Source organism: Strix aluco, chromosome 3 (assembly GCF_031877795.1).
Source record: "Strix aluco isolate bStrAlu1 chromosome 3, bStrAlu1.hap1, whole genome shotgun sequence".
Taxonomy (NCBI): Eukaryota; Metazoa; Chordata; class Aves; order Strigiformes; family Strigidae; genus Strix; species Strix aluco.
In genome coordinates, this window is record NC_133933.1 from 93,631,753 (window position 1) to 93,769,624 (window position 137,872).

The 137,872-nt window shown below is 40.6% G+C and overlaps 2 protein-coding genes across 5 annotated transcripts in view; one reads left to right on the forward strand and one right to left on the reverse strand.

Annotated features, from left to right (window-relative positions):
* Nucleotides 1–45,963: 45,963 nt before the first annotated feature.
* SNAP91 (synaptosome associated protein 91) lies at nucleotides 45,964–119,691 on the forward strand. Of its 3 annotated transcripts, XM_074819660.1 has the most exons (30): nucleotides 45,964–46,092; nucleotides 46,801–46,966; nucleotides 65,615–65,757; nucleotides 66,820–66,895; nucleotides 68,685–68,787; nucleotides 71,847–71,940; nucleotides 73,121–73,232; nucleotides 74,657–74,763; nucleotides 76,013–76,054; nucleotides 80,217–80,287; nucleotides 80,709–80,714; nucleotides 81,667–81,694; nucleotides 83,699–83,808; nucleotides 84,985–85,085; nucleotides 90,031–90,045; nucleotides 90,190–90,360; nucleotides 96,467–96,574; nucleotides 97,098–97,355; nucleotides 97,563–97,640; nucleotides 97,745–97,816; nucleotides 98,270–98,353; nucleotides 99,222–99,305; nucleotides 105,428–105,565; nucleotides 106,881–107,030; nucleotides 108,391–108,421; nucleotides 109,632–109,743; nucleotides 113,876–113,959; nucleotides 114,030–114,134; nucleotides 116,875–116,975; nucleotides 118,250–119,691. In XM_074819660.1, the coding sequence occupies exons 2-29, from the start codon at nucleotides 46,837–46,839 to the stop codon at nucleotides 116,965–116,967; spliced, it is 2,706 nt and encodes a 901-aa protein (XP_074675761.1). In that variant the 5' UTR covers nucleotides 45,964–46,092; nucleotides 46,801–46,836; the 3' UTR covers nucleotides 116,968–116,975; nucleotides 118,250–119,691. The 3 variants fall into 3 exon arrangements, with proteins under 3 accessions (XP_074675761.1, XP_074675759.1, XP_074675760.1); XM_074819658.1 differs by lacking the exons at nucleotides 80,709–80,714; nucleotides 81,667–81,694; nucleotides 83,699–83,808; ... (15 more) ...; nucleotides 116,875–116,975; nucleotides 118,250–119,691 and adding an exon at nucleotides 80,630–80,683; XM_074819659.1 differs by lacking the exons at nucleotides 80,709–80,714; nucleotides 81,667–81,694; nucleotides 83,699–83,808; ... (15 more) ...; nucleotides 116,875–116,975; nucleotides 118,250–119,691 and adding an exon at nucleotides 80,630–80,683 and having other exon boundaries at nucleotides 45,971–46,092; nucleotides 46,806–46,966.
* Nucleotides 119,692–135,210: 15,519 nt separating this feature from the next.
* PRSS35 (serine protease 35) overlaps nucleotides 135,211–137,872 on the reverse strand; it is a 12,285-nt gene continuing 9,623 nt past the window's right edge. For both annotated transcript variants that reach the window (XM_074819662.1, XM_074819661.1), the window contains one exon: nucleotides 135,211–137,872. This exon is cut by the window's right edge and continues 3,327 nt beyond it. The gene's annotated coding sequence lies outside the window, so the exon portion shown is untranslated.

Genomic DNA, 137,872 nt, shown 5'->3' on the forward strand with positions numbered 1-137,872 from the left:
ATTGAGGCTGGGGTTTGTGGGATATTGAGAGCCAGGACCTCAGGGAAGGCAGTGGGGAGGTTTATTTAGCCCAGTGGAAGACTAAGCCTGGAGAAGGAGATGAAGGGGAATTGGGACTGGGCCACAGGACCCCAACTGCAGTAACAGGGTCTGCAGCCTCTCTTTTCTCCATTCCTCTGCTTACTAGAAAAAGACATCTTTTCATACTTGGAGCAAGCAGCCATACACTGCTTGGGGACCATGGCAGATACCAGTCCCCAACCAATGCACCTGCAGCCAGGCATGGGGCCTGCTGGAGGACACACCACCTGATCACTTGAGCAGATGGGTGGCCCAGAGTATGGGCCAATGTAGTTGATTACATCCTGGCCATGAGACCTGTACACCAACGGCCTCTGCAAAGGTCCCGGGGTGCTTGGAGACCTTCTCCACACCTACCCATCTGTGGCAGCTCATGTCTGTGGGTTTCACAGTAGACCTGTCCCCTCACAAGGGAACGCAACCATTCTGGTAATGGACCTGTTCACCAAGAGAGCTCAGTTTTTCACCTTTAGAGTGTTACCTGTGGCCCTGCTAACTGCCTGACTCTTCCTACCATGTTTTCCCATGCCATGATATCTCACATTGTATCATTACCAAATAGGGGAGCCCATTCACAGATTTTGGAAGGAGCTCCCGAGCCTCCTCTAAGGCCAACTCATCTATCCTCCTCATGCCACCCCCATATCCCACAGACAGAGACAATCAGATCCTGGAGCAAAATCTCCAGGGTCACAGCAACTTCCACCTTGCTGAGTGGGTTACCCTTCCCCCTCCAGCAGAGACTGCCCACAAAGATAATGCTCCCATATCTGCATGGCAGAGCCTGCTGGTGCACCCAGAACCCTGACACTGGAACCAGGATGGGTGTGGAGAGACGTGAGGAGAGAAGGAGACCCATGTGTACTGAGTCCAGGGGACAACTGGACCAGGGCTTGAGCTCATGAGGGACATCGCAGCAGGCTGACCAAACAGTTTGAGTCCTGGGGAGGCATCCTGGAGGAGTTAGCTCCAGTAGGTGTGGGGAAGGGTAGCTCAAGGATGTGAGGAGAACAGACCATGTTTGAGCAAGGAGAGTGTATCCAAGTGCCCAATAGGCAGTGGAGAACAAGAGGAGGGAAGGGGCAGGACAAGTCACTGAAGAGCAAGGTTGCAGAAGCGAAGCAAGAATGGCTGAACAGGAGCTGGCAGATGAAAACACTGAGCATGGGAAGTACAATTTGGACTGGAAAAGAGTAACGTGGTGATGTCAGACAGGAATAGGTTCTGTGTGAAGGCTGCAAGACGGATGGGAGGAGAAACTGGGAGAGAGGAATAGGTTCTGTGTGAAGGCTGCAAGATGGATGGGAGGAGAAACTGGGAGAGAGGAATAGGTTCTGTGTGAAGGCTGCAAGATGGATGGGAGGAGAAACTGGGAGAGAGAAATAGCACTAATAGGGTAAGAAGACTGAGGTGACAAGGACTGAGGAGAGAAAGAGCTCCAGGTGTGTACACATAGGCAAAAGACTTGGAAAACAAAAGGCATGAGACAGGTTCTTTGTAACATTGGACCTGGATGTCTTGGTCCCAGAGGTGATCTGGAGAGAGGTCTGGAGGGTAGAATTGGGGACTGGTTAATAAGTGACATGAAGACCCATAATTGGGAAGAGACATGACTAAAATATTAGTACATCTGAGGGAAAGAGAGACAAATCATGTTTGGAAAAACATAGGTATAGGAATTGCAGGCCCTTTCTAAAGCCTGCGATGGACATCAGGAGACCTTACCCCAGCAAAGCCTGAGAAACCTGCTGGCAAGGTCCCATCACCTAGAGGCTCCAAGTTGGTACCACTAGCAGTTACTCTATTAGCTCAAGTAACAAGAGCCTACATCACAGACCTGAAGTTTTCCTATCCGGGTGCTACTCTTGCATTTGTACAAACATGGGAATTCACCTGCAGACTGCGATGGGGATCACTTTTAACACTCTGAAGTCAATCAGTCAATTCAAAAATCCTGAAACTTTTGAAAAAAAAATTCTGTGAGGTTCACATGAGTGTTATCTCATCTAATTTAATAGTTAGTCATCTAAGTCTAAGATGGTGAATTCAGGCTGTGAGGAAGGAACCTTCAGAGGACAACTAATTTCATCCTGAGATAAGATGTCTAAGATGTCTAAAATGTACAGGGCATGCAAGATGACAAGCTCTCTGGCACAGTCTATGTCTCTATACTGTCTCTAAAATGTTACTAGTTTAGCTTAGAAACATCTAGTTTAGCTTGAAAATAGCTTTTAGATGTCTCAAGCTAGGTCATGTGAATCCCAATGACATGTTTCTATATTTGTGTGTCTGATATGAGAGTCTGTAGTATGATTTGTAGAAATCTTTAAGTCCAGCCCTCCCGGGGTTTGTAAGTGCAGATTTCCTCTTGGCATTTGTGTGTCCTAAATAGCTTGAACACTATGGATCTGAGGTTCATGACTGCAGCTGAAATTGATGAGAATCATACCTTAATGCAGTGCTATATAATTCAAGGCTATGGGAAAATGAGGTCATCATTATCTCAGACTGGCCAGCCAGATTTAACGAGCCTTTTTAACATTAGTGTTTGTCCTTAGTTACCTATGTATAAAATGGCAGCAGTAGTAAGGCACCCCCAATCCCTAAAGTCTCTGTGAAGTCTGTTCGTTAATTCCTGCAGCCACCACGGTTACTGGCACTGCAGAAGACTCATCAGAGGAGCATTTTGAAATCTGTCTGTAAGTTTTTGCTTTGCAAGAAAACCATCAGAGTATGCAGGCTGTACAGAGAACAAATGATATATTGACTAGCAACTCAATACATTGTCCTCACCTATTCTGGACACCGAGAGAGGGAAGGGACTTGTGAAAAACAGAAGATGGTGATGCCATTGGCTGCCATAACGCATATATGCACACAAACTGAATTTAAATTGTGTAGACAACCATGATTCTGGCATTTTTCTAACTTTCTGGTGCTCACTATCACAGTCTTAATAATGTTGCTTTGACACATGATTGGCTGGTAGTGTGAGACAGGTTTATTCCCTCTGGAGATTTTGCCCAAGATTATTCCCTTTCTAATTTTCCTCAAAAGCTTCTGTGCATGTCTTTGTATGCCCCAACTTAGTATTCAAGATATTAGAGTATTCACTATAAAATATATCAAAATATTCAATATATTTTATATCAAGTGATAAACTATGGGGTGCAGTATTTGGTTTTGATATGAATATATATACTCAGATTACTACAGGGAAAAATTTCAAAGTAGATGATTTCTATGAGGCATAAATTTGTCATTTTTAAAGAACTTGAAGATCACTATCATGATGTTTTTACAGCTGCATTCTCAATATTTTTATCAGCTTCCTCTGCTCAACATTTTATTGATTTCTTTCCTCTTTGACCTGCAGCCACAGTCTCATTATCACACATCGCATTCTTGTACATCCCAGCATTCACAATATGAAATACAGAATGGCAAATCAGTGTGATATCACATTATTGAAAATTTTCTTGTCTCATCTTTTAAATTTTCTCGTGATGGATTTTTTTCATTAATATGCTTTAGGAATTCCACAGATCCCACTTTTCAAGTTACTGATGTGGCTTTACTCTGTGGAACAGAAGTCTCAGAATAATTAGCATTTTGTTAGTCAGCCAAGTATCTCTCTGGCCTTCAGGCATTACTGCAGCATAAGTATAAAAAAAAAGTCTGAATTTTTCCATTACATTTACCTCCTGTCTTCTTAAACTAGTTCTTTCTTCAAAATAGCAGTTAGTATCATAACAATTTTTTTTTGTTATCAGAATACTTTGTAGCTATAATAGTCATTGTAAATTCTTGCCATTTGTTTTTTCTTACCTTCACAGAATTTATATTTATATTTATATTTATATTTATATTTATATTTATATTTATATTTATATTTATATTTACATTTACATTTACATTTAGTTATAGTTATATAGTTATGCTGTGCAAATATATTCTATATAAAATATTTATTATATAAAGGAATTCTTACCATCCCAGAATATTTATATTATATATATGCTGTGAATATATATATGATATGTTTATAATATGAAATACAATTACATTACCTGAATATATATGACCTAGTTGGAAACTGACACATAACAAATCTAAACCTTGTCAGATAATTCTTCCTAAGTATGTAACTTTTGACAAATACATATTTTTAAAAATGGTGCTGCTATTAATAAGAAATAATTTAAAATACAAAGAATGTTCAGAGTGTTTTCCAGCTGAAATGCAGAGCTCATCATGGAAATTATTATCTTGGGTATTCATTATCTCAGCAGTGCAAGAGATCATTCATATTGTTTGTGACATTAGCATTTGGCAAATACTCCCAAATAAAATATTGACATGTGCACCAAGTAGCTTTTTGTCTGAAGTAAATATTTTAAATACATTAAAACACGTATATTTGACAGAGGTTTTATTTATTTACTGATTTACTTAGAGAGGATTCAGAGAACATGAATAAGGAGTGCTAGACGTAATCTGTACAAATGTTAAGTGAATGTTCTGTTAAAGCAACTTTTATACACGTATGTCCTTAAGCACCTTGTTGAAGCAAAGACTTTGTCTTTGAATTTGGACCTATATTAGTAATGGATGAAAACAAGGGCTATGTAGTAACTGCAGAATAGGTGGGGGCTTCATTTCCTGGTGCATTTTTTGCTTTTATCAGAAAAAACCCTATGTTGACTAGCAGCATGCTGGCAATCTAGAGGGGATTCAACGGCCTCAAAAGAAATGCAGTTTTAAAGCCTGCCCTGGCTCCCTCTGAAATCTGCAGCAACTTTACTTTGAACTGCAAGGGAGTTATATCAATTCTCAGCTGATGCCTCAGTGCCAATAAACACATTCCCATTGGAGGGAGGGGAAGAAAGTGTGTCTTGACACTGCAAGACCTGAGCCTGCTCAACCAAAGAGAAAATACCAGCTTCTGAGGATCCATCCTTTCATTTCAATTCTTCAAAGAACTGTAGACCGGAGATGCCCTTCACAAGATTGCTTATATCCATGAGCAAGGTAACAGTGGAGGAGCCATACTTGTTTTTCCCCACACTGAGGACAAGAAAAAGTTTGTTTGAAGAAAAACTAATGGAGCTTTTCTAAAGAGGTTACTATTTTGCTTCCCTTTCCTGCTGCAGCCTCTGTTCTCTCTCATTGCTCTCTTCCCATGGCAGGAGAGCAGGTGCAAGGCAGATGCTTTGGCAGATAAAATGTTCTAGTACTATAATTATAATCAACATTTCTGTGTAAAATACCCAAGGGTTTTTGCATGAACAACACATATAGGAAATTCCACACAGAGTTTTCATTTCCTTGTTCTCAGTCATCATATCGTAAATGCTAACAGCTTTAATCTTCTGAATTCCAAATTTTTTTGGGAGGTGGGATGTAATATCCCTGGGAAGTACCAGCTTGACCAGGCTTAATCCTCCCTTGCATCCAAGATGGCCTTGGCATAGTGGAATGAGAGAGGAGGCATTGGGAATACTCTGCAAAGGTTTGGATTTATGAACAGCATCAGCCTAAGCCTCCCCAGCACACCTTTTAGTTTTTTATGTAAGGCTGATGGTGGAGAAAGAGCAGAGGCATGTGTGGCATAAGACTTCATTATTTTCATGGGCTTTACATGGACATAGGATTCCCTATCACAGGCCAAGTAGCAGGACAGACTTGGATGGGTCTCAAGGACAGAAAGCAGTGCTGGCATAAGCTCTCTAGGAGCACTCCCTGGAGGAGGAGGACATGGGTTTTGTGTCCTTCTCTGTGCTGTGTGTGCAAACCGTAGTGACAGTTGGAGTAATGGCTTTCCGAGGCAGACACAAGAAATTAGCTCAGCTTAATAGCACGCCTCAGTGAACATTGGAACTGAGGATATAATTTTCAACAAATCATTTACTTCAAAAGGTTCATCTCTGTGTGTGCGAGTGTGCATGTTTCTTTATTTTTGTAATATAACTGTGAATAGGCTGAGAAATACTTGGATTTTGTTTATTTAAAAACATGCATCTCTATTTTTAATAAATTATGCACAAACCGGTTTTGCAGTTCCTCCTAACCAAACTGAGCTGTGTCAAGGAAGTCTGTCAGTGAGATGGACAGACTCACCATGTCTCTCTGTTCTTTTGTTGAATTGGATTGCTATGATTAAGTATCCCATGAGGACATTACACACATTCATGTTTATCTGTTAAGATTTCTGTTCCCTGAACATCTCCAGTATTGTGTTTAAGAGTCTTTGTTTCCATAAAGCAGCATTCCAGTAAAGAGAATAAAAGCAAATACAGAATGTGTGAAAACCTCAGCTTTCAGTGTGGAGTGGAAGAATTATGCTAGCACTCAGGATTAAAAAAAAGATTGTAGGAGCATTTTTAAATGGAGGATTGAGGACAAGATGACAGGTGCAGGAGAGCACGCCAGTTGGAGTGACTCATTATCAAAAGGCTAAAACCAAAACCACTCTGTGTGCCTGAGAGAAGATGACAAAATCCAGATAGGAAATAACAAAGATTAGTGCAAACAATCCAAAGAAAATCAGGCATACAAAAAAGGATTAAATCAATATTCCACACGAAAGTGCTCTGTGCGACTGCTGGGAGTTTAAGGATGGAGGTTAGTGAACTGGAACATTTAATTTTATACATTTGTAATAGTAGGCATCTTCTAGAAGATACAGTGGGATACTGTAATACAGTAGAGTACAAATATATCTGCATAACAGAGAAGATTACACCACTAGAGGAGCAGTAGTCTTCGTTAAAAGGAAACTAAGTTTCAAATTGGTAACAGAATGAAAATGTGCTGTAAAATCAATTCAGGTTGAAATTCCATAGCCAAGAAGGAGCAATAGTCAAAATCCAGTTGTCCTGTACTTGGAGGTCAGACCAGCCTATCTGGAGGCCAGCCCACCTCATCCCAAGGCAGGGTGCCAAATAGGTGGAACCGCCCACGATGCAAGTGCCTGTCCCTCTCTGCTGATGACAAGCTCAGGAGCCTACCTGACAAGCTCCGACAAAATGCATACCTGTTCAATGGGTAAAGTTAAGCATGGTAAATCCACCTGATGGTCAAGGCTGTGCTGGTAGTGACTTAACCGAGTGATGACAACAGCTGCAAAGCACTCTGAGATTAAAGGCTGCAAGGGTCAGGTAGGTGCAACGGGAGACTTCAGCTGTCTGCAGGGGATTCAAACAAGTTCAGAGCATGGTATTATTCAGAGATGACAGTTTTAGACAGTTTTACTTCTTGGCCCATCTAGTCAGATGATCCACAAAAGGAAAAACCACTCTAGACTTAATCCTGAGCAGTCTGCAAGAGCTATTTCTGCATATGACTATAGAGGAATAACTCTGTAGCAGTGAGTCCGAGGTATTCAAATCCACTATCCCTGCAAAAATGGAAAAGGCACCAACATTCCATGTTCAAGAAGGGTGCTGTTTACAAATGATGAAGCTAGTCAGAAGTAAATGACAGGAGTCATAAAAGAATAAAGGTAAATGTTTTATATATGAAGGAGTAAGCATGGCTTGTAAAGGTTGAAGTCACGCTTCAGTAATGTACTAGATATTGTTTAAGGTATCAACCACTCATTAAATACAAATATCAAAATGAAACGAAATCCATGATTATAACACCTTGTGAGCCACTGGTGAAACTGTATCTTGAGTATTGCATGGACTTTTGCTCCTTTGATACAGTATAACTGGAAAAGGTACAGAAAGGCAGCAGTTAGGATCAGGGACTGGAAACAGCATTTAGTCAAGGGGAGGAAACATTACAGGACTCCTCAGCTTAGAAAAAAGGTGACTTAAAGAATTTTATTGAATATCTGTAAATCATTAATGATATAGAGAAAGTAAACAGCTATTTCTCATAACCTAAGATCTAGAAGCATCATATAAAATTGCCATGTAGCAGGCTTAAAATTAACAGACGATGCTTTTTCATATAATGCATAATTAAATTGAGAAGCTTATTGCCATGGGGTGCTGTCAGGACCAAAAGCATAGAGAAATTTTAAAAAGTTATCAGGCATAGATAAGGCAGATACATCCCAGCCTTCTCAGCATCCAGTATTGGAAGCTGAACTGGACAGGCACCCTGCCTAGCCAGGAGTAGCTGTTTTTACATTCTAACCAAAGTAATTTAAAAGTTGGAGGAAAACCCAAGTTGTTGTTTTCTCCACTTCTACCCATCAGATGATAACCTTTGGTTATTGTAAACTGGGATGGATTCTAAGTGATAATTTCAAGATGAACAGCTCCAGCTAAGTTGTCATATCCCAGGGGCTCTCATTTGTAACTGGAAACTAAACAGGAATAACAAGTCTTTCTTAGTTGAATGGATCACAGCAGCCCCCATCTCGTTATTCGAATGAAGATAAACACCTTTAAGTCATATAATAAATTAAAGTCATATAATAAATGAATTCAAACAATACATTAAATATATCCCTTTCAATATGCAATTCAATTACTTTCATACTTCCACTTTCACCTTCTTCTGTTATAGTGAGAATTTGGTTAAAAAAAAGTTAACAGTAATAAGGTTATTTTCAGACCGATGCTTTCCCTTGTTGCAGTTGGTTGCTCAGAAAACATGGAAAATTGGATTGTGCGCTCATCTGCCTTTTTCTGGTGGCTCAGTGCATTTTGTGACTTGTCTTGAGACACCATGAGCCAGGAATGATAAATTTAATTAAGCTCCTTAAGCAACAACATTCTGACTCAGTAAACACTAACACTTCCCCTTATGCCTGAGCAAACACGAAGATCTGGTCTCAGCTTGGGAATAGTTCAGAGTGCTAATACAAACAACACAACTTGTGCTATTTTTACAAATGGTCTTGAAAGGTTTTCTAGCAAGTGTTGATCACACTTATCACTTAGGAAGGTAATTTTACTCTGTTGTTCTGTATCTTATGAGTGGAATCTCTTGTGTGAATACAGGAAATTTTTTCTTTGGGTTAAGGAGAGGGGGGATCAGTGCTGAGAAGCCTCTAAATGGTCCTCCCATAGTTTAAAAAAACCTCCAATAAAACCCAACCCTCCAAGTAACTAGAACTTAAACCTGCAGATACTCCCCAGTGACGTGGATTGGGTCAGATTTTTTACAGCTTGAGTTACTTTTGTCCATGTTTGTATATGGCTGATCTACATTTTACACAGATATGTAAAAAGCATATGTACAGAGGCACATGCAGGGTTATACATGAGTTCACACATTGATCAATAAGGGTCAACACTGGCATAGCAATGTTTCCTAGAAATTTCTAGTGGCCGTATCAGCACAGGGATTGCATCTCTGTGCCAGACCAAACACTTGCTCACACTGCCCCAGCAGACCTTTCTCCCCATCCGAGGGTCTGTGTAATGCTCCACTCTTCAGAGTTCACTTCATTTGTGTTGTTTTTTTAACCACTGACAGGTGTCTGAGGTGGGCAGGTGGGGATACAGAGAAACCATACAGGAATTGTCTGTCCTGACACTGTGGAAGTGCCGTATGATTGCACATGTTTGGAGCTCCTGGGTCCCTTGGGGAAGGAGAGCTCTGCTCAGGAACAGCGTTGCAGCCATTAACTGTCTCATTCACAAGAAAAGGATTTGGGAGCAACAATGTGGTAGGATGATGGCTTACCAGTGGCAGCACGGCTGAGGGCCTGTGGGCCTGCTGTAGGGTCTCTGATGCTTCCCTGGGGGCTTTGGAGCACTGTGGAACACAAGGCAACTTTGGAACACAGTGTGCATTGCACACTGGCCTGCAGATGCATCAGAAATGCAGTAATTTTAACTTAGAGTTAATGAGACAGCAATGAAGTTGGATCTTGCTCGCTTTGAATTAAGCCGTGTTTAAACTCAGCAGTGAAGATATGGTAAAATGATATTTTTGTTGCTATTCCTTAAGCCTTTGATTACAATGTAGAAAAAGAAAGCTGAAGGGGTTTCTAAACTGTCAGTATTTCTCTAAAAGGAAACCAAAGCATCTGCATCCGTGTGCACTGGAAGACATCAGGCCTCATCCTGCTTACTTGCATTGATACTCTTTATTATTTCTATTTCATCCAAAGTAGATGTAAAAAAAACAGATTCACTTGTTGAGTTTTTGTGCTTGTTATTTTGTATTCTACTGCTAAGTGGCAATTTTTCTGTGGCAAATTTTTTGTTGAAAAATCTGAAAATAGGGAAATGCTTGCATCCAAGATTATTTTTCACTTGAAATACAGGATGGGAATATTATTTAAATAAGTCTTTGAACTTTTATGAGCACTGAAGGTTCAATTGACCCAATTAATGTTCCATTCAGTCAACACATCATCTAGTCCTTACTCTTTTCCTGACCTCAAACTATATCTTGTTTACAAATGCATACATGTTTAGCAATCAGCCTTTTTGGCCTATGTGAATTTTGTGTCTTGTCGGTTCTGCGGGGAAAGTGCCGACTGGTTTAAAGGATCCCTATTATTTCACTATCTTTGCTTGCAACTGTGTTTTGTTTCCTCTTAGGAGTCCCACTCTCATTCATCATGTTTCTTTTGTTCCCTTTTATTATCAGGCCGTTGTCTCAGAACATGAGCTAAACACCAAACACCCCTTTGTTAGTTACTTGTCCTTATCGTTATCATCAGGATCAGTTCCCTTCACATTTTCACATCTGACCAGCCTTCCTGAAAGTCAAATTATATTACAATTAGAAATGCCATGATGTAATGTGCACAGGAACTTCCTATTCATATCCACAGAGTTGTGTATCTTTAACTGAGCAGAAAAACAAATCACTGCATTTGGAGGGCTAAATTCAGGGATAAGGTGGGGTAGACCATGAAGAGCAGTGGGATATGTCCATTTTAGCTGCCTTATTTATCAGCTGAAGAGGGGTTGTTGATTCTTATAAACCAGCTGGGAGATCTCAGCCGAGTTCTGCCCCAGGATATGTCTGTTTAACTGTTATCTCAGGCTGAAAGAACCGAAACTTAGGTCTTCAACTTCCCCAGAAAATGGCCTAATCATGAGACAACAGGCCACCCTGAGGGGGGAGGGAGAAGGTTTCTAACTCTCCTGAGGATACTCTTTCTGTTGTCCAGAAAAGTATTTCAGGATTCACTGGCCATAAGATAAAGGAAAGCATGTCCTGAATCTGCAGAGGCAAACAGGTCACGAAAGGACAGTAGGAACCCAAGCCTCTCAGCACACCAGCTACTTCATCTGGGAAATGGGTGTAAGGAGGGGAATGCATGGAAAATCACCCTGGGGGGTTCAGGGGTAAAAGTGGCCAGACAGCGAGCAGAGGCACTGGGCTGGCAGGAGGAGGACACAGCCATTGGGTGTGAGTGCCTTACTACTGAAACCTCTTCCTGCAGTCCATGTGAGGAGGTTGCTGTCAGATGCGTAAACAGAATTTATACCTATTGTCATGATTGTGCTGGGAGTAGGAGAGCCATACTATTCTCAAGATCCTCATTCACAGCATAGGTAGTTAAAATGTACTTTGTAGCTCAAATATATATGTGTATTTTTCCTTTGCTTTCAAGACTTCCTTACTTCCACCATTGTCTTTTCTTTCTTCCTTGCGAATCTCGCTTGCCAACTGTATCACTGATACAGTGGCTCTCAGAGCTGGTTTTATCTTATTCTCCTGCTCACTCACCTTCCTTACATTCAGTGTAGGCTTTCTGAGTTCCAATTTTAACTCCACCTGTCGGCATTTCTTCAATATGAGAATGACCTGCCTTTTCTCCAGAGATCAGCGGAGAAAAGAAGCTGAATGTTTGCTGTCTGAATCTCTTCCCTCATTATCTCTGCTGTTAGCATGAAATCTTTCATTTTTTTTCTTCCTTGCTGTAAACCTTGAGAGTGTATTTTGATAACCTCGGCAATTCTCCAAGCAGATCTGGCTGTACCTTCAATCTACACAATGCACAAAACGAGGCGAGGGAAGTATAGAGTTTGCAGGTATGATTACTTGTAAGTATAGACACTGCTTGTCTTTTTGTTTGGCAGCACCTATGGAGAGACTCAAGGTGAGCAGTCTTTTAGAGGATGATCTTTGTGTTCTCTCCTAACCCATGGAGATTTTGTGTAACATTCTTCTTAGGCTGCATATTTCCATAATGTAAAATAAAAATAGATCGGAAGTACATTCCTTGCTCCAGGAGCACAAAAGGCATAGTGGGAAATCTGCAGATCATTGTGTTGCACCTGATACCCTGTATATTGTTTATCATACAACCTTTCCTTTCTGATAAAGATCCTCTGTGTCTGTAAGAAAAATTCTGTACAGTTATTGATGTTTTGATTTCTTTCTTTCCAATTTTTTAATAGATCAAGATCAGATGCCAACATTGGTAAGCCAAATTTCACTGCCTGTGCTAATATTGATTTAACGAGAAGGCAGTGGAGGAAAACAGCAGTTGGGACTGAATAAGGTTAAGACTTCTTCATGATGAAATGAAAGGAAAACTGGAGTCACACCCTGACAAGACAGCAAATAGCATAAAGCTGGTCCTGGGGATTCATTCTGTTCCCAGGGCATCCCTTTTCATTGCCATGAACCATGCTATGCTGAGCAGTGCTGGTGCCTCTCTGACTGGATGATCCTGCTTCGCTGCAGCTCAGATGCTTCTGCAGGAGAGTTTGCGCAATCTTATGCAGAAAGCATAGAATTCAGGATGAAATTTTTGTTCATAATCTCTGATGTTTTGTATCTCAAGCCTGAAAAGCCTTACATAAGATAGTTGAACACCTTGAGCCTGGTGAAAAAAAGCTTTCGGTAAGCAAGGGATGCTGATACTTTTTAAAAATGCCTGACACAAAACCGGATCAATTTGAGATTATTTTTCTTATACCTAGAACATTCTGGTTTCTAATTCTTTTCCTTATTTGAGAACTGAGTATTTTACTCTTTATTCCATTTGATACCTTAGGCTGACTCTATATCATATAAACTGAGGAAAACGATTATACAATGTGGTTGCCTGTGTTCCTAAGTCAAAAGGAGTTTTGCTGTCAGTGAGAATTCCATCATATCATAATTCCCACGACAGACTGTGATGACAAACAGGATTACAATCTGTGGTTTAGTATAGGAAAGAAATAGTGGAAGGAAACAAAGTCTTAAGAAACAAAGATCCTGTTTTCTTTCAGCTAGAATTAACATCACAAAATAAAGCAATGTCCTGAGAATTTCAATTTAGGGGTCCCTGACAGGCATTTTATCCTGAAGTTTTTCATCATCTCACATTTGTCACAATTGCTAAAGCATCGAAGTTGGGGTTTGCTGGCTGTGCAAGTGTAACTATATGTGTTACATTTTGTGATATGAAGGAGGAGAAACAAGAAATATGAAAAATGGAAACCTAATAACAGAATCTAAGGTAGAAGAAAAAAAATTAGGTCTCTAGACCTGTGATTATATCTCCCCTAGTTAACTTCAGTGGAGACCAGGACTCACAGGGATATTGGAGCATCTAAGACAACAAAACCTGAAGCTCTGTAATGTCACAAATCAGGAGACATCTTTTTAACTTGTCAGCTGTGCAGAAAGCCTCATAAATGCCCATTCAAGCCTGTTGTAGTGGAGACTTATTTAGACTGGACATTTGATTTAAAAAGCTTTTTAATGATAACTTTTCATTTGAGCATGTTCTGTACTCTAATGCTTATTCTTTTTTCCTGCTCTGCTAGCTTCGACATGTTAGAGATGAACATCTTTTTTTAGAAAGTTTCTGGCAGTTGGTTCTGAACTAATGATTTGGTCGTAGTGAGGAGTAACTTCTAAGTTACGGTCTCATACCTTTTAAGAAAAGCACTGCCCTTTAAATAAACTGCACCATATTATAGCTATAATTCCCATATGGGTACCATCAAAAAGATATTATTCTTCCCATGTTCAGATCAGCTCACTGAAAGCAACTGCCTTTGATTTCAGACTTTGCTCACCTGTCACTCAGAGCATTCTTGGGGATCACTGTGATTTCAGGCCAAGGTGCCACGCAGACTGCAGAAGTCTGCGCCCTGTTAAAAGGATTTGGGGACGAAACCTCCCTATCACTTGCCATCTTTTGCAGCTCTTCTTGAGCACTATAAGTTTTTGCATCCTCCCTGCTACTCACAGAAGGAGGTAGGTAATGGTTTGGAAAGCTAATTGCATTTCTAACAAAAAAACAGGGAAATACTCTTTCTCTTCTCAAACTGCAAGATGTTTTGTTTGATATTGTCATCATCCCCTCTGTGTCTCATGGAAAGAGGAGTGGAGGTGCTCCCACACAAAGCAAATGCATTTACAGATTTACTTTATAATAAAAGCAGTGTTTTCCCAGATGTACATTAATAGTTTATTGCAGTGTGAATGCATGTGTGATTTGGGTTAATGTATCTGTTGAATCACTGCTTGTCTAGGGAACCTGTAATTGTCATGTATGAAAAGCACAGTGATCTATACAGGCTCAGTTGTGATATTTAGTTGATTTGATGCTGTGCATCTTTGATACTTTAACAAAACCACAGCTCATCTGAAAGAAGCAGCAGGCACGGAGGACCAGTAACTGCTCTCAGCCTGTGCATAGATCCAATGTGGTGTGACTCCCCAGGTTTTGCAGTTCCGTGAAGGGCTGGCTTGGTTCCTTTAGGATGAAGAGTTCACCTTTAACTATAAGTTTATGATTGTGTTGCTCTTCAGCTGCTTCACATGCTTGCCAAACATAGGCCAGCATTTAATCAACATATTTTAGCATTTCTCATCTGTGTTGGCAACACATCTATTAATTATAAAAAATAGGTTCATGTTTAATATTTCCCCTTAGTATTATATAACTTCCTTGAGAACGTGTCTCATTTAGCAGGAGTGAGAGATACATATGAATGCTCTAACATAGTAAGAATGAGTTAAGCTCACACATGTATACCTTTGAAGGTATGTTAACTTAGAAAGGTGCTGTCAGGTAATTTAAGTCCAAAACAGTATAATGCAATATTTAAGTATATCTGAGCATATCCCTTTCTCTTAGCTAGACATGATTTTTTCTACCTGCTTAGCTCCTGTGGACAATTTGGTTAAAGCATCACAAGTGTTTTACAAAATCAACTGACAGAAGAAAGCCTTTAGAATTTATTTTAATATTTCAGTTAAAGCAGCTGGTGCTTAGGTTCACATCCATAGTGCATGAGAACCGAACCAATTCCCTGCCCTTTCACATCATGCCATGAATTTTGTTCTTCAGGTTAAGTAAAGCTTTCTGAAGCTTCTGGAACAGGTTGCCCAGACAAATGGTAGATGCCCCATCCCTGGACCCATTCAAGGTCAGGTTGTACTGGGCTCTGAGCAACCTGATCTAGTTGAAGATGTTCTTGCTCATTGCAAGGGGGTGGACTAGATGACCTTTAAAGGTCCCTTCCAATCCAAACTGTTCTATGATTCTATGAAGCAACAAACTTTTTTTTTATGATTTTTCGTTTGCAACAAAAGTCCAGAGAAAAAAAGCTACTGGCTGTCATTGTGCAATGTGACAAGAAAGAAACAACCAAAGATGGTTGTAGCTCATGTGGAAACCACTGGAGTGTGTGGAGCCATCCAGAACCACCCCAGCAGTCACCTGCTCAGGGTTGCTGTGGCCACACAGTGATGTCTCCCCCAAACCTACTCCAGTGATGAATGTAAGCTAGCCCACAGGTGTCAGCCCACACGTGATGTCTGCCCAAAATCCACTCCAGTGATGGACATAAGCTAGCCATAGGAAGCCTATTTCCACACTGAAGGCAAAGTGATTTAAATAATCCACTCCCATCTATGTAATTTAAAATTCAATACACTAAAAATGATAGTATTTGGTACAACCTGAGAACAAAATGCCCTACTGCAAGAGAGAGACAGAGTTCCCAAACAACAGTCATCGATAACATCAATATCAATTAGGCTCTCGAGGGGAAGGCCTGATATAGGTATCATAAGTAATAACTGTGGAGAGAAAGCAGGACTGGTAATGCAATTAATGCCAAGATACACAGTAACTGCTTTGCAATCTGGTAAAGTTTGTAGGGCTTAAATACACCCTGAAGATCAGAATTAAGTGTTGGGGAGAGAAAAGCTGTAGAGCAGAGGGGGAGTAAAGGCACAGTATCATTAAACAGTGATTACAGTACTAAAACCAGAAATGCTGCTTTCTTTGCAGCTCTCTGAATGCTTAGAAAAATCATGTGGTGAATAACATTGTACCTGATCATGATGCAAATCCAAAAACTCCACATCACATAGCTGAAAGGGAATTTGATTTACCAGCTACTTCTCAAGAGGAAGCTGAAGATGAAATAGCCATTAAGTGTGCTGTGGGTGTTGGTGAAGGTGGCAGGCACCAAGAGATGCGTGGTACAGTGGGGAGCCCCGAACACCCACTGCCACAGTGGCAGAGAGGTCTCCCTGAAGCCACTGTCTACTGGCTTCCCGAAGCTTTTGAGTGAAGTTCTCACACGAGGCTCAGATTTTCTCCATAGACTTCAGGGGTATGAAAGAACCAACTCTCTGCTCAGCCTGTGTAGGGAAAAAGAAATATACAAAACCACAGCAACAGTTTTTCATCTGGCACGGAAGTTTTCTTTTTCATTTTTATAAAATTAACACAGGAGAATGCGAAGTGGTGCCTACTAAATTTAAACATTTTCAAATGTACAGGTCTAGAGATTTCACACCAAGGACTTTAAAGGAAATATATGAAGAGATCTTGTAACCACTAACAATAGTATTTCAATGTATCGAAATATTTCAATATCTTCCTTTGCAATATTAAAAAGAAGGGAGAATATATGAAAGGTAACCTAATAGGCAAAACACTGGAAAGGTTTTTAGAAGACTGTAGCAACAAAGAGATAGAGGCTAAAAATACAAGTAATCAATGTCATGGTTTCATGGAAGGTAGATCTTCTCAAATGAAATCTCACTGTCTTTGACTCAGCTACAGTTTGGGCAGTAGTGACAATGTGTCAATACCATCTACTTGAGTTTCTGCAGAGCATTTATATATATTTTTATATATATAGAGAGATATTTTCTACATTTATATTTATCTATTTAGGTCTAAAAGCTTTTATCTGGTGAAATTAAGAAGGCAAGTGGTAAATCCAGACATTCACAGACAGGTCTCAAGCTAGATGAGAATGGAGACTTCCAATGAACCAGGCTGGTTTTGCTGGGTGTCCCAGCATTCAGTTTCTAGTCTAAGGCTAGTCAGCATTTATATTGATGGTTCACAGGGTGAGTCACAAAGTCTTTGTTGACAAGATTTTGTCTCTCAGAAGATTCCACCAGTAACACATAACTATGAATTGGCTGCTTAGTGCTCTGGATCCACTGTGTACATGGTCCTGACGCAGCAGGGTTTGTTCTAACATCTACAAAAGAAAGATCTGGTTATTGAGAGGAAAAGCTTATTTCTACACATTTTCAGTCTGAGAGAACATGTTGGAAATGAGCAGCTCCAAGGAGAACAAAATGGGAAAGGGAAACATGGGGGACAAGACAAATCATGGTGCACTGCTGCTTCTGCAGCTGTAAGGAAAGAGAGGTCACCTCAGGAGGGAGGTGGCCTGTGAGCGAGGAAGCAAAGCTGCCCCCTGTGCAGCCCAGCTGGGAGAGCACCTGCACTGCACTGGCCTTGAGGAGAGACCCAGAAAAAATTCAGAGATTAGGAAAAACCTTTCACAAAAGGAAGCCGTGAGGTGACTCGATAACCACGTCTCATATGGTCTCGTGTCTCACCCCATATGCCTACGGGTGGTCTTCTATAGAGAAAAGGAACCTCACTGCTGTGCTCTTAATGCTCATAAATTTTGCAGCTCTGCAATGGGACAATGATTATAATCAGATCTCATGCTTCAAGGCTTCAGGGTCAGGAAAAATAGCACCTTTCATGTCACAATCAGTATATGCTCCAAATCCCTCTGGGACCTGATGGGAGAGACTTTTCATTTCCATGAGCTCAGACATGCTGGGCATCTTGGGAACTTTCTGCCTGCTTGTGCATTGGAGATGGTTTTACTGCCTGAGATCATACAAACCCACCCTCAGTGCTGCTACGTTTTGGAAAACGGGTAAAGCTCAGCCTATCTAAAAAGCATCAGTTTGATATTAGGTGTCCTGGGATCTGCAGGAAGGCAGGTGAATTTATCTGGTACTCTGCTTTGGACTTAAATTCTGTGAAGGACATGATAGAAAATAAATTCCAAACCAAAGCTGAAAATATTCTCCTTTTTTTTATACAAATATTAATTCAGAGGGGGGCACTGGTAATACAGAAAAGCAAATCAGAAGGAAAAAAAAGGACTGAATGGCTAAAAGGAATGGAAGGACAGATGAAGTTCAGGAAAAGCTATAAAATAAAATTGCTATTACATGATTAAAGAAACAGAAAGAAGGATAGAAAATGGTTGTTTAATTCCAGCAGGCTCAGATAAGGCTAGTGGCCAGTCTAGTTATCGCACCTCTCCTCTCTGTTTTCCTGTAGTGAGCTGACAATCCACATTTCATTCTGTTGGATAGTAATGGAGAAATGCACTTTAAAGAAGAAAATATACTAATACAAATTATAGAAAACTTGTGAATGTGGAATACAGATATATTTTGACAGTAATCATATATGACCAGTAGCAAATATATTAGAAGAGGGATGCTTAGGATATTTTACTTTGTGCTGAGAGAAGAAGCTGTGATATCTGAGATTGGATATCAGTTTATTTATTTTACATATAATGTATGCATCTGCTCAAATAAATGTTGGTGTTAGTCAGAAGCCTTAAGACCGCGCTAGCTTTGCTACCACCGCATGGTCAAAAGGAAAGAAACAGATGTCAAGAACATGAAAAGTCTAAGCAACAAGAGCTGTTAACCCTCACTTATTTAACAGGATGCAACTCCTCAAAGTGCATTTTGCTACAGTGTTGAGATGAGTTCAGCATAAGCAGAACATGAACCAGAACAAGAGCCAGACTCCTGAAAGCTGCAGATGTAAAGCAGTATCCCTTTATGTTCCCCCTGTCCTTTTACCTTTTCCTAGGATAAAGACCCTGGATGAATTTTTGGGCTGAGCCAATTGAACCTTTTTTATATTCTAGTTCTGCACTTTGTGTTCAATCTTTACTGAGGCAAAACTCCCAATAGAATTGTTATTGATTTCATAGCTAAAGTGTCCTACAGAATACACAAGACAATCCTTGATTTCTGGAGTTTATTATCTATGTTTAATGAGACCTGTGCTGAACAAAGCATTAAAAATCTGAATTTGTGTTTGGAAAATAAATATGCCCATCCTGTTTCCATATCCATATGGTACTTTCCCCTTTTTTAGTCCCTGAAGCAATCACTCAGTATCAGTCAATATTAATTGACTAAAATGAAATGGAAATGTAATGAAAAGAAAGGTGTCCTCTCAGATGTAATACTGCATGTCTGAGTTGAGGATTATGAAAGCAGACATTCAGGCTCAGCAACATGGAAACTTCCCAGCCCCTGTTCTTAATTGAGGGTACACAAAACTTCAGTACATGCATTTAAGTTTGCAAAAAGAGTAGTGGAGCTGGACCAAAGTATGGTGGCTATGCTTAGGGACAAATTGCCCACCTCTGGGTGAGTACTGCAAATGAACCTTCAGTGTTGTCAGTAAACCTGGTTGTTGTTTAATCTTAGTCTCAGTTTCCTCTTTTCAAAATAAATTACCTATTTCAGAGAGGAGAGAAACCTGACTGGACCTCTGCAAAGTATTTAAAAAGCCCTCCAAATGGAAAAAATATTAGCTCAACTGCACAAAGAAGGTATGGTGAGGGAAGTTTCAAGGTGGCCATAGCTGAGGAGAAGGTAAGGAGAATAACAGCACATTGTGCTTGAAGGTAAGCAAATGATTTGTAGGAGGGTAGTCTGAGAAATGCTCGAGGATCACCACTGGGATCCAGTTCAATGGCCAAGTTTGGGGAATGGGTGTGCACTGAAGTGCACACAGCTGCAGGGCACCAGTAGGTCATGGAAGCATCCCACTAGCAAGCTGGAGGAGACTGATGACCTTAATGGCAACACTCCAGGACAACAGGTAATAGTGTGAACTGAGAGAGGTCTCAACATCACATGTGGTCCACAATGCCTGTTTTCCAGTCCCCTAGTATGTTCATAACCGGCAATGGCAGAAGCCTCCAAATCCAATTGAGAGACACAGTCTGCCCCAAGCCATCTGCACCACTGCTAAACCCCATTGCCCCTTCTTCAAAGATCCCTTCTTTCCTTGCCTGTTTACTCCTTACTCACCTTTCCCTTCATGTCACCTCACTCATGCCCTCCAGATGGCCCTCAGCAAGCTGATGTCTTTATAAGCCCTTTACCCAGGCTGCAATGCTCTAGCCCCAACAGCAGCTGGGTATTTTGTTACAAGCCAAGGAGGGAAAAGCTCTGGGCATATCTTCGGGGTAGGGAGGTGAAAGCCAAAGGTGCCCATGTCTTCCTCCCAAGCTTGTGACCACGTGGCTGGGAGTCACACAGTCTAATGGGCCTGATGAGAAGCTCCCTGGAGCAGGAAACACCAGGTAGGGAAAAGAGCTATTCAAGCTAAAACACAATGTTGGTACAGGAATGAAAAAGAATATGTCAAAAAATTAATCTAGGCTGGAAATTAAAACCTTTCTAAGCTTTGGAGAAGCCCAGGAGCAAAACACCATCCTGATAACTGTTGTGGGAATAAAAAACAGTAATTAGATTTTAATATAGATCTTCATCAGTTTATGAATAGGATTACTTTACCTAATCATCTGCAAAAGCAAAAATTAGGCTTCATAACATACAATCCTATGCAGCAGCCTATTCAGACTGCTAGGTCTTCAGACCATCAGTGGTTCCTTCCCATACTCTTTCAAAGTGCCAACATACTACATCCATGACCATGGCAGGGCTTTTTTTGTGCTACTGTATTTAAAAACCAAACCAAACCAAAGCAAAGCAAAGCAAAGCAAAGCAAAGCAAAGCAAACCAAACCAAACAAAAAAAAAGACCGGAAGGGAATGAAACAGGAAAAAAATAGATGTGAAGCTCAGAAAGGCTATTTGGTTCGGGGGGGAATATATAGAATCGTCTCTTGGAAGAGAAGTTGTGAAATTTCTAGCATGTCATGGCTGACAGTGTCTGCTGGGGCTGCCCCAGGGTGCAGCCACAAGCCAGCAGTCCCAGCCGGGCGGCTCCAGCAGCAGGAAGATTCTGCTCCGCTCGTGGTTGTTTGGTGCCATCTATGGCCAGATACTCGTTCACACATCCCAGGATCATTTTAGAAAGGCAAGCATGCAGATGTGTTTTAATGCGATGAGCGACTACACCGATATACAATGCATCTATAAATATATCTATGGCTATTCATGTATCACTTCTCTGCCAGCTGTTGGAAGCTACCAGTGAGCTCCTAAGTGCTATTAGTAGCTTCTGGACTTACTAAATACTTTTGGCCTTCGTAATCAAAGCACAGTATATTAATTTGGGGTACGGAGTGAGGAAACTTTACTGCAGTAAAGGAAACACAGTGCCAGAGAAGATACAACACCCTTTTTTCTACATGAATGATGTATTCATTACAGACATCAGTTGCTGTGTCATTTCCTCTTCTTCCTCCCATGCATCCTCAAGGACAGGCAGCATTCAGTGCCACAGCCAGCGGTCATTGTGTTGTTTTGGGGAATGCTGTCTGGTCATGCCCATAGCTTTGCAAAGACATCTCTCAGATGTAAAAATTACTGAGTGGCCTTGGCAGCATCGTTCTTCTCCAGCCATTCTGCAGCGTGTCCATGTGTCCATCTCTTGACACGTTATGTCAGCAGTGCTGCCTATCAACCCCAGCAGCAGCTCCTCCATGGGGGGCAGCCAGCAGTGCCGGCACGGGGATGTGCACAAACCCAGCACTGCCTGGAGAGCTTCCCTGTCCTGAGGCAGAGGTCTGTGTCTCCTCTCTCCTCCCTCTCAGTTCAGTCCCACTCTCTGACTGTTTGTGGACAGCTGTGAGGCCTTCCAAAGTATCTCTGGAGAAATTTAGGGCACACTAAGGCTAGGACCAACTCTGAGTATGCCTAAACAGCCTTTTGGAATTAGTCTGTCTCCTAGATGACGTACAGGGAAGGATAAAAACTCCTGCACGTAGATGTCTGCATATCTAGATCTACATGTGGGTCAAGCATCCAAACTCCCGCCAGCACTGAGACAGGGCATGAATGGGATGCAGGGCCCACACACAGGCAACCTTGTACCATGCAACATGCCCTTGTGTATCTCATTCATCCTCACAGAACTGCCACACTTGACAGTGGGACCTTCAGGAGACCCAAACCTTTCTGCAGCAGGAGCTGGTGGCCCAGCAAGACACCCAAAGTTTGTTCAAAAGGCTCTGTGTGTGGGCAACAGTAGACACTTAAATTCAGGTGGGTTGACCTGGGGCTGAATCCCACTGACTGTACTGCTATCTTCTCAGAGCTACTGACAACATGCGACCAGCTGGTGCAGTCTCTGTATAAAACAGACTTCAGAATTTCCTTCAATTACTCATAATATTGCACCAATAATTTCTACTGACAATTAATGGCTGAAATGCCATTAATGGCTGCAATGCCAGTTGGTCAGTTCAGATTGTGGGAACTTCTACAGAATTTAAAAGAATAATATTTTAACTGGTTATTTAAATAATGAAACGACTAAAATTGTCTACAAATCCATGTCTATATTCCAAATCATCTGACATATGTTCACGGAGAGCATCTCCTGACAATGTCAGTGAGATTTCTGATGTAATACTTGAGTGAAAAACGTGTTGTACATTCACATGTTGTCTGTGTGAGCCACAGAAAGGGGATGGAAGATGCATTCCTATATTTTGACTTGGATCAGCTGTTTCACATTGATAATAGTGTTGCCATAGACTACACAAGCCAGAATTTTACTGCTCGGGGGTTTGAAAGCTCAGAATTTGAAATCCACTTGCTATTTGTGATGTTTACTTTGCCAATAGGCCATAAATTGCTTTGTTGGATTATAGAAAATACTAATACTTAGAAAGAGGTATTACTTGACGTATTCCAGCATCTGTAGGAACCAAACATAATGGATCAATCCTAGCTATCTAAACTGTTTAAGAGCTTTATACAATAGAAAGCAACAAATGTAGCTGGGGAGTAAAAAAAACCCAGGTGTGTATCCTCAATATAAAAAAATATACAAGAATATTAAAGAGAAACTGTGAATATACCAAAACTGGGTACAGTATCACTGAGAGAGAGGGTTTAATATGGTGAAGCTGTCAAATGACAAAAACAGTGTAGTACTGGGACCTTTTCTTCTCAAGGTGAATAGGTGTAACATTATAGCAGTACTTATAAAGAATTTTGATGGCTTTTGTGATATCGAAAGTACAGGAAATAGGATTGGATACGGTGCTATCAAGAGTGTCTGAATTTCGTCAATAATAGTAAAACTATTCCCTAATAGTCTAATAATCATAACAATTTCTTAAGAGGTCTTTTACTCAGTTATCCTCTTATTTTCCAATTTAGGCCGTAGGCAGAAGTAAGACTGGACCAGGAAGACCTCTCTGACATGCTGTCATTCTCCTCCCACCTAACAGAAAAAGCAGAAGAGGGGAAAACAAGGTACAATGAAATTTAGAAATATGGATATTTTCACTGAAGTGACCATGTTGGTATGGTGCAACTAGCACTGTTTGTGGTTTGAGTATGGTGTATAGAAGCCTTGAAGAAGTGTCTGGCTTTGGAAAATTAAAATGATCAATACACAGTCAGAGAAATAACATTTTAAGCTTTACAAGTGTAATTACTTTAAGGGTAGTACACATTGCAGCCAGCCTCAGCATTGTACACCTGAAATGATGTGTTTGATCTCTAGACAACAGGATTGTAATACTTGGCACTTACAAATGCATTTATTTCAATGGGAAAGAAAATCTTTTTTGGTTTTGGGTAAGGAGATGAGGAAGCACTGAGACTAAGTGAATCCTTTATATCACAAGTCAAGTCAGAAAGAGCAATTCAGAATTCATACATCCTGGGTTTAATTATCATGAAAAAACAGCAACTTTATGCAAATCAAACATGTGAAAGCAAATACAAGTGTATGAATTCTGTGTTGTCTTCTTCCCATTTGGATCTCAGCATATTCATACCATTTTTTTATTAGGCTGGTCACTATAGTATAAACAGGTCCTAAATCCTTACAGTATATGTCCTAGAATTTATTTTCTGGATTTATGGCCTGACATCTAAATTCCTATGATTAGATGATGAACTTTTTAGCCTAGCCATTTATAAGGAGTTTATAATTTGTCTCTTCTACATGACGGTGTCCCAATCTGAGATCTGTAGCCCCAGCAGAGATTCACAATAGATCATACGATGGTATAACATCCATCAGTTCTTTCACAATATTGTTTTTAAGGCAGCCTACCCTTCTTTTGACCTTTTTCACACAACAGACCCATAAGAGGATGGAGGAGTGTTTTTCACATTGCCTCAGTGCAGTGATTTAAGTTGGTTGTCTTGTCTTCCTAAGCTCTGTCTCTGCTCAGCTGCATCAGACAAGCCCCAGCATCGGTCACCCCCAAGCAGAGGAAAGCTAAGACACTGTGGAACAGGTCCTAAAGACTTCTGCCTTCCAAGAAAGACCAAGAGGACCAAGCTCCATATTTGGATGGCTAGAGCAGAGGGGTATTCACATAACCTTTGTACCAGAATGAGGTTGTTACAAACTCAGTTCAGAATGTAAGGGTTTTCTGAATGAGAAAGGCATATACCGGGGAGGGCTGATAACCTGGAACCCACTCATTTATGTACTTTTTCTCTATGCTCACAGGAGGAACTGGTATTTTCAAAGAGCTAAACATAAAATTAATCATTATTGTCTGACTATTCTGATGGCTTCACTGTACATACTATCAAAAATATGTGAAATATTTGACGTTGAAATCCTTTTGGGGGATACTTCACGGACTTTCTGATCAATTGTACGTTTGCAGTTTTGCCTGAGGTGTGCATTCATCTTGGATATATGTCCATATTTTACTGGATCATGTTTGTACCTTAGAGGAACTGTTTGCATTTCATGATCTGGTGTGTCTAATCGCAAATCTAAATGAAAACAGGAAAATCAAAAGTATGCTTTCAGTATCTGCAGTATTATCGGTGTATTTGCTGTACTTGACCTCTAAACCCAGAATATTTTTTAGTATAGAAAATGTTCTAGTTCTTAACATGGAAGGGGTTAATAACTGATCAGCCTGTTATGTGCAGAGTATGCTGCAGAGGTAGAAAGGAAAGAAACATTTGCAGATTTGTAACATTTGAACATGTCTTTATTAAAAGAAACTAGTACATAGCCAGCAGCCTCACTTCTGGCAAGGCATCTAAATGAAGCTATACAAATAAGCCAGTTTCTGAAGTTGAAGCAATAGTCAACCCCACTGAAGCAGAAGAATCTATCTTTTCTCTTGGCTTGCTGACAGAGATGCAGTCATCTCCAAAGCCCAGTATTATCCACTGCCGTTAATCCTGCTTCTCTTCATTGAGAATGCAGATGACCTTCAATTTGCCCCATCTTTGACAACTTCGCTTGCCTTCAATTACCAAAATTGCATCCATTCTTTCAGTGAAATCTGGATCGCCAGGATCTCCCCTCTCATCTGCTGCTTTCCCAAGCCTGTGATGCAGCCCTGGTTCCTGCTGTATGCGGGGTTATGTCCCAGAAGTGTTCTATAATTAGAACTGACCACACAGATGTGCTTCGAGAGACTATGCAGCTGAAATGCAGAAAATACTCATAAAAAAAAAAAAAAAGTTGGTTTCAACTTGCATTATTGCTGCTTTCTGTTGGCAGCTTTCCTCCACGGTATTGCACATCACTGCCTCCATTCATTTGAGCAGAGGTAATTAATACCTTTTCCATTATTAAAGCCTTGGGAACAGAAGATGAAATCCTGCCTTCATTAAAGTCAATGGCAGAACTCCCATGAACTTCAGTTCCTTGAGTATCAGGCCAAAAGGGATCATTAGGTCGTCCTGTATATCATTGATATTGATGTTGTGTTGGACTACTGCCTATCCTCCAGATGGCATCTAAGCTGTGAATCCAAAGGGACAGAAAATCCACGGCTATCCTTGGCGGTGACATGTTCCCATGATTAGTTACCATCCCACTAAAAAAAATCCTATCTGTTATCCTATTAAGCTTGCCCAGTTTAAAATTCCAGACACTGATTTTTAATACTTTCCTTCCCAAATTGAAAAGGCTTATCCTACCTTTCATATTTTCTCCAGAAACATGCTGATTCACTGTAATTTAATTTCCTTTTAAAATTCTAACATCTTTAACCACCCAAGTAACCCCAAACACTTTGCCAGAAATTCTCTCATTTCTGTGTCTTTCGCCTGCACTTTTTTCATGCTCCCTTATCTTCTAAAGATGTGTGCAAAGGACTCTGGTGTTTCAATATTCATCTCACCAGCTCCACCTACAGCATTATCTTCCCACACTTCTGCTGGTTGCAACCCCATGCAAGCACATCGTGTGTGGTGCTGAGTTCTCACGGTGAGCTGCTGTCTGGTGTGGTCCTTACATTCTCTCCTGGGCACATCTCCCTTATATAGACACAGTTTGACTACATTGTTCCCAGCTGCTTTGGGTTATATTAAAATATATTTTGGTGTGGTAAACCAAATTGTTCAGATCGGTGTGCATGACAGCCCAGTCCTTATCATTACCATATTGCCAGTCCTTGTCCTCTGTAGACCAGGAGTGTTATAGGTTGTTATAGATCACAGAAAGCATTGCATAGGCTGCAGCCATACATCCTGTGTGGAGCCCCATTAGAAATATTCACATTTGATAGCCATCCCCAAGGATAAATCTAAAATGCTTCATTTAGCTTGTTCTCAATCCTGTTTAAATATTCTGTATCTGTATTTTGCACTGCTTAACAATACTTGGAAAGCCAGGTGAATGTCCTTACAAAAGTCTCTCAGATGCAATCACATAGCTACATTTTTCAACTGAAGTTAGACTCTCATAGAAAAATGGAATATGTGGGGCCAGGCTCCTGTAGCCAAGACTCCCATGAGGCTGACAAAGCTAAGGCTGCAGCAGTAAATGGAAAAGGTAAAGAATTTTCCAGAAGCAGGGTATTAAATACATAAAACTACAGTGAAATTCTGTTTGGACTCTGTGTCATCCCAATTAAAGGCAAGCTGTCCTTGGTGTTCTGGGTAAACACAGCTCTGAAGACAGGCAGTGATGCTGGACATTTTATATTAACCATCAGAGGATTGGTACCTAATCATCATGGTCAGGATAAGGGGAAATAGTGATATTAATAAAGATATCTTGTATAGCAGGTAAACAACTTCTAAAGGCTTATCTCCTAACACAATTATACTACTAGTAGTATTTCATAACACCACTTTGTGTTTGACACTTCTATTGCAGCATGCTATTGCATAATACTTCACACTTTCCTAGCACATTCTACCTGAGGATCCGACCCTCTACCACGAATAACGAGTCAAGCTCCACAAAACTGCCCTGAAGCAGACCTTGTGCTAGTCCCAACCTCAAGATGATGAAAGAGAATGACAGCAAGGATAAGGAATGCCCAAGGTCACTAAGAAAGTCTATGGCAGAACTGATTCTAGAACTAAATTTCCCCTTTCCTTGCCCTAAGCTTTCACCACAAGACTGTTCCTCTCCAGAGCATAACACTGAAAAAAAGAAAAAGGCCTTTTATTAAGAAATAATTTTAATATTTTGCATGAAGATGCCCCCAGGGTGTTAGTGCGTTGATGTACTAGAGAAGGCTTAGGTATCACGCAGTAAAAGAAAACAGAATTTGCAGTCAGGCTCTCAATTAGTTGGGAAATGCTAGAGTGAAGGCTCATGTGCAACTTGGTCTGTTTGCGTTATGGTATTTTTTCTGAAGATTGTTCTTCCTCTGCACTGAACAAGCAGAAATAACTGGAAAGAAAATTATATGCAATCATACAATTAAAGAGGTTTTCAGGGTCATGTAGCTAGTCTAGCTGTTGTCAGTGTGACTCCTGCTTCACTAGCTCCAGAAGTTACAAAATGTGCAGCAAATGAGGCAGGGGACTGCAGGCAATTGAATGCTGCCCTGGAGAGATTGATGCTATCCCTGCCTCTGTCATTTTTCATTTTCTTGTAGCCCAACGGGAGACATCTGGGTCTAAATTAGAAAAAGGCTGAACATTCACAGCTGCACTTAAAATTGCTAGCTGCAATCTGAACACATGGAAAAAATCAGGCTCTGAGCTTCTAAAATTGGGCACCCATATTTAGATAATACTTGATAATTCTGGGTTTAACATCTGTTCTTCAGGTCTCTGTCTCAGGTCTCTGGGAATAAAATTGAGGGAAGAGTAACCTCAAAACAGAGCTGTAGGGATACATTAATTAATGTTGGTAAGCAGTGATAATATTGCAAAGAGATCATCGTAGTAAATCTCATGAGGAGATTAATAATTCAATAGAGGATTTGAATAATTGTGTTAACAATGTGTGAGTAAGGCTTGAGTTTACTGAAAGTGGAATATTTGATTAGCTTCCCCCTCAGTGAGGTCTGTCCATCCTCTAGAAAAAATGAGGCAGGAGTGCTGTGGGAAAAGGATGTGACTGTGTCATTAGGTATGATATTATTAGCTGTACTTACAAGTGAACTAAATTCAAGTTACTCTCCTAATTTTGGCACTTCCTAACTTTTAAGAGGCCAAATAGCTCTTTAAAAATGTTAACATTCTTTTATTTCATGCCTCTGCATACTAAATTCTATGTCTACTAATTTTTTAGTATAATTTGGGTGTAATTGCCATACACCCAATGGCAAATAACAGCTCCCATGAGCTTGCAATTTATGTGACAAGTACAGGGAATTATGTACAGAGAAGATAAGCCAGACAGCTGTTGTGAGCAGACTGAAATATCATGTACAGATAATAATCAATAACGCCTCTTTGTTTTAAATATGTACTTTTTGTGCTGCCTTCCTCTGCTCAGGCTTATTTACTATGAAAATCACATGTTTCTGCTGCTCCGGAGATGCTGTTATACATTCCATATGGAAAAATCTTTGGTCTGACGGTGGGATCACAGGCTGTTACACACGACATACAAACTGCTGCCTTCAATTACACAAGTGCCGCCTTCGCAGTGTTACAGAGCAATCTCCATAAGGACCCTGACATCCCACCGATGGGTTTTGGCAGACCGCACCCCAGAAGTGCCATACCAGGCAAAACTAGAATGTGTTGATTTTAAAGGGATTTTTGCTAACCAACGTAAAGATATCGTGTTTCAAAATACACGTGGTGGAGGGATGCTAACAACTGCTAACAACCACTGTGCTCCTGTTCCTCCACCCCAGGAAAAGTCCTCGTAAGGCTTTGCCACCACTAGCTTCATTTTGCCTCTCCCACGGGCCCTTCCCATCACCAGAGGGAGTTTTAGGATGCAGAAATGCCATCCCATTGTCAGAAAGCACCAGTATAATAAGCCTGGGATCTTTTTCACTGATAGTCAGCAACCTACCTACCACATCGCCCTTCAGCTGCTGCTAGAAAACCAGGCTATGCAGACCTGCGACCACAACAGACCACAGTATAACATATCGAAGGGACAATGTGGCTCAATGAAACACTGCGTTTCAGGTTTATCTTCTCTCTAGATGGTAAAATAATCCAAGCTCCAGTCTACTGTTTTGATGCCACCAGTCAGCTCTCTTCAACTGCTTCCAGGTATCAGGAGTCCCCGTTTCAGTTTGGGGCCAGGCCTTGCAGACCAACTTCCACATCACTAGGAAATTTGCCGGTCCTTTTACTGATTTACATCTACCAAGATAAGAACAGGACTTTTTGCTTTTAAAAACCAGTTTTTTATCCATATGCAAAATTAAACCCTGTTATCTATTCCAACACCTCCAACACCAAAACAGATACATAATATAGCTTAATTCTGATGCCAATTTGTAATGAAATAATCTGTTTTATATTACTTCTGCTCTAACTTCATAGAACAGATTTTAATAGTTTGGTGGTTTTTTACAGTATGTGTTTTGATTTGGAGAGGAAGGACTTCTTAACTTCAGAGAACTTTTAAGGCAGTCAGCCAATACAGAAGGTGTATTTGGAAACTTTCCCTTTGTTCAATTAAGACAGCTGGGAGCAATCCAGATTCAATGCAATGCTTTCTTTAACCAGCTTTTATCAAATTTATTATTCATTTTTTTTAGCCTATCTTTCAAGTAAAACTGATGAGGATATTAAACTATGAAAAAAACATTCAGATGAAGGGCTGACTTCATCTCTCAAAAAGCAAGAGAGCCAAGGTTAAAACTGTCACTACTAAGGGACCTCTATAATATTAAAGAGACACAATGAGAGCAAGCTAAAAATGGTATTTCAAGATTAACTCAATTTTTTTTGTGTGTGTTTGCAGATTTGTTACAGAACCAACTCCTACTTATGTTAGGTGACTAATCTCACTGCAATATAGTAACTCGCATAAGTAAGGCAAATAGGATTTAGCCTTTATGATTGTTAGCCCTCTAAATTAAATTATAGTTTATTTTAATAACACTTCAAATATATATACCCTTATCTTAACAACTGTACTGATTTATATTTTTGATATTTTGTCCTACCAATGACAGAATGAGTTGGATTTTAGGGGAAAAACTCGGGAAGAATAGCTATGTAAATCATGTCAAACAAGCACTGCCTGGCATGCTCTGAGCACTGCTATCACAAGTGAGCCAGAAAGCAAGCATATAAAATCAATGTCATATTTAACTCTGTTCCTTGGTCTTACAGATTTTTAATTAAAAAAAAAAAAAATTAGCATCTCCCATCTGTGTACAGATAGGGCTGAATTCAATGTTTAGAGTGGTGAATTGTTCCATGATTGTTTTTTGATAGTAGAATTAGTATTATGTCTAGCTGTGACTTCAAAGCCTGCAGCAAGAATGCTGGCTAGCTGGTGATCAAATGCAAGTTTGTTTTATTATAGAAACTTGACGTGGTAATCTGAAAGGAAATATGTACCTTATTAGTCATGTTAGTATAAAAAAAAAAAAAAAAAAGATTTGTCAGAAGGTAGAATCATATTTACTAAAGTTTATGCCCTGGAAGTGAAAGCATTGCTTTTTCAAACTAAAGAACTAAATACAAGAAATATATGTATATTTGTCAGCAATCAAATGCATCCTGAAGCCACAGAAGGTACTGAATCATAGAGAGAAACATTAAATGAAATGAAGACTATTTTCAGTTCTGAAAGATTATGCATTAGCTATTTGTTGCAAGAATTTTGGAGCAGTATATGTTGTGATGATCTATGTCTGCCACTTCTATGCAAGTTCAAAAACTGGGGAAGGGAAATCTAAGTATATTCAGGATGCTTTCTCAGATTCAAACTCTAAAACTTTTATACACATCAAAGAATAACTTATTTTCTTCATGATCCCATAGGGCTCACCTTCCACAATGAGGAACTTTTCAGTAGATACACACAGTGGCTGTATCTTTCTTACCAGTTGCTTCCCTGGTGCTTACATATAAGCAAACTAAATTCTATTCTTCAAGGAAAGTTTTTTTCCCAAGTTTATATGAGCTTAGAACAAGCACCAAGGGCTACTGTGTGGGCACATCTTTATATACTTCCCATGTGTTGTGGTGCCTTCTTGTTTTGCATGATCGTGATCTCTAAAATCTCCATCGTGTTATGTGTGCTTGTTTGCACACTTGTGCACATGCACACACACAGACCCTCTCACTATTTCTTCTGACAACCCTGCTAGCTAAAAGGCACTAGAGCTGCCACTGAGTCTAAGTGTCACTGAACTGGGTACAACAGTATAGAGCGTCTTTTCTAAATTTTGCGGACAGTTTCTTCTCCTGAGATAAAATACCTCTGATTTACACTGGATGAAGATATTAATATTGTGTTTCTAGTAAAATATGTCATATTGAAGTCAACATGCTGAGGGAATGGGATGGTAATATTAAAGTAAACCCCTTTTACCCCTGCTATACAGCAGCATGGACAGGGTGGGGATTAGCTTGTGGGGTGCCTGAGCAGTGCGAGAGGGCAGTCCCTGAAACAGGTATGTAGACAGCTGAATAGATCACAGTAACTTTCTCTGTTTAAGTATTACTGGGTCATGTAAGTAGCAGGAGATAAAAGGACATGCCACAAATAGGTCAGAAACCCTCCTGACAGTCTCTTCCAGGGAAGCAGCCACTACTGCAGCCCGCTGGAGGAGCAGATGTCCTGTTCCTCCTCCATCTGTGTCTGAGAAACAGTGGGAATTTCCTTTCCCTTCTCATTCCCCACCTCTCCCACTCAGTTTCAAGGAAGAATATTAAAGCCCATTTACTCAGGATTTCTGAAGAGCTCTGATCTCACCCCCTCTAAAATCTCTTTTCCTTTTAAAAGAGGACTGCAAAGACGGATGATCTGAAGTATTTTCAGCATCTCAGCAGGTCTCAGGTTTTGTGACCTTTGATAGAGCCTGGAGCTTTTATTACTGCTGAAGACCAGGTGTTCATCCTGCACTTCAGCAACCTCTGAAATTGTCAGCTATAAGGAACTGGTGACACTCTTGAAATCCCTGGCAGAAGCACACAAAGACACTGGAGAGTTTCCAGTATGTTATGTGCTTTCCAGAGTTAATATTTGTCAAGTGTCCTATTCCATTGTCTCTGCTTCACATAATTCATTCAGGGATAACAGTGTTAACAGGGAAGTAAAGGCCACAGAGCTTAAATTAAATTGGTGAACTGGGACTAAGATTCATCTTAGGTCACTTTAGATGTCCACGGCATAGATATTTGTGTGTGAGCTCATTACCTGCCTTTCCTTTATTGTCAAGGGAGAGAAATATGTGTGATTCGTGTAATCTTTATGAAGATATCTATTTTATGATAAGATGGATTGTACCTCAGAATTGTCACTTCTTGGCTAGAAAGCAGATAAATAGCTCAGATAGATGTCCACATTTCAACAAATGAATCCCATTCCTAGAACTAGATCTCCATCTCTTTGAATTTGTGGTATTGCCAGCACAATGTACTCTGCTGTGAGGACAGGAGTGCAAATGAGAACTAAAACCACACATAACTTTGAAGAAGGTTATAGACTATAGAAACAACCAAAAACAAGGACATCACCCTTCTGAGTGAAAATTGGAGAGCAATGTTTCTGCTACGATCTTGTGTTTTCCCATTTACAGGTGTCTAGATTATTTTCATTTTTTACTCTTTTTTTTTTTTCCCTAGTGAATATTTTTCTAAGAAAATTTCACATTGTTTACTCTTTTCAGGATAATGCTTACGTACTAGGTACTGTAAAAAGCAACATGAAAGCATTCCTTGTTTAGGTAACCTCCTCTCAGGAAATTATCCCCAAAGTATCCTCAACTGATTTCTAGCTGAGTATGACTCAACTCATCTTTTTTAGATCATTAAATGCTAAGTAGCTGGTTTCTTACTTGTCCCTCGAGTGGGTGCTTGAAGCAGGTTCACTGCAGTTTTTATTGTTGTTTTAAGAACACCCTATTTTATTTTCTTTGCTGTGAATTTTTGTAATTTTATTGTCATTCTGGGAGAACAGAATTATAATGACCCAAGCTGGAATATATCCAAAGCCACGAAGAAATATTTTCTAATTCTTTATTTGCTATGTATCTTACATGGAGAAGAAATGCTTAGTTATCCTTGCCTTTAAAACCCCACAACCTGAAGATGCATATGCACTTGAACAGATACCTCACCTATATCATTTTTCCCTAAGATACCTGAAGAAGTTTCTTGTTGCTGTGGATTGAATATGAGCCAGAACCAAGTTTATGGACTTATGGTGCTTAGCAATCGTGAAGAATCCACCTCATCCAATTGTTCAAAATCAGCAAACTTCAGTACAAAACTTAAAGATAGCTCAGTGAATTTCAGAGAGGATTTTTATTTGTTTATAGCTTTGTGTGTCTGGGTTGACAGCAAAGCTTATAATTAAACCCGACTTCCAGATCATGAAGTCGTGAATAGAGAAATTTCTGAAAGTTCTGATAAACCTCTACAGCAATGCGAACAACAAAACTGTGACAAAAAACCATTATTGTATCTGCGTTCTTTGGATTCCTGCATTTGTGGGGGATTTTGTATTGTAAAGAGAATTTGATTGATTTTCATTAAAAGTTCTGTCTTCCTTAAGCCCACTCTGTCTCAGAAGAATCATGTCATTCTTACAGAGCCTTTGTGCAAGGTCTTACACTTATTGTAATTCAGACCACTGATTGTGAATGAAGCCTGTAAGACCCAGGTTGTTCTTTTACATTGAACACACACAGAAAATCTGTTAAATTTTAACATTTTATATTCTGTACTTGTACGTACCCTCCTCTTACATCCCATGCTCTCGTAAAGCATCTATATGAAAACTTTCTACAGAAATACTGGGCCAGAGCATAGCTGAATTGTAAAACAAGGCAATCAGACATTAAGCCTTCAAGGTAACTAGTGCAAAGAATTGTAAGTGTGCAAGGGATGCATGGGCAAGGCTGTCTGCATCTGATTTATTTGGGTAAAGAGGTGTTACCTCATGATCTTTTGCTGCCAGCGCACAAGAGAAAGGTAAGCTTGAAGAGTTCTGGTTCTGTTTTTCCCAGTTTGTGAGCTAGTGATACAGGAGCAAACTTCTTTTTCTTGCTTCAGAATTTTTTGAGGCAGTTCAATAACATTTCACAGATGTCTGAGTGCAGTGAAGAACCAACACACTGAACACCAGGGCACAGAGGGAGGGGCATTCCTGCATTGTCTCATATCATCCAAACAGTCCAAATCCTATGGTAATCTCTAACAGTTTGAATTAACTCTGCAAACTGCTTTGGCATTTTAAATAAAGGTTTACCACATAATTTAGGCCTAGCTTCATCAATACAGCTGAGCTATGGCCTACTTGATGCACTGCAGTGACCATTAAAATTCGCTTTGGTGCCTGATATAGGTTAGAAAAACCATGATGAAGGGCTGCAGTGTCCCCATTACTGTCATTCATGGTTGAGATCAGCCATCTTTTCTACCCAAGGGCTGGAAAGAGACATCCATATATTGTTTTTATGCCAATAGAAATACTTATGGGATGATCCTGGTAGGTTTCCAGATCCTTTATGAGCCAGGAGTGGCATGAAAGGGCAGCAGCAGACCGGAAATCCAGCCCCACTATTTTGCTCAGTTCTTTGTTTGCCAATGTAGATCATCAACAGCTACTTTTAATCTTCAAAAATGGGTGTTTTAAATTAATAATGATGTTGACAAGATGCAGTCTAAATGAGTTATTCCATTTCATTACATCTATTCCAAAGTCATTATCGGAGATCAGAATGACTATCAAGCATTCTGGATATAAAACTTTCATAATGGATTCAGTGAACCCTCCAACGTCAGTCTTGAGAGAGAAACAACAGTTTATCCCTATAGAAAATTTAATTTCTTTAATGATACTACTATTAATGTATATAAAATGCATACATTGGAGGTTTAAAGGAACGGTATGCACCTTCTGTCTTTTTCATGAGTAGTTATCAAATAGCTTTAAAATTGCAGTGAAATTCAGTGTAAACAAAAAGCAGCATCTAATCCAGACATACAGAAAAGGCTTTTTACTCCTATGAATGCTTACTGAAGAGACATAAATGCATATCATTAATTATTGAAAAGATATATAAATATAAATATGCTAGCATTGTGCAGTGGGTTAGCCTCCCTCTACAATAGTCCCACTCAAACTCATCAAGATGAAACACCCACAAATACTGAGCATTCTGCCCTGATCTGCCAAGTCTGACACTGTAAATGCAAAAAAAGACGCAAAAGGATAAGCTTCCATATTCTCCACTGTTAAGTACAGCCGTAAGACTCATTAACTGCCATTTACACAGCTGAAAGCCACACATGTGCATCCATGTGCTTATTCATACTGTTTGTACACCAAAATATAAATGGAGTATAACATGGCATATGTATTTTCTATATGACATCCTTGATGTGTCTTTTTTTAATTATTTTTTCCACTGAGCTGCATTTCCCTGCCCATTTTTAACCTTACTGCTTAGAGACTTACTAGGAGAATTGTTTCACACTGAACAAAGATAGCCCTTTATTCGTTTTGCTCCTTAGGTCTCTAGCACCACAAACAGCTTATTATAGAAGGTCTCTAGCAGTGCCAGCAATGTAGTAAGCACTTCCTCGACATAAAAAGAACGCGGTCCCCGGGGGTAATAACACTTACCTTCCACACAGTGAAGTCGGGAGGTTAAATTAGCATTTGTGAAGTACTTGGAGTTCTTTGAATGGTAGACGCCATAGAAATGAAGACTAAAGCAAAGTACATTGTGAAGCAAAAATGTCAACAATTAATGCTATTCAATAATGGCCATAATTTTACTATTAGCAATACACAGAAATGAGACTCATGTTAGATCTGGATCAGTTATTATTTTAGTCTGCAGTCTTCCATATAGGCACTTAATTATATACCCAGGGATATGAATAAGTAGCCCAGTAAAAATGGTCAGATAGGCAATCCCTGTCCACATCTTGGTCTTGATCCATGTTTGCTTCTAGAGGCTGTTCCTCTCTTTCAAGCATAAGAATTTGTAATCGCCTTTAGCCTCCCTCTCTCTTGTGGGCCCTACTGTGCTTTCTTTTTCGGGTTATCAAGCCACTTACCTTATCACAGTTCCTCCTAAAGATCATTTTCACCATTCTGCCCATTGGAAGCAGCATTTCTTGATTAAACCGTGCATGCTACATATGCAAGTGTGCATTGCATTTTGTAGTTCTAGCTTTGAATTCCCTACTTCACCACAAATTTAGCACAATATTAGCTCCCACATACGTCATTTCTAATCTGAGGCAGGGTCAGTAACTTACTCATGTCAGTCTTTGGATCTTAAAAAAATAGCACCACTTTCCAGAGATGCAAGATACTCATAGTACCACCACTTCCAATGCAAGCACTGGCACTCAGCACTTCTAGAAAACAGGCTGTCTCATCAGATAGCTAAACAAAGACTGAAAAATCTCAATAACATTGGGCTCATTCTTCTCATAGACTGAACTCAACATGGCATCAGGAAATGTTTGCCTCTTTTTCTGAACACAAAGTAATTAATAGGTAATTGTTTTCTTCTTAGAGTGAGTACAGCAGCAGGATAAACACAGTTTGCTTTAGTTGAAGATGATGTTTAAACACCTCTTCTTGTATTTTGTATATTTTTGTATATTTTGAGCAGTCAACATTGTTCTTACCCAACTGGACAAAACTCAAGGAAAAATTAAATTTGATGCATTTTCTTTAAGCAATATTTTAGTTTACTTACTAAAGTCAGGTCCTGCACCTTCTGTGGAAATTATGCTTTCTTGTGATAGTCTAACAGGAAACATTCCTATCATGGTCTTGAGAATAAAATGAACTCATCTGTCTACCCAGTGTCAAATCAACACCTCTGTTTCTTATAGTCCTGATTTTCAAGAAGTTGAGGACTGCTTTTCTGGATTTCTATTCAAGTATAAGCAGCTTTGATGAAGTGAGAAAATCATCCCACAACCAGAAGATGCAAGAAAAGAAATGGGGAATGTCACATAAGCAAGCAAACAGGGCCCCATTGTGTGAACTGGATAGAACTGCTGGAGGAAGAGCAGCAGCGAGCATCAGGGTTGCACTAGGCAATGCCTATGCCAAATATTCACCTGTATGGGGTGTGTGCAAACATAGGAGTGGCCAATTTTCCTCCTGTGCTGGAATACACATTTTTTCCAAGCAAGTCGTCATTATCAGGCTGCACAGTGAGCTAAGGAATGGGCAGGGAAACTTATATTTGTCACTGTTCGTTACAGTTCTCTGTGTCAGGACTGGAGATTACAAACAGTCTGAGTACAGTCCTGCCCCGGAAAGTCTCTCTTTTGTCTTGGAGGTAGCCTGAACCAACCATCCTGTGCAAAAGGATGCATCTCTGTCCACAGAAGTAGTAGCAACATCTACAGCTGGGCAGAAAAAAATGCCAGAGATAAAATTCTACCTCTATAGATGCTTCTGGCAAAGAAAATTATTTGTACTCTTCTGCTTCCTCTTTTATCAAATGATGTAGCTAATTTGGAGAAGTAGAAAAATTCTCCCCCTTCATGGAAAGCAGCCTACAGCCATGGTCCATATGTCTATCATGAGGGGATACATGGAACTCTCTATCAAGAAGACAGAAAGAGCCTCCTAACACTCTAGTCCATTTTCTCAAAATTTTTTAAAGAGTACATGAAAATCAGAATCCAAGCAGTCTTGTAGTGCCAGTGTCATCCATGCCATATATAGAAATGAAAATCATATCCCAGTCCTGTTGGTGGTATCTGATTATAAAGTCATAAGTCTGACCAGGTCTTTCCATGCAGCATCACATTGGAACTTCAAATATGTTGTCTGCTATGACCCCTAATCCTTTTTCAGAGTAAAAGCTTTCTATCAAGTAATCTTACATGATCTGCTTCTAGATATATGCACTTGACTGTATTAAAGTGTTGGTAATGATCCCAGTTTACCAAGCAATCCAAAATCAGAAGGGCTTAATCCTTCATATGGTTGTGACACAGTCAACATTGTGCAAGACCGATTAAATGTATAATGCATGAAGTCAAGAAGAAGGAGTTGACTGACTACATCCCACCACTGAAATGGCCCTTTAGGTTGCCACTGGAGGCCAGTACAATCAAAAGTGTACTCCTGTGGGTGGACAGATTCAGTTAAAGAGCAACTTCAAGCTTGGAAGAGTAGGAAGTGAGAACATACCAAGCCATACAACACACTACCACTTCAAAAGCATAGCTGAAGAATTTGGTCTTACATTAGCAGACTGAGCTTTATGCTCAGAGGCTTTAGCAAAATTATGATGTGCACTGAAAATACCAGAACTATTCAAAGATTAGGGATTAAGTATTACTAAGAACATAGAAAAAAATCGCTGTGATATACATATCTGCATATATAAGTTTTAGCATACATTCATGTACCTAATTCCCTAATCCAGCTTCTTTTCAAGTGAACAGGGGTCATATTTGGTCATAAGGTACTACAATTCATAACCTCCCTCCCCTATTAAATATGTGCTTATCTTTTTTTGCTTAAAACTTATTCTACCCTCTGGCTTGAAAATTTTACTTCTCTTTGACATGTATCTGACATCTATTGAACCTCTGCTGAAGAAACCTGTCACTGAAATTATAACTTCAGAAATTTCTTTGCAGACTTTGACAATACTTTGCTGTCACTTTACTGTACTGCTGTGTATTTCTGAGCCTACAGCAGCAGCAGATGGGGCGTGCAGTATGTGGTTGAGAGCTCGGTCCTGAAGTATGGAGGGTACCACACTACCAATGGTGAGGAAAAGGCATTATGCTGAACCCCAGCAACCTCTTCCTTGTAGTTCAGCTTCTTTCTACAATACACCAAGTTCTTATTTGGTTAAAACCTGCTTCTAGGGTGCCAAAAAGCTCAAATAAACAGTTCACGTCACCTGGCAGAGCTCCTGAACAGGAGGTGTGGTGTCCTTCCAGGCCTTGACTGAAGGCCTGCTGTCTTAATAGCTTTTGCCTAACACTCTCTGTCCATTAGCTCCTGCAGATACTGCACAATGTACAAAATAAAAACGTTTTGTAAATGCATATAATTTACCAAAATGTATTCAGCATGTTAAAGTTAGTATTTAACAGCAGCCCCCCTTTTGCAGAATTGGACAATTTTCTGCCTAGATTTGCTGCCAAGAGCCGGACAAGTAGGTGAGAGACCAGCCTTAGGCTTCAGGACAGCAGCTATTCTTTACTGATTTAGCACAGCAAAGAAATGAATTTGCCTTCTCTTGATAGCCTTTTCTTTTTGGAAGAATATAGAGAAGCTTTCTCATTTGCAGATCGTGGCTAACTGCTTCTCAGCCATAGTTTGCATCATTTGCGCTGCTTCCCCTCAATGTAAGCTACAGCATGTAAGCTAATGTTTGCACTGGCAGAGCAAACAGAAGCTGGACAAGTGGCAGTCAGTGAAGCATCTCTGGTTCTGTACACGATGGCCATAGCCAGGATACAACCACTATTTTATTAAAATACAATTACTACAATTATACAATCATTGCACTTATTAATACAACAGCAATTCACCACTGACAGCAAAATGCCGGCACTTTGTCAGTATGAATAACAAAATAATGCATCTTTACTGAAAAAAGTTGGGTTTGCTTGGACAGAAAAATTTAATGAGCACAAAGCCAAGGTAGATTAAAAGTCTGTTGTCTGTTCCATGGATCACAAATTCTTGTTAAATATGGCACATGGAGAAATGAAATTTGGACTTTATTTCAGGCAGCATCTTTCCCTCTTTGAGGAAATGATGCAGCTGTGACCAATGCCTTCAGAGTTACTTTGTGTTCAAAGACAGGACTGTCAATTTGTCAATGAGTAATAAATTTTAAAAGTCAGTTAGTGGTAAATTATCTGTTTCTGTATACTCCTGCAAATCTGTTTCATGCTAATGTCTGTGAAGCCTAGCATGACTTCACCTAAATTGTTTGACAGATGTTCCCCTTCCCACTATCAGCAGCTTCAATGGAATATTAAATATTTGTATTTAAGCTGACCTGCGGACTTTCTTAAATTAATTCTCACATCTGTCTAATATCAATATAAAGTTGCTATTTCAACACTGAATATATTAGAATACACATTACCTGTAGAAGCAGCAAGTTAGGTAGCTTTTGGTAGACAGACTTGTTCAAATAAATCTGTAGAATAAGATTAGTACTCAGTATAAAAGAAAAGGTAAAAAAAGAAAATTAAGCCTAACTTGAGTCCGTTATGTAGATATGCAATACACTTCATAACTCCAGACTTTTGCATTGGTGGCTCTACTAAAATTATAAAATTAATGACCAAAATCAATACCAAATAGTGAGGAATTTCATGGGTACTGACTTTCATGATTACAGGACTTTTGTCCCACTTCTGATTTGTGTGTCACCTGTCCCACTTCTGGTCTATTAACCTTGGCATTATTGCTAGACCCAATCCAAAAGCTACTCTAGTAAAGTTATCCTTGTGATGTGGATGGCTGGGGTCCACTAATGCATTGGACAACAGAGGTCTCTAAGATTATACAGATTTTAAGGTTGTCCTTGTAGGAACAGGCATGCTGGATGAGGGGAAGGAACATAGCTGGTTGCTCTGTACAGAACAGCACAACATGTGCCAATTACCACCTTTCTATAATCATCAACTCTGCAATATACCAATCGGTCCATATTCTGCAGAACATGACCTTGGTTTGACATGGACTAGTGACCAGTAAAAGAGACTGTTAGATAGTCTTTGTATAACTTTCTCTCTCATTAATTCTCTCCCTTATCTAAATTATCTTTTTAATTTTTGAAGCTCTTCAAATACAAAAAAAAATGCATTTCCTATGGGAAGTAGAGTATGTACCCACACGTCCTAGCCTGTACCCTTACCACTATGTATTGTTATTCTCTTAGATTCAGTAATTCAAGTGGTTCCCCAAAATTTAATGAATAGTCTACTTGCAATGTACGAGTACATTCAGGCCACCTCCTTCTCAGGCTATCATTCTGACTGGAAAATTGACAGAGTACTTTAATTTCTCATTGGTGTTTTTTATCACAGTAACCAAAGGAACTTCTGGAACAGCTGCTATTAAGGAGGGTGAGTACTGAGGCTGAATGAATTGTTGTGGATAGAAGCCGCATAAGACCAAGCAATGAGGTTTTGTTTAACAGCAGAAACATAGGAACTCCTGGATATTTCATAATTTGGGCATCTACTGGTGTTTTGCAACTTCTGCTGCAGGTGCCATAGAGAGAGAATACTGCTACCTGTCTGACCCCATCAACCTGATACAAAGTCGGGAGGATGCTCCTGCTTTGAAAAGTCCTTTTCTCCCCCTTCCCAGAGCTAAACAGATCTGTTCAGGACTGCTGCTATCACTATGGTTACAGCCAGCCTCTCCAGGAGCTCTGTTTGTACCACTGGCCCTAAGAGCAAGAAGGAGAAGCAAAGCAACAGTGCTGGGCCTGATGCTGGCTCAGGCATAAACAGGATGGGGGTCTGAACCTCTGTGTGGGCTGTGAAGGCAGGAGGAAAGGGCATCGAAGCTGGCTGAAGAACTGGAAGGCCTGAGAGGAAAAACTGAAAAACAAACAAAAAAAGCAGAAATATGGTGAGAAAACCCTAAATTAAAGTGCATAAAACAGAGTCCTACATGCTTTACATCCACTGAGACACTGGCATCTCTGGTGCAGAATTCAGGTTTGAGGTGTGATGAATCAGCCTCTAGACATGCCTCCTTCCCTCCACGTGGGTGCCTGAATGTGAGATTAACACAGACCGACTCTTTTTTCTCAATTCAAATTCAGTTAAGAATTATCTTTGAGCATTTGTCTCAAAATGTCTGCTCTGCTTGTCATTAATATATCTTCTCTCCTTTAGGGTCTTCATTATGAAGTTGAAAGCACAGTTACAAACAGTCAAGAAAAAAACCCCACAAATCTGGGTTATTCTTAATGACAAAAAACCTTTCCAGATGCTTACATGGCCCTCATCTAGACCTCCTGGTGCATCCCACCAGTCAAGCTGTGAACCTGGGTTTCGCAGAGCCAGCACACCAGGTGACTTCTCAGGACTGAGTCTAAAACTACCTTGCAAAATGGTAACCCCAAGCCCCTATCTATTTAGGCCTGGGCAGCTCCATCCACAGTCTCTCCTTATTCAAGAAGGTTCCTATTTCCTGTGTGGCTTTTATTAAAAACCCAAACTCCTGTTTTGTGGGATTGTGTGGGAATTTGGATTATTTTTTGGGGGGTTGGTGGCTGTTTTTAAATCCAAAAGCTATACAGCTTCAGTAGATCAGATCCCTTTACTCTGAATTTTAAGACTACTGATGTCATCTTCTTTTCTCACCCTCTTAAAGCACTTCAGGTTTTCAGAAAGATCAGCGTGCATCAAAAATTCAGACGACATGCTTCTTGAGAATGAGGTTTGTCTGAAATACCTCTTGAATCTCTCAGGGTCAAGTGATCCTGGTTTCGCTCAACAAAATCTTAGTATGGGGCAGTTAATGGAAGTCCATCCACAGACTTTAAGAAGAAATAGAGTCCCATGTAGGGCAGTACTGACCAAACATGATACAGATCTAAATAAGACAAATTTTCATATTGGTTTTTATTCATGACACTGGTTATTTGTTGCTGAATATGCAAGTAATGGCAGATAAAATAACATCTTAAAAATGCTTCTGTAATTGCAATCTTGCAATTTGTTCCTTTGCATACTCCAGATCATGACTTGTCCACCTGCTGGCTTATAACCAAAATGGTCTTTATTTTTTGCATTTAAATTCAGTTTGTAAAACATAAATTTTAAGGCAATAGTACAAAGTATCTGACTTATCTTTTGCTGAAATATTTGACAATATGGAGATATAAAATGAGCTATTAACAATCATAGTTTTTGGCGACTCAGCCAGGAATCTCAGTGACAGAAACTGCTGGTAACAGTATGGATTAGTTCAGAAGGTATACAGACCTTCACACTGAAGATGTACACTAGATATTAATAAAAAGTTGCATCACTAATTGAATACTTTGCCTAGCATAAAGTTGAAAACTGTCTTGCTTGCAGCAAGTAAAGCTACTCTAAATTTCTGCTGGGTGGAATCAGCAAACCCCAAACCAGTTTGTGTAATTTTTTTTCTTGTTAAAAAGAAGCCGTCTGTCTTTTCGAAAGTCAAGCCATTCTAAACTCCTGACAAGAAGAGTTCAGAGTCACTCTTAATGTCAGTAATGGAACATGAAGTATCTGTAGATTCCAACTGTTTCTTTCCTTTGAAATCAATTGGCACTATGACCCCAATAACTGACCGTGAAGTACAGAGGAAAAACTGTGTGCCTCTGCTAAGACATGCTTCCAGCTCCCCCCCATAGCACCCCATTAAAGATGAATTTCTAGGAATGGAAGTTAACATTTCTATGGTAAATGAAACACATTTTCTAAATATTACTAAAATGTGTCTGTACTTGAACAGTAGACTATAGTAACGCTAAAGAACACATTGTTATATTATCTTTCTCTGCAGCTCCAGCATTCATTCATTTGCTACTCATTACTGAGTAGAGCTGAGAAGCACAGACATGTTCTTACTATCAGAATATGAGAGTCTCACTTACGGGAACATTCAGAGTTTGCAGACTTTTAACGCTTATTGCTAGCCATTAGCAACATATGCTTTACATCTTTTTTGAAATGAAATCCCTCTCCATATTCAAACACTGCATTTGAGAAAACATTTGAATCTTGAAATCCAAACGACTCTTATCTGGTCTGAAAAATGAAGGTTTAACCAATATCAAAAGCCTGAAAATTCGAACACATTTCTTCAATGGACACAAGCACCTTTTGAACAATTATTTTGGAAGAGATTTTCCATAGAAACAGTAACTTGAACTTTTGAACATTGTTTCAACAGGATTCCCAAGCTTTCAGACTACCTAGGACTTCAAAATCTCTTGGTTATTAGGAAAAAAAAAAAAAAAAGGTAGTAAAAAAGCTGCTGTTTCATACTGTCACAGACCACAATCCCTTGTCAGTGTTCTGCTCCTAGGATAATAAAGGAAAGTGGTGCTGTATGTCTTTGTATTCAACACAACGCAATTATCACTTCATATGCACAAATCTTCAACACCGACTGTACGTACTGTTTTCTTCAGCTAATTAATAACGCGCACTTGCATCATCTGAAATTTGTTCCAATGGCACCTCGAAGTAATTGCTACCGGTACCATTTCATTTGGACTCCACCCACTTAAGCCACTTTACTCCAAAAGTAAGTTCAGCCAATTGCTGGTGATACATGTACGCCGCATTTCTCAGTACTCCACAGATCACTCCGTTAGGCTTCAGTTACACAATAAAATTGTGGCAATATATCCTCCCCAGCGCAGCGCTCGGTTGTAACCAAGACCTTTAGGATATCTTAGGTAACAGAAAGAAAACCCTTCTGGGGACGTATTTCGGATATCTTTGGTAATAACAACATCATCAGAAAAAGATTCTGGAGAAATCCAGTGTACGTGCAGTTTTGGGATCCCTCAGGGCATCATTTTAAGCGTTAACGGCAGGACCACGCTGCAGGCAGAGGAAGCATCAGTGGCTCCGGCTCCCCCCCAACCTCCGGGCCCCGCGGATGCCCACCGGGCTCCCCCAGACGGCACCCGCGTGGGGACACCCCCGGCCGGCCGGCCGCCCTCTCCGGGAAGCGGGAGGCGAGGGCGGGGAGGGGGGACACGCGCCGCCGCGCCCCGGGCGGGCGGTGGGGCGCGGCGTCCCCTTTAAGAGGCGCGGCGGGGCCGGGGGTGGGGGGTGTCTCTCCCCCGCGGTACCGGGTGGCCCGGCCAGACCCGGCCGCGCCGCGCCGAGCCGAGCGGGATCACCTGACTGCGCCGGGCCACCGACCTGCGGCGGTAACGGCAGCGCCGCGCCGTCCCGCCCTCTGCACCGGGGTAGGGGGCGGCGCTGCTGCGGCATAGCGCGGGGATGAGGCTGCGGGAGGATTAAGCCGCCGGCTGGAAATAGCAGCGGCGGCTCCCGGGCGTGGACGCCCAGCGCATCCCGGCGGCGGCGGCGGCGGGAGGGAGGGGGCAGCCCGCCCCGCACCTGGGGCTACCGGGGCCGGGGGGAGGGAGGGGGGGAGGGAGGGGGGGGCTGCTGCCGCGCCGCGGGGCGCCTCGCCAGCGGGCAGCGCGGCGGGCCAGGCCGGAGAGCGGTCGCGGCGGGAGGCGGCGGTGCCCTCCCCGGAGCGGCGGCGGCCGGAGGACGGGAGGGAAGGACGCACTGACAGGTCGGGCGCTGGCGCTCGCTTCATCCTCGTCTCCCCACCCCACCCCCCCCGCTCCGCTCCGCCGCGCTGCCTGGGGCTGCTGCATGGCGCTGGGCGCCGCCGCATCCAGCGGCGCCCCGTTTCCCCCGTTTCCTGGCGCGGGGGGGTGGGTGGGGGGTCCCCATCGGGGCCGGGGGGTGGCGGTGGCGGGAGGCACCGGGAGGGCATAACATGGCGCAACGGTGCCATAATCTCCCATCGGGGAGGCGGCGGGGCGGGCGCTGCGGCGGGGCCGGGGCGCGGCGGCGGCTCCTCCGCGGGCCGGCTCAGGGGGCGGGCGCTGCCGGGGCAGGTGGGGGGGGAGTGGGGGTCCTTCCACCCCCCCCACTCCCCCGGGGGGGTCGTACGTTATTTGTGTGCAGCCTCCTTCTGCTACCATCATTATTTCCCCTTCATCCTTTCCTTCATCCTCGCCTAAAATACCCTTTATTTTTGCCCCGGGCGGCTTCTAGTGAAGCGAAGGCTTACACAACGGGGCGGGGGGGCTGCGCCTCGGGAGGGGCCGGGCTGCCTGAAGGAGCATTGTGCGTGTGGCGCGGGTGTGTGTCTGTGTCCGTGCGTGTCTCTGCCGTGACCGTGTCGTTCGTGTTGTTCCCCCCCCGCCCCCCCCCCTCCCCGGCGATAAACCCGGAATCTCCCCTTCCCCTCCCGTGTTTTCCGCCTCTGCAGAGCAGGCAGCAGCAGGAGCAGGCACGCCAGCCGAAGATGTCGGGTCAGACGCTGACAGATCGCATCGCAGCTGCTCAGTACAGCGTTACGGGATCAGCCGTAGCCAGAGCCGTCTGCAAAGCCACCACGCATGAAGTGATGGGGCCCAAGAAGAAGCACCTGGACTGTGAGCACCCCTTTTTGTTTCCCCCGTGAAGCCCCGGGGCTGAGGAGGCTGCCCACGGGGCTCCTTGGCGTGCCCTGGAGCCGTCTGGCTGTCGCGCTTGCTGTAATCCAGCTTGCAAACCGTAAGGGTTCTGAGAAATCTCCGGGAGAGGATGAGTTATTATTGCATTTCTTCTCTTATTGCATAATACTGCTCTTTCGGCCATTTTTTTTTGTTTGTTTTTTCCTTATGACCTCTTGCCTTTTATCCAGGAAGGCAGTGCAAAGCCTGCCTTGTGGAGTAGGGGCTTGGAAAAAGGAGAGGGAATTGGACACAGGGTAAAATGGACACACGCTCGTCACTGCCTGCTTTGGGCAGGATTAAGCTAGGCAGGGACATAAATGCTACGCCAGGAGCTGGCCAAGCACCGGTAGGAGTGTGACCATCGCCACAGCAGACCTCTGGAGAAGTTTAGATGGTGGTGTGCGTAAATGGCTAGGCGCTTGGATAACGCTACGCTCTAGGTTGGGACAGCCTTTGGAGAGTCTAAGGGCTGTTGCTGAAGTCCCAAATATCTGACAGCAACTTCATGAGCTGTCCAATAGTTTGCATCATGTTTTATTGAAGATGGCTGGTGGCTTTGGCTCATACATTTATGATCTATTCTGGACTGGCTTTATCTAGTTAATGCATGAAACAAGGTTGAAGTCAAAATGTTTCTTAGAAAACAATGAGCTAGTGATGTTTTGTCTTGACAGTTTTATTTCTTTTCAACCCACTCAACTGTCAGTCCCTGCTTGGAGACACCAAGGAGTAGCGTGGTGAAAGAACTTAATTGTATGATGTTAATAGGCCTTGTTTACCAGTAGTAACTCTGTCCAGCATTGAACTCATAGATCAACAGCAGGTTTTAATCTCTAAAATTAAGTGTTTTTCCCATTCTTTTTTGGACATGGTAAGAAATACTTTCAAATAAAGATCAGCAGGTTTTATACCGAGCAGTCTCTTGGCTGCTGGCCATTACTAAGTAATACTGGTGCAGGTGCATGTAAGTACAATTCTGATGATGCTGTATTTCTTAAAAAGAGGTAGTATTACTTCTGGAAAATAATTCCAGATTTCTGTTCTAATGACTTTGTAGCTAACACTTGAAGTGGCAAACAGCATGCCGATCTTCCAGTATATCTACTCTTGTATATATGTCTAAGAGATGCTGATGTAAGGAGCATTGTTTGAAGACTCACTTGAGTCTAAACCATTGTTTAAATAGATCAGTGTTCTTGATATCATGTATTCTCACTTGTTTTCTTGTATATTTTAAAAAAATCTATTGATGTTTCCTCTGTTGCTGTTTGGTAGCTGTTTGCACTTCTTAATCTGTAGGTTGTGTCTAGACTGTCCTACTGTATCTGTTACTAGAAGCTTTAGCTTAAAAAAAAAAAAGCATAGCTCATGTATTTAAAAGCCTGCTGTGTCTCTGTGTGTGTATTTATATATATATATACACAGACACATATATGTATATATGTGTCTGTGTATATATATATACATAAAAATAAAAGTACTATCTGGAATAGGCAGGATGAAAGTGAGGTAGAAATAATTTACCAGTGCTATATTAAGGTCTGGAAAGGGACTGTGTTTGGGTATTGGTGCTAATATTACTTCAGAAAACGAGCCTAGGGGAAACAGAAGCCGGTAGCATTCTGTGCGGTTTCATACCCACCTGCATTTAAGACACACAAGAGGAAGACAAATGACCATTTCCTGGGAAGATATATCCCTGTTCATTTTTCCTTCTATTTTCCAAGCTGTATATAACAGTTGAGAGTTTAACTATCTGGTATCACCAAAGACAGAATCTTGTCAGTGGGAGATATGCACATTCAAAATTGTGGGCTATAAATGAAGATCAAGTTTATGTTTTAAAAGAAAATATTCTCAGGCTCTTAAATGCAAGGCATCTCCTCATAACTATGAATTGATAGGCAATTCCTTGAACTCTTGATGTGTATCTTGTGAACAAGTGTTAAAATGGCTTTATGTATTGTAATAAGAGGGGAAATTACAAGTTGATCCTCTGAAAGAGCGATGCCCCTATGCATGCAGGAGGTACTGCTAGGTGGAGGTAGATCTGAGCCACGTGGCTGACTGCATTTCAAGTTGGGTAAGTAACATTTGAAGATGTGGAGAAGGGAATGAAAGATAAAACTTGCAGTGCCTTAAGATAAGTTTTGAGTCAAGCTGGGAAGGATTTAGACAATTAAAACTTCAGGTACTGGAGAGCGATGGTTGGAGTGATGTTTTATGAAGAGCTGTAATTTTAGTATTGGTGTGGGGGTTCTGTGTCCTTAGGGACCTTCATAATTTTATGTAGTGTCTTAGTGCCAGGTGTCATGTCACACAACCTGTCTTCCACTGCCCTGCTTAGCAACTGGGCTTTGTAAATCAAATGGAGAGGTCAGCTATTTAACATGAGTTAAGTAGTCCTGTGAGGATGGGACACAGTGATGCCTGTCCTTATATGTTTTCTGCAGGAGATATTAGTTTCAGAAATATATAGAAAGATGATAGGTGACAAGGTGTGGGGTGAGGTTTTTTTTGTTTGGTTTAGGTTTCTGTAGTGAGTACTACTTAGAGGGAATTTGCTCTGAGGAATAAGAAGCATGATTTGGGTATGAGTGCATGTGTGTGAGGAAGGGAGGAGAGAACAGAATGAGCGTCTTCTGTGAACAAAAGCTGAGCTGCTGTTTACCTTAGTGTGGTTTTCTGTACTTGCTTTCAAATACAGGCTTTAATATGCATGCTGATTAGTGGCTGTCCTTTGGCATGGGCTCTGGGTGCTACACAGGTTTGTCATGTAAAGAAGTACGGAAGTATGATTAGGTTCCTATCATACACTCATTAGTGAAATTTACCATTTTCTTGAATTCCAGGTCTAATACTAGTGAATTTCCATCAACTGCTGAAGTAGTGCCAGATGGCATTAAATGCATTTCCCAAGTACCTGTGGGGAGAAAAGAAATGTAAATCTAGGATACTCCAATGGTTTGGGACAAGCTGTTGCAGTTGGCATGTTACAGCTCTGACCCTTTTGAACTTACCAAACTGTTGTCAAAGTTGTCTTAAAGTTGCCACAATGATATGGATTCATCTCCCTCAGCTAGCCATGTGTTAAATAAATTACAATTAGCTAGAGCAAATGCGGAAGCATTCCCATGAAGAAGTGGGGATTAGCAACTTGGTTTTGCTGCAGTGAGAAGGGCCATTGCAGCATGGGTGAATGAGATATTTGGGCTACATTAAGGATGTACAAGCTGTGGTAATTGAACTGGGAGGGCAAGCCTAGTGCACAGCATAGAAGTTTCATTCTCAGAATTGTTCTGAAAGATGTGTTAAGGCTTCACTGGAGATTTAATTGTGTGGGGCAAGTAAAAGGCAGCTTCCAGCCTCAAATGAGGGTGACTGATGCTGTCAATGGGGAGAAGCTTTCGGAGAAGGGAAATAACTTGACTTTCAAATGTTAAAATACATGATAGATGAGGGAAAAATAGGTAGATCTGAACTCAGCTCCTTTTGTAAAGGATCTCACTCAGAAACAGACCATCGAGCTTTCATTTAGGGAAGTGAATTGGAAACCAGTGGGTTGTTGTGTCTGCAGTTGGTTGTAACATGTTCCTGTTTCTGAAAATGATGAAAATGGCTGGGATTTTCCTTGACTTATTTTCTTGAGTGAATTGTTTTGCAGCAGGAGGAAGTTCTGGAGAGTGTAGTCTAAAAAGACCATGTGGTGCCTCCTTACTTCTACAAAATAGTTCTCATGAGGTAGAAGGCCCTTCTGGAGGCCTGATCAGGAGCTGGGAGGTTTTCATGAAATCTGGAAATAAAACAGATGAAGATCAGGACTTGATTTTCTGTGGCTGTGGAGATGACTTGTGTATCTGTAGTAACAACTTTCCATCCCAAGTCTAATTTTGCGTATTTGTACGTGGCTGACAAACAAAGGCTCTGTAAGGAAACTTATAGTTTAATTCATGCTGGTAACCGAACTGCAGGGCTGGTGTCAGTATTTTGCTTATACAGACACTTTGTTCCTGCAGTGTTTTGCCTTTCTCCTGCAAACTGTGGGGATGACCTAACAAGTTTGAATCACTGTGGTCTCTAGTGTTGAAACAGAAGTGGCTGTTGACCAAAAACAATGGGTTAAACTTTTTTTCCTAGGCTCAGTAAAGATAAAGTTGCTAGATCCCACAGGTTAGTCTAAGAAACCTCTATCTCATTCCTGAGGAGTATATCTGTCTCAGTGTTTTTGGAGAGGTGGGGGTCAGTGGTGCTATCTTGAGTCACTAGACCTCAGTGACTGCTAAGGCTAACTTGGATGGATATTTCAGAAGTTGTTTGCTGTTGAAGTGATTTGGGGAGTGTTCCAAGTCTGTTGGCACTTGGGGCGCTTTCCTAGCGGGAGTAGTGCAGACATATGAGTGCTGCATTGCTCTGCAGTCCAGGTGACACTTTGTCTTTATGGCCGTGGAAGTACCTTCAAGAAGATTGCCAAGAACAGAGTCCCTGTACAAACGGGGCTTAATCCTTCGCACTTTACAAATGAAACTACTTTTGTATGTCTCGCTATATCTTATAATTTGTCACAGTTTCCATGCACGAGAGAACTGACTTTGTTTAAAAGTTAGCATTGAAGATCAGCTGTGTCTTGGTTTTGGTTGTCACAGCTGGGGTGTATTCTAAATTATGAACTCCTTGTCACCCCAATGTATCTCTTTCACACCTGAAAAAAAGAATCCAAGCAAGCAACTCTTTTATTTAATTCATTAATGGATATTGGATTAGCACACCCATTTTTTTGGTGTGTGTATAAGGACTTGTCATCAGTCGCTATGTTCAATAGTGCTCTGTTTCTGTGGGCTTCTCCCATGTCCTTTCCCAAAACAGTATTGAAGACTCACTTCATTTGGAGGTATGTAGATCTCTGAACAGGAGTAGAAATGTCTGTCATGGGTAAAGGGAGCTAATAAGAAGGCTTTTTAGATTAGTTGGTGTTGAGTATTTCAATGACATTAACCTTCAATTCCCCCTCTGGCCTCATACTGGTTTTAAGGCATTTGTAGTAACAAGAAAAGGCTGCCCCTTTAATTAAGCTAAGACTTGGCTAACAATTTTTCAAAGTATGTTTGAAGCTGGATAGAAGTTTGAATTCATGTTAAGATACAAAGGTTGAAATATGGGTAGGATCACTTGATCTTGTGCATCTGTTCTGTGTTTTAAGTCTTCTTATGGTGCAATAAGGAAAGGAAAGGGAGGATGAGGAAACAGAAGAGTGGGTGGACAGTGTAATATTAAACTTTCTTTCATCCGAACAGTGTAACTTGATAAAGCTAGATTGACTAGTCCTCCCTCCCCTTGGCTTTTCCTCAGCTGAAGGCATGTATTCCTAGACTGTTTTCAATAGTCATCAAGATCCTTATGTTAAGCATGCTTTGTCCCAGAATTTGTCAACCATGAACTTGACAAGTCAAGTCTTTCTGCTGTACTAACTTCCATTAGTAGACCTTGATAATGGAGTAGCTGTGTCTTTCTTTGAACCTCCTTGCTTATGAGATGGTCATTATGACTGTGACCCATCCATAGTTTTAATCACTTCTATTTAGTAGTTGAATATGTTTCATAATAGTCTTATAGTGTCACTCCCTTAGATCCTGGGTAACAGCAATTGAACATCTTTTAAACACCAACAAAAAAAATCTGCAATTTGATTTCCTGTGGTTTGATTTGGTTTGTGCCTCTGATTTCCCAGCCTGGCTCTTAAACTTTCTATCTTCTGTGTGTGCCTTACTTGAGCCTGTTCCACTAGTGGGGAATTCTATCAAGTGTCCAAGAAAGTGCTCTGTTGCTGTGGTCAGTCCATGCTTCTCTGTCTCTGCCCTGTGAAGGATCCTCTGGAGCGCTTAAAAGTAGATGACAGTCAGGATAACTGTGAAGGGCATAGCGCATTTGGATGCTATTTGTCTTCCCTGCTTCTTGCTGGATGGAGAAAGTGGTAGCCAAAGAGGTAGCTGCTCTCTTGGTCTCCACTTCTGAAGAAGTGGTAATACAGCAGAGGCTCACCTGCTTCTATTATTTTTCTGCCTATGTTCAAGATCCTCGAGACTACTTCACTCTTCCTACCCTACTTACCTTTTCCCCCCGGTACTGGGTGTGCATGGCAAGGTGTTGGCTGCAAGGGTGGCCTCTGTGAGAAGAGACCAGGGCATGCTCTGTGCCAGACACAGCCAGCTCCTCAATGGACCCACCGCAGGACACAGCTGAGCCCATCCGCCAAGCTTGTGGCACCTCCAGGCAAACGTACTTAAGAAAAGGCAGAAAACGTTGGACAGGCGGAGGAGGAGGAGGGGAAAAAGTGTGAAATAGCAGAGGGAACACCAAGGTCAGAGGTGGAGCAGAAGGTACTCCCTGGTGCTGGAGCAGATATCCCCTGCAGCCTGTGGAAGAGACCCCTATTTTCAGAGGTCACAGCTGCAGCATCACCCCCTGCTACGAAAACCTTGCCACGTGCACCCAATATATCCCCAAAGAAAAGAAGGGGAGAGACCTTCCTCAGTCAGCGGTGGACATAGGGTACTGCTGAAGGAGCTGGTTCTAGTGTTTCTGGGGGTGGGGAAAAATTGGGGGTGGGGTTATGGCATTGTATCACTTCCCTTAGTCTTACTATAGCCTAAAGATGAGTCAGTGGTACCAAACAAAATCATTAAGTTAACATGCCCTGTTCCTTTTTTGGAGCTTCTTTTCAAGGCACAGATCAGGATGTGGGTAAGGGTGGAAAAGCACTAGTTCAGCTTAGGACAAGTCTCACTGATGAGTGTCTGATGAAACTTGACTCTCCAGACTTCAACACATGGCATACAGATTAAGAACAATAATCTGCCTGGCTTGGAGAGAGGGGTTTCTAATACCATGAGAACTAAAAAGCAAGGAATAAAGCAAGCCAGGAAATCGAGGTCTGAATCTCAGTGTGGGACACCTAGTGTGCTGAAAGAATGGGTCATCTAGCACCGGGCTGAACTCTGAAATCAAACTAAATGATACAATGTAAGAAGCTTTCCTAGCAGCTTTGCAGGCAGTGATCTGTAGCACGGGGTTTGCAGCAGTACTTTTGTTCCCCTGAGTCAGCAGTACCAGCAAGATTGCAGTGCGAAGCTTCATTGGTACGTTGATCTTAGAGTATCCCACCCTATCAGACTTGGCATGGTTGCTTGATTTTTCGTACTGGCCAAAATTTGCTTGAATGAGAGCTTGATGGCTTAAATAAAACCTGAATAAACCAGATGTTGGCAATTGCTAGCCGGCAATCAGAATACTTGGCAGAGGCTAGCTTGTCAATTTGCAGAGTATGAAAAAGTCTGCTTTTTCTGTAGTCTTGCAAACCACATGCTAGACCCTTATAAAACTCTTTTTTTAATACTTTTGATCTTGCTATTTTGATCATGTTTACTTCTGCAGAGCTGCTTGAAAACATTGAAAATCAATACAAAACAAGTTTTGCAAGAGTGGGCTCAAGAGTTATATTCGACAGTCGTAGCTGGTAACCAGTAAGCTGCTTGTGCTCATAAACTCTTTAGGTTGTGAAACATTTGCTGAAGCAGTTGAGAGTTGTAGTCCACTAGAAGGGGGAATATACCAGCAATCTGGACTAGTGCCACAAATGGTATTGGACATCAGCCTTGAAATGTCACCATGAAGTAGGTGGAGTACTAGAACAGTGTTTTCTAGGCTGCTGGCAAGTGGTGCATCCGCTGGGCGTCTGAGGCTTGCAGCTTAGTCATAGGCATAGTATAGGAAATGGCAGTGCTCTGTATTACCACTGACTTCCGGACAAACCAAGTCTAAATACCCCTCTGTTCCTCCTCCCAGCCCAGGATAATGCAATCTCATGCTTTGTTTTAGATTATATCTGTATCTTAACTTACTTTAATGAAAGGGATTGCATGCTGAAAAGTCCTGGTATGCTAATGTTGTGTATTTATGTAATCTGTACTCTGACCATTTGAGCTGAGGCAGTGTGTCAGTCAGTTGCCTTTCCTAGAGTCTGTTTTTTCTAGCTATTGATAAAACTCAAATGTGTTATGATATTTTTGTAGAGGAGATTTTGCAAGTACATAGGCATGAGCATGCTTGAAGCCCACCAAGAAAGCACACCCTGCCTCTCATATGTACTGAGAACTGCAGGTTGCTGACAGGACGTGTCTACAGCTTGGGTCTGACTCATGGCAATCACCTCTTTTCTTGGTTGTGAGCCAATATGCAAAAGTACCACAGGTAGAAAGCAAGTTGGCAGGAACTCCTGTGTTGTAGTTGGGCCACAGAGCTCTAACAAAACAGTTGAGCTGTGTGCTTTGCCAGGGTGGCTTTACTTTCTCAAAGAAGGAATGAAAAAGAAAGCAATGTTCTTTGCTAGTTGTTTCTAGGTATTTAGGAGACCAGGTTATGGCTGAGATGTGAAACACTGGTAAGGGTAAATTGAAGAGTTTGGTGTTCAATTGCACTAAGATAGTTCTACCATATATTTAAAGGACCAAACCCCATGTCTTTTCAAGAAAGCGTGTTAAGCTTTGCTGTTCTAAAGAGGTGGGACAAGACTGTGGCTTGGCTACTGACAGTATCGTTGATCACTTCAAACTGACTCTTGGCTTGGCATGAGCGCAGATGACACAATGGCAGCGGGTGCTTCCATAGCAGATGGTCAGCGGTTAGCCTGCAGAGCCTGGCAGGTTCCTAGTGCCTCTGGCATAGTTCTGTTATATCTCTTAAGTCTCTCTGATAGTTTACAGAATGTTCTAAAATGGTCCTCCATGGAAGTGAGAGGAAGACATGACTGCTCAAAGCATGTATAAAACATGCTGACTTGTTACCCACATTCTTAATAGATATGCAAGTTGACAAGTTTAGAGGAAGGTCCCCAAAATAAGGCAGTGGTTGGTTATCTTGCCACAGTGCAGGACTGCACTAGCTAGAGCATACATCTTTACATATAATTGAAGAGCCCACACAGACATGCTTAAGTGGGAGTTCAAACTGTTTTTAAAAGGCTTCTTCCTTTCACTTCTTGTTTCAGAGAGTGCAGGACTTGTATGAAAGGGGGAAGCCAGCTGGCCTGTTTCCTGGCTCGGAAGGCTGCTGTTTCTTATTACGTAGAGGTCGAATATAGACGAAAGCTTTAACGTACCATTGTATCAGTTCTTTAGCAACCCTGGAGTTTTAAAACCTAACCTTTTCAAATGGAGACTTGGGTTTGGATCTTGCTGCCTGACTCTGGCATCCAAAGTACAGTTATTGTGCCTGTAGCTCTTAATCTAAGTTTTATAGCTTCATCTAAACCTATTTATAGGGGAACGTACATTCTGCTATGGGGCAGCAAGCCAGAGGAAGTTAGCATATCTAGTGCGACAGTGTTTTGAAAATATGTACATTTTATCATGAGTGGTTTGTTACTGGCATCTGAAACAACGCTATTTTCGTGTGTTAGCCTTGCCTGTGACTTTCTGATCCCATCTTTCATTCTAAGCCATGTAGAGTCTTTCTAGTTTTGCTAAGCTAGAAAGTATACTTCAAATTGCTCTGTTACTTGTGTATGGCAAGAGTATTAACAGGCAAAGTTTGCTATGTTTGGAATAGGTGAGTTTAAAGAACTTCCCCTTGTTTATCAGGAAGCTGGAAGTTGCTTAGGCAGTATTATGAGAAGTTACCTTTCAAAACTCACCTCCGTATCGTGCTTTGGAGTTTAATTGACACTTCCGGGTATTCCAGTCTAGAGATCTGCACAAAGCCTTGCTGCCTAGATGCGAGCCTGCATGACAGATTCCAACTTCCCCACTTGTCAATATCTTGGAGACTTCCACTGCCAGTTGCAAACACATCTTCCAGAGGCATTGGTGACTTTGAACCATTAGATAGCAACTTAGCACTGTCAGGTTTTTTTAAATGTTAGTATTCCTAACTACATCTTCCATCTATCAGGTGGATGTTCCATTGAATTTAACAGATTTTTTTTGCAACATCAGTAAATCTGCAGTATATGAAAGGCTGCAAGCTTGTGTTGAAGAGTCTACTGGTATTTGATGTTAGTTTTTTCAAAATTTCTGAGACTTAAACTCACCTGTCTGTGTGGTAGAAGCAAAGGATTCTTGTTTAATTGGTTTAGTACAGGGGAATGAACATAAAGGAATTGCATGTTTGATTTAATTTTTTTTTTTTTTTGTAGCAAGGAGAGAGTAAAGCTGTCTAATTGTGAAGGACATCAGTCAGTTTGTAAAAAACTGTTTTAAGGCACAGCATTCACATAAGAGGCGCAGCTGTCTGGTTTTAGGAACTCTTATGGTCTTTATGTTGCCTTACAAATACATAGATACAAGACAAAATGAATTGAAATGATTGCACCTGTATTATAAAGTACTTGCTGTTTAGTTGCAACTGCTTCAGTATGCCTCCAGGAGGTTGTACTCTTGCACCGACTGTATGGACAGGTTTGCATTGCACTTGGTTTCTTTTTCGAACAGATATGTCCATGTTTTTGACAGGACTGTCTGTATAGTTGTGGGCATTTCATTCCGAGTTAAGAATTTCAACCCATGCTAAGCTTCTGGTGGCTTGTCAGCTCGACAGAGTGCATGGGCTCTCCAGCCTTGTTTGGTTATTTTTCAGGCTGACCCTGCTGAATGTTGTGTCGTCAGGTGGCATCCACTGACAAAACAGCTGGACTCTCAGAAGATTCCCACTGAGAGAGTAGGAAAAACATGGACCATGATCTGGATATTGAAAGTTAGATGTGTCAGCTGCTGAGCCTGCCTACTCAACTGATCTGTTTCTAGCATACAGGCTGTAGCTAATTAACATGTCACTGAAGTTGCTTGCACGTTGTCTCATCCCCACCCTTTTTTTTTTTTATGTATTCCCAATGTGTAACAGCTAAGTAGTGAAGCTGAAACATCAGACTGCTTCCAATATATTTTCAGTCTCATTTAGATTTGTAGTGGATTACGAATTGTTGTTCTGGGCAGAGTTGATAGGCTAGTGACAGTTTCACTTGTACAAGTTTATTAAAAACAAATGGTTTTCTGAAGAAAATAGATCATTTGAGGGTGGAAAGCACTAACCAGTGTTATTTCTTCTCAGAATAAAAACAGCAGCATGACAACTCAAATAGCTCATGTACCATGCCTCAGTTGATTACCACTTTCTGCCACATGTGGTTGGAGTGTAAGATCAGCCCAACATGTAGAGGCTGATTAGAAAACGCTCTGGTGCAGAGATTACAGTAAATGACCCCATTTTGCTGTGGCAAACATGAAATCCTTACTTTTCTAGTGTAGCTGTGCTGTTCTGGATGAAAGTCTCGGTTGATCCCGTTACTGATACTCCAGTAAACAGCCATATGATAAGAGTTATGAATTGATATAACCAACAGGTAATGTTAGGGGCTGTTCACCCTCATGGAAAGATAATCACAGGTCACAGCTGGAATTCTGGTATCCACTTACACTAGTCAATTAACTAGATCTTATTGACTTTTATCCTTCTAAGCAATAATCTTGCAACAATATACCCCCTTTAAACTTGTTCTGTTGTTGCAGCAAGACCTAGGATGCAATGGGACTGTTGCTTTAATGCTTGCATGGATGGAGAGAACAATTCTACCTCTTAGGGGAAATTGAATAAGCACTTTGAAGGCTTGGCAGAAGATTGGCTGGTGGCCACAGTTTCATATTTCTTCTCTAAATTAATGCGTAGTTTGGTTAAGGCTTCCAGGCTTGAGCTACTGAAGGAAATGGCTCATAGAATGAGGTCTGAGATTTGCCATGTAGCATAGAAGCTCCTTTTTATGCAAAGTTAGTGATCAGATGCTTAACACAAATGCTACTTGTAGTGTTAGTAGGGTTTTTCCCATGTCCCTTCTTGTCCTAGAGTTTGGGATCTAGGATGCCATATTACAGTAGGATGGGGAATGGCATTTCTCCAAGACAACTGCTTTTAGATTTTAACCTCATAACCATCAGTTATTGCTTCTCTTTCCCCTGCTTTGCTGAACATATATTCTTGCCCAAGACAAATTCTTTGGTATTCAAAGTGAGTAAATTCTGTACAAGTGAGGTTCAAGACTGAGCTTCTTAATGCTTTGGACAGGGGAAAGATTCTGTGGTTCATAACTAAGGCTTTTCCTACAGTGGAGCTGCTTGAAAAAGCTGCAGTGGCTGTGGTTGGGAAGAAATCAGGCAGGATTCTTTGGCTATGGGGCCTTTTCCCCTTTGCTTAGTGTTCTGACTTCATGCATGTGAGGCTAAAAAGCCGCTTTCCTTAGTACAGTTGTACTAGGGAGTTTGTGTAGCCCATCTTCTGGGTGACAGCTCTGTTGTTCCAGATATGTAATTCCTGAGTTAAATTGAAGCTTTTATTCTTCTGAATAGTTGAATCATGTGTGTCAGTAAGGTCTCAGATTTTGTCCATAAAATATATTCATCACAAATTAATTAACAGTCTTAAAGACCATACTTAAAACCCCAATGCTTAAACTTGAGCTTCTGCAGCTGGCCTGAATATCATCTTTCAATTCTACTACTCTCAAGGAGAGAACTCCAATGTAGACACTAAAGGTAATGCACGTTATTTTCCCCCAGAGGCAGTGGAGCTATAAGTTCTGGGAACTGTTCTTTTAAGTAAAAAGTTGTCATAGTTTTTGCGTAGCAACTCCTTCAAGTTCCATGAATTTCTTTTGACACAGTATAATCACACCTTTTCCCCATTATTAGTACTTATGGAGACAGCTGCCTTGGTCTCAACCTTTCAGATCCAGTAGAAGGCCACTTGACAGTTGGCTTTTATTTTCTCCTTTCCAAGAGAGCTGCACCTGAACCTCTCAGGAGGAAAACCATATGTATAAATCTTTAAGGACCAAAAGGGTTACAAATCCAACATAACTGGTTTAATACTGCTAAAGAGCTGGAGTGGTTTTTGCAGATGACTTAAAGCCAGATGTCTTGCCTTGATATGGTGGGGAAGGAGGGGTACAAACTGTATGAAACTCCATTGGAATAAAATCCAGCAATGTACATGGGCAGTAGATTTTTCAGCTTTGTTTTCAAAACAGGTATTTGGTGATTTAGGAAGTGGTGCGCTGTATATTTAAAAAGGAGTAGTGTGATAATAAGATTCTGAGGCTAGTTAAACTCTGAGAAATTGGAGGGATCTCCAAGAGAAATTTGCTGGTACTCAGTCATCTGCCCTGTCTCTCCGCAGACTCTTCCTGTGATTGATAGGGAAGAAAAAGCTCTCTCTCCTGCAAAACACTTAATACAATGTGTAGTATGAGTATTCCTATGAGTGGGCAGAGAGGAAAAAATTGTATATAAAAGGTTGTCTTGCTGTGGGATGTGGTTGTGTGATTCAAAGACTGACTGCCATGACCTCTCAAACTTAAGGATCTGCAGCTAATATTTGTCCTCACAAGAGTCTGAGATATGTGTGGAAAGAAGGAGGTCTGTCAATTAAGTCTGGAGAGAGGGGGTATCAGTCCCCTAGTTATTTGTAGTCAGAAGGGCTATAGCTGCATTACTGGGAAAGTCTTTATAGTACCTGTAGAGCATGTACTCTGTGGAAGATTGTGTTTGGCATAGGCATGAAAGTACATAGGCAATATCTGGAAGATGCTGGACTTTGATAAAGGGTAGGCTTGCTGGAGTCAAGATGAGGTGTAGTAACTCCTGAGGTAGACTTTTGGGGAGGAAGGAGGAGACAGCATGAACTGCTGTTCTGCCTGGGGAGATTATTACAAGGCACATTTGATGCAGTTTATGGAGATGAGGCAAGCTGAGGGTGATGGTAAACTTTAACTCCAGGGATAAATTCCCAACTCTTGCTTGTGGAATTGCTTGATAGTCAAAGCCAACAACATTAAAATCATATAATGTTCTCATGAGCAATTATCATAAAGCAGAAACTGGTAACTTTGTTCTGCTTTCCAGTACTGTTTTGTGGTCAGTATTCTGTACACCTGGAAGTTTAGCTCTTGCATTAGTTAGCACAAAGATATAGTAGCTTCCTGATACAGTTCTGTGTCTTGCAAGGAAGGACTTGTACTGTTACTTGCCTTTTTAACTTTTTTGGTTGGGGCTTGTAAACTCTAACTTTAAGTCACTTTCTGTTCTTGACTAGCCCACATTTGGAACAGTCCTGCATTTCCTTTTCTATAGGTTCAAGGCATTATTTAAATATTTATAAGCAAGAAAAAGATCTTGTGAAGACTATTTTAGCATTCAATGTAATAATGAGGAAGGTCTGTAAGGAGGTTACTGTCAGAGAGATTTGGCAAAGTTTTTAGGAACTGAATGTATGACACAGCTCAGATGCTGAGGCACCTCACATGTTAATTCAGCCTGGAATGACAGCTGCTCTGAAATTGGCACCAATACCCCTCTGAACAGAGAGGTCTTGTGCTCTGCTGCTGGTTTTCTGCATACTGAAATGTAAATTGTGAATAATTAACTTTGAACTGGGGAATCCCAGGTCTGTTTATTAAAGAAGATTAAAACCATCCCAAAACAAGAAAAAACCCTGCCCAGATCCAGAATACAATCTGAAAGGGTGAAGGAGTAAGACAGATTCTTTAAAGTGTTGTATAATCTCTCTCACTTAAAAAAAAAATGAATCTCAAAACCAGGAAGTAGTTTTTAATGAGACTGAAGAAATCTGAAATTCTGAAGACTTTGAACTTTCTTGCTGTTCTCTTTTTCTGCCTTATGAACTTAAACACCAAAACTTAGTCACTTCTTTTAGTGGTCTGTTTAAAAGATCATGAAGAGCTAAAGTGTCTTGTCTTCCTTCAGTCTTCCTCACTGAACAGTCTTCCTCACTGAATCATGAACGTGTTAATCGTATTCTAGCTTTGCTTCTCTTCCCTAATTGCAGATGTCTTAAGACTGGGTCAAAAAGTTGGCTAGTCAAAGAGTTTGAAGACTGGTGTTTAGATTTAAGTTATGGTGTCAAAGAATTGGCAATGGTTTATTTCTTTTATGTGCATTGGTTTTGCATCTCAAAACTTAACTAGAAAAAGTGTATTGGAGTCCAAATCATAATTTAAGCAAGGATCTTTAGACTGAGTAAGTGTTCAGAATAGCAGCTACCAAAATATGAAGAGAGTAAGTAGGAGAAATCACGTACTGTGATTTTGGCAGTTATAATTTAGTCCCCACAGTAAACAAACGGATTCAAATGAAGGATATATAGGTCTTCATTCTCTAACTACTTCATTTCTGTGAAAGTCATGATGAAGGCACTTGCTGCTACTGCTGTGCAATTCCTGATTTTGTACTCTGATTGGAATTTGTATTCGAGCTCAATTTCTGGGTTTGGGGATTAGCTGTCAGTGCACTTGGCATGGATGCCTGCAGTAGCAGAAACTTCCATCAAGTAGGTACCTTTAATCCTTGTTTGTCCTACTTGTGTAGGACACATACACCCAATGGAATCAGCTTTGTAAGACTGCTTCGTATGGCTTCTGATAGGCTGTTCTTCATCTGGTAACTCTTAATATTATCTATTTTGTATTAACAAGTCCACCTGTGAGTTGCTTGGAAGGCTGAACTTCATTGTCTCTTTTGAAAACTAAGTTTGTGTCCCACCAGTAAATGTCTAAATCTGTATCTTTTGAAAATGTAGTTTCTAGATTTTTTTCTTGTATGCGTTTTCTTTTTCCTTGTAGACATTCTTCCCTACTACACTGACGTCAAATTAATTTTGCAAAGTCTTACTTTAGAATTTAGCTTAGCCACCAAACTCTGCTGTTCAGAGTTCGTTAAAGTTAGCTATGCTTGTGGGTTGCTCCAGATGCTGATGATTGCTGGTTGAACTGAGACTCTATGGTATTGGGGAAAGAAACCCAGGAATCTTGATTTCCCTAACTTTGTGGCGTGACTTAATGGGAAACAGGTCTTCAAGAATTAATCCCCCATCTCCTTTTGCCCCCCCCCCCCCCCCCCCCCCCCCCCCGATGATGAGTAAAGTCTTTATGTGTGGTTTAATTCTTTTCTGTGCACTGAAAGTAGTAGGCTTAAATTTAATCATACCTCTCTACTTGGTGCACTATAATTACTCCTGTCCTAAAACATTCAGAACTGCCGACTGAGATGCCATACCCTCCAGCAGTTTGGAGAGGAGGCAGAAATGTCTGAGTGACTTTAGAAGCAGTGCTGTGGTAGCGTATAGGAGTAGTGCCTTATAGCCACTGTTGCCAGCATTGCTGTGGGTAGACTCCCGAGTTTTCATTCTAACATCCACCAGTGGAATGCACAATTTATAGCACCCCTCTTCCCTAGTGAGATGTCTGAGACTTAGGACTGAAAGCTTGCAGATTTGATGCATTTTTCCTTATACTAAGGATAAATGCTGTCATCTGCAGTAAAACCTCTGAACGGGATAAGCAGCAAGCAAGCCACTTGTGACTTGCTTCTAGACTTCTGCAAACCACTGTCTTCTATAATGCATTAATCAGCAGTAAAAAATAGAAGATTATTGGCCTACTTGTACAACAAGATCAAGGAGACTTGTTAGAGCTCTGTGTGCTTGAACTGCTGTCATTCAATAGCGTGGCTTTGCTACCATAATACTTTGTCTGCAGAACTTCCTCCTTCAAGGGTAGTATTACAGAGGTTATAGAATTTAACTTTACATTTCAGAAGGTATTTTGCAAAAAAACCCCACCCACAACCAGAACAAAAACCACCATGACAACAAATATTTTAAAATTAAACTTCGTGAATAGATCACGTAATTTTTGTCTTTTGTCTCATTACAGAAAATCATTCCACTGACCTGAAACTGAAGACAACTTGCAGCTTTTATGCCCATACGAAAGACAATTTTAAACACAAGCACTGCAGTTTTCAAAGGCTTCTGACTCTGAGCTATAGATTTCTTGTATCTTAAATGAGTCTGTTTAACAGAAGTAAAAACCCCATAAAAATCACTTGCCATGAATTAAAAAAAACAAAAAACAAAAAACAACCCTAAACTTCTGAATGCTTCTAGTACAGCAGTGTGGGTTTCTGATCACACCAGGTCGTTCTCAATAGCTGATGTGACTCCTCAGTTTGTTTAGACCTGTTTTCTGGACTTTTCCTGCCCTGCAGAGACACAGTCGGTAGTTTCACAGCACTCTGAACCTTCACTTTCCGCTCTTAGCAGCAGAATTAATGCCCTCCATTATATGGGGTTGTGCTGGGGAGGGAAAGCAGGTCTGTAAAGTGGTGACCCTGCTGCCCAGGTAAACTGAACTCCTGTAGACTGTTCACAGCAGATTCACATAGTTTAGGTGTGCAGGGATCAGTCACAGAATAGCCTGTCTGCTTCTAGGGTAGAATATCTGTCATCACTGAATGACTTGAATAGTTGGATGAGTATTTCTAGTCAGGTAAGAAATATGTGGAAAATCGTTAACAATAATTACTGTCCTCTCAGGGAAAGTAAAAGATGAGTATTTTCACTAGTAACACAGATAATGCTTAGTCTAGTAGTTAAATATTTTAATTTTTAACCTTTTCTACTTAGGTCTTCAAACTTTAAGCCTTGGCACTACAATTAGGTCTGTATTCTGTGCTCTTTGTGTTGCATGAAGTTATCTCCCCATGTCTTTCTAGGGCTGTGTCTGGCATCACACGGGTTTTGGCCATGCAGTTGCACTATGCTGTTTCCAGCTGTGTCTCAGAAATAGGTAATAGCTTGTAGAGGGTCATTGCTGGCTGCCTAGCAAGAGTCTGTAGGTAATAGGTGATGTAATAAATCAAAGATCCTATCAGTAGATGTGGGATATAGGTGCTAGTGGAAAGCTTGCTTATGATTTAAGTACTTACCTTAATTTCAGGTACTGTCCTGTGCAAGTCTACACGTTCCTAATGTACAGGACACAAAGCTGTATTTTATTCTTGTTCCCTAAGACAGTCTAATGCCTTATTTCTTCTACGTAAGGTGCAGTTGCTTGCAGAAGGCTATTATTTTTTAGTATAAACTAATGCCTTCTTTCCTACCATTGAAGAGGTCTTAATGCATGCCTGAATGCAATCTTCTGCTGTCTAGGTCTGTAGAGACTCTAGGAGGTGTGCTGTAGCATGCTGATGAAACTCTAACCGCTGAGATGACTAGAGTATCTGTTTCTGGTGATACCTTTTTTTGCTGATGTGATTGGGATCAGTGTGCTTGACGTGTTACCTGAAAGTGAAGAATTCAATAATACTTATTCATCTAACGGAGGTAGTGAACTGCCACAATTAACTTTAAAACCTGCAAGCAGTAAAGTCACGTGATGTTGTGCACCCTAACTTCATCTGGGATGAAGACAGAGAAAGGTTGGAACATAGCTCAGGAGAGAATTGTTGGAAAGCTAGTACTGTTGGACAAAAGAGTCAGACCAGTGTTGCTGTCAGCATGTACTAATATAATATGAGGTTTGGGGTTTTTTGTTGTTTTGTTTGTTTGGTTTTTAATACAGAACGTAAGCACTGAACTTGCTGTTTGTCACATCGGTGACTTGCAGCCTGGTGCGCTGAGAGCTTGGCCATGCTACAAACTTTTTCATCTTACTTGTAGCGCCTAACACCTTTCTTTTCTCTCTTACAGACTTGATCCAAGCAACTAATGAAACAAACGTTAATATTCCTCAGATGGCTGATACGCTTTTTGAGCGAGCAACAAATAGTAGCTGGGTGGTTGTATTCAAAGCCTTAGTTACCACACATCATCTAATGGTTCATGGCAATGAGGTAAGTGTAATCAGCTTTCTCTGGAGACCACATTGACACTGAGTAGATTCCAAGCCAAAAACTCTAGTAACACAAAGGCATCTCGTCTAACCAGTAAGGACCTGAGAAAAAAGGGCAAGAATGACTCTTGGTGAACCTTTAACAACATAGTTGGAGGCATGCCAGTTATCTGTCTCTTCAGTTACAAAACCGTAGCATAAGAGCAAGCAGCAGCCTGTTCCAGGACGTTGGCAATTTATGCATTATCTGAAAACAGAGCTACACAGGATTAAAAACTACCTGGGACTTTTTGACTAGAGTCAAAGTTGATGTTCTGGCACATGTGTTCTGCCATCCAAATAGCTGCCCTCTCTACATGAGTGTTAAAATCTTCCTAGAGCTGTAAATTCAACTTGATAACCTTTTGGATTGTGTTTTCCTTGCCCTTGCTTTTTATTGACCGTATAGACTGCTATTTCTGCGTAAAAACGCAAAGCATACTTAAAGAGCTTTAGGATTACTGTGAAACAATTCCTTCCTGGATGTATATAAAGTGTTTTCATGCAGTGAACTTCTCCAGTGTCACAGCATAAATTTTTATGCCTGTCCTTTTTCTGTTCCAAGTTTTGGCTGATACTCTGATTTGCTTTTTGTAACTGTTTCAGGCTGTTAGTCCCTGTAGTTGATGTTGGGCCTGCTTGTTATTAAAACAGGCGCTCAGTTTGGCTGAAACTAGGGGCTGCTGGATTGAAAAGTCTGGGACTAGCCTGGATATACTGCTTTGTAAGCAAATAAATCTTGTGCTTCCTCAAATCTCTGAGAATTAACCATTTTTATTGCTCCTTCCACAGTCTGGTTTGTATTTTGCACAGGATCTATGTGTACAGTGGGATATTTAGTAGAGATTCAGGCTAAATGTAATAATTCTGAATGGATGAAAAAGGTTTTGAGGAAGTTATTGCAGGCTAAACCAAAAATTTGGTTTTCACATGTGTATGCTGTAACTAGACTGGTAATCTTCCTGCTAGGAGGTAGAAAGCCTTCAGATACAGCCTGTGATAAGAAAGTAACTTTGTGTTGCAGAGATTTATTCAGTACCTGGCATCTAGAAACACATTGTTCAATCTCAGCAATTTTCTGGACAAAAGTGGATCTCACGGTAAGCCTACTCATGTCTATAATCTTAACAAGATTCTAAATAAGATACTATTGTTAATTTGGTCCTTCATTCATAAGATGCAAATAATATAAAAATGTGCTACTGAAGCCTTTTTATGAGTACTTAATGAATACAGGACTGGACAACTTCAAAACAATGTTTCTCGGTTCCTGCAAAATTTTTACTCAAAAGCTGAAACTGTACAACTCCCTTAGAAAGTGCTGGTTGAAGTCAGGACCAGGTCAGTTATCTCCTTAATTGTTATGGGAGTTAAGGATGAAATAGATAACTTTCCATTTAGTTTTTTGGGGTTTGCTCAATCTTAAATGGCAATTTGATTGCCTGGGGACACTGCACTTTTTAGGAATTGTCTAGAAGTGTTTAATTGGGAGTGGGGAGAAGGCACCAAAAGAACTACCTGGTTTTGATTTGAGTAGTGAATTTAGAAAGGTCTAGACAGAAATTAAGGAGTTCTCTCTAAAGCTTAAAAGTCCGCTTTTCTACCTTGACTCTGGAATTAATAGTGAATTTTACTGTTCCTTCACTTAACAGAAGAAAAGCTTGTTGCATGGTAGTTCTACTAGAGAAGAGAGAAAACTTATAGTTCTGCAGCTGTGCAAGAATATTTGTAGACTGTATGCAGGAATGCTACAATAATGGGCAAGATCAAAGCAATGCCACATTACTCCCATCTCTTAATGGAGACATGTGACACCAAAAAGACTCGAACATCTTTTAGAAGTGGTGACACAGGGCAGGAACAAAGCCAAACAAATATTAAAACTGCGTTTGTCTAAGTAAAGCATGCTATGCATGCTCAAAGATACTGGTATTTGGCAACAATGAATTCTGTTAAATGCGTACTTTTGTGTTCTTTGCCACTTTCTTTAAACTTAAATTGCCATTTCATAGATAATGCAACAATGTGTCATAGATAATAAGGCATCAGAGTTGGTAGTGTTAAGCCTAAGTTGTCAGAGATGGTTAATGTTGAGATACTAGGGAAAAATACAGTCAATGACTAAGTTGAGGGGTGTGGATTTTAATAAAGGTAGCAAAAAGGGAGTTGTACTAAAGAGGAGGATGAGTTGTCTTCTGCACAGATTTCTGTAGCTTAGAGGAAGAAACTTTGAAGGATAGACCTGAAGGATAGACTGTAATACTAACTTCAGAAGTCTTATAGGCTTGAAGGTCACTGAAGTTTAAGGCTTCTTGTACAGTATTATGTACCTTGAAGATCTCTGGTGTAGCAGTTCAAAGAAGGCGCTAATCTCTGTGAATGCTATCATAATATCTTTGTTCTGGTAAACCTAGTCAGGGGAATTTTGATGGTCCATGTAAGAGTTGGAGGGACTGACATAGATAAAATAGCAGGAGCGTTTAAGTTGAAATCAGTCTTTATCCTGGAAGTCATGTACCAGTTAAATAAAACTTTTTTGTGAAAATATCATTTTTACCCATTAATAAGGGTCTTGCTAATTTTGTCATCAAGTAATGTTACCAGATAACTGTGTAGGAGCCACTAGCAGGTTTCCCCAGGAACCATGCCACTGGTGCACTGGATGAATCTGTTAGAAGTAGAGGACAGTGGTAGATTGTTATGGTGCAGCACTGCTGCTTTTTCTTCAGAAGCTGGAAGATGTCTTCTGATGCCTGTTCTGTATGCGGAGTTGAATAGCGCAGAAGAGATCACATAACCTTAGGGTCTATTGACTATGTTATCGTTTACTTAAAGAACCTCCAAACAAGTGTGAACATTGCATGTAAAATGTGTAACTGTTTTTTGCAGGTTATGACATGTCCACCTTTATAAGGCGTTATAGTAGATACTTGAATGAAAAAGCATTTTCCTACAGACAAATGGCATTTGACTTTGCAAGAGTGAAGAAAGGGTAAGCAAAGTTTAGATATGTAAACTGATAGTGTTGCCTGATCCATGAAAATCTTGCTTGTGGTGTTATGCTTGATTTTAGTCTTAATGGCTTTGTTATGTTTTTTCTTTAGCCACAATGAAACACCAAAATGGTTGAATTTCTTAAGTATTTGTAATGTGTTAAAAATTGCACGAGGAGGAGAGGAAAGGCTGTGGGTAGTAAGGCAAATTAGGTAGAAGACTAAAGTAAGGTGCCTTGCAGAACTGGAGCTTTTAGTGCTAGGTGTTAAATCCGGCTCTTATTAAACTGTGTTGTAGTGAGACTGTGCTTAGGATTTGGAGAAGGAAGTGCTCTGAAACTTTATTTAGGATGTTTCATTACTCTCTAGACACTTTCCATAAGAAAGATAACTGATTGTAAAGGAAAACTGAAGTGAACACCTGAACGTTGTAGTAGGCTACACAGCAAACAGTTATAAACTGAATAAAGTTGTAAACTACTGGGTTTATTTCCCACACGGACTGTGGTTGTTTTGTTTTTTTTTTTTTTTAAAAAGTTAACGCAGCCCAGAGTAATATGTTGGTATTTATCAGAACATTTTTTTGTGGTGAATTGACCTTAACTGGGTGCCAGATGCCCACCAAAGCTGCTGTATTGCTCCCCTCAACTGAACAGGGGGGAGAAAATATAACAAAAACTTGTGGGTAGAGTTAAGGACAGGGAGAGATCATTCACTAATTACCGTCACAGGCAGAACAGGCTCAACCTGGGAAAGTAACTGTTTATTGCTATTCAAATCAGAGTAGGATAATGAGAAATAAAACAAATCTTAAAACACCTTCCCCCCCCCCCCCCCTTCTTCCTGGGGTTAACTTTACTCCTGATTCTCACTACCTCCTCCCCCCAGGTGCCTCAGGGGGATGGAGAATGGGAGTTGTGAGCAGTTCGTCACACATTGTCTCTGCTCCTTCCTCCTCAAGGGGAGGATTCCGGATTCCTCACACTCTTCCCCTGCTCCAGCGTGGGGTCCCTCCCATGGGAGACAGTCCTCCACAAACTTCTCCAACATGGGTCCTTCCCATGGGCTGCAGCTCTTCACAAACTGCTCCAGCGTGGGTCCCTTCCAAGGGTGCAGTCCTTCAGGAACAGACTGTTCCAATGTGGGTTCCCCACAGGTCACAAGTGCTGCCAGCAAACCTGCTCACAGGTCCTGCCAGGAGTGGCCTTCCCATGGGGTGATCCCCCATTCGGGCATCCACCTGCTCTGGCATGAGGTCCTCCATGGGCTGCAGGTGGATCTCTGCTCCACCGTTAACCTCCATGGGCTGCAGGGGCACAGCCTGCCTCACCATGCTCTTCATCAGGGGCTGCAGGGGACCCTCTGCTCCAGCACCTGGAGCACCTCTTCCCCTCCTTCACTGACCTTGGTGTCTGCAGTGTTGTTTCTCTCACATGTTCTTGCTCCTGTCTCGAGCTGCAATTGCTCTCCCACAGCAATTGTTTTTCCCCTTTCTTAAATATGTTATCACAGAGGCGCTACCACTGTTGCCTTGGCCAGTGGTGGGTCCATCTTGGAGCCAACTGACACTGGCTCTATCAGACACAGGGTAAGCTTCTAGCAGCTTCTCACAGAAACCACCCCTGTAGCCCCCCTGCTATCAAAACCTTGCCATGCAAACCCAGTACAGTCTCTGACTTCTCTAACTGGGACTTTAATGGCTCTAGATTCTCAGTTGAAGCACAGACAACACAGCAAGTGGCTAAACACTCACTGAAGGTGCAGCTTAATTGACTGCATGCTAAAGATGCTCCTGCTAATCATGAGTTGCATACAGGATCCTCCTGGCAGTTCTGGTGTATTCTGCAGCTTGGGATGCTGAGCTGGTAACGCAGGCATTGCTGCCAGGCTTTCCTTTCCTGCTTCTCAAACTACCAGAAGGTATAGGGCCTACTATGACACCTTTGCTGTATAACTGGATGCCATTCCCATAGTGGGGACTAGAGTAGTTCTCTCTTGAACCTAACTGGAATATGAATCACTAAGAAGGTGGTAGCTAGTTGTATTGATATCTCAGGCAAGCTTTGATCTAGCAGGCTGCTGTAGTGTTAGCATTTTAAGTTCTGTTTGTCACCTGGTGCCTTTGAACACTTCATGTTAAATAAACTTAAGTTTTGTTGCTGGGAATCCTTCTGTTCCTGCCTTGCTATATGTTCCTGGAAAGCCTTTCCATGCATGTTATTTCTGGTGCTTAAAACAAGGTGCTGCCTCAGAGTGTAGCATAAAATATATAAGAATAGTGGTATGCATTTTCAGAGAGGAGATGCTATACCTGTCAGTGGCCAGAACGGGGCAATACATAATGGTGGATGTACAGGTTTATGATATTCAGAGATAAAAACGTGCATGCGTGAAGACTGCTATAAGACTATGTGTGGCAATTAGGGAAGGCTACACATACATGACTGCTGTGTGATCCAGTTGGAGTAATGATTCAGGACTGATAAGGCAGGTCAAAGTCAGTGGAAATGCTATGAAGGAGTAATGGAATTAATTAGTACTCGGGAATACTGAGGAAAGAGGCTCTGAGCAAAGATTGCCCTGATTTAAATTGTCACTGAATCAACATGCATATATTGTGGCACCTAATGGGGAAAAAACCCAACCTGTAGAGTTTTTTTTATTTCAGTGACCACAGACAGGTCAGCAATGAGTTGTCACTAGTTATTCATAACAAACTTAATGCACAAAGACTTTCAGTTGTCTAAGTACTTCTGTGACAGTATTTCTTGTCAAGTTATTTAAACCCTTAGTGTCTTCTTTCCATTAAGAGATCAATCTCTTGCATTCATCACTCTAACACAAAACCTTTTCCTCACCTGCTGTCAGGGAGGGTGACTGGAATGAAGTATTTTTCATGCCAGCTCTCATGATGGTGTGAGAAGCAGGAGAATCAGACAGTGCTCTAGACATTTGAAATGGATTGTAGCTGCTTTAAGCTTAAATTTAGACAATGAATCAGTTTGGGAGAAGGGAGAGGGGAAACTCCATGTCTTCTAATCTGTATTCCCTCTTGCAGAGCTGATGGTGTAATGAGAACAATGGCTCCTGAAAAGCTGCTGAAGAGTATGCCAATATTACAGGAACAAATTGATGCACTACTTGAATTTGATGTATGTATTGAAGCTGACCCAGCATTAACACTGGGCACTGAGTTATACATGCTGTGTTGTAATGAACATGTTTTACCTTGTAGGTAATGCTTTACCATGTGGGCCAAAAAATCCCTTTTTCAGTGTCCCACTGAGGTAGTGTGGTGAAGGGTGGCCCTTCCCTATATGTATGAAATGTGAAGATTACACTTATTTTTTTTCTTTGTAGTGAGGGTAGAGGAACAGCATGGGAAATGAGGGGCATTGAGGAATGCTGACTTGGAGCTTGAAGTTTCATCTTCTGCATCAGTGAGGGGAAGAAATGGACAAAACAAGGAAACTGAAGAATCTTTTTTTCTGTCTCTTGGCAATCAACTTTTTAGGGGGAGGAAAAAAGCCGTTAAAATACCACATGTACATGGTTTGGCTTCCTCAAAATCTCCATCCTGTTTTCAGCTGTAAACTAAATTGGCTAAACTTTATTCTAGACTGTTCATAGAAATAAGTGTCTACAATATATTTACAATGTTATGAATGTTGGTGAGATTGCTTATCTGCCTAAAGGATAAAAACAGGAGTTAGTTGTTGTAGGAGGTACAGTGTAACGTTGCAAAGAGGTCTCTGAAGGAATTTATCTTGAAATTCTTCTGTTCTTGGTGGGCAGAAGGACACACTCCCAGGCAGAATGCAGGGCCCACCACAGCTTTCAGAGGAAAGCCTTAGAAGTACATGTCTCACTAATGACATAGAAATTGATAGTGGTCTCAGAAGAGGAGGTATTTTTAATAAAAGAAAGATATTTTAATAAATGAGCACTTACCTTCTGCCCAAGTTAATGCGAGAACTGGAAGGGTCTTGACATCATTAACCCAACTGTATGATCTAGAAGACTTCTGAGGTTTTGTTAAGCTCTGCTGTGAACTGACATCTTTTGTCCAGTTTCATTAAAGCTTTGTGATAGGTGAAGGGGTCAAGACTAAGATGTTTACTGTTGATGGGGATGCTCCTCTGCTGTAGTGAATTGTTTTGGAGTGGTGACAAATGCAATCCTTGATCTGCTAACAGAAACCTTTCTTTGGTTTCTTTGTGTGAAAGCTTGTATTCAGATTCTATCTGTAACAGTATCAGATACCTGGTGCAAGCTAAAACTTCTGATTGCATTCAGTACATCTGTTAGAAATAACTGGTATTTTATTTGTAGGTTCATCCAAATGAACTGACAAATGGTGTCATAAATGCTGCATTCATGCTTCTATTTAAAGATCTTATCAAACTTTTTGCTTGCTACAATGATGGGGTTATTAACTTACTAGGTAAGTAACCTGGTGTCTGTATCTCGTATACCCTGAGCAAGTGAAAAACAAGTTTCATATCTGCTTCAGTTTTTTTACTTAACTTTCGTTAAAACTACATTTTTCTTGACTGTTCTATTCTGAAGTGAGAGAAAACTTTATACCATAACCTCTTACATTAGTGTTTATCTGAGGCTGTATTGTCATATGCCCTTAAAATTGTACAGATGTCTACTTAAAGACACTGAGCATCTCTGTGCTTAAAGAAATGCACAGTGCTGTGTGAGCTTGCATAATATGTTCTGCAAGGTTAGCAAAGCAACTTTTGCTCTTTGACTGCATTTTTAAGATGCCCAGGTTCTGCTGTTATATATGCCATATGGTAGCCTTATATGAAGTAATATACTCCTGAATAACGTTCCTGATATATCTGAAAGCATGACTGCCAAGGCTGGATCCCCTCCAGAACCCTACCCGATGTGAGCCTATGAAGTCTATAGGAAGCTGTGAGCATGTTCTGAAGCTCAGACAGCTTAGCATGATCACCAGCGTAACACACCTTAAGCTGTCCCTGCAAAGGCTTTGTTATGAAGTCTAAAACCAGGAGTTGCTGTAAACTGCAGCAAACGTAACTGGACCTGTAGAAAATGAACTTCAACTATTAAAACTTGCCTGGTCTATACTTCAGCTGGTCTATAAAGACAGCTAATGCTGGCCAGCATGACTGACCTAAAACTCTGGTTGCAACTAGAACAGGAAGAAACACAGAGGTTACAGAGACTGAACAGGCAAAAAGATGTTTCTGAGCTGTAAAGCTCAAACAGTTTTTTTGTATCCATGTTTTAATGCTTTCTGGTGGTTTCACAGAAGTAAGTCCCAGGTATTTTGACTGAAACTATAGGCATGGGAAACTCACGGAGCAGACAACAAATGTGTTGAGCATACCAATTGGATTGAGATTTCGCTGTCTGCTGCTACTAAAAGCATAAGTTCAGGGTGAAATATGTGGCTGTTGTGCTTGATAATGGGCATGAACCAACTTTAGAGAGTTACTCAAGTGGAAAAAGTACTGTTTTTTGGAGTAAAGACAGCTTAGGAGAGGACATTAACATATGTTTAAGTATCCTTAATTACTTTGAATTTTAAGTTTGGGAGATACTTCACCTGCTTACGTTTTATCTTTAAAAACCTTGTTTACATCACACACAATGCGATGGCTGATTGGGGTTCAATTTTCCAGTCTATATAATTCTTTAGCAGTTCAGCAAGTCCAGCTTCTAAATTCTACTGAGGACTAGGAACGCCACTAGATTAACATCCCAGTAGAAAAATGTTAATATGGTGAAATATTCCTGAAACGTGGTTTTCCTGAAAACTAGAGTTGCTGATGAATGCAGACCTAATGTAAGATATCTTAACTGAAATTTGTCAAATTATTTCTCTAGAGAAATTTTTTGAAATGAAAAAGGGCCAATGTAAAGATGCTCTTGAAATCTACAAACGATTTCTTACTCGAATGACCAGAGTATCAGAGTTTCTTAAAGTTGCAGAGGTAAGTGACTTCTAGTCTTCTGGAGCCTGGCACTTAAGTATTTTGTGAATTTTTTTAGCACTGATGTAAAATATTAATTGTAATTGTTAAGCATCTGACTCTCTGTGTATAAATGTGAGGCAGTGTAGAAGTTCCTGGATCTGCTTGTTCAGCTCTTCTTGAAGTAGTTAAGCCCTGTTTAGGACTTCCACATGTCTCTACTCTGCAGCCAGCCTCAACTTTCCTGGTGATGTAACAGATGTCATGACCTCAACCATATCAATATTTCTTGGAAATTCATGCTTCTAGGACAGGGTTGAACATCAGAGGAAGATAGAGCAATTAGGAATAAAAACAAAATGATTTTTTAAGTCTGCTTGTTAAGTCTTTGTAGCCAACTACAAGTTAAATGGAATGTGAGATTTTCCTGGTTTTGATCCTTGTTATCATCCTTTTATGTGGATAATAGAAATATTACATGGTTAATTAACTCTTTTGCTGGGCTCTCATTTGTGGCAGTTGGCTCCTTGGCACAAGATGCACATTTTCCGTGTTTCATGCTTCATTATAATGGGCAGCAGTAATGAGCTGAATAAAATTTTTGTTTCTTTGCTAGTTTACTTAACTATCTATGAAGGAGCCTGCTAGACTCTGGAATGGCATGTAATGTCTGATATGGATGTTGAACTTGAGGGAGTGAAGTATTTTAGACACCTATAGGTCAGTTTTGCAGGACTGGGATTATAGTGACTATACTTCAGGATTACTAGGTGCAGTGGAGCTTGTTCTGCAAAAACTAAGCCAACAGGCACTTTGAAGAGCCATAGTGAAGCAACAGGAACTAATGGAAGATTGCAGACTTAAATCTCATCTTGCTGTATTTGAAATGCTAGGAAGGAAGTGTGGCACAACAAAGCGACTTGACGTTTAGCATTTTTTAAGTGATGTCTTCCAGGATTTGCTATCTGGCTGAATTTCGGAGAACTTCATTAGATTAATCAGGTATCTGGACAGTATGTGTTTGGCAGTTCACTAATGCTGGCCTCCAAGACAACAGTGTATGACCAGAAAGCACTGCCTGACTTGCAGTATGGAGTATGAACTTTACCTGGGTGGAATTGAACTCCTTTTTTTTTTTTTTTTTTTCTTTTAATGGGTATTTACTTTATTATTTAAAAAAAAGACTGCTGCAGATTGTTGAAGAAATTAATGCAATTAATGCATGCTGCAGTGGAATAATGCACTATATTTTACTCTTTTATACCCACAGCAAGTTGGAATTGACAAAGGCGATATCCCTGATCTTACACAGGTAAGCTTCTGTCCTGGTTTTGGCTGGGGTAAAACTAATTTTTCTTCTTAGCAGCTAGAATAGTGCTGTGTTTTGGATTCTATATGGGATTTGGTATGAGAAGAATGTTGGTAATATACTGATGGTTTTACTTGTCGCTAAGAAATCAAGGACATGTCAGCTTCCCGTGTGCTGCTAGTGTGCAAGAAGCTGGGAGGGAGCAGAGCCAGAGTACAGGACCCAAATTGGCCAGTGGAATATTCCATATCATACAACGTCATGCTCAGTGTGTAGATGAAGGTGGGCTGGGAAGCTCGCTCTCTCTTTCCAGGATTGCTGTTTCAAGATTTTTCTCTTCTCTGGGATCGCTAACTGGGAGTGGGATGGGCACTGGTCAGCGGGTGGTGAGCAATCACATCATGCATTACTTGTTTGTATTTGCTATCATTATTATTTTTGATTTTTTTAAATTTCAATTATTAAATTGTTTTTATCTCAACCTATGTGTCTCCTTACCATTACTGCTCCAATTTTCTCCCCCATCCCCATGGCTGGTGAAAGATGAGCGAGCAGCTGCGTGATGTTTGGCTGTTGGCTGGGTTTAGACCATAACAGCTTCTCTTGTAGTCTTTTTGGATCTGTGTAATAACTAAAAGTTCTGTAATTAGCACACCAGGAGTGTAAGTGTTGGTATTTACATAAAAGTCATGCCACTAACATTGTAAAGCCTTCCCAACTTGCAAATAAGAACTGCCCAAAGCTATTTTTGAAGACTGATATAACTAAAATAATATCTTTTATGATGACTTTTGACCTATAGTTGAAGGGTAGGCTGTTTTGCTTTTTCCTTGCTAAAGGACAGATTTTTGCAGCTTGTAGCTCAAGTTCATTTTTTGCCAACAGACTGCATTGCAATTGTGGTGTGACTTGCTTCATAATCTGACCCTGACACGTCTTGGTCCAGAGATTGAATTCAGAGCAGCACTCGCTGTCTTGGTCTATGTATAGTGAACTGCAAGTTTAAATGCAGAAGTTGTGATTTGATTGCTGGATGCATCAAAACTTTTAACATCAAAATTCACTTATGCTGTAGCTGCTTAAATTCTATTGTGCTGGTCCATTTTCAATATCACTTGCAAATTGACCTGAGTGCCTGGCTTTGTGTTTAATGTGAAAAGGATATTTACTTGGAGAAGAGATCCATGCTGAAGAGTTCACTCATGTCAGTTTTGATGCCAGTAAAATTGGAACAGAAGAGCAGCCCAAACCACTTAACACCTGTAAATCCTAAGCATTCATAACCTATGAATGTGTAGTCTCAAAAGCCTGGTTTAAATCAGCATCAGAATAGTGGTTCTCTTGGTTAAAAAGCCAGTTAAAAATTTTGAAAGTGTGACATGATGTGAAGGTGGAGAGTATTAATCTTTATGGGTTTCAGATACTACGGAGCAATGAAGTCTGGCCACTCTTTCAGCAGAGGAAAGCTTAGACTTCTAGCAGCGTGTGGAATACCAAACCCAGTTCTGAAATAGCTGAAGTATTGTGTTTACCTAACTCTGCACCTCAGGGGCTCTTTTTTAACAAGGTCCAGTCAGTCATGAATGAAGAAGTCCTTGAACCAGAATAACTCACCTTAAGCTCAGTTAATGAAATATGCTTTATAAATTCCTGTAGCACTTTGTTTCTGTTTGTGTTGCATCAGCCTTCTGGAAAGGCTTCCTGCTGGGACTGCACAAGCCCTGTTCTGCATAATCAGTCAGTGCTGCACTTGGCTCAGCAGCACCTTACTTACTGCTACCAGAGGGTCCCCTTCACCTCATGAACCAATGCTTTAAAATAGAAAAGAATAGAATAGTTCCTTTGGAAGGAAGGGATCTACAACGATCATCTAGTCCAACTGCCTGACCACTTCAGTGGTCCTCTCAAGTAGTCCCTCATAGCTGTGTTCTCACAAAGGCTGCTTGGTACTCACTTACTAAGGCTAATCTGCAATATGCTGTAGATTGTGTGTAAGACCTAAGCAGTGTATTTCAGTGAGAAATAAACAAACGATGAATAATAAAACTAAATTTCAGTGAATAAATAATATATGATTGTATATAATACTAATGGTATACCTAAATTCCTAAAGCAAGCCATGGCAATAGTCAGTAGTATTCAATGAGAAGTGGATTGTGTAAATCCAAACAAGTGGTCACAGTACTGAATAACAAGCTCATAGCTTTCAACCTTGGACTTTATAGTTTGTCTGCAAGGTTTTGGAGGCTGAGGAGTCATCTTAGCAACTAAAGAGCTTGGCTCATTTTTATTTATTAACAGTTCTTAAAGTATGGCAGCTTTCCCCAAATACCTAGTGGGGGAACCCATATCTAAGGTTCCACCATGATGCTGACTGATAGAATAATTTAATGTTGAAGCAGTATCTAGAAGTTAAGCAATGTTCAGTGTTGCAAATCAGATACCAGGCAATATTTAATTTCCAAATTGTATCTGGGTAGAAGTTTTCTGAAGCTTCCTCTATGAATTCTATTTGATAGATGAGTTTCATATTACTTTGTTGGCTTTTAAGAAACCTGTGAATAATATATTGGAAAGCTATTTAAAGTGTGTAGAGGTAACTGGTAACAGGAAATAGTGGATTTTTTTTTTTTTTTGAAACATAGCTTTCTGTTTACATGTTTAAGTAGGCACAACTTGTATCTTATGCTATAGCCTTTTTGAATACGTAGAGATCTGAATCTTTTTTCTCTTTCTTTTTTTTTTTCTTAGCAAATGACAGCCTTTGCTCATCTTTTTCTTGCTGCTGGAGAATTCTTGTAACTAAGTCACTTGTGTTTAACCAAATTCTTTTTTGTGCTCAAATTAGTTGAAAATTAATAAATATGCCTATAAAAGCAGCAATGGTTAAGGTGTTTCTGCATTGTGTATGTAGGTGGGACATATTTAAACTCAAGCTATCATTTTAGGATTTTTGAGCATATTCAGTTTCTGCATGTGTGAAGTTACCTTACTGCTCAGTTTTAATGCCAAAATTAATATGCAGACACTGTAAGTACACTTAGCTGTGCATTCGTATTAGCAGATACTAAGCATGCTGAAACATCTGATTTAGCCAGTCAGCTGGTTTTCGGCATACTGTACATGGAAGCAGTGGATAGTCTGTTTTCAAGCATCGCAAACTGACTTCTTTGATGCATATATGTGCTCTGAAATTAAAGACGTTATTTATGAAAAACACTGTAGGTATTGCTGTCAGGAATTGTGGTTGATTTGAAAGAGACTGATAAAGAGAATTCCCCATTTAAAGACTGTACCATTGATGAACCGGTAACCCTGATGAAATACTTGACTGTTATATGTTACTGTATCTCTCAAGGGTTTCCTTGCTTGTTGATCTTGTAGGATTCTATTTCTCTGGACTCTGTTTTTATACTGGAGTAGCTAAGCACACTGTCCTTTGCATTTACAATTGTTTTTCCTATCTACCATTGTAACAGCAAGTGCATGCCTGGGGGTATTGCCTGGCCACAAAATGTTGCTTAAAATAAAACCTAAGATCAGGAAGGCTTGAAAAAGCTTAGTTTTTGCAGATGTCTAAAATAGTAATCTTTTTGAATTTTGAGTTAGCTGTTGGGCTTAGTATCTTGCACCTGGCTACCATTTTGAGAAGAAACAGCTATAAAATTTTGTGATGTTGGGAGCCTTGAACCAAAGATAGCTGCTTTTTGGGGGCATTGGAAGGGACTTTTAGTTTTTGTTTAGACTGCAAATATTATCTAACCCTCTGATCATGAAAGAGGTGTTGGAGGTCTGACTAAAAGCAAAACTGAAAGGATGATCTTGAACATATTACTCTTAAAATTAACCCTGTGGATGCCTGTGCTGTTGTCAATGTTTAACACTGACTCAAAGCATGATGAGCAACACATCCTGGATTTAGGCTTCAGGTGCCGTTTAGTAGAGGTAAATGTTTTCTCTCTGCAAATCTGGACACAGTATTATCTTTGAGAAGCTGTCTTTCCCTCAATACTTCTAGCATGGAAATCCACTATTTTCACAGCGTTGTAGATAAAATAACAGCATGAGCATGCACATGGTGGACTTCAGGGGAGTTGGTACTGGATTTCAAAGTATTAGGTCAATGCAGTGTGTTTAGAAGTGTGTCTGTCTCTTTGCTTTCAAGGCTCCTAGCAGTCTCATGGAGACCCTTGAGCAACATCTAAACTCACTGGAAGGAAAAAAACCTGGCAACAAGTAGGTATATATGTTGTACCATGTATCAAGTCGTAACAGTAACAATGTGAGACTAGCTGATGTTTAGATTTGCCTCCCCCAACCTCCTTTTGTATCTTATCTGGAAACTAAGCTGTGGTAAGACTAGGTTTTTCCTTTCCCTTAAGAAGTAATCTTAATGGCAACTGTTTTTTTTCTTACTGGGGGGTGAGGGGGAAACAACACACTGAACAACTAGACACTTTCCAAAATGAAATAAAATTAACTGTGGAAAACTCCTAGAAGGAACTGTTTTTCCCTGCTGCTAAGGCTTTTATCATCAAAATTTATTTGTTTTCTAATGGCTTTGCATCTTCTTACTAGATACGTGTCATGACTAAGTCTAGATGGATTAAGCTAAACCTGTGTTTTCTCTTTTACTGTTGCTTTCCTTGCAATTTAGCGAAGGGTAAGTACATATGTTTACATATCACTTGCATGCAGACATGTGGGGTTTTTTTTAAGATGTCTCGAACACTTAGAAATAGATATCTTCTTTAAATTGTACCTAAATTGTTGCTTGCTTTTGTATATAGTCAAGTTCTTTTTGGTTGTTTCTGTCATAGCTCCAGATCTTCTAATCAGTTCTACAGCTCCTAGGACTTACTCAATCCAAGTAACCTGTAGGATGGATACTAGTTCAATACTGGTGCAGTTTTAACTTCAACTCCTCCTTTCATCTCTTAGATCAAAGCTCTAAAAATATGTAGCAATATATTCATACCTCATAATGATGAGAGTAAACAAATGCAGTTATGTACAGTTTAACTTACTTAAGATTAAGGCGCTCTCAGTTAGTTTTAGTGTGGTTTTCTTGCATGTGGGAGAACTTTCAGCTTGGGCTTTCCAACTGTTTCCATACTTTTAAATATCATTATTTTAAAGTAACTCTGACTTTCTTTAAAAGAAGAGTAGACTTTGAAAATTCACTGACACATCCTCAGAAGACTTGTGTTAGATAACTGCTTCCATAGTAGAGTTATTCTGCTGCTGTTGCATGATTTTATAATATGGTGGTGACATCTTGCCCCAGTAACTCTTTTCTACTGGCTCCTGTAGGCCTAAAAGCAAGACATCTGCATGCATCTCTGCCTTTCCTCCATTTAGTAGAACTTATTTAAAAGGCAGAATAACCCTATGATACCAATTAGCTTAAGAGGTGAATTTAAGATTTGAAGTAAAAATTTTCATTCTTTGTCTAAAGTGGCACATGGAAGTTTGAGAAATGGGGAGGGCATGCAGTTGTAGAGATCTTCATAAAGCTGTCATGCTTAGATTTTGGCATTTTTGCAGGAGTTTGGATGACCAGAAACACAGTTTCCAAAAGTGTACTTATCTGAAACCCCCCCTTTTTTTTCTAGATCTGGGGCTCCTTCTCCTCTGAGCAAGGTAAATACTGCCAATTGCTGTACTAGTTAATTCTTGTTCAGGTGATATGCTTTAGAACATCTTAAGGGCGTAAAGAGTTAAATTTCCATCTCCTAATCTGCTTTCTAGACTTTGCTACCTTGGCCCTACATAATTGACAAAATTGGATCTTTTAATAGCCTTGTAAATAATGGCCCCATAAAAGTGCTTCACTGATCTGTAGGACTACAGTACTTATACCAGTGCAGGATGCTAAGCGGCTTTGCCAGTATTTGATGGTCGTGCTTTGTGAAAGCATAAAAGATACACATATCTTTATCTCAACTTCCTTTTTTTTTTTTTTTTTTTTCCCCTTAATCCTCATGTCAGTGAGAAACTGACTCTGTACTGTTTCTCCTCCAAATTCTTCAGTCCACTTGCAGCTTTTTAGGAGGAAATTCTGACTCTTAAAACCACATTCATGTGAAAAGCCAGGAAGAAACTTTCATCTCATATACCTAGTTTCAGAATTGACCTTGCTTAAGGTGAGCAGTTTCACTAATTAAGAGTTGCCAGTGAAACTGTCTTGGTTTGAGTGTCAGATAAGCTAATGAGCTTTACGGTGTTAGTAATAGTAGTTCCTGGTATCCCTGAAGCATTGCCAGGTGACATAGTTCTGTGTCTAGTAACAGGTGTTGTGCTCAAAAAACTCAATGAAAACTTCAGAATCTGAGGAAGGCAGTTCAATGGTTGATTCTAGTCAAAGCTTTTAAATTTCATTCAAAAAAGCCTTTTTTAAAAAACAAACAAAAAACTCCTGTTCAGTACTGCAGCAGTTGGTGAGAACTACATGATGGCTCAGAAAGTGTTCTTACAACTTTAACCCCCTCTTCCCCAATTCACATGAAGAATTTGGACCACTCTAGTCTCAAACCTTAGTGAAGCCTTGAGGAGAGGCTAGAAAGCTTATATCCATCTCCTGCTAGAGTTGTGATGATGGGACGGCAGTAGCAGAACTCAAAAGAAAATCACTTCAAATTTGCAATGCTTTTTCTTTGTGGAAGTGGTCAGAAAGGCAAATGGTACTAAACATAGGACTTCTTTTCATTCGTTAGGAAAAGGATCTCCCTGGCATGTGAGATGCTGTAACAAAGCTCGTAGTGTCTTTTAGAATTAAATTGACACTCTTCAAGGTAACTTGAGTCCTCAAGTGCACAGAAGAGTTGCAATATACTCTCCTGGGTGTCTGTCCTTGCCATATTTAAGGTATCTTTATCCAGAATTAGAGGAGCTAACAAAACAAAATCGTAGGCTGAGCTGTCCTTTGTGTCTTCCCAAGGACTTAACAGTTAGGACTGTTGATGGCTCTTTAAACTCTCTTCAGTCTGATGGTTTATGTATACACTTTTAACTTAGTTTCTAACATTCCTCTTCTCCCACCATTTCTATGGTTGGAGTACTAAGGTGCTGCTGTAGACAAACAGGTATTTCATTCTGTGGACAAAATGAAGGGTCTGACAGATGTGGAAACAAACCCACAAAAATACTTTGTTCCTCCCATCTTGCAGATGGTCTTCAAACTGAGAGGAGGGAGTTTGCTGGGGAGCAAACTATTTTCTTGGAACTTGCTAAGAATCCTTTGACACGTAGGAACTGTTAGTTACCCTAATTGGGATTTTAAAAGGTAGGGATTTTTAAGGCAACTCAAGATTACAAGTCTGAGTTATTTGCCTAGATGTTGGGTGAGTCTTGAACCCAAGGGGCTAAAGCTCATGTGAGACTGGCTGCTGATGTCTGCAGGTGCTCTGAATGCATGCAATAGGCATTTCCTCTTGAGCGAGGCTAGGTGGAGTCACCTTGGAGTTTCTCAACTCTACCACCCCCAGAAAACTTAGCCCAATCTTCCTTAAATTCTTTCAAAAGGGGGGAACAGTTCACAATATGACCTGATGTCAAAACTGGATTTTTAAAGTATGTGAATCTGTGCATGAGTTGTTTGTGGAGAAAGGCTGGTATATTGAATGTGTATTTAAAATATTTCTCCAGTCTTCTCCAGCCACAACTGTTACATCTCCTAGTTCTACTCCAGCAAAAACTATTGATACATCTCCTCCAGTTGATCTTTTTGCAACTTCATCTACAGCTGCTCCAGTCAGGTAAGTTAAAAAGCATATTTGAGTTACTGAGGTTGATATAGATGCCAAAGTCACACTTGTAACGGGAGGCTTGCCTGCAAGATTTTGCTTACTTTACAGGTAGTGTGCAACAGTATTGAATGGGCTATATTTTTCTACCATTATAGATCACAAATGAGCTCTAACAAAAAAAAAAAAAAATAAAAAGATTGTGGCTACTCTGATTTGCTTTCAGTGCAGTAGTGACATTGTACCATTCCCAACATAAACTTTTAATTTAATAGACTGAAGTAATATGCAACTCCAAAGTAGTGTTTGACCTTCAGTATTCTGTTTCTAAAACTGCTGAATTAAGATTCCTTTTTCTTGCTGATTTCTTCAAATCAGTTAATGAAGCACGAAAATAATGAACTTTTGGAGGTTAAAATAAAAAATAAACATTGACCTTTGAGAAAATCTGAACCTTGTTTTCAAGTCAAAACCAGAATAAACCGCTGTTGCTCATTGTAATGAGCAGAAATAAAAGAACTCTAGACATGTAAAAGCTCTAAGCTTGAATCAAAAGTCCAAAGATGTGACTAACCTCAAGTAAATGTCAGATAAGTATTTCACTGAAGAAAGAGCTTCTATTGTTTATTATTTAAGTGTTCTAAATGAACAAGACCTTGTTTCCTAAGCAAGTATCGGAGTGGCTTAAGCCATGGAAGTTTTACCAGCTCTCTTCTAATGCCTGGAGATGCACGTTTCTTGCTTTCTGACATGGCACAATGAAATACTGAAGTAGAATGGAGCTTTTTTCAGTCACAGCAGTTCTTTGCTCTGTCCTTGGGGACCACCTGTGATTTTGTTTTTTGGTTTGGGGGCTTTTTGTTTGGTTTTTGTTTTGTTTTGGTTGGTTGGTTTTTTAGGATTGCAGAAGTCTCATAGATCTGGTACAATGTCATTATCAAGTAATTGAAGTAAGTTAAGGTCCCATCCTGGAGTGTAATGTACTCCTGGCACTTACTGCAGTAGAGGTGTTTATGGCCACTGCTCTAATCCTAAGGCCTGAAAAAAAAGTGTCTCTCAATGGTTTCATCGGTCATCCAAACTAAGGGTAATTCCTACAATCCAGTCTTGATTTTTTAATTTTTTAAAACTGGATTAAAATGGATTAATTCCTCCAGTATTTGATATCTCTTTTCCTTTCCTTTGCAGCTCTTCCAAACCATCCAGTGATCTTCTGGATCTTCAGCCAGATTTTGCTGCAGCTGGGCAGGCGGCTCCAGCAGCCCCTGCTGGAGCAACTTCATGGGGAGGTAGAGAAACCTCACTGTCAGCATCTCTTCTTGCAGTCTCCATCTTCTTGCCTGAACTGAAACCTGGCTCTTTCTCTACTAGCACAGGATGTTCCCAGCTCGGTCCCAGGTTTCTGCTGACCTGACAGTCAGGCATCCCTTCGCAGCACAAAGCTACTCCTTTTTCCAGGGATATGCATAATAGTATAAGCTGCTTATAAGGGCCTGACTGCAAAGCTGGGGGGAGCCAGGATTATGTGACTAAAAGTGAGCAGGAAGGGGATGGCTGAAGGTGAACAGGTAGGGTAGGCACTTTAAAACAGAAGAACTAGAACTGTTCATATGCTTATTGACAAGGTGAGGGCAGAAATCAATTCTGTTCATAAAGCAAAGCCCACAGATCAGCAGGGAGAGGATCAAAAATATCTTTTAAAACAAAAATGCATCTAAAGCAAATGGTGGCAAATTAGTTATGCTGCAAGAGTGATTACCTCTGACAACCCTTAACATATACTATATTAAAGTCTTCCTTGTCTGCTTAGAATAGTAATATGAAAATAGAAGTAGAGGGCTAACTCCTTTCAAATAGGAATACCTAACCAGCTCTCTGAAATCTGAGCTCTGTGGTGAACTGAGCCTGTTGTTCCAGGCAGCACTAGCAGCTGGTGGTCTGAAGGGGACCACAATAAATGTAGGCTGTGTTCACTCCTGTCCTGTGAAGACAAGGAATTAGGCCAGTAAATGTGATTTAACTTACATAGTTGTAAACCCACTGTGGTATAATCTTAAGAGATCTTGTGTGGCAGCTTAATGAACTCATCAGCCCTGTCACGGCAAGAATGCTACACTGAGTCATGCTGACTCTGCTATGAATACTAATACTGGGTACTAGTGGCTTCTGCATTCCCTATTTCTGTTCTTAGCTTTCGTTCATTAAAGATGACATTGTATCTCAGCCACTTCATTATGAGAGGATAGCTATGGCTGTCATGTAGACCATGTTTTGCATATTCCAATTTAATCTGTTGAATATTTTTTTTGCAGAAGTGTCAGTTTTACTAACTGAAATGTAATCTTACCCAGAAAGCAAGACCAGAGTCATCTATTCTAGGATGCCTGGAACTGATTATTCTGCAAGTTTTTGATTGCACTCTATTTGTCTTGCTTTGTCATTGGCAGGTACTGGAACACAATCTTTGAGATGTTCAAAAGAGCTCAGGCCTGTCAGATAACTTTTTTTTTTAAGAAGTTGCTCATTTATGCAGAGTAAATAGCTATTAATATTGTAAAATATTGATTCACATTGCAGTTGAAAGCTGATTTTAATTTTTTGCTTTGCTCTTCTGGACAAAGTACCTGTAGTTTGGAACTTAAGTGTTTTTGTTCTTCTGAATTACTGAAAACTTTAAAATTGACTAGTAATGCATCTAGTCCTCTTACTCCACAACAGAAAGACAACTAACTTTTTTCCTTTGGCCAGGATTATTGCTAATCTCATCAAGTATATTTCAGTCTTGTCTTTCAGAATAGCATTTTGGTAATTTAGTAAACTTCAAGTTTGTCTGCTTTACTGTTGGCAGGAGTCCAGGTATGATGACCTGTTACAGCATTAGAATCATGCCTTTTTTCTTTTTTTTTTTTTCTTTTTTAAACTCTTTTAAATAATTGCCAAACACCATGGCAGACATGCATAAATTGAGAACTGGAATGACTTTGTGAAAATACTGAAGTTTCCATTAATGTTTCATCTGGTAATGGGAAAACCTTTGAGCCTGTGTTAAGAGTTGTTTGGTTTTTATTTACTTAAACTAAATCTGCAGGATTAAGCTGGTAGTCATTATAAATTGTGTGGTCTCATAGGTAGTACAGAACTTTCTAATTATTGCAGGTGAGACCACATCAGAAATGCTGCATCTGGTTCTGGGCTCTTCTGTTTAAGGGAGAGCGGCTTAGCAGAGGGCTGCCAGGACTCCAGGGATCTAGAGCACATCTCTGTGGAGAGAGATTGAGGGAACTGGGCCTCTCTCATCTGGCAAAGAGGAGGCTGGAGGGAACTCTTAATAGTGGCCTACAACTACTTGAAGGGGAGTTACAGAGCAGAGCCAAAATTTTCTTGGAAATGATAGTTGATTATAATGAAGGGTAATAACAAAAGATTGCAGCTTCAGAGGTTGATTGAACATGAGGAAAAAATCATTTTACTTGGATGGTAGGACAGTACTGGAGCAGATCTCCAATGCGAGCTAGTGGACTCTCCATTCCTGGAGATTTTTCAAGACCTGACTAGACAAAGCCATGACTGCCCTGATCTCATGTTGGGTGTAATATTGTTCTGAGCAGGAGGCTGGACAAGATGACCTTCCTTCCACCCAGGCCTTTTGGGAGGATGTGTAACAGTGCCTCCCTGCTACTTAAGCTTCTTCCTCATCTGCAAAACTCTTCTAGCCCACAGCAAGTTAACGTGGGAACTCATAAGAAAGAAGTAGTAGGGGGATGAGGCTGGAAGAACTGCTGCAGTTCAGAATAGCTAGGAAAATGTGAATATCAAATACTTCAAGATGCAGCATCAAACTGGCACTGTAAATGTCACATAAACCTCAGGAATACATGTCTCCAACAAACAATCCTACTTTCTCAAGTCTCACTGGGAGTGTAGATTCTCTGCGTTCTGACATATGCCACATATTCAGTATAGTACACTGTATATTTAGTAGTATATACAGTACACTTTATATTTTGTTTTATACCTAGTATTATTTCTGCATACAGCATAAGTTATCTAGCAAATGTACTATAACTTGTGAAAATCTACACTTCTGTGCTAACAGGAGATGATCAAGGTAGGGTCGTAAGTTGCCTGCAACATGCCACAAGGTGAGTAGATAGGCATTTGGCAGGCAAACGAAACTGTAATATTACCAAAAATACAGTAAGTCAAATTCGACATCCTTGTGAGGTCTGACTCTCAGATATAAAAGCAAATTGACTTGAATTTCTGTTCTGAACTACTTTGCAGTGTGCCTTAGAACATGGATTTGCTATTAGTATGGTTACTTTAATATTACTATACAATTTAGCATTGGTTTTAATCCTTCCCATATTAAGAGTAAATATAGATTGCCATGCTGGATAATTGTAATTTCACTGTATTGTGATCTATAACGTAACTGGATAACAAAAATGCATTGAAGAATAAGCTAATAGAAGGTAGAAGTTTGCCAACAGTTGCTTATTTCAAGTCTGGCTGTGAGACATCCACCTGGTGTGCAGTAATGAGATACCACAGTGCTGCATTTTTAATATACTGTTACACTCTTTCAGAATGTATTTTGGCTTACCTCAGCTTGTGCAGTCAGTCTCAAGTAGAGCTCTCCCAAGAAATCAATTACAAAAATACCTACATGTGGTTTCTTTGTGCCTTTTTAACAAGTGTTGTAAAATAAACTTGTGAAGATTGAGCTGTGCTTGCTCAAAGCATTTTGCTTCCTACATACTGACCCATAGTAAAGCATCTGGACTCTGTGTTTGCTGTTCAGTGTGGATCAGATGAACCCATTACCCCGTTATGTGTGCAATGAATCTAGGAACAACAGTGAGCTACTGGGTAGTAAATAGGTAGTTGCTGAGCTCAGACTATTCTAACTGCAGTATAAAAATGTAATAGGCCAAACTGGTTAGCTTTCACAGGTTTTTATAGCTTATAGCTGGTTTTTATGTAGGAAAGTCAGTCATTAAAGATGCTTCATTGGCTTCCAGAAACAGTTGACTGAGAAACTGAAGTTGGAACAGAGCCAACCAACCTGCTTATCCTGTCAATCATTCATACTGCTCATAGCAAGTGTTAACAGAGCTGGTTGTTTCTGCATGGTATGCTTGCTGTATCACAAGTGCAGAAAAAGCCTTCAAAGAGGAGGTGTTCTCCTATATTTTTTTTTTTTTTTTTTTTGCTAAGCACTTGTCTCAAGTACAGGAACCACCACCTGTTGCCTCTTAGAATATGCTTGTGGCAATAGGGATGCCATGGATTGTATCCTGAAGTAACATAACACTGTATTTGCAAGCTGCTCTCTGCTTGAGTACCCTGGCTTTACTGCCAGTTTTGTGAAGGGTTCTAGGGCTGATGCGTAGATCACAACAGCTCACTTTGGCGGAACAGTAAGCTGAATTCTGTCTACTTTTCATGACTGTACTATTGATTTTGACTGCTTTCTGACTACTTTGGTCTAGAAAATACTTGCAACTAAGCAGAATTGTCTTGAGATTCTCTTTAGTATCTGAGTATGCTCTGTTAATAGCTCATTGATTTAAATAAGCTTCAACTGTGCCTGTTTACTGTACTTATATGTGAGCACTGAGGTTCATTGGGACTCACTCTTCCCATGTATGCTTTTACTTGGTGAAAGTCTTGAATCTGTGTGCTGTTAGGCCCAGGAGCTTGCATTTAAGATTTTCAGTGTTCTTGGGGATGTTAGCTGTTCATAAACTTCAAAGAAGTCTACCTGCTTCTGGTCTTACTCTCACACTGCTAAGCCAAATGCAAGAGAGAACTAGTACAGTGGTGAGTTGAGCTTCTAAAGAAGTGGTTCTTGGCTTTATTCTGGGGTAGTGAAAGGTAGGAGACCTTCCTGTCTCTATTACAGTTTAAGAAAAGAAAACCAGCTGTATAAAACAGAAGTGATCAATACTACCAGTGTTTGAACATCTTGCTGATTAGCTATTAAGGAGCTTATCAAATATATGAAATTTATATACTGGTTCAGTTTTGAATAGAGCTATTAAACAGAATGAGCTTTGTCATGTAACAATAACGTCTTGAATATTGGAAAATCCAAGTGCAGAAGTTATGTTTTAACCTAGACATGTCACTTAGAGAATAAACATATGGCTAATAAACATCTTCAATCTGTCAGTTCTACTAATTGGTCTGTTTCTTTATTCTGCTGTCATTTTGATGGACAATGACTAGACCTCTTGGGAGAGGGTGAGTAATATTTTTGATTTTTAAGGCTTTTGAATGTTAAGACTCCTTATTAAAACTCCAACTTTTTGGAGTTTAGTGATTGTGGTCTCTCTCCCTGTTCCCCTTACTTTTCCTGTTTGATCTTCATTATATGGTTGCATATAGATAACCTGGCTGCACTTTCCGGTGTTACCTCTGAGCCACAGATTTCAGATCCGTTTGCCCCAGAGCCTAGTGCAACTACTGCTGCAACTACTGAAACTACAACTACTTCAGCTGCTGCTGCTACAACTACAACTATTACTGCTGCCACTGCTGAAGTGGATCTCTTTGGAGGTTAGTTTGGTTGCTCTAGTGCTCTATGCCTGCTCATAGGGTAGATGAAGAAATACTGGGTTCAGCTATTTTAACAAGGCCTCTAATTTAACCAACTGTACCAGAGATGCCTGTGTGTTGGATGTTGGATGGAACAGAAAATGTAAACTGTCCAACTATGTCTTTTGTTTGCTGTGCTTTTAGCTAATAGATTCCTCTGCATATATATGAAAATGGAAAACTGCATACACTTAACACTTAATTACCTTATGGTTGAATAGCAAAGAACATTAGTTTTCAGGCCCACACTGGGGTAAGCAGGTATTCTTTCCACATTATTCAATAACTATGCACTGTACTGCAATTTCTGGGAAAAGCAGTTGTGCTTCCATAGTTGAAGAGGATGGATGTGGCAGCTTCCTGCCCCTTCATTACATGCCGTGCTTGAGTTCTGTTGTGTTTCTTTTGGATCTTTCCAGTAAATATAGTATTGAGCCAGCTGAAATTACTATATTTCAGTATTCTTGAGTCTGGGTTTTATTTCACATATCGTTAACAGTAAATTAAAGTGGCAGTGAATTTGTACTAAAAGCCAGCTATACAACTAATGTATAGGAAACATACTCTTATAGTTTAGCTATGCTCTTTCAGTCTCAAATGTTAGCTGCTAACCTCTTAAATAAGAATAAATTTCTCCCCGTATGTTGTCAGTTTCTTGTCACTCCCATGGAGCAGGAGGCTTCTCAACAGCATGTCAGAAATTACCATTTCTTTTCAACACTATACCAGCCCAGGTTAATGGAGAAATGTTCTGATTTACAAACTATTTACATGTGTAAGATCACCTGACCACTGTAGTTTTCTAGTTTTTTCTTCCTTTGATGCATACTTCCAGCATGACAGTGGATGTTAGGAATTAGTAATAACTTACTTGCTATCAAAACTGGATTCCAGTATGTTCTCTGTGGGATGTGTTTATCGCTTCTAGTGTCAGGAGTGCTGGAGAGGTCTCATACATAAACAGTTTCACTACAAAGGTGTTTCCTAAAGACTGAAAGTTACCAGTTAGAAGTTTTGTTTAAGACTGACTTCAACAGGCAGCTCCAAGTTATCCCCAATAAAACTAAAGAGAAGCTGTAAGAAAGGAGTACAACTGCTACCTGCTACTTAACTCCTCCTTTTACAACAATGGATAATAGTCCAGGTGCCACAGGATCAGGCAGTTCAGAAGCAATTTTAAGGTAGTCATGGGCAGTGGTTCTGGACATCACTAGAAGCAAGAGGGAGTCTGATGTTGGTTTCTTGCAGAAGCCTGTTGCAAAAGCCAAGGCCTGTGTTCATTAACACCCCTGCAGATGCACAGCATGTGAAACTTCTGATGTGTAGACGTTGGGGTGTAGCCAGTCTTGGATACAGCACTTTCAAATTGCATTATTAATTTAGCATAGACACATGACTTTTAAAAAAATTAAATGATAGTTAAGTGGCTAGAAATCACTGTAAACTTACAACAGGATTAGGAAAACACCTACCCTTGCCCATTCTTCTAGTACTATAGCAGCAAGATGTACCCTTCTTTTTTTTTTTTATTCTACCTTTTCCACTATTCTGTGGCTGGAAAAATGGCTTCTACCAAATCATGTGTCTACTTCCATGTTTATGAAGTGGCAAAGAGCTGGATGCTTTTAGTTTCTAGAGATTTAATTGATCATTAGATTACTTAGTGGCACATGTTAAGAAGTGGAGCTGCCTTCATCCTCCAGTGGTGGAAAGAATTTTACTTTTGTAGTATCCAGACTTCCGTGACTTGATTTCTTCTTTTAAGGAGAATGTATTTTGTTGCTCAAATATAAATCTCCAGTGGATTGTATATTAGATGAATACTGACTTTTTCCTGGAACACTTCAGGCTTTATTATTTACAATAGCAGACAACATCTAGTTCTCAAGAAAAAAAATCTCTAAACACACTCAGCAGTGAAGGTAGTTTCACAGTGCCTTCAAGACACCTGCAGGGCAGACCCTTTTAAGATCCTGAAGTCCATATTGAACTTCTATCTCTCTACTCATGGGGTTTTTTTGTTTCTTTTTTGTTTTTTTTCTGAAGCCTGTGCTGTTAGTATGGGACATCACTTACATTTGTTGTTACTTTAAGACTATGTACAGTGCAAGAAGTGGTGGTTTTTGGGTAGACACTGTTGCTCTCTAACTTTTGTGATGCTAGGCATGCTTACATTTAAGATTAACAAGTAGGTATTTGACCTTTGAGGTCTTCTAGAGATAGAGTCTTCAAAGTCACCTTAACTTTTTACAGCTTGCCAGTTCTTAGTTGCTTTACACAGTTCCTTGCGGTGAGGTGCAGTAGGGGAAGGTACAGGAGCAGTGATCTGAGGGGAAGGAATGTGAAGAGTCTTCAGGGAGTGGCTGGGTAGGGAAAGGAAGCTGAGAGCTGCAGGAAAAAGGCAACCAAGTTGATGGAAGAAGCAGAAGAGGAGACTTTGCAGCAATGACTGTTGACTGTTGTTCTCCTGACTATACTGCTGGTACTTTAGCTGATAGGAGCCTGCATGCTGCCTATGACTGGGCTTTGTCTTTAAGAGGAAAAACAGCTCTGCATTATGTCTTCATCTCTAACACGGTCTTGGAAAGCAGATGAGAAATACAGAATTGATGCAGCACAGCCTTTTTTAAGAATTTGGTCTGATTAATGAGTAAGCTTTCAGTTACCTGGGCCAACTTGAAGGATTCTTTATCTTGTTTCTAAGATAAACAAGAGGAGGCTGTTTTCAAAGTGCAGCTGGAATCATTCCTGACATGGAGAAATGTAAAGGTAGAGGAAAGGCAAAATATCTTGAAATGCCATGTATCTCAATAATAGAATTTGAACACAGTATTTTTGGATACTAGTAATGTGCTCTTGAATTCTGTTCTGTTGTGTGATTACACTGTAAGCGGTGCAAGTAACAAGTCATGGCAGACATTGAGCAAATGTCAGTTATTAGGCATTCAGATGACATGAATCATAAACAGGGAGGTGAACTATGCTTTTCCCTTCAAAGAAACTAAAGGCAAAGTGATCAAGACTTTTTGGCACTTGACAGCTAATGAATGTCCCTTATGCTGGAACATGCTAGTATAGCAAACCAGTGCTTATTTTAAAAAAACAAACAGCAAAAAAGATCCCATAATTCTTATGATTCTTTCCTAGCACTGAGCCTAGTGGTATATTTCTTATTAACTTAGGTCAGGTTCTCCATGTCAAAAAGTTATGAGGTGTGATTGAAGAGGAAAAAAATGTGGCAAGAGAAAAAAATTCTTTTCACCTGTACACTTTAGTTCTATGATCTTTCCTATACTTGTGACTTTCCATAGGGTTCTTTCATATGTTGCATAATCATTATATGATTGTAAGTCAGCTGTATCATTATGTGTGAGTAACTTTTGTCGTGTATTGATGCCATGGCATCAAATAAAGCCTGAATTTATTAAATTAAACAGGTGATTCGTCAGGAACACTATTTTGCTGCAGGCAAGACATATTGAAGCACTACTTCAGTGTTTGAGAACTTAAAAACGCTCTTGTCTGCCAATAAGAACTACTTTTATTTAACAATTTAAGTGTTGCACAGAATATAATACATACCTATCGCTCCTAACAGTGTGAACCTGCAAAGGTTTTCAGCAACATCTTTTAAGTTTCCAGGCTGCCCATACCCCCAAGTGAGGATCATGTGCTACTTGATTCTAGAAGTCAAAAGCTAGATTCACTTTTTGAAGCAGAAGGTGCACACACTTCAGGCAGTGACATAAATTGGGTAAATATAGTAACTGCTTTAAAGGGAGATCTTTTCACGGTGCTGGATATGCAAATGTAGGGTTACTATACCAATACAGAGGAACAAAAAAGAAAATTAATCATCTAATTTTTTTATCTAATAAAATATGCAGTATTTAATTGATTCCATTTCTGCGTGTCATGCTAGATTTTAGCAGACAGCATCTGTGCAGGTGCAGCAGAGCCTTTTGACAGGCTTCAGAGAGCTTGATAAGTATTAGCTTAAAAAAAACCCCAAACAACAAACCCTTGGTTTGAACTGTGAGTTGTGGGGTCACCTGTTCAGATTGGTTTGTCTCTGTGCTCATATAGGTTTCTTAAACTTCTCAGATCAACTATTATTTTAAAGTTCTTAATATGGCATTTTCCCTTTAGATTTCATTACGAACTTAGGTGTTTATTCCACCTGCCATTTAACCCAAGTATGATGCTAAAGAAAATGATAATGCTTGCAACAGCGTTATTCAAAAGTGGCAATAAATAACAAAGATGGTGCCAAGCTAGCTGTTCCCTTCCATCTATGTGCTGGAAGGAATTTGTGTCCACGGGAATTTCTATGGGTGTTGCACACAGAACTTCAGTAGTCTAAATCTGGACAATAATAGGTGTTACTCTGAGGCTGAAGTGGTCCCAGCGTAGAACTAGTGACTAACTATGCATTCTGAAATCCCACTTTAGATGAAATCTGGAGTCTATCCTTTCATGCTGGGTAGTAGGGTTGACCGACTTCTGTGTCTGTGACTTCTGCTGTTCTGAAAGACCCCAGGGTGACCCTCCATCTGAAAGCTGGCCCTATAGAGCAAAAGCCAACACATATGACCATATGCATAGCATATTCTCAAGCAGTACAATTCAAAACTCTTCAGTTCTGTGTTGAATTTCTGGTACGCGATGTATGCCGGTGTCTGGTATACGTAAAATAATGTGATGTTTGACTGTTTTTTTTTACTTGGACAACTGCCATCCAGTTTTGTTGTTGAACCCTGTTACGTGAAAAATAGAATTATATTTGAAATGGCTTACTAGCAGGCCTTTTTTGCTACTAACTCATTTTAATTCTATTGTACAAGACTATTTGGCTTTCTTCTCTTCTGTTGAAGTTTCAGTGCATGTTCTTTTGAGCTTTTTAGATTAACTGGCACAAACTTGTTTTTAAAATGGTTGTTTTCATTTTAAAATTGACACTGAAGTTAAAGCATGTTAAACTCTTTCCTGTACTAGTTTGTCAGTGCAATTGCAGTATTCCCCAACAGATTTTTATTTTTTTAACTTGCTAACTTTGTAGCAGTAGAAAAATGGCATTTATGAGCATCTTGAAGTATTTAATCTTAATTGCAGGGTGTTTTTGTGAAGAAAATGCTTGCCTATGAGGATAGTCCAAATGGCACTGTCCATTAGGACTACTTCATGGAATTAAGAGCTACAGATGGTGGTTTAAGCCTAGAAATAATGCTATAAAAGTTCATCGTTTGAAATTTAAACATACTACTTACCAAGTGGCAAACAAAAAAGCAGTCAAGGAAAACTCATGAGCAAGTCGTTCTAAAACCCTAAACCAGTTGTTTTCCCTGACTTGACTGGTTGGCCTAGAGGTGATCCTAAAAGAAGGAGAGACAAACTATGACTGGCCAGTAATTAAGATGAATATTCTTGATCTGTCAGAAGCAGGCTGAGTAAAGATAACCTATGCATCAGATTATGGCTTCAGAAAGATCCAATTGGAATACTGTTAAGAAACAAGTAAGTTCAATTTCTCAGATGTTACATGACTGACTTGGCTCAAAAACTAGAAACGATAGATGCAGATCTCTGCCAGTGTAATTGGATTATTATTCATAACGGTGCTTAAATTTGCAAAGCCCTGTGCAAATAAATTCACAGTTGCAGATTAATCATGTGTATTACGGGCTTTGAGCATGCAAGTCTTTAATGTCGTTATTAACACCAACTTACTGCCATACCTCTGCTCTTTCTTCATTAGTTAATTTTGGGTAGTACATGAGCATGCTGCTCTGAACCCTTATACAATGAGAATAATGCCGCCTTTTACGCTCACTGTACTTCCTGCGGTCAACCCAAGAAGCTCCATCTCAAACCCTGTCTAGAACTTGCTTGTGAGGGGTTGGGGGAGAGACAAAGCATTTTGTGCTGCATGACTTGTCTTGCTGTCAGTGTAACAACATTCATGTTGTATAAGGGGATCTACCTGTGCAATTTAACTTGGTTCTTTTACTATATTTTTCTTCTCTTTATCCCTTTTCCTTTTAATTTCTGTTCTTAAACTGCACCCAAGATGCCTTTGCAGCTTCTCCTGGGGAAGCCCCTGCAGCAGCTGAAGGGGCAGCAGCACCAGCTACCCCAACCCCTGTAGCAGCAGCTCTTGATGCATGTTCAGGAAATGGTGGGTTTTATGTCATTAGATAGTCTCTTCTTTTGCTGGTTTTTTTTGTTTAAACTACATGGCAGTGTGTTTTTCTGAAATTTTCATAATGTTTGTAATTGGTCAAAACAAACCTTAGGCTGAAGAGCATGCTTAACAAAAACTGCCTGTTTCTGAGTCCCAGTAACTTTGTGCTTATTTGGTAGTGCTAATAAACAATTCTGTCAATGCTGAGTTTTGTAAGCAGTAACCTGCTAAACTGAATATTCTTTTGTCATATTTCTGTCTTTTTTTGGCCTTGTCAAACAGCCTTTGAAAGTTCTCCCCTTTAGTAACTTGACTGCTCAGTCTTTCAGATTGTCTTTATTTTGGAAAAACATAAGTAACATGTCTGGATAAGTAAGCTAAATGTTAGAGCGACCTCCTCAGTGTGCGTGCGTGTGTTTGCAGTATGTGCATTGCCTGTAGTTGCTTTGTTCTTTATTTCCTCCCTCACTGATCCTAAGTATGCATACACATATATTTCCCCTCTCCTTTTTACAAGACCCCTTTGCCCCATCCGAAGGTAGTGCAGAGGCTGCTCCTGAGCTGGACCTCTTTGCTATGAAGCCAACAGAGACTGCTGTTCCTGTAGTTACCCCTACAACTAGTGCAGCCACTCCAGTTCCTGCAACAACTCCTTCTCCAGCTGCTGCTGTTGCTGCTGCTGCTACTGCTACTACAGCTACTGCCACTACCACTACTGCCACCACTTCTGCTACCACCACCACCTCCGCTCCTCCTGCTCTAGATATCTTTGGTGGTAATTTTGTTTTTAACTCTTTGATTCTGATGGATTGATCTGTCAGGAGTACAGAACAAACAAATCCTTGTTGCATGCATGCTGTGTGCTAGGCTTTCAAACCAGAGAGCCTATTAACTCCAAATATGATGTGCAAAACTTGAAAGTTCTGCTTTCAGTCCTGCCTTTCAAAAATGAGTTAAAGACATGTTGTGTTCTTGGCCTTAGATTTATTTGAGTCTGTTCCTGAAGTACCTGCAGCACCTAAACCAGATGCTACTCCTAGCATAGATCTCTTTGGTACAGGTAAAGAGAGAATTCTTCCAATACTCTGCTGCTGTGGTGCTGTGTAATGGTGTAAGCTGACTTGAGTGATACTTACTTCTCGGTTTTTCTTTCATTTCTGGAAGATGCTTTTTCATCTCCACCTCATGGAGCTTCTCCTGTGCCTGAGAGTTCTCTCACTGCTGACCTCTTATCTGGTGAGTGCTTGTTTTCACAGGTCATCCTACAGACTTCCTGGGGTTGTTGTTTTTTCCAGTAGTAAATAAATAAATAAATACTTACTGCCAGTTTACATCTTTAAGCTGAAATACTAAGTTGTGGGTTTGATGCTTTGGTCACAAGATGTGCAGTTGCTGAAGATGCAAACCATGAAGTGGCTGACACTGAAGTTGAGTAAGTAATGTGGTGGCTGAGAGACTAAATCCTCTAAGCATAAGAAAATCCTTAATAAGCAATGCTTTCTTTAAAGTCCGGTGATTTTCAGTTGCTGTGTGAGAAATGTAACATTTCCTGTTTGCAGTTCTGAAGACTGTTACCTGAATTTACCAACCCTGTGGTTCTAACTAGTGGAGCCCATGTGGCTTTGAAATATTTAGCTATCATTGTTGCCTTGCTGATACTAAATATTATTTATCCTATGCTTACTGCAGTGGATGCATTTGCAGCCCCCTCTCCTCTACCCACTGCCTCTCCAGCAAAGGTGGATTCTTCAGGTGTGATTGACCTATTTGGTGGTGGGTATTTTTCTTTCCTCACCACTTCAGAGTTTAATCACTTCATCTCAATTACCTTTGCGCTTTGTTAAAGCTGCGGGTTTCCCCTTCTCACAGCTTTTCTGTGTAGCGTTGCTGCTAAGACTAGCATGTCCAGTTCTTTGTATTGCACAATAATGAACTGCAAGTAAGCTATCAGTACGGTCATTCTGTTGTCGTGATGCTTGCCATTGTGCCTTCAGTCATTGCATGTATGGCTCTTCCTCAAATCCAATGAAAGTTTATTGCGCTATTTTTTTTTTTTCTTTGCAACTCTCCATGGTCATGTTGTTTCTCAGTTCCGTTTCTCAAAGCGGCTGGAGTTTTGAGGGTGACTTGTCAAACTGGGTATCTGAATCGCAGGATCTTTGTTGAATTTGACAAGGTGGAAATTAGGATGGGCACAACCAACTCTGTTGTAGAACAGGAACGTTGCTTAGAAGTAGTGAATTTTCAAACATTAGTGAAATATTCCTCTAAAAAGACTTAATGTGAGTCAGTAGGTTCTGGCTGAAATTACTCCAGACTCTAATTGATGCATTCATCTCTAAGGGTCTTAACCCTCTCATCTAGAATGCTGTTGTTTGTATGGGTTTACTGAGAGGAGTCCCAACTAAAGGAAAAGAGATTTCTTTCAAGTTCTGGTTTGTTGCACCTCCTTTTTTTCACCTGAACTTTGTGTCCATGTTACTGCTCTGCAATAAAGATGGCCAAGCACTTTAATTTTCTTCTTCTGGTGAATGAAATGGTTATCCTTTTTTCATCTTTTGTTTATGATAAGTGATGAATGAATGCATTTAATATTGAACTCTTTTTACTTTTTCTTGATGCTTTCTGGAATTCCCTTTAGATGCTTTTGGAAGTAGTGCTTCTGAACCCCAGCCCACAACCCAGGCTGCTTCTAGCTCCTCGGCTTCTGCAGACCTACTTGCTGGTAATAAAGAACTTCTAAAAACTTCTTATTTTAAGGCAAAACTAAGAAATGGTCTTTGAAATTTTTTATGTTCCTTGGGTGTAAGTGGACTTTTGCAGTGGAATAAAATGCTTGTTCACAAGATTTCTTAGTATTTTAGTTGTCTTAGATTAAAAATGCAGTGATTTATAATGGAGGCACTATACTGAAGTACAAGTTAACTTCCTAGATTATCTTCTTCCCATGCTCTTTGTTTTCCTACCTCCTTACACAAGCCTTATTTTTCTGTACTGTTCACTGAATAGGAGTGTATAGATAAAGTTTCTTAGACTGTAGCAGTACTTAAGCAGTATTGCAGACTGTGCTACTTATCTCTTACTGCTAATTCATCTTTGTTTCTTGGTTGATTTAATTGAGACATGTTACACACTTAAATGTTAGGAGCTTGAATGAATGACTTGGTGGCAGTCTTGCATTTGACCAAGGAGAGAGGGGTGATGAGAGAGCGCTTTTCTGAGCACAAGCGCATAGAAGTGATTGAGACTGTCTCCTTATACGGAGTGAGATGAGGTCTCTGCTAGTGCTGAATGTAGCATCATTGTCACACCCTATTTCAAAGGTTGAAAAAATGTATTGTATTTTGCATCCTACAGAGAAGCAGCTTCAGCTGAATTCTGTTTGTACCATTCTCCAAAATTTGTGTTATACCGTGTATTTTAGTGGCTATAGTGATTGTGCTAAACAGTTGCAACTCTTCCCCATCCCACTTGGAAGTTTGTAGAGAACAAGATCCCAGTATGTCTTCCTCAGGTTTAAAGGAAACTAATGCACTTCTGGTTTAAGGAAGACTTGGCTTGCTTTCCCCCATGTTTCTGAAAGGTGAATTTGTCAGTAGAATGGGTGGGTAGGTTATCCTTCATGAGCTTCAAAGGTGGTTGTTAGCTTTGTGTTGTACCTTTGCGGCTTTAATTCTGAGCTGGAGTGATAGTCTGCCCTTTATGCAACTGCTGACCACTCTAGGATGGTGGGCCCTGACATCTGTTGCTGTCTGTATGTCTGAAGGTCTCTCATGCCAATTTACGCTATGTCAGAAGTCCGACCCTGTGTATGTTTTGCCTTTATATGCTCTTGAGAGGTCCTCCATTTTATGAGGAATATATAATGTGAGATACTGAGGTATCTGCTCTAAGGGCTGTGAGTTGGTACAGGTGGGTGCTTGCATGCTGAAGCTATCTCAGAAGAGGACACATTTTCTAGTACCTGCTCTAAGTGTGGGCATCACCTAGTTGTGCTACAGAAAGGTAGAAGTAGTCTAGATAATGATGTGTATGTCCATTCTCAATCGGTTCCAGTGCTGCCAAGCCAACTACTTAAAGTGGGACATAATGCGTAAATGCATGCTAAAGCTTTAGTACAGGCAGCTTCAGGATTTTAAGGTAGAAAGCCACCTTTTGTTTTAATATTGCTTCAAGAGGTATTAGTCAGTGTATGGATAGCTTAATGCTGGAGATCAGGCTTTAGCTAGTCAGTTCTGAAACATACCAGTCATTTGTGGTTGTGTGTGTTATCAGGGGACTGGGTGCAGAGATGTCACACAGAAGCTATTTCTGCTTATGCAAACATTACAATAGAAAATATTTTGTCCTTATCTGTAACTAAGCTTAAATCCTAATAGGCATTACTCTCCAGATGGCTTAAACTTCAGCAGTGTGCTCTCCAAATCTGATGAGTCACATTAAATCAAAACCTAAATTATAAGAGATGCTATAAGTCTAAATACTCAAGCAGTCCTGAAGCAGTTGGGGTGAATAGATGATTTTTTTTTTTGTAATTTTATTTTACTTTTGCTTTGAACATACATTCAGAAGGGTTCCAAGTAGATTTAAATATTTTTTGGCAGATACAGAGAGTGTGTAAACATCACAGCATATTGCTAAGCATTTGTTCACCCTAGATAATGGCAGATGTATAGCCTGCAGTGTAATCCAGTTTTAAAAGTGTCCAGAATTCATATGGTGGCTGAAGGCTTGTCCTTCAAGGTTTATGAGTGTTTGGTTGTACTGTTTATATGCATAATGTTGCATGTATACTTACAATGCATTGTTGTCTTAAGTGTTCTGCTATCAAGTAAGTTCTTAGTCTCTTCTTGACTCACTGGAAAATATGGTAGAATTTTTTTCATGCTCTTCTAAGCCTCTCAGCAGACAAGACTAGAACTATGCTGATAAATAAGATAGTCTCGCCATTTTCCCTTCTAGATCTTTCTGTCCAGTTAAGCTGTGTGCATGTGTATCCCAGTATGTACTCTAATAGCATGTTCTTACAAGAAATCTTACTTGAATGTGTAAGTAAAAGCAAGCTCAAAATCAGGCAGTTGAGGATGTCCAGACAATACATCTAATTCAGTTGCTGCTGTTTCTGCAGGCTCATTCTGGGTCTTGTGCAAGCCCTAGACAGCTAGGAACTTAATCTGTTAAGGTATTTTTATGGCTTCTGTTCCTGATGTTGCTGTTAAATTGCACAAGGCTAAATGCTATGGAATTAGAACCAGTCATCATGCAAACTTCACCTGAAGCTGAGGAGAACTCTCTTCTTTAGCTGGAGAAACAGACACTTTATGGGACTTCGCAAAAGTTTACATAACTTTCTAAACAGAATCTTATAAATGGATATTAAGTTGTGCCCTGCTGCAAAGCTCCTTGTTCTCACTCAAGAAATGGAACAGATTTAGCTGAGCACAGGATCTTTAGATGGCTCCAGTGCTTTAGGAATTTCTGCAGAATGTCTGCAGTCAACTGCCTTTGTCATCTCTGTATCTTGTCAATCTGCTTCTGGTCTGATTCTTTGGAGATTAATACTTTTTTTCAGATAGCTGAATGTGTGGAGCTTTGCCTTGGGACAGGTGATGAGCTAGGACAGAGCTTGTATGTAATGATCAGAGAACAGGCCAGCATTTGTGATGTTTTAGCAGGTGTCTGCTGCAGACCACCTGATCAGGAAGAGGTAGTAGAGGAAGCCTTTTTTAGGCAGCTGGAGAAAGCCTCTCTGTCACAGGCTTTGGCACTCATGGGAAACTTTAACCACCATAGTATGTGCTGGAAGGGCAATGGGGAGTATGTCTGGGCACAGGTAATCCAGGGGACTTCTGGAATGTATTAGAGAATCTCTTGATCTGTGTGATCAAGAGTACCAGAGTGAGTTCAGTGAAGGGCCACTGAGGTGGTGACTGGTGCACGTGACATATGAGGAGTGTCTGAGAACTGGGTCCATTCAGCCTTAAGAACAGAAGGAAAATGGGAGGCCTTATAGATACCTAAACTACCTCAATGGAGGATACGGAGAAGACTAGGCAGGTGGTTCTTGGAGGTGCATAGCAACAGGAAAAAAGGCAATGTGGGTGGGAAATTCCCATTAAACACTGGAATTTTTTTAGTTTTATCATGAGGATGGTCAGATATGACAACAGGCCTCCCAGAGAGGCAGTGAAGTCTCTCTTCTTGAAGGTGTCAAGGAAAAACTCTGGGCAACCTGATTTGATTAGACTGGCTTTGAGCAGGGTGTTGGGCTGACTGATCTCCAGAGGTCCCTTCCAACCTAAATTATCCTGTGACAAACCTGCTTCAGGAACAGACCTTGGAGTGTAGAGGGCTGATCTCTGATCCCAGTGCATTTGTCCAGATTCAGAGTTGGCATCTGTGAGCGTGTGACTTGCTGTGGGCTAGGATTTGGGTGATGAACCCTGAACTGGGCCTAATAAACATGGGGAAGCTCACACAGGCTTTTGAAATGTTCTTTACTTCAGACTGCATAAAGTAGGCTGCTCTGCTTCCTGCTCCTGCTTCCCTGGCTCCACCCAGTGCTGTTGGTTGGTAGCATCTAAAGGGACCAGTTTAAATTATGATTTGGTTTTGGTCATTGCCTGCAATCTGGCAAGCTTCAGAAGAACAACATAATTTGAGGTTTTTTTCCTAATAATTTCTAATCAGGTTGTATTCTCCTGGATCTGTAGTACATAGTCAGGTTCGCTGTCCTCTCTCAGTTGTGTCTGGGGCCAGTGTATTTGTTCATATAGTCCAGTTCCACAACAAAAGCCTGTCTGCTGGTGGTACAGCAAGTTGTTGGCCTGGTGCCCAGGACCCATTGATGGCACAGCATTCTTGTTTCCCTACTGAGGGTTTTGGTTTGAATACAGTTAGCTACTGCTAACTCACTTCTCTTCTAAAATATACATTTGATGTGTAAATAAGTCTTATGCTTGCATCAAGCGTATGTGTATAAATTTCTCTTATTCTTTCAACATTTGTTTGGTGTTTAGTCTTACTTTGTTCTCTGTGAAAGCAAAGTTTTTGGGGAGAGTGTCTGAGATGTCTCGGTAACATTTGATACAATTGATGCTCACAACTTGAGCACAAGTTCTTTGTTGAGCTCTAACCCCTCTCATAGTTAAATTCTTGCAGATGCTTGATTTCATAGCTGGAAAATGTGCTCTTGTCACTGCTTGTAAGACGTCTGCATAATGTGCTGTAATCTCTATACCCTGTGACCATGAAAAGCAGTTTGGATAAAAAAAGTGGTTAGAAAATCTTCAGAATTTTCTTTATTTTCCCATTTTTAAAAAGCTGACTTCCCACTGAACTGGTAACTAAAGAAAGCTGAAGGAAGAAGAAGAAAGGAATTAGTTGACTGATTAAACAAGAGTGGTACAAACTATCTCAGTAAAAAGACAGAAGGTAGTAATTAGGGTTTAATGTAAATAGAAGATCTCTTCTAAATTGACAAGTTGTATTCGGTACTTAATGTCAACAATGTGACCTTTGGAGTAGCATGTTTAATTTTTCAGATTCCACCCACATGAAAAGATCTGTATTTACTTTGGATGAGAATAGGACTTAAAATGGTCTCTACAAATTGGAGAAAATTGTCTAAAGGAGAAATTTCAAATAAGTAAATGTTCAAGTTTCTGTCCATAGGCAGCAGTGATTAGCTGGACAAATAAAGACAGTGGACTGTAAGGCAGGACGTTCCCTGAAAAGAAACTAAAGGCAGTGGTAGAGTGCTGGCTTATCACTGTCTTGTGCTCAGCTGTGGCAAACTAATACACTTCCTACTCTGATACAGGGGAAAAAATGCAGCCTGCAGGTTGTGCAGAGTAGTCTTCCTGCTGTATTTGTGTAGTCACAGTTGGAGCACTGAGATCAGATCTGATCCTTTCTATGTAAGAGCAGCTGCGAAAAAACAAGGCTGAGAGACTGAAGATGTAGTATAGAGGTCTTGGACATAACTGTCAAGAAGCGATTGAATAAGAGGAATGGCTTGTAGACTAAAGAGAATTGAGAAAGTGTCATATGTCTGTTCTCATTTTGATGGAGTCTTTGCATATTTAATCAGTTTCTAGAGTCTGTAGATAATACAAATAAGCTTAAATTGCAAGGGGTATCAAATTATATAGACGGCAAGGGAGGGATTTTAAGAATAGTCAAGCATGGGAGTGCATTGCTTACAGGCTGGAGAATCTCCATGACTAAGGTTAATGTATATATTATAAACCCTATATTTATATAAATAAACCCTACTCATGGAGATTCTCTAGCCTACAAGCAATTCACTGTGGATGCTGTTGATCCTGCTTTGGCATGTGAGTGGAAGAGGCAGCAGCTTGAAGACATCTTGATGAGGGAGACCAGGATGTTTTAAGATGGTGAGAGAGGCTAAACTGGATTAGTAAAATGCTGCCTTCTGAATTGAGATTCCAGAGTAGTTGGTGATCATATGCTTTTCTTGAGTTAGTCCTCTCTTTCTCTTTTTCTGAACTAATCCTTGTTTGTTGTATTCTGCCTGTGAGATTACTTACCTAGAATGATAGTGTGTAGTACTGGAAGAATTATGTTCTCTACTCTGTTGGTCTGCCTCTGCAGAAATCTAAATAACAAACATTAAAGTCTTTATTGGTGACTCTCACAAAATCTTAAATTTCCTGGGTCATACCTGGCATGCCAAGTATGCTTGTGTAGTACTGAGTTATTTACAATGATCTAGTAAGAATTGTCTCTATCATTCTGCCTTCTGTAGATTGAGTTTTTGTTAAACACAGCCCAACAAGACTGATTCTAATGTCCACACCTCTCTTATGTGGCTTTTTCAAGGCTTTGGAGGTTCTTTTATTGCTCCCTCCCCATCACCGTCCCCAGTCACTCCAGCTCAAACCAGCTTACTACAGCCTAACTTTGATGCAGCTTTTGGAACAACAACTCCAACGACTGGCAGTTCGTTTGATGCATCAGGTGAGCCACAGGGTTTCTTCCTGTGTATTTTCTAATGTGTTTTATGTGTTAGATGAATTAATGACACATTCAGGCTCTGAACACAAGCAATATCAGTGATTTCCCTGTTCCTTCTGTCACATCCCCCACCTTGTCTGAGTGGGACATGACACCTTCTCTACTGGAAGAACTCAGGGTGGTGGTTAGGCTGGTGTGCGCCCAAGAGCTCTCTGTACCCATTTTTTATTCTACCGTGTCAGTAAAAATCAAACTAGTGTGAACAACATCCTTGCATGTGCTTGATTGCATGAATCAGGAATTATGCAAGAAAGACACTGTTCTGTAAATCAAGTATGTAGGCAAGTCATCTTCCTGCTGCTGCTGTTCTTGAGCTTGCATGGCACCTAAAGGTACACAAAATGGAGACTGAGGTCGTGTTCTTTGCCTGACTATAAGCTTAAACTTTCGTCACTGCTATCATTTTGTTTGTATCTCTTCCATTCTATATTTTCCATGCTGGGTCCTTGCTACAAACTTAAAATTGGTGAGTTCTGCAACTGTACAAGAAAAAAAGGTTGAAGTAGTACTGCTGCTTGGATATTTGATTGCTTGCCAGTGCACATGCTACCCCTTCCTGTTGACTTAACATTAGCACGTACCTCAAATACAGATCAGAAGATAGAATGCTGGCATGAGATGTACCGCCGGTTTGACTTCAATGGATCTAAAAAATGAACTTCTGAGTTAGATGGCTGGATTAAGGAAGCTAGCTCTGTCAGTGTGGATTGTTCTGGTTCCTTCTGATCTCATAAGATGTTAGTAGGTTTCCCTGATGCCCTGCTGCTTGCAAGTAAATAGTAACATCTTGAGACTTTCAATCCTGTTGCTGTAAGATGTCAAGGTATAAGACTGCCTTTGCCACAGTAATTCTGACCAGTGTTTGCTGCAAGATGTTAATTTTAAAACCCTTTAAATTAATATCTCCTGACAAATGTGTATGCATCTGACATCTCTCTAAGGATGGCTATAAGAAAAACAGTGTCATGTGGAAGTGGTGCTGTATCTATGTAGATTCAACTCTCCAATTAAAGTCCTTCTAGGCATGTCCTCTCATATTAGTTCTCATCGGTATAGCTCTTTCAGGATTACTGTACATTCAGTGTCTAGTAAAATAACATGCATGCCCTTGTTGGCATTACTTTTAATGTCAAATGGTGTTTTGTTAAGACCTGTGACGTGGTTGTCTGTGCTATATTTGTTGGAGCAAGAGCAAAGTGGCAGGTAGTGTTTTTCTTACCATGGCTGCTGTTCTAACCCACTTTCCTTTCACTTCCAGTATTTGATGGCTTAGGTGATCTTCTTATGCCAACTATGGTTCCTTCTGGTCAGTCTATAGCTCCTTCAGCCACAGCAACAGTCCCTGCTTCAGCAGCAAGCAAAGGCCTCGGAAGTGATCTTGATTCATCTCTTGCAAACTTAGTAGGCAGTAAGTGACAAATTTTGGTTTTAAGTGGTGTGCATACAGCTATGGTATTTCCACAGAGCCAAATACCTGTCTATTTTAGCTTGCTTCAGTGTCCTCCTGTTTTCCTGGGAGATTGGGGAAGCTATAGGCAGGAATAAGGCCTGATTCAGACAGCTGGTAGTCAGGGTTTGTACTTTGTCCCTCTTTTTGCCCAGGATCTGAGCCACATAATGGGATCTGTTTGGTAGGTATGATTTGCAATGTGTGAATGTCCCAGGTACATTCAGGGGCACATCAGACTTTTAATGGATGTGCCCTTGTGTAATAACAGATGGAAAGATGAAAATTGTCCAAAGCATCTGTGGAATTTAGGAAGAAAAGCTGGTGGACAAAAATAGCTGACTTCTTGCTTAATGAGAGGAGTAGCAGTGGGGCGAGGAGTGCACAACAGCCAAGAACACACCTTTTCTCAGACAGTGAACTTTCCAAAACATATTCTTGAAATGCTAAACTAAAAAATGTTCTCTTTCCTATAGTAGGAAAAGGGCTAGAGCCTTTATAGCCAGAGATCAGTAGCTGCAGCCCTGCAGAAAACTTGAGGTCCACCTAGCCGAAGGTGTAATACTACTGAAGGTGTACTTTGGAGGATTGTGTAAATGGAATACTGCATTAGTATATGTAAATGCACCACCGCAAAGATATAACTGACCTTATGATGCATACTCTTCTGTTAGGTGTGAGGGAATCTACCATGCTTAGAAGTCAGCAGGACTCTTAATCACTTGAAATCTCTTCTGCAACTCATTTGGTATATCCAAGTTTGGGGGAGAAAAATCAAACATAGTAATTTGTGACTTACAGGACTTGTATTGGTCATGTGAAAAGAGTATTTTTTAAAACTTAGCTTAAAACTTCTTCCAAAGAGTAATTAATGAAATTACTTGGAGTTTCAGTGTATGATAGAGCAGATAAAACAGTGCAAAACTTCCAGGTACCATTCAGATTTATGTGTATGTGAAAAATAACTTTTTATTTCCGTATGTGTAATGAGGAACAGAAACTAGTGTAGTCATTCATGGTAAATAGTTTGGTGCTCTCAAATAACTTAGCATTTTGTAGACCTAAATATATTGTTACTTTGGTTTGCTTACAGAGCAAAGTGGCTTCCTCAAGTAAAAGACCTCTGCAGGGTTTGTCAAAAGTTTGTCCTAAAGAAGGAGTAGATGTGGCCAGTCCTCTGATGCTGTCTAAATGAAGACAACAAAATATGTATTACTCTCTATAAGCCCATGTGCAATGAAATGTGAGCTATTACTTTGACATGCTTTAATTTACTAAACACATGACATCTGGTTTTTCCTTTTTTTCTTACAATTTTCAGATCTTGGAATTTCTGGTACCACTTCAAAAAAGTAAGTTCAACTTCGTTTAAAAAAAATAATTTCAATTCTGCTGTATAGTCTTACATTTATTTCAGTGTTTATTAAGAATCAATTAATGGTTATGTATGTGCCCCCTCCCCCCAAGAAAATCGGTTCAGAAAAATTCAGGATAAAGTGTTCTATTCTGTACAGGTTCACTGAACAATTAAGGTTAAATGTTCCTGACATAGTTTTTAAACTTGCTGCCTTTAATATGAGTCTTAGAATTTTTTTCTGTAAATTACTGTCTTCGTATTGGATAGCTGATTTCCAAATAACTTAAAATGAACAAATTCTCCAGATAACAACTTGTATAGCTCCCCTCAGTAATCTAGGCTAATAGTTTTGTTATCTTTTTACAGACGCTGGATGTGCTTATCATGTAGGCATTGGAATACTTGTAAAATAGAAAAGAAGTTCATTCCATGCAGTGAAAAGCTTCTTTTTGCAAGAGGAAATATTTACAGCATTTAATTTATTTTTGAATGTATTTTCTTATTCTGATTGCTTGCTTCTGAGCTGAGTCTTCCTCTGAATGCAAAACCAGTTTATGATGTGTGTACTTCAGAATGTTTTGTGCTTCTGTGAAGTTGATAGGAGGGATATGTATAAACACGTCATGAGGTTTATCCCCCAAACTTAGCTTCCTTCAATCTATTCATTCAAATGGTGTATCTTATTCTGGATGAAGCAGCCTCTAACAAAACCTTGTTTTGCAATAGCCCTTTTATTCTATGAATGATTTGTTTCTCTTGTATTTATCAACTTTTTTCAGAACTGAATGCTTTCCTCCTTCAGCTGTCTGAGCAAGATTTCCAGCAATGCAATGACCTTTCAAAGACTTCTAGGAGGCAGCTCTACTGCCTGGCCCCAGTAGAATAGGCAGTAGCAGTCTCCCTAACTTGCAAGGGTATATGCAATAATATGTTACCTTCAGTCAATACTAAGTAAAACTTCTCTTTAATCCTCACCACAAAGGCCATAACCATGTAACTGATTTCAGTATAGAGTGTACTGGTGTCTATTGCTAACAAACCTTTGAAACTGAGTGACACGAAAAGTGTATCTTTCTGTTAATAACTTAAACTGCATACACCATAAACTAATATAGCTGCAAGTCTAATGTTAGTGTATACTGCAACTGGTTTTCATTTTCAGTGTGAGGGTATGTAAATAGTAGCTCTGTCTCTCTCCCTGTTAGGGGAGACCTTCAGTGGAATGCTGGAGAGAAAAAGTTAACAGGAGGAGCCAACTGGCAGCCAAAAGTAGCGCCTGCAACATGGTCAACTGGTGGTGTCCCAAGTGGTCCATTGGTAAGTTGTTTATCCATCGATACCACTGGTGTTGAAACATCAATATTTTGTGAGACTATGGCAGCATACGTGTAGGCACCGCTGCTGTCTACTTGAGCTAAAGAGTTTGCTTCTGTATAAATGATATGATTGTTTCAAGTCACATCTTTAAGACCAGATTTACAGCTGGCATAAATAAATCATTGAGTCCAGATCAATGCAAATACACTAACATATGTATCAAGATGTTACTTTACATGTACACTTAATACCTGTGGGCATTTCCAAGTGTGTGGTTAGGCATATAGGTCTTGCCAGCACCAGGCCCAGGTTGATTGCCTAAAAGACAACGGTATTGATCCAAAGCTGAAGGAAGGAGAGAAAATAAATTTTTCTCAAGCTTTCCAGAATGAAGTAGATAAAAAGACTACGCAGTATTCACACTGATCAGGTGATTGTTGTTAGATTAGAAGTGGGTGGCTTGTTTAGCAGAGCAAAGCAGTCCCTGGAAAAGTTAAGATTGCCCTGTAAAATGTATCAGGAGGCACTAACTTTGAAAGAATAGGGTTGAATTGAGCTAAAAATCTAAATTTGACACAAGAGCAACTTGCTCATGAGTAAGCTGCAAGAGTAATCTGAAGAGAGGTCATACCTCATCTCATCAAAGTCACACATGGCATAAAACAGCCTCCATTTGAAAAAAGTTAGTTTGGGAAGGAAAGGACTGTCAAGGGGGAGCATGACCTGTTCAGTTCCATGTTGCCCCAGCCAGATGCTAATTTGACTCTAAGCATGTTCCAGCTTATTCTTTAACCATATAGAAGATACAAGAATTGACTGAACTTGGTACTTCATTGAATGTATTAGTTGTAACGTCAACTTTTTTCTTAATAGAAAGGCTGGGCAATACTATACAGTGTAAGTGAATTTTTTTTGATCTCTCATTGTATGTACTTACTAAACACACAGGTACTAACAGCACCTCCCCTGCACTACAGTTATTACTGCTGGCTTAAAACTAGCTAGAAGCTGCCTAACATGGCTGCTCTTGGACTGTGTGTCCAGCAGTCAATTCTCAGGCCATGTGTTGAATATGGTAGTACTGATTAACCATTTCTGTGCTGTAAGCTTGAAAATAATGGCTTCAAACCGTCTTTGCTTTACTTGGACGTGAACTATCTGATGACTTGTACTACCTGAAATTTCTGACTTCTGTAACATCAGCCTGATCCTGTAGTAGTTTTACCATCTGATAAGTAACTAGCCTTTCTGGAAAGCTGAGTAGCTTTGATAGCATTTCATGAAACATGGGTGCTGTATATATTTTTTCAAATTCATGCACTTAGATATTTTGTGTGTGGTCAGTTGACCCTGACTGGATGCCAGGTGCCTACCAAAGCCCCTTTATCACTCCCCCTCCTCAGCTGGACAGGAGAGAGAAAATATAACGAAAGGCTCGTGGGTCAAGGTAAGGACAGGGAGAGAACTCAGCAATTACCATCATGGGCAAAACAGGCTCAACTTGGGGAAAATTAATTTATTGCCAATTAAATCAGAGTAGGGTAATGAGAAATAAAACAAGACTTAAAACACCTTCCCCCCACACCTCCCTCTTCCTGGGCTTAACTTCACTCCTGATTTTCTCTACCTCCTCCCACCCGAAGCACCACAGGGGGATGGGGAATGGGGGTTGCAGACAGTTCATCACTTGTTTCTGCTGTTCTTGCTCCTCAGGGGGAGGACTCCTCACACTCTTCCCCTGCTCCAGCATGGGGTCCCTCCCACAGGAGATGGTCCTCCACAAACTTCTCCAATGGGAGTCCTTCCCACAGGCTGCAGTTCTTCATGAACTGCTTCAGCATGGATCCCCCACAGGGTCACAGACCTACCAGCAAACCTGCTCCAGCGTGGGATCTGCTCTCCATGGGTCCACAGGTCCTGCCAGGAACCTGCTCCAGCATGGGCTTCCCACACGGTCACAGTCTCCTTCAGCCATCCACCTGCTCCAGCGTAGGGTCCTCCACGGGCTGCAGGTGGATATCTGCTCCACTGTGGACCTCCATGGGCTGCAGGGGCACAGCCTGCCTTATCATGGTCTTCACCACGGGCTGCAGAGGAATCTCTGCTCTGGCACCTGGAGCACCTCCTCCCCCTCCTTCACTGACCTTGGTGTCTGCAGAGTTGTTTCTTTCACATATTCTCACTTCTCTCTCTGGCTACAATTGCTCAATTCGGGTTTTTTTTCCCTTTCTTAAATATGTTATCACAGAGGCACTGTTGCTGATGGGCTCAGCCTTGGCCAGTGATGGGCCATCTTGGAGCTGGCTGGCATTGGCTCTATCAGACATGGGGGAAGCTTCTAGCAGCTTCTCACAGAAGCCACCCCTGTAGCCCCCCCTAACTACCAAAACCTTGCCACACAAACCCAATGCATTTTGAAACCAAAGAAAAACAGATCTGCAGGAAAAATAAATTTGGAGACCAAAATGAAGTTTTCCTTCACGTCACTGTTGAACCACTTGAGTTTTCGTCACTTCTTCCCTTCCTAGTGAGCTTTCACCTTCTGTATTAAAATCAGCAGAATTTCCTGAAAGCCCATTCCCTTGAGTGACCCTAGTGCTTTGAGGCAAAAGTAGATTCAGTTTGTGTGGCCATTCTCTTGGCATCTGCCTAACTGGATTTTGAGCTACCGTGTGTTCCTGCGGCTGCAGTCAGATCACTACATCTGATGTATCTGATGTCATTAATCTGTGTCTTTCTATTCCTTGCTTTCCACACCTGAGCGTCCAGATGTTGGTTTTAGTTTGGGGACAGCTGTGCTGCTAGTGCAGTATAGCTTTTAATTGAAATGCTCCCCAGAAAACTTTCAGACTGAAAAACAGGTTTGTAATTATTAGCCAGAAACTGTAGGGCATTTGTTGATAAATGAATCTGGAATAGGTTATCTTCATTTGTCTTCAGTTTCCTAAGAAACTGGCATATTTTAGTCTGGAAGTAAGGATCAACCAAGGGCACTAAATGTGGCATTCAGAGAAGTGGACTGTGCACTGAGTAATTCCAACATATATCCAGAGACACACTGTCCTTTGAACTGAGAGTGTGCTAGCTGCCCTCCAAGTGCGGTGGGATATAACCGACTCAGGATAAGTGGTAAGGATGTGGAGGCTCAGGCATGACCCTACAGCTTCTGTAATAGCTTGAGAAATTGTGCCAATATACTTAGGCTGTACAACAGCAGTGAAGAGATTCCTGAAAATCCTATTACCATTTTTAAATCCTTTCCTTGAATGCTTCCTGCCTGTCTTCAGAGTTGTTAATAATTTGGATTGTCTATACTTCTGTGAAGAGGAGAGACTTGGATGCTTTCAAGTTGACCATGCATGGGAGGTTATAGACAAGGGAACCAAAAGGTGTGATGTGTAGGTTCTGCTAGGTAAGTGGGGTGGCCTTGTCCAGGGATTCTTTTGTGCTGTATATCCAGTCAGCCTACTAAACTAACAGTTCTCTCTTCCTGAATCCTGATGAAAGATCACCGTTTTTTCCCTTGTGTTATTTGAATGAAAATCATAACAAGTTAAGCATATGAATGAAAAGCATAACAAGATAAACTAAACTCTCATTAGTAAAGTATGTAATGGTTGTGATTGTGACTGAAGTGTGTGAAGTTATTCTTTAACTTAAATGAATCTTACTGCATAAAAATACTATTTTTTTTCAGTTGGAAAATAATTATAGCAGTTATTTCCCTTAGCTTTACAATCTGCTTAAGCTTTTACTAAAATACAGTACTACAAATGCTATAGTATATTGGCTATCAGTTATGAAATTGGGATGCTGTCTTATGCTGTAGAAGGAGGAAAGTACGTATCTTCCAGACTATTTTGAGTTGTATTCAGTAAATAGATTCCATTCATGAAGAGAATGGAGTCTGTCACCCTTGCTTTCTTACAAAAAAGCAAGCTGAGCATCAGCATAAGGACTCACTCAACTCTCATTCTTTGAAGCATTGTGGCTTTGAGGTTATGTATTATCTGCTACATAATAGTCCTACTTTCCAGAACAACTTTGAGAATGCTGAAGACTCCTTGTGGTTTCCAGATAGTTGTGTTACAGAGATTCTTGCATTTTTTATTTTTTTAAAAAAAATTTTTAGACAGGAGCTGTTCCTCCAGCAAGTGCTGTTCCTGCCACAGGAGGTACTCCACCTGTCCCACAGCCAGGAGCAGCATTTGGGATGGTGAGTCTCTTTCAATACAGTGTTCTCCTTCCTTCACCCAGAAGCCTACTCACAGTGTGTCAAATTACAGCCCCCAGCAGGCGCAGGCGTACCCATGATGCCCCAGCAGCCAGTTATGTACGGGCAGCCTATGATGAGGCCACCGTTTGGAGCTGCCACTGGCCCTGGTGTACAGGTTAGTGTTACTGCCACATGAATGTTTAATTGCTCTTCATTTCTCTAGAAAGTAGCTTGTGTGTATGCATTATCTCAGTTCAATTCTAGCTGTAGGTCTGTAAATGGGATTTTTTTTTTTATACTATCGGCTGTCTAACTTGCAACAGATCACAGGGACCACCTTGATTTTTTTTCAGTTCGCTTGTATGAGACCAGTGGGACAGGTTTGAAGTCTCCTACAACTAACTACGTCCAGGACCTGGTTTTGGGGGATATTTGAGTAAAGCTCAAAGTGGAGCTGATGGACATTCCTATTATGTTCAGAGCTTGTCAAAATTTACTAGAGCTGCACTCAGTATCTTCCCTCCCAGCCTACCAAGAGATTCCTCAGAAAACTGACCTTCTGCTTATGGACAAGTTAAGGTCTCCTGTTCTTGGATGACAGCTGTTTCTCAGAAAACACAACTTTATCTGTTTCAGGCTGGTAGCTTGCTGGATTTCTTTCAGTGCAAAAGCAACTGCATTCAATTATGAATTACCATAGTGTATGTAACATTGGAGTGCTCAGGATGCACACTTCTCATAGCAATGCACAAATTTATATACTGTGGAGTAAAGTTTTTCTTCTAATTTACATTAAGGTGGAGGACTGCAAATGAATAATCTTAATATTCAGTCACTCTGTATTCTTTTGTAATGACACTGCTTCATTTTTCATGTTTTTAAACTATATTTACTGAGTCTGACTTTGTGACAATAACATACTTAGATATAAAGGGGACATAAGTTTGGCCACCTAAAACCAAAGCAAATCTATTTTTAATTCTATACTAATCAAAAATAACCAGGAAACATTGTGTCATAAGTTACTGGTTGCTGTGGGTATGAGTCCTTTCTTTAACATGATGAAAAAAAACCCTAATGGATTAATTAGTGATGAAGCAGGTTGAGTGAATGGAGGCATGCCATCCTTCCTGTTGAACTGGGTGGTATCAGCTGCTTCTTGTAGTTTCCTAAGGATTCTTTTTAACTTGAAGCTAATAAGTTCGGAAGTGCAGCACTCTGTACCCACTCTGATGCAAAGCTTTTAGCTCATAGCCACTAGGTGATGCAACATAAGTCATAATACCTGTTCCAGGCTATTTTTTCAAAGTAGAGTTTAGTTTGTAATAACTCTGAAAAGGAAAGAGCCCTTACAGAGGAGAGGCAGGGAATGACTTAGCTGTAGTATTTTGCTTCTTTGTAAGTCAGAAGTCCATCTTGCCTTTCAAATAGGGTGAGAGATGGAAGTTGATGCTGCAACTATAAATCTGACTTGTAACACTTGAAACTGAGCCACCTCCCTTTTTTGCAAATATTAAGCAATCAACCTGTAGCAAACCACACTTTTGAAGTAGGGAAGCACATTCCTGTTGAAATTTTTCTGGGTTTTCTGTGTAGAAATGGGAAGAACTTGAATCTGCTCTAAGTGAGAAGGTAGGTTGTAGGTATTGGAGCTCTGCATTTCATATATAACTTCTTGGTCTTGCTTTTCCTCCCACTTTAAAACTGTCTCTGCACTTATATTATCAAGAATTTTTATTACCAACAATTTTTTTCCCTGAGAAGGGTAGTCATCAAGGTGCCAGGGCTACATATAAAATACCTCTAGTGCTCTGAGTAAGGTAGGGATGGGGAGATGTAAGGACAGGATGGGAGAATCATTTGGCTCCCTAGTGAGGAGAGTTTCATGAAACCTGAAAAACTGACATTTTCTGTAGAATAACTGATGATCTTTATACCTTCCAGAGGAGGAACAGAGTATAATATAGTCATGTCTGCAGTACACTTTGGACTCTTATTTGCAGTACCAATGTAGAACAACTTGTACTTTGGGCCCCTCACTACAAAAAGGACATTGAATTACTCGAGCGTGTCCAGAGAAGGGCAACGAAGCTGGTGAAGGGTCTGGAGCACATGTCGTACGAGGAGCGGCTGAGGGAACTGGGGTTGTTTAGTCTGGAGAAGAGGAGGCTGAGGGGAGACCTCATCGCCCTCTACAACTACCTGAAAGGAGGTTGCAGAGAGCTGGGGATGAGTCTCCTTAACCAAGTAACAAGCGATAGGACAAGAGGTAATGGCCTCAAGTTGAACCAGGGAAGGTTTAGACTGGATATCAGGAAGTATTTCTTTACAGAACGGGTTGTTAGGCGTTGGAATGGACTGCCCAGGGCAGTGGTGGAGTTCCCATTCCTGGAGGTGTTTAAGAGTTGGGTTGACATAGCGCTGAGGGATATGGTGTAGTTGGGAACTGTCAGTGCTAGGTTAACAGTTGGACTAGATGATCTTCAAGGTCTTTTCCAACCTAGATGATTCTGTGATTCTGTAAATGCCAGTTGCTGGGGTTTTCAGACTTAACTCTGCAGCATGCATTCTGCTTGTTCTGCACCTTGGTGTTTAACATCTAACAATTGCTTAACTTCTGTCTGGGTTGATCCTAACACCATTGTGTCTTACAGGGAGAGTGGTTTGAAGGTGCACTAATTAGGATATGCAGTGTCTACAGCCTTATCCATTAAACAAGCCAAACATTGTTAACCCTGTAGTAAGGTTGGAGTCTAAACGATGCTTGACCAGAATAGCAACATGCTGAACTTGCAGGAAAATGAGAACTTTGTGTGTTTGCAATGTGCTTGTGTGAGAACCAGCTATATCTACCTAATGCTTGTGTATCCTTGTCTGCTTTGTTTTTTTTCTGCCTTCCTGGCTGGCTCTGTTAGCTTTCTCCAAGCCCAACTCCTGCTACTCAGAGTCCCAAGAAACCTCCAACAAAGGACCCATTAGCGGATCTTAACATCAAGGATTTCTTGTAAACAATAAGGTATTCTGTGATTGCCTGCCTAAGCATGTTACGCTTGTGGTACGTGTCTGGCACACAGATGTTGATTAGGCTGGTAGTTTGAAATATGACTGATAAAATTGTAGCTTCAGAGATAGGTAGAAACATGCACTGATAATGTGGTAGTTTAAACAGAAAACCAAATTCTCTGTCCACACTCTTAATTTTAGCCTGAAAGCTTGACTTCTGGCCAATTTTTTTTTTGCCAAAAGTGAGTGCCAGGAGAAGTTATCTTCAATCTATAACTTCCATTATTGCCTTGTTTCCCTTCAATCCAAGGGTTCGTGTTTTTTTGTTTGTTTTTTTTTCCCTGAAATTAATACTGAAACAAATAGAATCATAACAGGCTACAAACACTGGGGGCAAAACAGTGCTGAAGAGGCTTGTTCCAGTCTTGTGGGTGTGGAAACAGATTTGGTATCATAGGTGTGAAGGGATCAAAAGTGGCAAAACTTAACATATCCTGATCATCAAGGGAAGGTTGTTTGCATCTCTCAGCTGCTGCCAGCTAATGTCCTCCCGCACCATACAATTTTTCAAGGCATTGCTTTTCTGAATGCTAAGGCATGAGGTCCTGAGCAGTGCCATGTAGAACAACAGTGGGGAAGAACAGAGGAGTAAATAAAGAGAAAAAATGGAGGAGAAGCAAAAAAACAGTACAGCAGAATGGAAGGAAAGAAAGTCAAAAACATTACAGTGAGGGTTTTGGAGAAGGATGCGAAGAGGGCCAAGCAGAAATACCAGATTAAACACTTAATGCAATTAAAAAATAGTAATGCAGAAGTAAGGTAGGCCCTTTATAATTAAGACTAGAATAATTCACCAGGTGAGGAGAGGACAATCATTACATGTCTTTAAAGTGTTCTTCATAAGTCAGTTTTCTTATAACTTAATTCTAAGACTTGTTCTAAGCCCCCTCTGCACTGGATTTAGGAGCAGTGGGTGGGATCAGGCTGGTCTTAGCAGGCACCACCCAGTCCCACTTCCCCTTCTCCAAATTCTAGCCCCGGGGAGGTGTACCTGGCACTTGGGGGAGATGGCCAAGAGTGGAGATGCACCTTCATTGCTGGGACTCGCTGCTTTCAACTTGGGTTTATAGTAGACAGATTTGTAACTGTCTGTGGAAAGACTGCTGCTTCATTAAAAACTCATAACTCCTTTGAGGTGTGAGGTGATGAGCAAATTTGGTGCTCTTTCTAGAACATGCTTTATCTAACTTGTTCCAGTTTTCATCTACTACTTTTCTATATTCACAGCTGCAGTTTTTCTGACTGGATGATAAACACGTGAGTTTGGAATCTACAAATGGATGCTCAGAGTTTCAAAGTGAGCCACCAGTACCAAACCCAGCGCTTACTCAGACTTTCTCCTCCTCCTGAAACGTGTAGCACAGCTGTGAAAGTGAACATTAGGAATGTGTACTACCTTAGCTGTTATCCCTACTCTCTCGAAATTTGTGTACTTGGGTTATTTGTGTTTTACAATTTAAACAATGGATGTATGTTTCTGATGCCTTCTAGTGCTTTTCTGAACCTATCCTATGGGGACAGATTATGCAGCTGTTGTTTGGTGAGCCATTTGGAGCGATGTCTGTGGTTTTTGAAGGTTTCAATGTATATAACTTTTTGAGGACACCTAAAATTTCCCTAGGACTCAATTTCTCCTTTATCTGTTATGAAACATAGTGTGATAATACCAGATAGTAAGAAAAATACTTATGAAATTGTGTGAAATACATGTTTTGTTTTTCTTTTCCAGTCACAGGAATCTCAATTGTTGTGAAAAAAGGTTTTATTTTTGTGGCACTGTATATGTTAAGATAATTTAAAGTAATATAAAGATAAACTTCCGTAACAAATACTTTTTCGATGATCTACCAAGAATGAAAAATCATATCTGAAAGAATACCATATTTATTGCTGGTTTTATTTTTAAATCTATTTTAATTATTTAAGTTTTTGCACTTAAAATTGGCATATTTATCGGTTCTTGCTAAATGCACTGAAAATAAGTAAAGGGTCAGTTTTTCTCCATGTAGTTGGAAAAAGCAACTATAGTTGTGCTGGCATTAAGGAACTTGAAATATGAGAGCACTCTTTGGTATATCTGTAGTCAGAACATTACAAGTGATGTTACTCATCTCTGTTCAGTTCTTACGTACATCTCTTAATTTAGTGCTTACCTGTGTATGCCTTAGGCTAGTGTTTTCTCCATTGCCCCGAATGCGCTGTGAGTAGCTTTTGTACTATTGGTGATTAGATTTAATTCTGATCCAGAGATCCATGCCCTTTACTGTACATACTGTGTTTCTTTAATTTTTATTTGTTCTCATACTGTTTCTGCTGATGGCTTGGCGTAAGATCTTGACTCTTCAATGAGGTCACTGTTGATCAGTGTTACAAGTGGCTTGGCAGTTCTCTGTAAAAACATACTGGATTGGAAAGATGTTAACCTAAAGTCTTTCAAATTAACTATTTAATCAATGTATGGTACCATTAAAAGTGGTTGTATCTGAATTTGCTGTGGGGATAACATACACCGTAATGGGAAAGTTCTATAAAAAGCTAATTTCAAAATGGCTCTTCTTTGTATTTCAGTTTAAAAAAAACCCAAACGAACAACCAAACAAAAAACAGAACAAAAACCCCCAGTGCATGTGTGCCCTCTGAGATGCAATAAACACCTTGATCAAAGTAAATATCTTGTTGCCAGTTTCATGATCATTGAGATGTTGAGCACAATAATATACTTAGAGAGGGGGGAAAATGGATGTAGGTCTTGACACTTGCTCAGGCTGCTGCACGTGGCAGTAACTTCTGCTGGTACTTAAGCAGTACAGGAGAGATCCATACAAAGTCAGACTGAGCTCAAAGCCATAAGTGAAGTGGGGAGGGGGAAAGGAGAATTCATTAGTTTGACCTATAACACCTTAGGAAGCTTCATTAAAACTCTTCATCTCCTTAAACTAGAACAATATTAGAACTGTGAAAGTTCCTGGTCCTGGTTTCTCTCCTATGAGGTATCATTCAACAGCTTATTGAGTGTTAGCACAGCTACGATGCTACAGGAATTGTTTGTGCTGTGGTTTGTCTTATGGCAGGATGAAAGGAGGAGAAAATGTTTCATACAGTTTAGTACATTTAAAGTCTTTCTGGTATGAGGTGACTAGAGATCTTGATTTAGTAACAAAATGAAGTGACGAAGCAGTACTGAATGCCAAGGACTGCTTCAAAGTACTTTATAAACAACAAAACACTGAAATGATTAAATCATGCTCTGGTAAGGTTTGAATCTTGAATTGGATTTCAAAGACATTTCCAAGTTATGCAACCAGTAGGAGAGTGCCATTGCTTGAGAGGGTTTTTTTGTTTATTCATTTGCGTTTTTTACTTTCTACTATGATGGTATTCTGAATCTGTCAAGTTTGGCCTTGGAAAAGTTGATTTTATACTTCAGCCTTAGGATGAGTGCCCTGTTGAGTCAGGGTGTTCTGGATTAGAAAGCTGTAAGGCTCAGCAAATTGCTGTGTTTTCTTACTGTTTGAGCACAAAGACCTGAACAAGGTCAGAAAGTGCACCCCCAGAAGGGGATGGCCATAGTTTTGCCCATCCTTCCTATGTGCTATATGTTGCCAAATGCAGGGAGCACTCGACTTCTTACCACCATGTTGTGCATGTCTTCACAAAGTAAGGACAGCATTTTCAGAGGACAGTCATAACCAAACATGTAAATATAGTCAGACTGGTTCAATAGTGTCTCAATCAAATTAAGATGAAGTTGCTGAATTGTAGGTGAATGTTTGCAATGTTACAAAGGGGCCAAACCTCAGCATGAGGGCCTTTTCTTTGCCAGGTACATGCCCCTGCCATGCAGTAATTGCCTTTCTGCATCAGCTTCATCCATGTCCACAACCCTTGGTCCTCATTCTTGTTAGTCTTCTATAGATGTCATGGCCAATAGCTCTTCAAGCCTGCGGGGTGTGTGACATTTGATATCCTGTGAGGAAATAGAAACCTGGACAAAAAGCAAACTTGGTGGAAGAGCAAGAAGCTTGTGTGCTGTGGGAAGTAAAACCAGTGTATTTCCCTAGTATGCTGAGTAGGGCTAAACAAAAGTGACAGTTGTTCTCCCCATCACAAAGGAGTTATAAAATCTGGCTTGCAAGAAAAATAAGTGGTTCTCTCCTGGCCTGTAGACAAGAACATGTTCTTGTTATCATCTGAGTTTCATCAGCCAGGCATGAACGCATCTGTGTCCTGCTATGACTAACCACTTCTCAGTACAAGCTATAGAGAAGAGTGGGTGGAAGGAGGGCTTCCATCTGTGGGAGGAAGAAACTGTCTTCTTCCCTTGCATTTTTCACGAGGGGAGGACAGGTTTCAGACAGCCGATACATCCCTTACTCAAGCTTTTGCTGTTCTGTGTGCTGGCTTCTTTAGAACCTGGCACCTCTGGCCACATGAGACTTTTGTGGCTCCCCCTTAAGCCTTGGGTGCCTTAAGGAGTGATATACCTGGAGAACATGAACTCAGCTTTCTGAGGTTTGAACAAAAAAATGTAACTTGTTCCTCAGAACTGACTCATTTTTTGGATGTTTGGGGTTAGCAGTGTCTCCTACTCCTCTTCCCCATTCATTTGTGTCATGGTTTGAGCTCAGAGGGCAACTGAGTACCACACAGCTGCTCACTCCTCCCTTCCCTACCAGCACTGAGAAGGGGAAAATAAAACAAAAGTCTCAGTGGTTGAGGTAAGGACAGGGAGAGATGCCATCCATTACAGTCACAGGCAAAAAGCAGACTCATTAGAGGAAGAAAAAAAGAACACTAATACACTAACAGCAACAACATTTAACAGACAGAGTAAGACCATGAGAAGCATTAGCAGGTCTTGAGAACACCTCTCTGCATCCCTCCCTTCTTTCCAGGCTCAGCTTTGCTCCTGATATCTCTATTTCCTTCCCCCCAGCAGCACAGGGGGCAGGGAATGGGGGGTGCAGTCAGTCCTGCCGCTTCTTCCACCTCAGAGCAGGGGAACATCTGGCATTCCTCCTCTGTTCCAGTGCGGTCCCCCTCTCACAGCAGACAGTCCTCCACAAATCAGCTCTGACATGAGTCACTCCCATGGGCGTGTGGGTCCCCCCCATGTGTTGCAGTCCTCCCAGTGCTGAACTACAACAGCAGGGCCTTCTTCCCATGGGGTCCCGGCCTTCTTCTTCGGGCACAGTCACCTGGGTCGGCGTGGGGCCCCCCACAGGCCGCAGGTGGATCTCTGCTCCACCATAGACCCCCATGGGTGGCAGGGGGCAGCCCTGCCGTCTCACCTCGGGATACAGGGGAGTCTCTGCTCTGGCGCACCTCCCCCCTTCTCCTCCTTCCTTCCACTGACCTCGGTGTTCACACAGATGTTCTCCTCACAACTTCTCCTCACAACTCCCACCACTCCTCCCAGCTTCCCCTTCTTAAATATGTTATTGCAGAGGCACAGCTAATTGACCTGGCCTTGGTGCAAAGGCAGGTCTGACTTGAAGCTGGGGGAGCCACTGGAACCCCCTTCCCAGCTACCAAAACCCCCCACCACTCACTCAGACCAGGAGTCATTAACTTTAATTGGCTTTATTTGAGATTTTTAGCTGTGTTTTATAATGTATGCCTTTCAAAACGTACTGTAGTTTGAGTTGAGGGCTTCTGAACTGATGCTGGTGTTTCCCCAGGTGAAAGCCTGAATGGTGACAACTGAATTGTTGTTGTCTTCTAATATCCTGGGGACCATCCTAGCATTTCAGGCTGGTTGCAAAATCAGGCTGCTATCCAAACTTCCATTCTTAAAATTTAGTAAGGCAACTGCAAGGGCTAGAGACTTGCCTTAAAACCAATCAGGAAAGTCTAGAGGAAAAACTGTAGCTGGCGGGGAGGAGGGGAAGATTTGCTTTGCAAATGCATTTGAGACTTTGGTAATATGAGGTGCTACTTACTGGTGGGTGACAGTGTCTAGTTCATGAAATCTCCAGTAGCCACAGCTGACATTGCTTTGCTTTTTTGGCATGGATCTTTTCTCCTGCCCCTCCTTCCCCATCTCTCACCCCACATTAAGAGCTGCCTGCTCAGGCAACTTATTCGCATGGGGAAAAATATCCTAATAACTCTTTAATACCTGAAAAAGCCAGCTGAAACTTCCTGTGGTAGGTAGAAGTAGTGGCAGTGACACAAAGATGATACACTGAGTTAGTGATCCAGCTCTTCTAGAACATGAAATATATTTTTATTAAAAAGAGAAAACCTTTTTTCCATGTATTGTGTATTTCTAGTGCTGTGAGCAGTGTGGGAAGTGACAGACGCTGAGTGGTAATGAGGGGATGAAATAAGAATTTCAGAGATGGGATTACAGAAGGAGAGAGGCTGTACATATTTTAAAGCAGCCAGCACTGCCATTTTTTCTGTTCCAGATCTTGGCTCCTAAAGCTTCACCACCTCTTCCCTTTCACTTAACTAAACTCTGCAAATAATGTGGGTAGCAAAAGCCTGATGCTTGTTCTTTTGCCCAAGACATCTCTGAATGCAATCATAGGTGTAAGAATTTGCCTTTGGGAGTTCGCAAATGTGGTAGAGCAGAAGCAGAAACTGAAGCAAGTGAAGAAACGTGTGTGTCGGTGTGACATCCACTTCAAGTACAAAGGAGAGCAAACCTCTCTGGAGGTGTAGGGAAACCTGTGAAGGGTCTGATGAATGTCTGCCCTGCAACAGCACTGTAAATCACCTACATCCAAATGTGCATGGTTGAATGTGGTGAAGTTTGACCTGTATTTTTGAAATATACTTTAGTACGATGAAGAGATTGTTACCTCAGTATCATAAATACCCGAAGTAGCCATCTCTTTTGAAGGTCTTGACAAAGCACTAGCCCACTCTGTTGGAAGCAGAGATTTCATGCCAGTAAGTGCAACAGCAGGTACTTTAAGGCACATGCTACATGAAGCTATTGTAAAGATGCGAAGATCCAGGGAACTATGGTCTTAGAGGAGAGGAAAAGCTGAGTCAATGTTTCAGTTAAACTGATAGTTGGAGACAGTTGTTATCATTGATAACAATGGAGGGGCTGGTGGGGTCTCTGTCACACAGGGTAGGAGGGATCCTCCCCTGCCCTCTTAAGAACATCACATTGCTCCTTCTTATAGTCCTTGTCCATACTTCTGCCCACCCAGGCCTGGAAATAGGCTGCCTGTGTGGGAGTAGGGATAGTATTGCACTAAAGAGGGGAAAAAGAAGTGAACTAGGATGGATGCACTAGGGAATGATGTGGGGGATAGACGGTGTACTCTTTGGCCTGCAGGTTATCTGTAATTGAGGGAGGGGGTGGGCAATGGAGCAATGGGGGTACAGAGTGACCCCAGGGAGTGGGCAGCTCTGTGCCCTCAGCATCGTAAGCTGCAGTAGGCCAGCAGCTTGTGTATTAAATGTCAGCAAACAGATTTTATGCACAAGAGGAAGGCACAGGTGCAAGCAGGCACCAGGCTTTAAATTAAAGAGTATTTCATACTCTGAGTGTGTCTGTGTATAAATAAAGGGGATTTTTTTGAAACGCTACTCAAATGCAAGAATAAGACAAGTTAAATTCTAAAGTTAATTGTAAGACTATGCTTTATGTATCTATGATGTGTGTGTGTAGTCAGTAATTATACACTGTCAATCTGGGTTGATGATCCTTCCTTACTGGAATAAGCCCACACTGGCTCCAGCCAACAGAAAGAGTGGTTTCAAAACCTTAAAATTTGGCTTTATTTTGAAAAATCAAGGGGGAGAATAGATCATTTCTCTTTTGAAACATGGAAAAAACAAGTTTAGTAGATTAGCAAAGGAAGAAATGGGGGAAAATTAGTATTACTGAGACCAGCATATGGTATAAATCAGATTGTTTTACTATACAAATTTGGGCTTAGATGTTAGAGCATCTTTGAATCTACTGATCTCTTCCAAACCTTTGCACAAACTATCTTCTGTTGTTCACAGGCCTTCAGCCACTCTGAGGTTTTGGTCTTTCCACTTTTATAGGAGAACCAGATTTTAGGAGCTGTTTCTGTGGGCACACCTTTGGGATAGAGCATACCATTCCCTTTGTGCTTGGAAGAAGAGGTTTCCAGCAATGTATTGAAATCACCTCTTCCCAGCTCACCTCCACCCCATCATGACAGTATCTAACACCTCTTCAGCATCTCTGCTGCTCAGGGATAAACAAACACACTGGGCCTTGCTCAGCCCTGCACTTTGCAGGGCATGAGTTGTCCTGATTTTAAATATATATTTAAATATACAAATAAATATATAAAATTAAATTTATATATAAATTTGCAGGCAGCTAGTGACTGTGCCTTGCTGCCTGGGTCCTGTGCCACCAGCATCGCAATTCCCTTTGTGTTTCTTCCTGTGAACCTTTGCAGCAGAATGACCAAAAAACTTTCCCGTAGCTCGATACAGCGCTCTCATTTCAGAAATGGTATTGATGAAAATCCATCTGCTTACTTCATTATGCTTTCTTGAAGCTCTGGTTGTGCAGAATTTGCTTATAGAGCCCTTGGCTCTAAGGCAAGTCATGCTGGAAATTTGTTTCTCTCTCAAAATATTTGTCTGCCTGTAGGATGACTAAAATGTTTTACACTCTAAGGCATGGTCTGGACCCAGGGAGGGAGAGAGGCAAGGCAGCATTCAATATACTGCAGCTAATTTTTAATTGACACAAAAGCTCCGTTAACTCCAGTTGCATACACATCACCCAGCACTTCATCTGGTTTTGTGCCTGAGCTGTTTTTAAGCATCCTCCTAAACTTATGTGAAATTAAATTAAGCTAGATTTTTGGCTAATAATTCAGTCATTTTTTTAATCTCTAAAACTTCCCCTTATATTTTAAAATCCAAAATATGCAGATGAAATTACCTTCTTATTACCATAATCCTCATACAGACTAGGGAGAGAGTTGATTCCCATTTATTAACAAAGAGACCACACAAAAGATACTGTTCTTTTTCAAAGTAACATAAATAAATTACATAGTGACAGTAAGCAGATTTTCTATTTAAATGCTCAGCTATTGTTTAGGATTTTAAGTAGTAATTATAAAACTAACATGTGTATGTGTGTAAGGCTGTAATGTTCCACACACTTTTTAGTCTGAGATAGATACTACTAAATAAACCTATTTCTCCTGAGCAGCTCTATAACTGTGTTACTGGAGGACAGCTAATACTTGTTTCAATGTTTGCTTAAGCCTTTCCGGTTTCTCCAAAACCTGGTATCTTCAGTTATTTAGAAAAAGTGCACTTTGTGGTTCCTAAGTGAAGTATTTATCTTCTGACGATTTTAGAACATAGCCTGACAGATTATGTTCTTCATGGTTCATAAGATATAACATTAGTTATTATTATTAGTTTTGGTATATACATCTTGAACATATGTAATCAGTACAGGTAAATGTAATTTAGAGAAGTGTTACACTGTTCTGTCCACCCAAAAGATAGGATTTTTTATCCAAGATTGATTTCCCCAGGATTTCAGGATCCTGGCAAACATTTATTATAATAAAGTAGCTTATGTGTCTGTTCAAATATTTTGCTTCTTTAGACATTTGGCTTCATGACTGATCATCAAGATTGACTCTAATCCTACTCTGTCATTTAGCCTCGCTTGTGGATTTTTCAGACAACTCCTTTTTTTTTTTTTTTTTTTTTTTTTTTCCAACAGATGTTGAGGGCTGGATTTGGGTTTTTTGTGCTTTTAACAGCTTTTATAAATGCCTCAAAGAATTTGCTAACGTATCACTCACAACCTCCATCTCTCTTTAGATGAGGAGTATACACTGAGGAATGAGCAAATCATCTATATTTCATTCAAATGAAGATTTTAGAGGAACAGAGAACTGCAAAAGAATTGCAAGCCATGGGAGCTGCATTGATACCTATCCCAGGCTGTATCCTACAGACACTTTCTGTGTTAGCAAGGAAAATCCCCCATCTCAAACCTGCAGTATTGTATTTGCTGTACCTTTACACCTTTGGGGCTAATATAGGAATAGCTCTCACTTACGTTTTAAGTAAAACACCTTACCCCAATGTAGTATTACAAGTGATTTTTCTGGAAATCTTAAAATTAAGTAGCTGGTCTCATGTATGAACTATTTACAGTCCAGTTCAGCACAGCTTGCATGAAGAGCCTGTCATGGTTGTGCTTCTCTCATTTAAAGTAGCCTTCAAAATAAACAAAATAGCTGGCAGGCTTACAGAATATTATTTTTCTAGTTGTATAGTTCAGCTTGCCAGACAGGCTTTGCTGTTTGAGTCTGAATTTACAGTGGCTAGAAACTTTAACTTACAAGTCCAGTATTTTGATAGATATGTCAGAGATGGAAGAGAGATGCAACTAAAATTAAATCATTTTCCCCTAGCCAAACTGAAGAGCTAAGCTGATTCAATCTACACTGTACTGGAACAGACTCTTGTGTGAAATATAATATTTTTCTCTTGGCCAAAGCATTTTATTGCCAATATAAAAGTTCTGTATAGCTGTGCATGCTGTTTCACTTAAAAGTTGGCTCTCTGCTACAGATAAACAAGACCAACACAGCTTGCTGCACTCCACTGCAAAGGCAGTGCATTCAGAGCTTGTGAAGTTTTCACTTTAAGACTGCTGGGCAGGATCATAAGATAGAAATCACAGAAAATAGAGCGCCATCTACTCCATTCCTCTGCTCTAAAGCCAAAACTGTGTAATTCCCAACAGACTTTTTCTAGAAGACCTCCATCACACCACAGCCTTTCCAAGCACTACTGCAAGGACATCACCACCTTCACGCTGAGAAAGCTGCTGTTAACTGTATTACCTGATTCCTCCTCGTTGTGCGTTGAGCTGTTATTTCTTCTGTCTGTGGGGATATTCCCTGTATTCTTTGCAGCAGCAAAGATGATATATGGACAGTTATCATAGTCATTCTTCTGTCTTATGCCCTCTGGCTTCAATTTTTCCTTGCCAGTCAAGTTTTCTAGATATCTGATCAATCTTGGTATTCTCTGCACTCTCTTGGACTGGTCCACACCTCCCATGAAGTGCAGCATCCAAAATGGGACACAGCAGCAGAGTGAAGGCACGTCTGTGCTATGTGTAACAGAAATGCCGTGTCCCAGGGCTTGTGAGCCAGGCTCCCACTTAGAGATCCAAGTGTGGCATCTACACTTTCCCCAGCAGGATTGCATTGTTGGGCCATGGTCAGCCTACGCTCCTCTATGCTCTTAAGGCCCTTCCTGAAGAGCTGTGGTTAAAGCAATTGCCCTTCAACATACATTTGTGCATAGTGTGTAGCCATTTGTGGGAAAAAAAAAAAGAAAAACTGGAATAAAAATTTTAAAAGGAAATAATTTTTAAAGGAAGAAATTTGAAAGCTTAAAGAATTTCAATATTGAGCATTAATGTTTGACTCTTTGTGACATTAATACGACTCAGCACTCTGCTAAATCTGTTCAGCAAGGGAAGAAATTTGGGGAGGAGGAGAGAGGCCATGAGCTGAACGTCTCTCCACACCCTGCTTTTCAGCTGGTTGAATCTCCGTGTGCATGGGGAGTTGCCCTGGGAGAATTCCGCATACGGCAAAAATGGCAGGGCAGATCAGCTCTGTAGGAGGTGGGACTGTCCATCCTCCCTGAGCCCTTTGAATGCAGGATCCTCAAACTCTGTTTCTCCCACATGCAGCTTGCTCAGGCGCCTGGCAGGAGAGACAGAAACAAGAAGCAGCTGCAGGTGTTGGGGCGGGGAGAGGGGGATGGGAGAGGTAAGGGAGGAGACAGTGCAGTGTGTGGGCACAAGATCAGGGTCTCATATGCTGTGACAGTGTCATTAACTCCTCTTCAGATACTCTTCGAGTATCACATTTACAGTCACACAGCTATGTATGTATTGTACATAGTTATATATACATATAGTATATTCACTGATATATATGTACACATACACATACATATGATACACTTGATACCTAATTTTCAACAGGGGCTCTGAAATCTGTTCTTTGTAACAGAGCTGCTATGTACAGTTTGGAAAATGTAAAATACTTTTTTTGGTAACCCTAACTGGTTTTTGCCAGAGTAGCACTGGTATATGGGTAGTCTCTCTGGGTTGCAAGCTTGAGGTTGCCTCTGATACAAAAGCATATGGAGCAGCATATTTGGTGTGAAACGCCCGGTTGTGCAGGCGGGGGTCAGCAGCAGGGTCCTCGCTTGCAGGGTGATGAATGTGCCCATTTAGGGGAATCTCCCAATGAATGTAATGATGCAAGTAGGTGGAAATAGCAGAAGGGAGAGTTTTAGGCACCTCTCGAATAAGGGTGGTGGTAACATCATTAACAGATCTAGAGCACAGGTTTCTTTTTCTTGCTAGCTGTGCTGCATTCACATGCCATAAATGTATATGGGGCAATAGGGAGAGGGGGAATACAGCTACCAGCTGTAATCTGGCCACGACACAGGTCTGAACTGCTCTGCTCTCATGGAAAGTTTTGTGGATTTTAATGACCATAATATCTGGATGTTGTTTAGATATCTGCCAAAATACTCTCATCGGTAGAACAGTAATCATCATCACCAATGGAAGCTACTGCCTTTGGATTGCCCCAGGGCATGTAGCACTACCTGTTGAACCGTAATTGGTGGAGCTGCCTAAAAAGCCCTCTGCTGAGAGAAAAGTGACATTGGCATCCCACTAAAATAAAAACAAAACAAAACCTCCCCAAAAACCCTAATTGCTTGAAAATTTTCTTTCCATGCACTTAGTCAATGGGTAGTAGAAAAAAAATCACATCAAGTCTTCTTTTTAAGAATGGCTGTGAATCTGACAGTTATTTTAGCAATTATCTGCTTCATAAATAACCTTGCTTCCCGCCAGTCTTGTATCTCTCTCAGCTGTATCTTTATCATGTTTCTACCAGGATATACTTGGTTCCACACTGACGTTGCCAGACAAGCCTAAAAAGTTACAAAAAGTTTGCTTTCAAATTAGGAGGAGGGAGCTGGCCTCTAGACCTAAAAATGTTATTTTTTTTATATGTCTAAAAATACTTGCCTTGAAGCTTAGCCTTTGCCAAATAAAAAAAGCTGTGTTGTGGCCTGGAAAAGTACATGGCTGCACCCTTCTCTCCCAGGTCTGCGTAATTTTGGCTCTGCATGCGGGCTCTGACTGATGTGGCAAGAGACGAGCACATGAAGACCAGCATGGGCTTGGCAAACAGGCTGTGCTTACAGCCCTGGCTCCACCTTGCATGTTACAAAAAGGACTGGTATAGGGATATAACAAAGCATGGAGTTCCCTAAATTCTTTCCAATATTTACAGTGTTCTTGCAGGGGGAAAAAGGCAGGTGCTCTTCACTGTACGTACTGGAATATGAAGGCTTTACCCCTTTTGTAGAGTTGTGATTTTTCTCTTTCACAAATATCATGTAAAGAAATGCTGCAGATAAGACCTATCTACAACATCTATAGCTTTGCTTGTCGAGGCTTAGTCCTTGGATTAGCCCTAGGAGGCTGTGCTGCTGCAAAGAGACATTACCTTGGCAGCAGAATTAAATAACTGGTGAAAAACCTCACCTGCAGCCAGCTACTGAGAAGGTCCCTGCTGAATTTGTCCAGGGGCTGAGCAGATGTGGCTCCCACACAGGCACGTCTCCCTGCAGGGGATCATGCACTTTTTGCTTGAAACTGGTATTCCAGTGGATCTTGCAAGTCTATGGGAGCCATTTACAGCCCAGTTAGTATAATCTGATTAATAGCATCAAATTATTGGGTTTTTTGCAGTCAGTTAAATCAGTGAAATTAAATAAACTTCCCCTGGAGAGTAGGATGTGTCTAAGAGATTAAAGTCCATGCTTGCTGCTGGGGTCCAGAGCCTGTGACCTCTCCCTCAGTCAGCATCCACACCAAGAAGAGCTGTCAGGGCAGCCTGGAACTGTTTTGTAAGGGACATCATAAGATCACTCCTTCAGCTGGCAGCCTGCATTTACGTTGACTCAGAGCTTATGAAAGCATTTCTCAAGGCTGGCTCCAGATTCGATGCATTGTTTTGGAACTATGAACACTGGTTTGCTTGCAGTGATTTTGCCTTTAGTTCTCTGTTTGCAGCTCACCTTAATAGCACTTTATCTCAGTGGCTTCTCTCAGATGGAAAGCCAAGTTCCTCACTGTATAGCACCGGGCATTATTTATTTAATTTAATTTTAGGTGTTTGGAGTTTAAGTAGAAAAATGAGGTGAAACCCCAAAGTGGGCACAATTAAAAAAAATTAAAAAGTGGAATTAGCAACAGTGAGAACCCAAGATGGGCAGGGAAGCATAAGATGAAGTTTCAGACAGTGCATTAAAAGTAGCTGAAGTTCAGCGAGAGAGGCTAGCCCTGCTCCAAAGGGCAGGACCCCGAGGAAGCAGGGGCACAGTGGGACTGTGAAGATGCTCTGGTCAACCGAGGCGCTGAAGGAGAGGTTGGAGCAAGGGGAGCCAAGATGAGCCCTACAGGGAGCCCTCCCACTGGTGCAGCTCCTGGCTGGGGCCTTGGCTGGCACTGACCTGCTCAGTCAAGGAGTTTCCTTTCCTGAAGGGGGTTTGGGATGGGATGCAACAGGATGAGATGGGAGGGTATGCTGTGTGTGGTGAGAAAGGCATGGCACGAGATTCGCAGGACAAGAGATGTCTGAACCTGTACCTCAGCGACAGGAGTATTGGGAGGAGGGGGTCTGGGCCTGCATTTCCTCCAAGGTCTCTGCAGTGGAGCAGGGGACAGGTTCCCCAGTTGCCTTCATCCCTTGGCTGTGTGCACACCTGACATAAAGCTGTTTGAAAAATAAGGAAAGCAGTCTGACGCAACACCCAGAAGTAAACAGGGAATCAATGGAGTCTGTTGCTTGTAGGTCCAAGGCACATGTTTCCCAACTGTGCTGGTGGGGAGCAGCAATATCAAGTCCATACATTACTGGAGCAATGAGAGCCAGGACCTTTCCCCACTATAAAAATAGTTGCCATAAGATAAGAGACAAAGGCAAGAAAAACAATTCCTAGGGATAGCATCAAGGTGTAAAAAGCACATCAACAAGTTCAGAAGTGGCCTGTATGTAAACTTCCCTATATGCAAAAGACAATCAAGAAAACGTGCTTCTTTAGCCTGATGATAAATGGGTAGGGCATAAGCTGGGGGCAAAATTGATGTTGTTAATGTGAAGGATGCAAAGGTGAAGGCTGAATTGAGAAAAAACACACAAATACTCTATGGAATTTCTTTTATGCTTGTAGCTGGAGATAGCTAATGCAATCTCTGCAGAGCCTTCAAGCTGAAGACAAGTTTAAAACTGCCCCTCCTTGTGTATGTGCACGTGGTGTACCACAGATTTGCACATCATAATAACTGAGCAAAAACTGCTTCCAAAGTCATAACCCCATAAAGACAATTCTCTACCAGTTTAAAGATAATAAAATACAATTAGTGGCAGTTGTATTGGTTTGTTTTTTAAGATTGTGGACAGACTTTTCCCAGTATGGACTGAAAACTAACCTCACATGGGTCATTGCACAGATGCCTGGTTTTATTTAGTCCCACCAGTAAGGAAAAAATCAATAAGCAAGAAGTGAAGGACTCAAGGACGTCAGTTGTATAAGCAGCATTACTTGCTTGCAGATCACTGTTGTAACAGGTTAATTTACAAGCAATAAAGTATCATATCTAAATCGAATGCTGTCAAAGCTACTTTTCCTTTTGAGTATTGGCTTCCTTTTTATTTCTTTCTAAAAGAAATAAACCTGGTTACAGATCATAAATGCCTAGTGTATAACACTCTATAACAAGTAAATACATATAATATACAGTGGGTCAAATTTCCCTCTAACATTCACCATTGTAAATGAGAGAATGTGATGCAGTGTTTGTTTGGTTACTGGACCTTACTGTTTCAACCTCTCATTATTAAAAATTACTTCAGACATCCTCCATTGATATATACAGCAAAATGTGTAAAAACTGAAATTGTCAGTGGCCATGTGCCTGGAAGCCTCTGTTCATGTCCACCATTTAAGCAGACCAGGTCTGAACCCAAACTCACAATAAGCATCAAGAGTTTGGTAGCACAATAAACCCCTGCCCCTGTGAGGAGATGGTGGGTAGGCAGCCAGCAACTGGTGTTCTTTAGCCGTGTAACTCACCGCAGCTCTGGAATGCATTCACATCCTGCACAGACGAGCATGGCAGAAAAACCCATATGCCACATATATCTGTAAAATCTCCATTGCCTTTATGCATACATATTTTTCAAAATATCCCTGTTTTACTTAACTAAGAATATGGTGCTCGTCTTAGAGATTACTTTTTAAATATTTCTTTTCCCCTTTGTATTACTAATAAATCCTCTTTGGGGTAATTTATCATTCTTTTGGATTTTTTTGTGTTGGGCAGGAGAAGCCCCTGCTGGCATTTGAGGGCATGTTGTATCCCCACCACTGAGCGGGTTGGTTCACTCCTGTACCAACAATATTTAGCTGATGAGTTAATCATTCAAGAGAAGGCAAAGGTATGTAAAAACTAGGGTTGCTTTTCACTGTAGGAAAAAACAGAAATCATGTTTTCTTCCAGTCAGTAAGGCACTGTGCTTTTTTGCTGTTGATCACAGTCTTCACCTTTGCCTTCTGTCCTCTCTCCCTCTGGGGCCTGCCCTGCTTCAAAATGCCCATGGAGAGGTACAGCCAGAAAGGGTCCTTTGCCCCGTGCTGTCTCCTGCCGCTTTTATCTTTCATTAAGCAAAGCTGAAACCAGCATTTAATCCATAAAGTTGGAAATTAAATGGGAGGGGAGGGGTGGGAGAATGCTGCAACTGCAGCCAAAGGGCAGCTGAGTAATTTGTCTGAAAATCAGCCCAACTTGGTTTCATCCAATGTTTTCAAACTCTTTCACATGGAAAAGAAGTAGAACCATAGCAACTGCAATAACTACAGTGTGTACATAATTGCCAAGAGGCACAGTCTTTGTAAAATATTTGTGTAGCTTTTCCCGTATAGCTGATCTTTTTTCTTAGCAGTAACAGCTGAAAGGTAAACCATTATCCAGGCTTAGAGACATATTCCAAGTAGAAGGAATGAATGGTTCATCAGGAATACCTGCATAATAACTGGCATAAGATGCCACTTCTTTGGTGGAAATGAGTTGCTGCTATTTGGTGAAGGCCTTCTGATGATGGGAACTGGAAGTATGACAGGAGAATACCTGTGCAAGGAACTTGGCTGTATCGGAACATTTTAGGGCTGAATAGATGTTTGGATAGGATGCCAGTTCAAGCCCTCCAGGGCCCATGGGAATGTGAGACCCACAGCACGTCTTGGAATGTATCTTCCATTAGAGCAACGCCATCCCTGCCAGTGGCTTGGGAGTGGCCTGCAGAGGACACAGCTGTCACCCCTGGGTCTGTCTGTGTTCCCTGGATAGAGGCTGAGAAACATTTCTCTGGCACCAAGACATTCTCCCAGAAGGTGAAGATAGTAGAGTAGACTCCAGCAATGAAATGACTTAGATCCTGTTACCATCCCCAAATGGACTTTGGTCCAGGCGATGAAGCTGTCGATCCTATTTATTCCCCTATGGCACTTACTCCTCCCCTGTCTAAAGACCACCAGAGCTGGTGGGGAAACCCTTGCCAGACCCCTGTTAAATATTGCTTGTATTAAACACACTGCTAATCACTGCTGCAATAATTTCTAAACTTTCCATTAAATATTTCCAGCAGCTCTCACCCTTGCCAAAATCTCTTCTCTTACTGTCAGTGATCAAATCAGCACCAGTTTCAAGGGCACAGAGTTAAGATAATGCTGAGAACCTAGATTATAATATTTTACACACTTCTAATTTGGCCTGGTTCAACAGCTCTCTGGGGTAGAAAATACAACAGCTAATAGCAGAAACAGAACTAATTACTTATTTCAGAATTAATAAGTTGTGGCATAGTCTGTGAGTCATTTCCTTGCTGAACCAATTTTTTGTTACTCATCAAATTTGCTTTTGGAGTAATTATCTTGAAGACAGGAATAGACAGGGAGGTTTTTTCCCAGAACAAATTTAAAGAGACATTAATGTCTTGTAAAACCACGTCCCGGATGATTCACTGATAACCTGCTACAAGCGTTTACAGAATGGAGTTTGTATAACACCACCATAATCATGACAGTGAAAAACAATAGAAAATATTTATTGACATAGTATGTGCATTGTATAATATCTTAATATAGTAAAAGTTTGCATTTATTTTCCCAAATGAGTTGTCATTTTGTGCAGTTAAAAATATTTTTAAAACCCACATTTTTTGAAGTTTGCTACCAGTCTTTAAAAAGTTAAGAACATTAAAGAATCATCAAAGCTACCTCTGAAGGTTTTTAACCAAAATGCTATCTCGCACTCAGAGCAAAAGGCTGGTGCAACAGGGACTCAACTATGCTTCCAAATCCTTTGAGATTAGTGTGCAATTTTAAGCTTTCAATTTAACAATATTCTTTATTTTTTTTCCCCATTTATTCTTTAATCCAGGAATTTGTAGATGGAAGTATCTGCAATATTCTGTGCTTTAAAATTAGAAGCAGTTGATTAAATTTCTACAGAGACCAAACACAAGCACAAGGTATTTGAAAAAATTTATTGGCTAGAATGTAGGTACATGCAAAAAATAGAGCCAACATTTAAATGCTTCAAGTCTGAGATTTTTTTGTTTGTTGGGGTTTTTGGGGAAGGCGGGGATTGTTTTTTTTTTTCCAATGAGTAACAGCCTTTACAGGAATCCCAACAAAATGTCAGGTTTGAAAAACTTTCAAGTGAAAGAAACTTCCTTTATTCACTACAATCTTGGTGACCCGGTGTGCTGGGAGGTTCATGCTACCAAGCCTTTTGGCCAGGACACAGACCTGTTGGTTCCCAAGCACCCTAAACAAGCACAAGTGTAATCCCTGTGATTTGGGGCAGGGATTGTAGATCAGGGTCAAAATCCCCTGCCTGCTAGTTGTCCCTGCGAGAACCTGAGCCCTCTCACAGGCCTTTCCTTGGTGCTGTTGGCTGGTAAGAACAGCCTCATCTTTAACAGCAAAATGAGATTCTCCATGTAACTTGTGATTTTTACATCTTAATTTATACTGTTATGCCTTTTACTAGCTGCCTACTCTTTCTTACAATAGGTCCCTCTCCAACCATTTCATCTGTTACTTTTCACACTTTCTTTATCCCTTGCATACCACTTCCATCTTCCTGGTCTTCCATACCGTCTACTTCTCTTGCTCTCTCTTTCTGTATTAACTGCTGTTTGCTGCCTGGTCATCCCTTATCAGCAGAATAGGAGGAACTTCCCAGCTGCTTCTCTCCTCCACATGTAGATGAATTATTTTTTTACTTAAGCTATATTCTGTGCTGATTCATACTCCAGACAGACTCATAAATCTGCAAAATTTGGATGGTAAATTATAAACTGAGTCAAGGAGTTTCTTTAAGCAATTTTTAAAGCATTGGGTACTCTATACTTCATATAACAGCAATCATTTTGCTACCTAACATTGTGTTTTTCCTTTAAGATAAATCAACTTTAGACTTAATTTTTCACATTGCAGATAATCCCCTTGACTTCCATCATATGTCTCAGAGCCCCAAATTAAATGCATGCACAAATGCCTTGCAGAAGCTGGTCTGGGTGTGTTAATGGTTTGTATATGAGGATTATCTTTGGCCTGGGAAAAACTTGCTTCTTAACATTACAAATTGCCAACAGCCCCCTAGCAGAAAGGGGATTTGACTGAGTTTGTTTTTTCCTAAAGCCAGGAATACAGTTAAAGAAAAAGATCTATTATGGCAACTCTTATGGAAAAGCATTAGTACTGATGAAAACAAATGTACAGCCTGGTACTTGAAAGAAGGAAAAATCCTTTGGGGAAATATCACAACAGCTCTGTCCCCTTCTGGGCTGGGAACCAGCCTTGATGCTGGTGTCCTAGACAACAGCAGATCTGATCTACTAAGAACACCCCCTCCTCATATTTTCTCATTGATAACTAGATACTGACTGCAGTTTTTTTAAGGAAATCTGAGATGATCACAGCTCAGAAATTCTCATCCCATTTGCAGTGGCTGGTACTAAGAGGTGGGACATTGACCTCCTGGGGTTGTGTGTAAGTACACAATTTATGAACTATTTCAGAAGTCCCTGTAGTAAGCAGTCACAATGCCTACATAAAGCATTTCCTTCTCTATTAGGCCAAGTGACAGACTGAAATGTTGCCTGGCATTTTGCCCATGTCTTCTTGTGCCTGAAGGTGCTGATCCACTCAAAACAGCACATGCTCTACAAGCCCCTATATTTGCATGTGTTTGTGCATGTGCACTCAGACACAGAGGCTTGAATATATATATAGTTTTGATTAATTTTTGTGTTGCTCTGGTCAGCCTCTTTAATCTCTTAGTATCATAAAATGAGGCACTGAGCATCTAATATTTATCCTCTGAGGATAAACATTTGTTATCAGCCTGGTATGAGAACTTCAGGTCATGGCTGAGGTATTTATAGTGGATGATTATTATAACAAGACCATTTGAAAGCTGACATCAACATTTGTCATTCCTACCTTGTCCCTGATTTCCAAACTAATAAAGAACTAGATTGTATTTCTGCTCCTAAGGAGTACACCTAAATAAGACTCACCAAAACAAGGAATTTACTAAGCCACCTTATCTTGATCAGTTTTGGACCCAAATCAACAATGAGAATAATTGTTACAAAATCCATGGACCTAGGTTTAATGATTAATGTTTTGGTACCTTTGGATTAACGATGTGGTACCTTATTTGTCACAGTAACT

What these genes read in the sequence shown, in the direction of transcription:
- SNAP91 (XM_074819660.1), top strand. Translation starts at nt 46,837, where the DNA reads ATGTCGGGTCAGACGCTGACAGATCGCATCGCAGCTGCTCAGTACAGC. An exon ending in GGACAAAAGTGGATCTCACG is followed by an intron (nt 66,896 to 68,684) that starts GTAAGCCTACTC and finishes TGTTTTTTGCAG; the next exon opens with GTTATGACATGTCCACCTTT. An exon ending in ATGCACTACTTGAATTTGAT is followed by an intron (nt 71,941 to 73,120) that starts GTATGTATTGAA and finishes TTTTATTTGTAG; the next exon opens with GTTCATCCAAATGAACTGAC.